Below are 144,179 nucleotides of genomic sequence, written 5' to 3'. Positions count from 1 at the left end.
AAAAAGAGAACAAAAATGCTCTCACCCATGCACATACATATAAAAGCAACAACAAAATCATGTCATACGTGGGGCACCTGGGTGGCTCAATTCGTTCAGCATCCGACTTCAGCTTAGGTCATTGATAAAGTTTTGGGGGGATGCTGGGGTTCATGGGGTCTGGAGCCGACAGCCGAAAAAGAATTCTTGAAGACGTCTTTGGTGCAAAAAGGTGATTTTATTAAAGCACAGGGACAGCACCCTTGGGCAGGAAGAGCTGCACGGCAAGTGTAGGGGGTGACCATTTTATGGAGTTAGGAGAAATAAAGTCAAGAGGGAGTTTCCAAAGACACTTTCACAAGCTAGAGACTTACTGGAGGCCTCGCTATTGTCACATTAAGGTTGTTTTTCCCTCTAGCAAAGTGTTAACATTAAAACAGTAGAGAATTCCTGGACTTTAGGCCATTGATGGAATTGCCTTTTTCCTGTAAAATGGGGGAGACTCTTACTTGTTTTTTGTCCTCTCCTGTTTTGGGGTAGCCAGGAGTGTCCAAGGAATACCATACATGTCCCACCTGGGATGGGGGTGGGGGGGGGCTGTTAGCCTGTACTTTCCCTCAGTTTGCCTCACACTCCCTCATCAGTGATGATCTCAAGGTCTGTGGGTTCCAGCCCAACATCAGGCTCTGCATTGACAGTTCAGAGCCTGCTTGGGATTCTCTCTCTCTGCCCCCCTCTCTCTGCCCCTCCCCCACTTGTGTGCATGTGCTCTTTCTCTCTCTCAAAATAAATGAGTGAATTTAAAAAAAAAATCCATGTAATGCAAAGTTAATGCATCATTATTTTTCTGCATTTTAAACACAAAAGTCTAGAAACTTGCAGTTATTATACGTCAAGGTCTCTGGCTCCAGGCCAGCTAGCAGCTGATGGACAATGGCCCCCAAGTTACTAATCTGCAGACCTGCTTCCACTTCAGTCATCAGCTTACCATGGGACACTAACAAAGGCATTCATCCAACCCGTGTCTGCATTTTCCCATCTATAAAAGTAAAACAATGCATTCAAATGATTTTGTGTTGGCCATTAGCTTCACAGGAAGGTTGTGAATATTCATGGGATGTGCCTCAAAATTCTTTCTTACTCTTAGAGGAAAAATCTCACTGTGAATCAAAGACATTCCAAAAACAGAGGGATGTCATGTCTCCTGAAATAACTCACCCTGAGTTATCAGAGTGAGACTGCTGAAGAACATTGGTGGATCAGAAAGGACATTCCAACCAAGAGAGAAGGAACTGAACCAAGAAAAGGCTGAAGCTGATGACTATGTCCCTTCCAGTGATGGGATCCAGGGCTGCAGCAGCCTGGGCATCAGACAGTTTTAAGTAGCCTTATTCAAAAGCAAATAGGCCGCACCTTCCCTCCCCCACCCCTTCTACTCTACAGGAGAGTTACTTCAAAACACAATCTCCTCAATACCAGAAAGTTCCTCCAGAGGGCTATAGGTGCAGATCAATCATCACCTCCTCCTGAGAGTCTTCCCTGATCACAACTGTCCCTTCTCTAGTTCCCCCATTAGATGCCCCTGTCTATGATCCAGTGAGACCTTTTATATTGCACTGTAAATCCTGCCCTACTCCTATGTCTTCCTGTAAACCATGTGTTCCTTGAGGGTAGAAGTTATAGGGAAGGAAAAATAATTCTCCCTCTACCTCTCTGAGTTTTTGTCTGAAACTCTTCCTTCTTTTATTTTTTTTTTTTTTCTTTTATTTTTTTTTATTTTTTTTTCAACGTTTTTTTATTTTTATTTTTGGGACAGAGAGAGACAGAGCATGATCGGGGGAGGGGCAGAGGGAGAGGGAGACACAGAATCGGAAACAGGCTCCAGGCTCCGAGCCATCAGCCCAGAGCCTGACGCGGGGCTCGAACTCACGGACCACGAGATCGTGACCTGGCTGAAGTCGGACGCTTAACCGACTGCGCCACCCAGGCGCCCCTGAAACTCTTCCAATAAAAAAAAAAACAGGTTAATGGGGCACCAGGGTGGCTCAGTCAGTTGAGTGTCCAATTCTTGATTTTGGCTCAGGTCATGATTTCAAAGTCTGTGGGATTAAGTCCCACAACAGGTCCCATGCTGACAGTGTAGAGCCTTCTTGGGATTTTCTCTCTCTCCCTCTCTCTCTGCTCCTCTCCCAACTATTTCTCTTTCTCTCTCTTTCAAAATAAATAAATAAACTTAAGAGAAGATTAATAACAGAAAACAAATAGACATTGATTAAAATGTATATCCCATATTTACATGACAGATACACATAGGGAAAAAAGAGTAACTCAAAGGGGAGGCTTAGAGTTCAAGCTTTAAAAAAAAATCTTAATAAGATAAGGGGAGGGGCACCTGGGTGGCTCAGTTGGTTAAACATCTGACTTCAGTTCAGGTCATGATCTCATGATTCATGTGTTCAAACCCTGCATCAGGCTCTCTGTTGTCATCACAGAGCCCGCTTCAGATCCTGTCTCCCTCTCTCTCTCTCTCTCTCTCTCTCTCTCTCTCTCTCTCTCTCTGCCCCTCCCCCTCCCCCACTCTCTCTCTCAAAAATAAATAAACATTTTAAAAAATAAGAAACGGGGAGAGGGTATATATAGGCAACTTAGAGGAGAGTGAATGGTTTTTAGGAAAGATGAATGGGCCCTCAGAAAAGTAGATAGGAGGTGTGATAGTTTGTGACAAAGTTTGTCTGGCTGCAGTGTTAATTTCCAGTCTCCTCTCCTGTGATAAGAGACAATCTTCCCTGGTTGATAAAACTCTTAAGAGGGTATGTATGACAACTGAGTTCTTTTTTGGAGGATCTGTCTTGGGGCAGATAAGGGATGTTCATAGAAAGTCCCTTCCTGCATTTGCCACTTTTCAAGTACCTACAGCTTAACATACATAATTGATATGCCAAAGTAACATATTTTGGAGTGGCATATTTTGGGGGAACATAACCTTCAGGGTTATGTTATGTCTTTAACAGGGGCCTAGCACAATTCCTGGCACATAGTAAGTGCTCAGTAAATGTCTAATGGGTAAGTGAATGAATGAAATTACAAAGGGAGATAAATTACAGTTATGCCCTTAAACTGCTAAAAACCTAGAAAGGTGGACAAGACTAGAAACCAAAGATTTAGGACAAAGCAGAATATTTAAAGGTGCAATTAAAACTCTGTATGAATTTAAAAGAAGACGGGCACCTGGGTGGCTCAGTCAGTTAAGCATCCGACTGACTCAGGTCATGATCTCACAGTTAGTGAGTTCGAGCCCCACGTCAGGCTCTGTGCTGACAGCTCAGAGCCTGGAGCCTGCTTTGGATTCTGTTTCTCCCTCTCTCGCTACCCCTCCCTCACTCATGCTCTATCTCTCAAAGATAAATAAACATTAAAAAAAATTTTTTTAAAGAAGAAACCATTCCAGGAGGAAAGGAAAAACATGAGGCTTTAAACAGGATCTTAAACAAGGAATGACATCCAAGAAGAGACAGGACCTCTGCAGTCTTTACTGGGCTCCCAAGGCCCCCAACCATATATCCTACAAGCCCCTCACTCCCTTCACACCAGCCATACTGACCTCTCACTTTTCTCTCAAGCTCACCAGCAATTCTCTACCTCAGGACATTTGCGCCTATAATTCCTTCTGTTTGGAGTGTTCTTCCTGCAGATACTTGACTGGTGAACTTCCTCACTTCCTTCACATCTTTGCTTCAGTGTTACTTCTCTAACCACTCTGCTCTAAACTGAAACCCACCATACCCCATCCCTGCTACCAATGCTTTTATCCTTCCCTGCTTCGATTTGTCTTTTTTTTTTTTTAATGATAGGTCTTATTAAACATACGCTAAAGCAACTTTTTAAACTGACTAATTGTAAACTCGGGCCCAAGTTTTATTTCAACTCACCACAGGGAAAAGACTCCTGAGAAAGCCAATTCCCAGATTTTTTTTCTTGTTAGACACGTTTCTAGCATGGGGAAAGTGGTTAGATAATATTGTTAGACTAGGTACAACAAAAGATGTCTGGTTAAAAGTTATTAGGACTGTCACAAGACAGATGATTAGCTGAGCTGAAAAATCTAACTTCCCAAAAGGGAACCTTAATCTCATTCAAGTGTAGTGACATAAGTAGCATATTTAACACTCAGAGCAGACAATTTTTTCTCTCTCCTCTTTACAGTAGAATTCGTTTTAGGAATAATCATGAAATTAGCAATAATAATGGCCAGAGGAGAATCAGAAACTGTGGACATTTTCTATCATTGATCCTTCTACACATATGCATGCCAGTAATAAAATTTAACAATGAACAAAGAAAAAAAATAAATATCACAGTACAAAAAAGGAATAAAAGCAATCGGTTGATAATTTTCATCGCATTTATTCTTTTTTGGAAAAAAAGAGAAATAGTATGCCTACATAATGTTTGCCTCAGAAATGAATACATTTCTGTTTAATAACAAATAATAATTTTCTAAGAATGAGACAGGTGTTGGAAATCACCCTGAATGCAGTGATGGCCAATCTGCAGGTGAGAAGCATGGCCATCAACCCTCCCCTTCTGCATGTCTGCCAGGGGACTGACCTGGGCTTTCCGTCAGTCAGTGACTAAGACCAAAGCACAGGACTCTTCCCTCAACACTTCGGGGCACCACACAATAAAGATGAAAGACAGGGGGGAAAAATAAGAATTTTCTAAAAACAAATTTCTATTTTAAAGATATTATTCAAATGCAGTAGAATATCTCACGTATGAACTGAAATTTTCACTTACCAAGCGAAAATATGCCACTTCACTATTCACACTCTGTTTCATTGTTTTAAATTGCAAACACAGATAAAATCTTCAAGTGGTCATAAGGAATGACAGAATTGATACAACCTGAGTTGTTCTATTTCTTTGCCTCAACAATCACTCAGCTATTGTTGTTTACATCAAATCTACTATTTACATGCAAACACGGATACTAAGCTGGGGATAGAGGACATGTACTGAAGCAAACCCTAATAATACTGCATTTACTTTGCCAGGGGCAGGGGAGAACACTTTATTAGTAGGAATTATCTACATGGATTTTCCTGTACAACGCAGTATTTATTAAATAGGCAATGCACATGTGCTACTTGGTGTTTACATGTATATTAAAATTGAACAGTAACCATAACAATTGTTTAGAAATTAGATCAACAAAAGGTTTTCTCAAAGAAGACTACTCTATTACTGGCATTGTTTAAAAGTACCAGTCTATGGTGACAATTACAGGAAGACCAACTTTGTGTCAGTTTCATCACTATTTTGTTACTCTCAAGCCCTTTTTGCTGGCACTGGGGTGGATATTCCCATTGTCTTCCCCTTGCTAGGCCTCAGCTCTCATCTAACAAAGTATTCTGGAAGCATTTTATCAGAAATCCAAAAAGTTGGGTTTCGGATAATTCTCCTTCTCATGTAATAGGTAATTTACTTAATTATTTTGTTTATTGCTTATCTCCTCCATAAGGGCAGGGATACATGTCTGTTTTACTCACTGTTATATTCCAAACATCTAGAACAGCATCTGGCGCATGGGAAGTACTCGACATTTATTTGATTAAATTGAAAAATCTTCACTAATTCTCAGCTATCATTAATTTATGGATAGATTCTCATCTGTGTTGAATGAACTGTCTTTCTCTCCAAAGAGCAATGTCCACGACCCAACAAGCTGCTCCCTCAGTTTTTGCAGTATCACAATTAAGAATTCTTGTTCCCAATCACATAAGCCCCGTGTCCCTTCCTAGAACTGTGGAGCTGTGCCTGCTAATTCTCCAAGTTCGTTCTGAGGACACTAATTCTGGGCGGTAGTAATGCTGGTCTGCAGGAGGAGACAGGAGAAAAAGACCCTGGGATCAAATCAGTTTAGGAAGTTTTTTATTAAACAAAATTAAGGAAACATTACTTTGTTTTTGTTTTTTTCCACTGCAACACATTTCAGGGCTTATGCTATATTGTCATTGTGACTTTCCAGTATTATAAGCAGGATTTCCAAAACTTATCTGATCATAATTGTGAAAATTTCTGAAAATTTCTGTACTTTAGTAAAGTGATCTCCTGATCTCCTAGCACTGTGGACTCTTACTCCAAACATGAATATGATCAAAGTGGCTGCCCCACGGGACAGCTGTGAGAAGAAACGAATCCACAGGCAGTACGTTGAACCATTGAACACTGACTGATGCATGATCAACATGCAGTGAATGTTAGCTATTGGTCATATAATTTTGTGTGCAGTTACCTTAATCTGAGGAACTCAGTATTTTTCTTAGTCCATTTTATAAATGGACAAACCAAGGCAGAGAGAGAAAACAATTGGCTTGGAAAAAAACAAAAACAAAACCACCAAAAAACCATTGCCAGTAAGATGACTTTAAGCAATAGTAAGGCAATGAAAATCACAAACAATGACAATATAGTTTGTCCTCAAATTTAACATAGTACTTTACAGTCATGTTTATCGCCCTAATATTCCCGTCAAACCCAGGGAAATATGACAGAATGCCAGGGTAAACAGGGTCATCTTCTTTGGAGTATCCATTGTGCGTCAGGATTTGGGGATAAAGAAGTGTACTACTTTAATAATTTTAAATATATGTACCTTTTATTTTTTTATTTTTTTCATGTTTATTTATTTTTGAGAGAGAGACAGAGCATCAGTGGGGGAGGAGCAGAGAGAGAGGGAGACACAGAATGCAAAGCAGGCTCCAGGCTCTGAGCTATCAGCACAGGGCCCTACTCAGGGCTCGAACCCACGAACAGTGAGATCATGACCTGAGCCGAAGTTGGACGCTTAACCGACTGAGCCACCCAGGCGCCCCAAATATATGTACCTTTTATTTATTTATTTATTTTTTGTTTTTTTGTTTTTTTATATGTACCTTTTAAATGGAACTATTTCAGAATTGAATGCAATTTAATTTAAAGAAATTTTTAAAAAACATGAACATTCAAAGAAATATTTCCTGCCTGCAGGAGGCAGCATTGAGCAAAACCTCAGTGCCCTTGAGCCCTCTTTCTCCTTCCTCTGACAGGAGGGGTACTTTGACAGCCGCCCTCAGATGCACTGCCCAGTACTGAGCCCTGTGTGTAAAGGAAGCAAAGAGAAAAGAACATATGCTATCAAATGTGATTCACAATTCAAATACGTTTTGGTGTCTTATTCTTTTCACACTCTGAGAAACCATCTGATAATGTGCTTGTTTTGTAAAAGAGTAAAACTCTTCAGATAATATAAAGATTTTATAGCTGCTGCACAGATTTAATAAGCAAAAGACTTGCTAGCATGAACCAAGTTCAAGCCAAACCACTGTACAATTTAATTCAACACAATATTCCTCTGTTTAAAGTGCATGTAATTGCCAATTTATATAGTCACCAAGACCAAAGGTTTGCTAAATAGAGTTCTGCAAACAAACACAGTATGGAAAGCTTTATCCCCAAGTACCATACACCAAGAATGAACGAAGCTAATCATTAATCAATCATGCATCTAATTCATTCCCAGGACTTCTTTGAACTGTACAATTATACCAATGAATAAAATCAAACCAACCTATGTTAGTATTCCTCTAGACCTTATCACCATAAAGTTTTAAAAAATCTTCACAAACTCAACACAACATGTAAAATGAAAATGACATTATCTTAAATGGTATTATATCATTGTTTCCCTCCTTTATAAAGATTTCCTTTATGAAGAGTTATTCTTAAATAGCACTGACCTTTCTGAAACTTTATCCAAGTGCTCTCTTATACTTAAAGAAGTTTTAATTTAATGCCTGAACAATATAGCACTTTTTTGTGGGTGGGTGTGTATCTCAATTAAGTACATCCTACTATAAAAATCCATCTGGCAACTTTCCTTTTGCATCTAGTTGTGATTTTTTTTTTTTAATTTTTTTTTTTTTTAACGTTTATTTATTTTTGAGACAGAGAGAGACAGAGCATGAACGGGGGAGGGTCAGAGAGAGGGAGACACAGAATCTGAAACAGGCTCCAGGCTCTGAGCTGTCAGCACAGAGCCCGACGCGGGGCTCGAACTCACGGACCGAGAGATCATGACCTGAGCCGAAGTCGGCCGCCCAACCGACTGAGCCACCCAGGTGCCCCTCTAGTTGTGATTTTTGAGATGCATAATGCTGCATACCGATAAATCTATTGGCACTGACTGGAAGAGAATATTCAACATTCATGACAGAGGTTTTTTCTGGGGAACTGGGGAGAAGAATGAGACAACAGGCATGTGAACTTTGTAATTTTATTTACTGTATTAAATATTGAAGTAAATCTGACAAAATGGCAACAATTGCTAATTGTGTATGAGGTATACCTGGGTGATTTCCTTGTGCTTTTCTGCCATTTTTTAATCTCTCAAAACTAAGTAAATATATTAAGGGTTTGAAAATATATTCCTATTCTCTCACTTAAATAAACAAAAACAAATCTTCTTTTTATAAGAAAATCTCGGTTTATTGCTAAAAAAAAAAGAAAAAAAGAAAATCTGGGTTTAAAAGATGGCAGAGTCCTTGATTTTGCTCCTTCCTTCCCTCCTTCCTTCCATTCCTTCAGAAACTACTTTTTTTTAAGGGCTTGCTCTATGGCAGGCACTGTCCTAGATGCTGGGGATATAATGGTGAAAAAAAGAAGATCCATCCTCAGCATTGACACTCATAAAAGAGTGGGTAGACAGACAATGAAGAAATTAAAGAAATAATTGCCTGGTACCTTACAAAGTGATAAATACTATGGAAAGTAATAGATACAGAGGATTAGGAGTGGGAGTAGTCAGGAAGGTGTCACTACAAAGGTAACATCTGAGTAGGCTGAAGGAAGAGATGGTGTGAGTCAGGTGGCTATCTAGGGTTAAAAACATTGCAGGCAGAAGAGAAAGCAAGTGCAAAATCCCTGAGGTAGGATCACGCATGGAGTGCTCAAAAACTGGCGAGGAGGCCAGCATGGCTGGAGTACAGTAAGCAAGAGGTGTGTAGCAGGAAATAATATCAAATGTGTAATACAAGGGATGGGGAGAGGTGGCTAGAAGGAAGCCCAGGTGGATAGGAAATTATAAAGTTGGCTCTAATGTCTATGTCCATGCTAACTCAAAGTGTGATCAGCAGATCAGCAACAGCATCCTCACCTGGAAGCTTATAAGAAATGCAAATTCTTGGGGCACCTGCGTGGCTCTGTCGGGTAAGCATCCGACTTCAGCTCAGGTCATGATCTCACGGTCCGTGAGTTCGAGCCCCGCATCGGGCTCTGTGCTGTCAGTTCAGAGCCTGGAGCCTGCTTCGGATTCTGTGTCTCCCTCTCTCGCTGCTCCTCCCCCACTCACGCTCTATCTCCCTCTATCAAAAAATGAATAAATGTTAAAAAAAAGAAAGAAATGCAAATTCTTGGAAGTCACCCAGACCTACTGAATCAAATCTGTGGGGGTATTTGAACTCTCCATGTGATTCTCATTTACTCTAAACCTTGAGAAACATTCTGTAATAAAAAGAAGAACCCGCCAATCTTAGCTTCAAAACTCCTGAAAATTCAATTCTGTCCCTTAGGAATCATCTAACAATAGACTAATTGCACAATCTGTCCAGGCTTCAGCTTCCTCATCTGTAAAGCAGACAAATTCGTGTCTGCCTCCCCTTTAATCAAGAGACTTCCTTTAAATTTTTTTAAATCAAATTTGATGGCGAATGTTAAAGAAATGTGACTGCAAATCTTTTGACAGACGTGAGTCTTTATTATTATGAACATGAGCCCCCAAGCCCATCTGCCCTCAGGGGTTTGCTCTTTCCTGTGCCCCCATCCCCATGTTGTTGAGCTAGTTAAGATATGTGTGTGAAAGGCCTACGGTGAATCTGGCCTGGTTTTGTTCAACTTGGCATGGAACCTCAACATTTGAGACTGCAGCTGGTGTGGTGCCATTATGATGTATATGGTACCTGGCCTCACTTTGGCAGGCAAGACCGACTCAGCCAAGCATTTCAGACTAGGATAATGGGACGACAGAGATGCTGTGGGATGCTTAGCTCAAAATGCTTCCATCACTCTCTCTACCCCAAAGTATTTGTTACGTTTTATGCAAACAACACTTGTTTGCTGAGAGTTGGTATATGCAGTGGGGAAAACCCTGGGATTTGGAGTCAAAAGAGAAGGGCTCAAGCCCCCAGTTTGACTATGCATAAGCTAGATGACCCCAAGAGCGTACATCACCATGCTAGCCTGCCTTCCTTCTCTGCCCTCCAAGTTGGTGGGAGGTTAAGCAGGATGTTGTGCATGAAAGCTCTCTGTAAAAAATAAAGCAGCACTTAGGAGAATAGGACATTGTCATCATATCCAGTTTCCCAGTCAGCAAGTTGATAAACATTCAATGAATATGTACTGAGACCGGAACAAGCCTGGCTCTGTGCTAGGCTCCAGGACACAATGAGTAAGACAGATTAAAATCACTTACATCCTAGTATGGGAACAGAGAGAAGACAGGGCACCACAAATAAAAAAAATATAGTTTGTCAAATGGTGGTAAGTGCATTAGAGAAAAATAAAGAAGAAAAATGAGCAGAGGGAACATTGAGGGGAGAGGTTACAATCCAGAGAAAGGGTGACTGGGAAGGCTTCCTCAGCAAGAAGGACAATTTGACCAAAAACCCGAAGGAGGGGATGAAGTCCACCTGCCACCTTGTTGATACCAATTTCGGATATACTTGGTCGTTACACAACTGTGATCCAGAATATTTACAGAATTTTCCTTATTTGTTAATATTTCTACCCTCTTATATCACTTTTGGGGCAGTTAGCCAAGTACCACCCGTGCCATGGGTAACACAAAGGCACAAACTCAAGCCACATGAGCACCTTATCTGAGAACATGTTGTGTACTGGGGTGTCTGGGACAGTGCCCAGTTGTTGAATGAGCTCCTCTTCTGTCAACCCCAGGATCCAGCAACCTTCCCTCAATGTTAGCATAGGAATCACATACTCCATAGACTAGAGATAAACTCCATGTCTGCCTTGTTTTTATTGTTAATATCATTGTTTTCATTCTGTCATTAGCTTTCATTTGCATCTTGCACAGGCTTAATATTTTGCAGTTTTAATGAGTAGAGGAACAATTATTGTTTCACAGAAGAAAGGACTATAGCACTTTCATGTAGTAAAGGAGGGACAGACATTCCTTACAGAATAGATGGATTCGTAGGTGCATTTTTAGATTCAACAACAGTGGACTCCAGAAACCTCATGTGAAATGGCAATATTAAATGCACTACATAATCAAGTGAGAAAATGCTTCTGCTTTCCAGTGGCAGATGTGAAGATGGGGATTAGGAGACCTGGAAATATGAGCATCTGAAAAAAGGTGGAAGGGAGTGTGGGAGTGGATCCCAAGAGATGAGGGGCTGCCAAAGTTGAAGAGGCAAGACAGCAAATGGGAATTCCCTGGGCCAGAATGGGCAGGGAGTTTAAGACCAGTGAAAATAAACATTTCATTTTATTTCTTTTAAATGTTTATTTATTTTGAGAGAGAGAGAGAGAGAGAGAGAGAGAGAGAGAGAGAGAGAATGAGCAGGGGAGGGGCAGAGAGAGAGGGAGAGAGAACCCTAAGCAGGATTCTTGATGTCAGTGCAGAGCCTGACATAGGGCTCAATCTCACAAACCAGGAGATCATGACCTGAGCCAAAATCAAAGTCAGATGCCTGACAGACTGAGCCATGCAGGTGGCCTCCTTTTTAAAAATATTTCATTTTAAATATATTTCCTATCTCATGCTCTAGCTCTGCTCCATTATTTAAACCTTCAGTAAAATCTGAAGGCATGTGGTATTATCTTTAGGGGAAGAAGGAGAAAGGACCACATCTGCAACAGCAACTATGGAAAGCAAGATGGCAACCAAAGTCTTAGCAGGGACCAGAGTTGAAAGCCAGAGACAACCAGGCAAATGTGAGCTCCCAGTAACCACACCCAAGAGAATCCTAGGAAACGTGAGAAAGGAGTTGGTCTTGCCTCAACCGAAAAGATGGTGGCTTAAGTCATTTTGTGTTTACCTTAAAGTTAAGGTAGGTCTCAGATAACTAGAGGTTATGGGGACTAGAATCTCACTGCACACCTCTAGAGGGCATCATTCACATCACAGTCTGCGTCCAAGATGGCAGCCTTGTTGGGGACACTCATACATCATACATCATCTCATCTAATCTTCACAACACTCCTGGAAGAAAGGCATTATTATCCCTGCCTTAGAGATGAGGAAACTGACACCCTGAAGAAACACCATTTGTCCAAGTTATCATGTGTCTGATAATTAGGTGAAATCAGTAATGACATTCAGCTTATTCCAACCTCCAAATCCTGTCTAATTCCATATATCCCCTGCTTCCATGAAATGATGACTACCAGAGGGTCCTTTCCATACAGTGCCTCACTGCCACTTTAGAACTACACTCCTCCACCTAAAGTAGAGCAGCAAAGACAAAAAAAAAACAACAACAACAACAACAACAAAAAAAACACTAATTTTTAAGCACAGCACCCTGGGTAATGCAAATTTGTGCAAATGTGTGCACATAGATCTGAATAAAAAACAGAAGTGCAGAAGAGTTAATACGTAAAAGGAAATTGTAGCATATGAAACACCTCACTTGCTTCTTTTGCCTTATTCCTAAGTCTAAACATCATTCCACTTTAAATACATAAAGCAGTTTCCTAAGACAACTCTAAAGGATCAGCATATTCTTCTCTTTTCCTCTCCCCTACAAATGCAACTTATTTTAAAAGTCACTGAGGTGTTAGACTGACCTTAGCCAATCAACTTCCAGCACCAGAGGAGTTCTGAAAGCAAGTCAAGTCTTATTTCCCTGGAGATTTCCCCCTTTTCCATTATCTTCCTCTCTTACCAATAACATCCTGATATCTTCCATTTCACTCACAATCAGAACATCTGGCTCTGCCCACCTCCATACAAAGCCTTCTCTGCATTTCCATTTTCTTGGTTATATCTTCATTTTCATGCAGTCGTTAGACCCTTCTCTATGTGACTCAACCTTCAATCAGACAAACTTTTCTCTGCTTCTTTGATGTTGTGACTCCAAGGGAAATCAAGTGGCTACAGAGAAGTGTTCTACAGTTTGTTGCTCTAATTAACCAACAAGAATTTAGGTTTGTGACAAGTTGATTTCTTAGGATAAATCATATCATGTCACTCTGCTGGACACTGTGACCCTGTTCCTGGAGAAGCTTGTCAGGAGTGAGGAGACTTCACCAAAGAAAGACAGGGGGCACTATTAGTGGTAACTGAAAAGGGGGCATCCCTTCTCCTTCCTAGGCTAGCTCCTGGTTATTCCTAGCCACTCAAATAAAAGCATGAGATCTTCCAGAAACTCTGATGCCTGTTTTTTGGGGGCGGGGTGGGGGGGATCTGTTTTTGATGGTGTAAGCTTCCCCAGTTCATATTTACAACAAAAATTTTTTAGGAAGTAACTGGACAAGGATAAAAAAAGATGTTTTTCTTTCCTTTCATACAACTGTTTTTGACAATCCAGGTATTTCTCTGCTGTAATAATCCAACCCATGAAACTCCACCTACACCATGGGGACATTTCTGCAGGGGCTGTCACCTTGATCACCTGCACAGATCTTTTCTACTTTAGTTCAAGTTGACAGAGGAGTTATTATATCCCTTCTCTGGCTATTCTTCAATGGAACTGCATAGAGAAAGATACAAGAAGCACTTTGGAGGCTGAGAGAGTTCCTGTCTCCCAAATTTACTAGCCTTCCATTCTGTGAGATGCAATGACCTTGAAGCTAAGCAGGCGTCCTGGTAGGTGGATCTGTTAGGAACCAAAATCCTTGAGACAAAAAGGAAATGTATGGGTTCATGTCGGTCAAAAGCTACAACAAATGGCAAGGCTGAATTCAGGTGCTCCAAAACTGGAGCCTCTTGAGGCACCTGAGTGGTTCAGTCAGTTAAGCGTCTAACTCTTGATCTCAGCTCAGGTCATGATCTCATGGTTCTTGAGTTCAAGCCTTCTGTTGGGTGCCGCACTGACAGCGTGGAGCCTGCTTGGGATTCTCTCTCTCTCTCTCTCTCTCTCTCTCTCTCTCTCTCTTTCTCTCTCTCTCTCTCAAAAGAAAGAAATAAAAACTTTAAACAAAAAGAAAAAGAAAGAAAGAAAAGAAAGCTGCCTCTTTCAATGCCATCCCCCTGCACTGCATGGCAAGCAGGCTGCCAGCAGCTCCACATCCATTTTCTATCATCCTGTAAAGCCTACTGGAAGGAGGGATTCCTCCAAGAAGCTCACAAGCAAATCTTAAGATTGTACGTCATTGCCATGATCCTAGGGGGTAAAATAGATAGAGCACAAGCCCACCCAGGAGCTGACAGTGAGGGTATAGACAGAACCGCATAAACTGTGAGTCACGGGAGAAATGGTCGCAAATGAGATCAAGTTGTTGTTAGCAGAAAAAAAATGAGCAAGTACTGGACAAAGACAATAATTCCCTATAGGGAGATGAACGAAGGTGGACCCTCAGCCCAAACACAAGCATTTTACTCATTTCCAGCTGACCCTAGAATTTGTCAAGTTTCCCACACTCAGTGTTTTGGAGGATCTGCACAATCAGATGGTAAAGAGAGGAAGGAAACAGTGTACGCTAACCCAGCTGTGCTAGAAAAGGATGGATTTTCCTTGTTGAGGGGTATGATCACACACCCTGGACCAAAGCCCACCGCCATCCCTAGAAAACTGAGTGAACGACTATTCTTCCTCTTCCAGCCCACCTTCCTCACCCTAAGGCTGCAGAATAGGACCTTTTTTTGCTCCTTTCTTTTCCCTCCCAAGTGGTCCTTGATGATCACCTAAATCTAACATTCTTTTAATGTAAATCCCCTCTTTACTGATGGTAGGTCAACAAGACCACAGGTAAGCTCAGCTACACCAATAGCTAACTGAATTTTAAACTCAGAACTCTACAATAAACATCCGAAACCAGTCATGTCAAAACAAATTCTTAAATACAGCACCACCAGAGCAAAGATCAAAATTCCACTGATAAGCCAGAAGTCTCTCTGCATACAACTGGGGGAAGCAGAAAGAAACACTTCAGTTTGCTCCAGATATTATGCTTCCTTATAGATGATTTTATGTTCCACACTCTGTGGGGGATGGCCCCAATGTCCACCACTTACTCAGTAAAAAAGAATCAAAATATAATTCCAACTATATACTTGTTGGATAGTTATTAAGAGATCCAAAGCCTAGATTGACAGAAAATAGATTTGGCAATTATGGTGAATGCTTCAGGTACCTTCGACAGTCATGAAGGAAGAGATATTTTGGGGGTGCTCAAGGTGATCCAGGAAGTTCTGTCACACAATATGGGATGGATGTCAGTGTTATTAGTTATATCTGATAGGATCCATTGGTTACAAACTATTGAAATTCACTCTGGCTAGCTCAACCAAAATGGGGATTTATCGCAAAGCTACAGCGTGGCTCACAGAATTGAAAGAGTAGCTTAAAAATGGATGCAGAAGGGGCAAAAGTAAAGGTTGCTCCAGGGATCAAGGCAGCAGCAGCAAATTGATATCCTGACAGGGTACAGCTCGGATAAATCATCTCCAGCTGCTTTTCCATCCAGGTACCATTCTGCCATAGTTTAGTGTCTCAAGAGAAAAACTGGCCCAGATTGGGTCACACATCATTGCCTGGCTAGAGCAGGTGGCAGTACAGAGAAGGGGTAGAAGTCACCCTGATTGACTATTTCACCAAGGCTGCACCCAATGTGGGGAAGGTAATTCTGCATGCCATCGGGGAGCTAACTATTTAGCTACAGAAAAGGGCCATGGTGCTTAGTAGACAAAGAATAGAGAGAGAAGAGGAGGGAGGGAGAAAGAGAAAGAGAGGAGAAAGGGAAGAAGGGAGGAGAAAAGGAGAAAATGAAAAGGGAGGGAGGTGGGAGGGAGGGGCAGAAAGAAAAGGGACAGAGGAGAGAAGAGAGGAGAAAACAAACTCTCCACCATACTGTAGTCATTATTCCTGCATATCATCTCTCTGTGTTTTTTACACCTCTGTAACATAGTCATAATACCAACTTCCCAAAGTATTGCAGAATTAAATGAGATCATGTCTGGCATGTAGTAAGAACTCTATGAATGCTGGCTCTTTTTAGATTGTTATTATTATCTCTGCCACATGAAGTTCAATCCCCAAGTGAGCAAAGCCTTGGAGGAGGAGGGAATTGGGGAAGGCATGTGGAAGGGAGGCACTCTGAGCAGGAGCACTGAGGCGGGAATGCACACAGAGTATATGGGGAAGCAGGGGGATGGTGAGCTGGCTTCAGGAAAGGGGTGACCAGGGGGCCAGAATCCTTTGCCCTTCAAAGTGATGGATGCTGTTGAGCATTTTTGCCTACATCTAAACTCTCTGGGTGATCTTATGGGCTTCCAGAGCCATCAGGCCATGCATGATGAAAATGCTAGCTGAATCAGCCTTTGCCTAAAATGGCTCCATTGTGTCACGGTCAACAGAATGACTTGGGAGTCAAAGTTCCGCTTGAATCCCAGCCCCACCTCTAAATGGCTGTGCATCCTCGGGGAAATTGCCAAATCTCCTTTGTCCTCAGTTTCCTCAACTGTCAAATGGAACAGTAGGAGTGCCCTTCTCATGGGTTATTGAGACAATTAAATGGGATAATGCAGATGTTCCATTAGCCATAATGACTAGATCATCCCTCGTTATGAAGAAGCTAGGAAGCCCTGGCCAACCCTTAGAATGGAGCAGGGATAGGTGAATGACACACATCTAACACCCACCCCTAGGAACTCTAAGTGCCACTGAATTTGCTGTGCTTCCACTTGTGACCCTTCAATTTGCCTTCAGGTCAGTTCACCACACATTTATTACCTTCCATAAGTCAGACGCAGGCTGGGTACTGGGGATACAAGCATGAGCAAGACATACTCTTTGCCCTCAGGTAGCTCTTATTCTTATAGAGTAGTATGTAAATGGAGAATTATAAAAGCATTCTAAGTATTCAGACAGAAATCCGGGGAAATCCAGAGGAAGGGCAAACATTAGGCCCAATTTGAGAAGCTCCACCAGAGGCAATGACCCCTGAGCTGAGTGTCAAGGTAAGAATGAAAGTTGGCCAGGAATAAACGTGGGGAAAAGATGTTCCAGGCAAGAGAAGCAAAGGTCAAGGCACAGAGGAGTGAAACTGCATGGGGTCTAGGGAATCACAAGCAGTTAAGCATTGTGTCAAGTGCAAAGCACTGCATATGGAGCCTGGGGAGATGGGATACTCATTCCTGAAGTCACTTTTATGCCACAAAGAGATAATGTCCCTTATCATCTCTGGCTCACATTTCTCATTGCTTTCCCTCCATTCAGTACACTCAGTGACCTGCTTCATGGCATTTAAACACAGCACATGTGTTCCCACCACATGGCCTTCGCCTTTGCCATCAGCTCCTTCTTCCCACAAAATAGGCATGTCTGGCCCCTTCTCATTAAGGTCCAAGTTCAAGTGCCATCTCCTAAGAGAGACCTTCTCTAACCACCCTGTCTACTCCTTCTCTTTTCCACCAGTCACTCAAGTACCTGATCCTGGGTTTTCATACTTCCTTATTCTTATTTAAAATTATCTTACTTGTTTGTTTGACATCTGACCTCCCCCATATCACTAGAATGAAAGCTCCATGAGATATTTGACCTATTTTAGGTACAACTCTAGCACCTACATCAGAATCTAGTACACTGGAAGCATTCACTAAATACTTGTTGTGCCTGACAGATGCCATGCCAAGGAACATCAGGTAGGGCTTAAGAGCCCAGACCCCAAGATCGAAATGCTTGGATTTAAATCCCTCTCTACCATTCACAGTCGTGTGACTTTAGACAAGTCACTGAACCTCTCTACAGCTTAGTTTCCTTTCTGTAAATGGATGTAATTATCGCATCTACTTTATAAGAGTGCTAGGAGGACCACGTAAAATGCTCAGCCCAGCACGGTGTCTGAAACATAGTAAATGCTCAATAAAGTTTGGGCATGTATTTTATATGAAAAGCCACTTAAGGAGCTATTATCAAAAAGAAATGGGAAACCATCTGCTCCTCCCAAATAACCGCTAAATTCTAGATAACCTTAACTTACTTAAAATAATCAAGCAATCAATCATCCAAGATGACAGTGAAGCAACGGAAGGAGATGCAAATGCAGTGTCTTCAAAATGGAAAAACTCAGGAGTGCCAAGGCACAGATGGGACGTAAGTTGACAGGATGCTGCCTAACCTGGAAGTGGGGTATTTATCCATAAGGTCTGAATCTGCATTTTCGGCAGGCATTGTAATGCATAGGTGAAGACTCAGGCCAGGTCCCAGATGACCGACATCCCGGATACATCCAATGAGCAGGTACACACTTCATCAGAGAGGTACAGCCTCTGCACTGTCCATTAATATACCTTCCCCCTGCCACACCAGCACAAGCTCCCAGGTCTGTCACGCTTGGCTTCTGCCTAAGTCTGCTCCAAATGATGCCAATCACAGTCCCACACTGCCCGGCAATCCCTTCCGCCCAGGTGACCTAAAGGAAACCTCCAGCAGAGTAGAGGTATTATCAGAGTCGAAATGAGCACTCGATTTGCTCTGTTCTTAGACGCCAATTACTCACAACTCAGAGTCAATTTTGACCAGGGGGGAAAGAAGGGATATTTGAGGGAAGAACCCTGAAATAAATACAGCTTCCAATGAAGCAAGCTGTCCTAGTAGACACTATGTCCCTATTCTGGTCCATCAGCTACACAGACTGCCAACTAGCTAGCCTATTCTACACACAAACATATGCATATACATAATAGCAGTGCATTTCTGATGGGCATTTCTCAGCAAGCAAGTGTATTATTAAAAAATAGAGATTTGGGTTGCGGTGAAATGGGAAGGGGGAGGCATCCCCATCAGCCTGCTACGTTTTCATTGCTAGTATCAGCTGCTCTGTTCCATCCTAAAAGGGAACTGCTCTCTTCCCCATCATCATGTCATTTTTATTATGCCAACAAATGATAAGGCAAAAACCCATCATCACAAACCAACCTGTGAAAAACCAACTAACAATATGAAGTTGAAAATGAAGAAGAAAGTCTTGCATTTCCTTTTACCTATAGGGGGAAAAATGATGAAGCCCAAGGAAAGCCCCCATCACCATTCAGCAGTCCATCTTACTTTAAAATATACAGCACACAGACTGAACAGGAAGATTTCTGCTATGCACGGCAATTGTTCCATTTTCTGTATTTCATAACCTGCAATTTTGAAGCCATGCTTGGTACACACGCTTGTAAAATAGTCATATCAGATAAAAGCAGAGGGATGCTAAACTATTGGAAAATAAATCAAATTCTCAGCAAGCAGTTATATCCATCATGTTGCAGCAAGCACACGTATAGTTTAAGCTCTGCGCGCACAGTCTATCCATTGTAATGATTTGGGGTCAGGATCCTGCCACATGCATTTAGCATTCACTAAGAAGTAAGCCCAGGAGTGTAGCAGGAAAGAGTGCCGAGCTATAGCTCATGGTCCTGGAAGTTGCCCTCAGTGCATTTGTTTGAGTACAGCCATTGTATCTAAGTCGCAAGGCAGAGAAGAATTAACACATGCATAGAACTTGACCATTTACAAGGTGCTTACATGAGCAGTATCTCACTTGATCCTTAAAAGAACCTCAGGAGACAAATGGAAAAAAGCATTCATGTGTTATAGCACCAAAAGACATTTGGAAACATCTATAAAATGTTGAGAAAAAATTCTGAAAACCCATCCACATCCACTACCCTTCAAAATTGGGAGGGAGGTGTGGGAAGGATATATTTCAGCAACATCTTGCCCTGGATTCAACATATTCACATGTGACATCGATGAATATTTCATGGCTTTGACTTTTCTCCTTGTAGTACAAATAGCTAGTTTATTAAATTAATTAAATAAGGCTAGTTTATTAGACAATCACACAAGAATCTGTGATGCCTCATTTAAGCACCAAATATGAAAATTACTCAGGGAGAGGAACCAAAGCTTAGAAAATACCATTAAACAAAAGAACTGCACATCACACAGTGCCCTATTATGAGGTCTTGAAAACTATTTCATAGTGTTCTAATGTAAAAAGTAGAGACATTGAAAAGCCATAGGTTTACTTTTATAAAAAACAAAACGTAAAGCTTCAAATTCCAAATATGAATATCACAGTAAAGCCTCATGACCTCATCTAAACCTAAGTATTGCCCGAAGGCCCTATCTCTAAATACCATCATATTGGAGGTTAGGGCTTCAACATACAAATGGGGCGGGGGAAGGCAGGGGACACACTGAGTCCATAGCAGCCCTATTTCCAATTCTTGATGTACATCCTCTTCAGGACCTTCAGGGCTTAACAGGAATTCTTTTACTGATACCTATCATACCTCATCTCTTAAATTTATATATAAAGCCAAAGAGTTGACCTGGTCATAGCTGAGGCTATGTAAGAATAATGCTGCTAGTACCCTCATATAAAAGGATCAAAAAACAAAAGCTGACATATTAAAGAGCCCATATAATAAACCCTTTTAATGATCCTGAAAACCCCTTTCAGGTGTTCTTCTAAAGGTTTAAGAATTCTTTGCTACTTAAAATCATTTTTCCCAATATGTAGCAATTAATATAAATAAATATTGGTTTATTTATCTTTCAATCTTTATATTTTTAGTCTTATTTGCTATTTTAGTAATTGTTTTCTTCTCTACTTTTCAATATAAATGTATGGTATTTCAGCTGCATTACAGATGAAAAGAGTTGTATGGAAAACTCACCATATTTATGTGGGAAAAGTGCTTTCAGAGTTCCAAATAAGCATTTAAAAAATAAATAAATAAATTTATAGGGAAGAAATAATCGGTAAATTGAAGACTATCCCATAGATGACATCCCATTTACCAACATAATATGTAAGATTTGAGGCAATATAATAACATTCAGAAAAATGTATTTTCAAATTTAATGAAACAGAGGAAGATAAAGCCAAGAATCAGATGATAGCAAGTACCAATGTATAATTACTGATTATCTATGAAAGTGGAAAACTTTATTGCAATACCAGGGTTGCCAAATATGAATTGAAGAATAAATCTTTCTACCTTATTAGAAAAGTTGGCACTTGCTCCAAACAACTTAAAAAAAATGTTCTAGAGCCAACAGTATTTCTGTGGCATTTAGAAACCAAGAAGAACAATCAACCAAAATGAAATCAACCAGAGATATCTAGAGATGACTTTCCCCTAAAGAGTAGATGTCATCTGCTCGGAATCCCCCAGTTCTCAGTCTGAAACTGTAAGGAAATTCCAATCTCTTATAGTTGTGAGCAGAAGTTACCCTGCCCAGAGTTAGCCAAGATATGTCATATATATCAGGTCCTGATGAAGAGGATGTTCAAATCTGTTACTGTTTCTACACCCTACTCCTTCCAACCCCACCTTCAACTTCTAAAAAACCAGCGGATCTAAGGTTATCTTTGGTGGAAGTGCCCAGCACTGTTCAACAAATGCTACATGACCTACATGATCACTACTCACCATGTCTTCTATTTCTACAAAGTTCAACTCCAACCTCTCCAAAGAAGCAGATCCAGGGCATGGGCACCATGAACTGAATCTTTCCAGGATTCTGATGAATTTTTGTCTCCCATTTTGAAATCCTCTTTCCCAAAAACCTCAAGTATAAATCAAACAAGATCACTGAACTGGGAAGAAAACAAGTTGAAGGGAAACTCCTGGATATAGGACAGACAGGAGATACCCAAATCATTTGAAAGCCCCCCTGCACTTCCACCTTCCTGGAACTTTTGATCCATTATTTAAGAGGGTGAGAATCACTCATCACTGCCCTTTTTAAAAAGACATGAGAAGATGGTAAGGTTAATGATATTAATAAGGTAGTTTATATAGCAACTTTAGTCTAATGAGTTCTAGATTCATATTACAAGTGCTTGGATTCTAGAATTTTTGCTTTATTAAATGTACCCTCTTTGTAGGTTTTTTTTTCCCATTCAAATGTGAGGTATTATGCCTACACACTTAAAAATACGCCACATAAATTATGTTAAAACTCATAGTAAGTATCTGTACTGGAAGGAAAACTCTGTTCTCTGAGAATCTAATGCCTGAAACTTAGTAGAGACTCAGTATACACATCTCAAAGAAATGAATGAAACGTTACTCGTTGTGAATGTACTAAACTAATGCCATGTCCATGTACATTATTCCATCACCTAGGTATTGTTCTTATTTTATGAATGAGGAAAGAGTTACTTGCCCAAGGACACAGAGCTGATAAATGGTTATAGGGAGACACCATGAGTGGCTGGGAAGTTGGCACAGGGTCAGTGTCCACGAACCTAGGTTCTCGTTCTGGCCATGCCAACAATATTCTGTGACCTTGTGTATGGTTCTTAACTCATCTTGTCCTCAGTTTCCCTAGCTACGGTTCTCTTCCAGTTCTCAAATACTACAATTCTATAAATGCATGCCATCCTGCACCTGCATTTCAGTTAAAGATCCTTTCAGACAAGTGGCTGGATGAAATTCTCCCAGATGTGATGTAAAACCACGCGGTTCTTCTATCGTGCAACACTCTTCGTATTAGTCATGCCTTGAGTGCACTACCTCGATTTTCTAATCCATGCAAGTGCTTAATTTGTTGTATGTAATTTGTTCCCTTTCAAGTTAATATCCCTGTATTATAAAAATCAATAAACACACATTGAAAATAATTACAAAGATATAAACCTCTTACTTTGCAAAAATACGTGGTAATGCATGCATTTTTCTACTCAGCAACATTTACTACGTGTTAAAATGATGCTCTATGCAATCTTAGGCAGAAGAAAATGTTTCCTAGGGAAATTTCAAACATCTACACGAAAAAAGAGAATACACATAATCAACATAACGATCTTAAGAATGGAATCAACAGAAATAAAATCGCCTCCTTTGGTTCTTCTGGGAGAATAGCTAGTTAAAGATAAAAATCAATGCTAGCAAGAGGGGTGGCTTCGTTAGCCAGCATCAACTTACTGCTGTTCAGTGGGCACATTTGTTTATGGCTTTGCTACAAAAGCATTGCAGGATCAATGAAGTTGTTTGGGGGCCCTGGATTTCTTACTCTGTAGGATTACTAGCGCCAACCCCATGCAGGCTAGCAAGGTAGGCAGCTGGGCAACACAGGCCCACATGGTGGAAGCTTGTGTTCTGGGCTCTGACCACCGTGTCCAAAGAAACTTTGAAGTCAGACTTCAGTGGATTCAGGCATTGGGATTCAGCTTTTTACAAAGTGTGCTTCATAAGACACTCATTCAGGTCAATTAAATTTCAGGAATATTGCATCTCTATTCTCTTTTTGAAGGGTCACGAGGCACATTAGCATATTAAAGTTTCTAAGAAGTTGTAAAGATATATGCTTAAATTGGCTTAGGTCACAATCTCCGAGTTTATTTGCCAATAGAAGCCCCTCCACCACAATATCTATGAAAACCTTACAGAGCATTCTAGGGAGCACATTCTCTTTAGCCACTTCTCGAGCTGCTGATTCTCTAACGTGAAGACTCAACAAGAGAAGGAAGAGGCACCCCATTCGTGGATCACCTACAGTGGGCCTAGCTTTGCTCGCTGGGCTTTGCACGCACGATTTCCTTTAATCTTCACACAATCCTATGAAATAATACCTTATTATCCCCACCTGACAACTAAGGGAACTGAAAATTATAGGTAAAACTAACAAAGATGCTCACAAATCAGGTTAAAAAATCAGGTTATAAATACATATTTATAAATATATGCATATATTCCATATATCTAATGTAAAGATTGTTATCTAGTACTTTATAGGGATTTATTTTTAGTTAAAAAAAACATTAGGGGCACCTGGGTGTCTCAGCCAGCTAAGCATACGACTCTTAACTTCGGCTCAGGTCATGATCTGGCATTTGTGAGTTCAGCCCTGCGTCAGACTTTGTGCTGATGGTGGAAGCCTGCGTGGGATTCTGTCTCCCTCTCTCTCTGCCCCTCCCCTGTTTGCTTTCTGTCTCTTTCTCTCAAAACAAATAAAAATAAACTTAAAAAAATTACAAATAACATTAGCTGCCAACATTTAAAACCCAAGAATATTTCAAATTTAAGAAAAAAATCAGAACTTTTAGCAATGAGAGGCTACTTCCTCTGTGTAATGTTCTGTTGATGTAAAGTAGTAGCTGCCCCTTTAGGCTGATGTAAAGAGGCCCCCAATCTCCACTTTCCTCAAATCCCACCTGCTGACTTGACTCACGTATACGAGCTGTCGCACCTATACAAACATTCAAGTATGTGACACTTGGTCTAGAATGATCTACACCAAAATGTTCTTTAGTAAAAAGTACTGTGACTGGTCCTAGGTTACAACCAATCACAATAGCCCTTACCTTCTCAAAACATACTCCAGCAGGAAAGACAGACAATTAAACAAGGAATTTCATAACTGCTTGGAAAGTATTAAAAGATAAGAAAATGAAGGGGGACCTTAGGAGCTCAAGATAGGAGCACACAGAGGAAGTGGTTTTTAAGCAGAGAACTGAAAGATTAATAGGCATTGTCTAGGAAAACAAAAAGGAGGTAAAGACAATTACAGGAAGACCTCATCAGTAAACACCTACTGAGCAACTTCTATGAGCTGATAATCATGTGGGGAGATAAGGCCACCAGACCATCAAGAAAGATGAGCACATGGTTCATACAGGTTAATAATTTGAGCTAGGTCCTGAGGCAAGGAGGTGTTCTTTTTTTTTTTTTTTTTTTTTTTTTTTTTAGTGTTTATTTATTTTTGAGAGAGAGAGAGTGAGACAGAGTGCGAACAGAGGAGGGACAGAGAGAGAGAGAGAAAGAGACAGAATCTGAAGAAGGCTCCAGGCTCTGAGCTGTCAGCACAGAGCCGGATGTGGGGCTTGAACCCACAAAACATGAGATCATGACCTGAGCCGGAGTCGGGTGCTTAACTGACTGAGCCACCCAGGTGACCCAGGGAGGTGTTCTTTTTAACAAAGTCACTGAGACTGGCAGGAAGAAGGCTGAGAAAACAACATGATATGGTCATAAGAGCAGAGTGTCCTCAGGCACTGCAAACTCTGGTCCCCAACATGTATGGGATCCCTGTATACAAGCCCCACATCCATAGGGAGCTGGCACGAGCTGAACTTGCATAGAAGGAATGTGTTAACTGAGCATACATGGGGGAGGTCAATGGCCGTGGGAACAGGTAGACCAGGGAGGTTTGATATGTCAGCAACGGATATGTCTGTCCCACCACAGTCCTGAAAAGTTGGATCATCAGATCTGTTAGTCTTGCCAGGACTTATCTTCTCAATCAAAAATAAGGTTTGGGTCTTATGACCACTTGAAATGTTTCAGGAAATATGCCCAGCAATGTAAATTTATATATATATTCAAATGCTTATATATTTGTATGTGTTCTCATTTAATCCAATTTAATTACAAAATAAGTAATTAGGTAGAAATTAGTATCTCATTTTATAGAAGACATAACTGAGACTCACTGGTTATACATTTTTTTTCCTTTTTTTTTTTTTTTTTTTTTGAGAGAGAGAGAGAGAGAGAAGAGCGGGAGACGGGGCAGAGGGAGACAGAATCTTAAGCATGCTCCACACTCAGCGTGGAGCCTGATGCAGGGCTCAATCCCACATCCCTGGGATCATGACCAGAGCCAAAATCAACAGTCAGGAGCTCAACCGAGTAAGCCACCCAGGTGCCCCTCACTGGTAACATACATCTTACTGAATGTTACACAACAGTAGTAGTAAATGGAGGAGCCAGGACTGAACTTAGACACTCCAACCCCAAAGCTCACATCCTAAGTTGGGGTTTTGCAAACTATAGGTTAAGACCCATTACTGGGTCATAACATCTACTTAGGGGTTTGCAATAAGTGTTTTTAGGTGAAATAAAATAGAATAAACTATCATGCTTCACACTAAGTATTATCTCATGAAGTTTTTATTTCTGATTGATGTGCCTACTAGGTCCCAATGTAAAATTATTTCTTACTATATATCATGGTTGAAAGAGTTTTAAAGCCATTGTTCTAAGATCTTATAAAGGTATATAAAAAGCAAGTCAAATCTACTTTTACATTTAGTAATTGACCCTTTTTGAAAGGATAAAATTACCCAAAATGAGGTCTGCTCTGAAAAATTCGTGGATTTATGATCACTCAGTAGAGGAGGGGGGTGGAGATAAAGATTTAGGAATTATATTCATTGGAATAGGAGGTTATGGTGTGGTAACAAACACCTAGCTTAAAATCACAAAGGTTTGCTTCTCAAAATCATGACATGCCCAGGTGCTCTGTGTCATACTCACCAGGGCCTTTCTATGCCTAAAAAAGGACTTTCACAATCCCATTGTGACTGAGGAGGAAATGTGGACAATAAGGTACTGGGTTTCAAGCTTCCACACTGAAGTTACACATGTCACTTCTTGCATTTTATTAGCAAACAAAGCCCTGTCATCACAGCTAATTTCAAAAGGGCAGCAAGTACATCCTGCCATATATCTGGGAAGCAGAAACCCAAAATATTGGATGACCAACACTGATGACTGCCATAGGAATCACAGTCATGTAGACAACAGGTGAAGCTATGAGGATGAATGAGATCTTCTACTCCCAGGGAGGAAGAAAATTATAAAACACATTTTAATAATATCACCCCTATACTCATATTTCCAAAGCACCTACTGGTAGCTTAAACTCACGATGTCCTGGGGCTCCTGGGTGGCTGTTTGTTGAGCATCCGACTTTGGCTCAGTCATGATCTCGCGGTCTGTGAGTTCGAGCCCCGCTTCGGGCTCTGTGCTGACAGCTCAGAGCCTGGAGCCTGCTTCAGATTCTGTGTCTCCCTCTCTCTCTGCCCCTCCCCTGCTCATGCTCTGTCTCTCTCTCTCTGTCAAAAATAAATAAAACATTAAAAAAATTTTTTTTAAATAAATAAACTCACGATGTCCTAAATCAAACTCATTATCCTCCCTACAAAGTGAGTTCCTTTGACTGTGCTTCCATTTTGATTAATATCACTACTATTCACTTAGTTGCCCAAATGAGTCACCTTGGAGTCACCTTCAACTCCTCCTTCACCTTCACTGGCATAGCAAATCAATCACAGCCCTGCCTCCAATAAATATCTCACAAATCCACCCTTACTTCTCTATTCCCTCTCTATTTTTCTTTTCTTTTTTTTTTCTTTTTGGAATTTTCCAAATATCTTTTCTTGAAAATTCTCCCTATTGTGGAAAAACCCAGGTAAAGACACAATTAAAGAAGAAAACATTTAGAGAAACCTTAAGAGAAGAAAAATGGGGAAAGAGGAACAAGTGTCAGGGATATGTATATAGTTACCTGCCTCAAAAGAAAGTCACCCTTTAGAGTTCTTCTCCCTGCCTCTAACTTGGAAGGTTTATACTTTTTGTTTTATTTTGTTTTTTATAAATTTATTTATTTTTGAGAGAGAGAGCACTCAAGTGGGTAGGGGCAGAGACAGGGGAACAGAAAATCTGAAGTAGGCTCTGCACCGTCAGCAGAGAGCCCGATGAAAGGCTCAAACTCACACACTGTGAGATCATGACCTGGGCTGAAGTTGGACGCTTAAACGACTGAGCCACCCCCCAGAAGGTTTATAGTTTTAAAGAGAGAGCCTGATTCCTTGCACAGAATAGTTTATAGTGTTCCAGGAGTTGAAATTGTGAGACTGCATAAAATCTCCAAGGGAGAAAATGGTGAAAAAGAACAGAAAGATAAAGAGTAAACTTTGGGATGTGTATATACTGACGAGTAAGGAATGAAAAGAAAGCAAAGTCAGAGAAAGACAGTAAAGAAATGGGCAGAAGAGTGGGAGAAGTAGGAGAATGAAGTGTGCACCAAAAGAAAGATAATCAACTGCTAAATGCAGGTACAGTCCAGGAAGAAGACCACCCCCAAGAATTTTTGACTTGGTCATTGAGTGGTTGTATCCTTAGAGTCAACAGATACAGTGGGAGTGTGAAAAGAGGAGCTCGAACCCAGGCAGCAAGAAGTAAGGGGATGGTCCTGTGGCAGCAAAGGTAGCATCCTCCACCAAAAATTTGCTAGTGAGGTCAGAGAGAAAGTTCCATGAGACAACGAAACCAAAGGAAGATGTTGTCCAAGGTAAGGAAGACATGAACATTATGATTTTTTTTGACCAAGTGGAAAGAGAGAAGAGGATAGACTGAAAAAGGTAGAGAGAAAGGATAACTAAAGGAAAAATATCCATTTCCTCTAGTCTACCCAACCCCAACCTAACCCCATTGGTAGAATAGCAGCTAAGGAGGGATAAAGGAGTATTTTTATCACTCCATTTTTTTTCTGCCATTGACCTTTAAATGTACCCATTACTTCACATAAAATTTTTTCACATAATAACTTTAAAAAAAGACTCGTCCATATTGATGAGAGAATTTTCTAAGTGGTATTTTTGGTAAGGTTTCCAACCTTGCCCTCCTCCCTCCAAAAAACTCCACTCTTTTATGAAGATATAGTTTGAAGTAATATTATTATTAGCTAGCATTTATTTCATCCTTATCATGTGTCAAAACTCTTGCTGATTGTCAATACAAATTTATGAAGTAGTTACCACTTCCATTTCCTGAATGAGAACACTGAGGTCAGAGTGGTTAAGTAATTTGCGAGGGTAATATTTACTCCACTATCTAGGGCTTTCATCCACTCTGGTACAATGACTAAGTTAGCAATTCATCATCATACAGAAGAGCTAATACAAACTTTGGAATTCTACCGCCTTTAAAATACTAAAAAAATCAAGAGGAAGATATATAGTTTATTTTCTTCTTTTCCTAGCCATTGAGATGAGAATCAAATACAAGTTACAATGTTTGTATTCATCTTCCACCAGCAATCGATGAGATTCCCTACAACTTCCTCAACACTGTGTGTCATCAAACATATGGATTTTTGCCAGTCTGTAGGTTAAAATATGTCATCTCAGAGGAGACTTAATTTGCATTTTTCTGTGCATGAAGTCTAGGATTTTTTTTATACATTGAAAAGCCACTGGGATTTCTTTTTCTGTAATCTACATGTATCTTTTTTTCCATTTTCTGCTATATTATTGGCCTGTTTCTTATCCATTTCTTACCCGTATATATTAGAGTGATTAACCCTTTAGAAGTTGAAAATTTTGGGGACGCCTGAGTGGCTCAGTCAGTTAAAACTCTGACTCCTGATTTCACCTCAGGTCATGATCTCACAGTTCCTGAGATCGAGCCTCCGGTCATGCTCTGTGCTGACAGTGTGGAGCCTGCTTGAGATTCTGTCTCCCTCTCTCTGCCTCTCCCCCACTCCCTCTCTTTCTCTCTCTCTCTCTTTCTCTGAAAATAAATTAAAAAAAAAAGAAGTTGAAAATGTTTGCAATTTATATTGTCTTTTGACTTTGATTATGGTGTTTTCTACGTGCAAAAGTGTTTTTTTTTTTTTTTTTAGTGTAGTTGTATTTATCATGCTCTTCTTTTAGATTTTACATTATTGTCAGAAAGATTTCCCACTCTAAGGACTTAAGGGAATTTCCTTCGCCTCCATGTTTTCTCCCAGTACTGTCAAGGCTTTGTTCCTTAACTTAAATCTTTGATCCATTTGGAATATATTCTACCATAATGGTTGAGAAGATCTTTTTTTTTTCAGATGTTTATAGAGTTGGCCCAACACTAATTTTTGAATAATCTACTTTCACCATGTACTAAATTCCAATATATATTGAGGTCTATTTTTGTGTATATTTGACTACTTCTAGATTCTCTACTTTGTTTCATTAATCTGTTTCTATTCATTTACCTGGCACATGGTTTCATCTACTTAAGCTTTAAAATATGATTTGATATATGGTATTACCTGTCTCGTTTCCCTCCCACCAGGTCCACCACCATACCCTTCCTTCTCAGCATTTTGTTGGCTATTCTTAATTTTCAGTGTAAATTTTGTAATTGAACTATCTAGTTTCAAAAAACCAAATTCTTATTTTCATTAGAATTAGCTCAGAAAAAAAATGACATCTTTATGATGTTAAGCATTTCTATTGATTTGTTCAAGGTTTGCCAGTAGAATTCTTTTGTGTTCCTAGGGAGTGTTTTAAAGTTTGTTGTTATTCTTACTGTTGTTTAAATAGGTCATTTAAACATGTATTCTTAGGTTTTTAATATTATGAGTCACTACTATATCTAGGGTATTTTTCCCCATCCTATCTTCTGTTCGTATATGAAAGCTATCAATTTTTTTGTACTAATTTTGTTCCCACTAATTACCAAATTCTCTATTTGTAACATTTTTTTCAACTAATTCTCTTGAGAATTTCAGGTAAAAGATTACATATTATCTACAAATAATGGTGTTTTTATTTCCTTCTTTTCAGCTACCTGCTTTGGCTAGTACTTCTCAAGCAATGTTAGGTAATATTAGCAATAGCAGACATCCTTAACTTTTACTTGTCTTTAAAAGGAATGCCACTCTTTTTGCCAGTCAACTTGATTCTGGCATTTCCATTGAGCCAAATACATTTTATCACATTAAGAAAATATTCATCTATCCCTATATTATTGGGATAAATATTTATAACGACTCTATTAGACTAAAATTTGAATCCTTTAACACTGTGGCAGATTTGAAACATGGGCACAAATTCTTTGACACTCCTTCCTCTAGAGAAGTGGGGTGTCTCTGCTTCCTGCCTTGAGTCTGTGTGGACTGGTACTTCAGCCAGTAGACCACAGCAGAAGTGATGCTACATGACTCTAGGGCTACTTCATAAAGGGCCATGCAGCTTTCTCCTTTTTTTCTGGGAACACTTGCTCTTAGATTGCCAGTGTAAGAAGTCTGGTGATCCTGAAGGCACCATGCCGTGAGGGAGCCCAGACAATATGGAGATATCACACTTTGGGGCTCTGGTTGATTTCCAGCTGAACCCAGGCTTTAGTCGTCTCAGCCCATGCACAAACCATGTGAGTGAAGAATCTCCCAGATATGTCTAACCCCCAGCCATTCAGATGAGGCCCCAGATACTGTGCAGCAAAGTCACCTGTGCTGTTTTCTTACTCTCCCTCTCTTTCTTTTTCCTACTCATTTCTCTCTCCCCTTCATCACCCACTGGTATATTATTAATTTTCTGTTATCTTTGTACTGATAAATAAACTTTTCACTTTTATTACTTTATCTCTCAGCTTTAAATAAAATAATTTGTCAGTTATTCCCCATGAGGACTCAGCAAACTTATTCTGCATTTCAGTATATCTTTCATATTTTCCTTTGACTCCCACCTGTCTTCTGTGTTCTTCTATTTCTGCTTTGTGGTCTTCATTCATCAAGGTAATTGCTTCATTGAGTATATTTTTATTTTAATTCATAGAAAATTGTGAGGACAAGATTTTTATCTACTTAGGAGTGTTCTCCATCTGCTGGTTAGTTTTGTTGCTTTTTCCCACGTTTTTTCATCACAGGATCTTTCTAGCAATGCATTAAAAAAAAAAACAACACAACTTTTCATCAGTGAATGAGTTACAATTTCCCAAATCAGCCATTTTCAAGAAGTTCTTTTACTAGGGAGGGGCCAGGGTAGCCTTCCAGGCTCCATTCTCCTTCACTGCTGCCCTAGAATTAGGCTGTTCCCTGCCAATACAGCTCATCTTCAGATTCTTTATTAAGCCCTTTACTGTATTTCTCAAAGCGGGAGAGGAGCACTCCCACACCAGCCCTGCTAACCTGAATTCCTGTGCAATTTTGTTAACATTAGCACTTCAAGTGAGCCCTGCCCCTTCAGGAAGAGTACTTTTGCTGGCACCCCCTATGTTCCACCATCCCCGGGATGTCTCACCATCTGGGCTGCTTCTTTTTGTTTCCTCCTCTACAGCTACTACACAGTGTCAGCTTCTCCTGGCAGCTCTAACAGGTGTTGCCGAGTCTGTGGTTTATATTTGTCTCCTGGTTGAAAATGACAGGGGCTCTTCCTTTTCTGTTTTTTTTCTTTCTTTTCCTTTTGTATGATCCCTAAGACAAGAAGGGGGGAAGTGCTGTCATGCAGCCTCATGCATACCAGGAGTCTGACAACATTATTAGGGATATACTCTTCTCTTGAGAAGCTTTATGCTTCCCATTTTATCATGGTTGACTTTGGTTTTGTTACTCTGATTTTAATGAATTTACCCTCGATAAAAATAGTTCACTTTCTTCTCACTCAGTGTGTGTATAAAACTTGTTTAGTCCATCAGAGGCTTTCTTAGCTAGAGTAAACCATCTCATCTGGGAAAGCATAAAAATAATGTAAAGGGAATGATAAGCCCAGATGCAATAGAATTCTTCCACTCAGTCAATCCTGAAATGGAAGCAGGATTATTGCAAACCAACTTATGATGCCTTACCAGCTGCTGAATTGGATCCCGCTTTAACTCTGCAAGATGACAGGATGAACTTATTTTCTTTCATGTAATGAAACCAGGATCTTTCATGGTCAGTAAGAGTGTGGAAGCATCTGGATTCATTGACTGCAACAGACCTTAATAGTGTGTAACTCGCTGGGGGAAAATTGTGTGTATCATATTGTCATTTTGCATCTGTTACTCTGATTAGGATCATTGTAATACATTCAAATTCATTAATGGTGGCTACTTTGGATCCCTAAATAATTAATGGAATCATAGGTGTCTCCCTGAGCAACAACCCAATGGCACTGAGTATTAGGCAGTGCTGTGAGCTCTGAATAAACAGCTCTGACATGGCTGCATCTGTTTTACCAGGCACCTCCTCTTGCACCAGCTTTCTTAGCCAAGCCTGCAAAAAGGTGCAGAGCCAAGAGTAGAAACCAAAGGACAGAGTAAAGCAGTCCTCGTGCATCATTGTGGTTTTAAATGTAGGATACCAGGGGCGGCTGGTGAAGCATTTCTTGGTTTCGGCTCAAGTCATGATTTCATGGTTCATGAGTTCAAGCCCCGCGTCAGGCTCTGTGCTGACAGTGCAGAGCCTGCTTGGGATTCTCCGTCTTCCTCTGTCTCTGCCCCTCCCCCACTCACTTTCTCTCACTCTCTCTCAAAATAAAGAAATAAACATTTAAAAAATAAAAGATAAGTGAATGATGCCAGGACCCAAGTCATCCAGTGACATCCATCTCTGGATGGTGGTGCCTGGGAATCAGCATTTTAATAGCCACCCGAGTGATTCTTGTGTGCCCTAAAGACTAAGAAACTCTGGATAGAGACCTCTTGCTCAGGGAAAAAAAAAAAAGGTTAGCAAGATGGGGAAAATATTATGTTGTGAATTTTCCTTACCCCAATGCCTAATAGCATTTCAAGGCTTGAAGGAATTTCTCCTACTTCCTCCTTACAAAAAATCTCTGCCTACTCTGCCTGATTTTGTTTGCTCTGCCCAGTTCAGCATGCACTCTGAGGATGAACATTTGACCACATGTGAAGCAAAAATGTTAATATTCTGAGATATTTCTGAGAGCAAATTTAAAGGCATAAAAAGGAAAAGCCAATTTATTAGACCACGATTAAAAACACGCACGCAATTAACTATGAAAGTGCTTGTTTCCCAATATCCCGAGGACAACGATTCTTGGCAGATTTTTCAATTTATCTGCATTTCATCAAAGTAGAAGACTATACACATAAACGGCAGTGGCATATCCTGGGGCATTGCAGAGGTCATGAAAGATCTATAATCCACACAAATTGCAAACATTAATAAAGATAATACCCTAGTCAGGAACTGTGGAGTTAATGTGTGTTTGTAAATGTCTCAGAGACTAGATGGAAAGAGGAGGAAGAGAGAGAGAAATGAAAGTAGAAAGTGAAGGGTACCTGGATGGCTCAGTTGGTTAAGCCTCCGACTTTGATTTTGGCTCAGGTCATGATCTCATGGTTCCTGAGTTCGAGTGTCACATTGGGCTCTCTGCTGTCAGTGCAGAGTCCGCTTCTGATCCTCTGTCCCTGTCTCTCTGCCCCTGCCCCTGCTTGCGTGCTCTTGCTCTCCCTCTCAAAAATAAACATTAAAAAATTAAAACAAAGAAAGAAAGAAAGAAAGTAGAAAGCAAAGGTGGGGGAGGGGAGGAGAAGAACAGATCAAGGAACTCTGAAGCAATTTACACACCAGAAATCACAGTCATCCTGTGGAAGGAAGCCAGCATAGGTCGGCCTTCTTCAAGGCTGCACTTCTAGACGCCCTCTAGAAAGTATCCATAGATGAGCTCAGTGGCCCCACTCAAGGTGACCACTAGAAAATTAAACAATTAGCAGTATATCAAAGTAGCCAAAAGGAGCCAGAAAAATTCTTGCAAACTCCAGATGTCTAAGTCACTACTCACACAGCAAAATGTCATGAGCACATGAAGCTAATACATGGCAGGCAAGAGACATCATTTGCAAATGGAAATGAGTATTGAGAGAAGAACAAATTTTAGCAAAATGGTACTCGTTAGCCACCATTTGTCAGGCCTTATTAAGTGTCATGCATTAATTTATTTAAATTTAATCCTTTCCGCAACCTTTCCAGAGTACACTCATTTTACTGAGGAGAAAACTAAATATGTGGTAAGGACGTTCATCTTGTGACTAGTGGAGCCGGCCGTACAATCTAACTCCAAAGTCCGTGCTTTTACCCACAATCCTACAGAAGAGGCTGGATCCCTTCAGTGAGTTACACTTGAAAATTGCCCTTCTGGTAAGATACACAGGAGGGAGAGGCTCCATCTTTGGGTCTACATTCAGTTTGGCTGGATGAGAGACGCCGAGAAGTCTAGGGACACTAACCTGGCTTTGGACATAGGCAGCACAGCTGACATTATGGATGAGAGCTGAGACTGGAAATGAAGAACTTCTGGGTCCATCAGACTGTAACTTACATGTAGGTAGTAGATATTCATTAAATAAATTACTTAATTTTTACTTTGCCAACCTGTATTCCCACTGTTAAACATAATATTGCCTGTCACATAGTAAATGCCCCATAAATTCATGATGAATGAATCAGTAAATACATGAACTGCTAAATGAATGCATAGGTTTATAAAGAACTAAGCATAGCCATACTTATCTGTAGGAAATCCTGGCACACAGACCAAAGCACCAGCCCTACTATCACCAGTTGTATTTGTAGACGTTGGCCCCTAAGCTCTACACGAGTATAGTCACTGTCCGAGCTGCTTATGTAACAGACTGTGCCAAAAGCAGTAATAAATGAGGCTTAGGCCATTAGCATTCCCAGGCTATGACACACACCACCAGGGTTTTCGTCCATGGACATTCTTTTTTAGCATTTCCTTGCGCTGCCCTTTTACAGAAGAATCAATCTGGACTTTTAATCATTTGCTCTTTGACCTAAAGCCTATGGATTTACAGCATCCTTTTCAGGGCCATGGGATCTTTATCTTGGATTTTCCCAGTTTAAAAATCAATCTTAACTAATCAGAGCTAATTAGAGATCAACAAAAGCTTCCAATCTCTATCTAGGACCTGTGAAAGTATTTTAAAACCTATACAATTTCTAACTGAGTTGAAGTTCATTTTATGGGCAAGTATAGGAAGGACCCATATTTAGCAAATAGATTCTTTAGTTGTACAAATTTCAATTAACAGATGCCTTAATGACGGAAAGAAACGGAGGAAAAGAAGTTAGACCTCCAAAGTTAGAAACATGTTTTCACCACTATTAGGCGTGACCTTGAACAAATCACTAGGCCACACTAGATCTATTTGCCCCACTGAGACATGAAGTGTTGAGCTCTCTGCTAGTTCTACAAACACCCAAGTGTCATTTATTATAGTGCCTTGTTTATCAACAAGATGGTGAATTATTTAAGGATGTGAAGTAAACTTTCTTCTTCCATCCCTCCCATTGCTTCCAGAACAGTTCAACACAAAAAGCTAATTATTTGGTCAACTGGATTGTAGTAAATCAAGGTCCCGCATGTTTGCCTAGCAAGAATATGAAAACTTTGCCAAATTTATGTAAAGAAGGCACTTCAGTAATCAGAATATACTGCAGTTGGGGGGATTTTTCTTTTTTATTTCTCACACATGTGTCATCGTGTGTGTGTGTGTGTGTGTGTGTGTGTGTGTGTTTAAGACAATCCATGCTTCTTTCACTCTTGGTTAAAAATTTTAAGGGTATTCATGATTTCCCCAAGTGAAATTTCCATTGAAAATGGAAAATACTCAATTTCTGTTTGCACTAAATGGTTTAAAATGCATGACAATTAACAAATGAGTCACAAGCAGCCTCTTCCTGTATCTAATGCACTGCAAGCCAGATTCATCAATTACAGCAAGGATACAATATTCACTTTACCAAACATCCAGGTTTCTTAGGCTTTGTGCCTGTTTGTTTGTTTGTTTGCCTTCTATTCTCTTTCTACGTGCTCTATTCATAAATTGTCTCCAGCAAATTATAGCAAAGGTGTCTCTCTTCTCTATTGCCACTTTGCAATCTATACTTAACTGCAGGGTAACAGCAATGGAAGCCATAACTAACAGCACCAACTCCAGCCTTCTAAATCTGCAACTACAGCTTGGGAAGAATCTTGTATCGGGGTGTTACATGCTAGATTTGATGTGGATGTTGTAGTCTGAAGCGAAAATTATTTCTACAGCTGGAATATAACATTTGCATAAGTTACAATTAAAAGGGAAAATATAATTACAAATTTTCAACTTAATTTGAATGGTTTGTAAAATGCTCATTTGGCATAGGCAACAGCTTGCAGGCAAACAGAACACAGTCTCAGAGTTGTGTCCCTTTGTCTGAGTAGCAGTGGTGAACTCATTCTGAAGGGTTTGCTTTAACCCCTGAATCCCAACATAACCAGCAGTGAGAACCTAAGGTACAGGGCACTGTTTGCTTTCAAAACAGGATTGCAACATACACAGCAATTCACAAATATTTGCATCTTTTAATTGTTTCTAAAACAGAAGTGGCAAGTGGCATCGAACAGGAATGTTATTTCTCTTGTGGAGTGAATGAGCAGTGGAATTTTAACTAGTTTCATTTCCTTTCAGCTCTCAGATCTGAAATCTGTGGTCACATCTCCTGTACAATGTGTTCTTCATATCACAGTCTCTTTAATGGCTCCTGTTTCTGATTTTCTCCCCTCCTTAATTACATGTCTTTTTCTTGTAGCTACTTCATGCTGAAGGCATGTCATTCTTCCCAGACGCAGACTCGGCTAGGTGTCCGTGCACTGAGTCCGTCTGTTCGTTTGTTTTCAGGGTTTCTTTCTAAGAAGCAAAGGAATCCTTTTATTATCCTCAAACGTGAGAATCAAAATTTTCATAAAATACTTTGTACAGCATGTGCACTTGAAATCCTGCGTCCCCAAAGTCATGATAACCGTGATTATTATGGAACATGCATTGTGTTGCATCAATAGTTTTGAAAAACGAGAGAAAAAGGAGAAAATTATTCCATTCAGTCTTTCTCAGGAAAAAAATGCATCCAAAAAGACATATGAACAGGAAAAATTGCTATTATTATGAATTACACAATTAAGTATGCTTTTCTATGTTTTTGATCCTTCTTTTCATAGCAATCTTCCAAATAATGAGACACCAGAACATACTCTTGGAAAAAAACAAATTATAAAAACCTATCCTTTGTTCTATTTGCCCTGGAAACTGAAAAAGAAATTCTATGGCAAAAGGAAAATATAAAGTAATAACATAACCTTATTTTATCTTTTTCCTGAGAAACCACAAAGGCGCTGGGTTGATTCAGAGTATTGTTAAGTAGCATGATTTTTTTTTAATCACAGAAACCCTGTCTATTTATGGGATAACAAATACAGGACAGTGAGAGGGCCACCACACCACCTTCAGGACAATGCGCCGCTACTTGGAATGACTGGCTGAAACTAACAAGCAAATTACCTAAATGATGTTCTGGTGCAACGTCACCTTCTGTGCCCCAGACTTGGAATAATTTTATCACTCCAAACTAGGGTACAAAATGAAAAATACATATGCATATATATTTTATTTATGTTGATTACACATAGATTTTATTTATATTGAAAAAAATTCTAGGATTTTAATAAATTTTATACTGGGACCTGTAGGCTCCTGGCAATCTAGTCCAATAGCTTTCCCATTTCTTTTCTTCTTGGTGCATAAACCCTAAGTTTATATCCAAAGTCATAAGCCAGAAGCAGACCATTTACCATAATGAATGGTATTTCCCAAATGGTAGAACATTTACTGCTGGGAGGATAATTTTAGTTGCCACATAGCCAAATATTTTCATTGTTACCTATTTTTTTAAAAATATAACATCACATTATACTTTTGATTTCACCAATTTTATTACTTAGAATTGCTCCCTTTTAAATTGATTTAAAGATGGGGTGCCTAGGTGGCTAAGTCGGTTAAGAGCCCGACTTCAGCTCAAATCATAATCTCATGATTCATGAGTTCCAGCCCCACGTCAAGCTCTTTGCTGACAGCTTGGAGCCTGGAGCCTGCTTTGGATTCTGTGTCTCCCTCTCTCTCCCCTGACCTCTCCTGCTCGTGCTTTGTCTCTCTCTCTGTCTCTCTGTCTCTCTCTCAAAAATAAATAAACATTTAAAAAAATTAAGTTGATTTAAAGAAAAATGTGGAGAAAAATATCACAGATGGTATGCAGGCATAGCAAAGTCATGAAAGAGTTATAGAAATGACTTATGTTTAAGAAACAGTATTCTAGAAAATCACTTCTCTATCAGGGCTGAGTTCTTAATTAAAAAAAATTAATGTTTATTTATTTTTGAGAAAGAGAGAGCATGAGCAGGGGAGAGGCAGAGAGAGAGGGAGACACAGAATCTGAAGGAGGCTTCAGGCTCCGAGCTGTCAACACAGAGCTCAACATGGGGCTTGAACTCACAAGTCTCAAAATCATGACCTGAACTGCAGTTGGACTCTTAACTGACTGAGCCACCCAGGTGCCCCTGAATTCTTAATTTTTTTTTTAATTAAAAGGGCATTTCTCAAAAAAATTTTCAAGGAAAATGAACACCTCAAGAAAGAATAAACTATTTTAATGTTTACTTTTCTCCTGGACTCATGGAAAACACTTCTCAAAAAGAGTAAAACCACTACAGCATAGTGATTTGCCTTGAACACGGAGAGTAGATTGGGAGCAAGCACTCTCAGGAAGATTCAGGAATTTTTCCAGAAGGCATCTCACAAGAAGCCAAGAGAGGCAGGGATTAAGAAGAGTGTTGGCCAGGGGCACCTGGGTGGCTCAGTCGGTTGAGCGTCAGACTTCGGCTCAGGTCATGATCTCACAGTTCGTGAGTTCGGCCAGCACTGGGCTCTGTGCTGACAGCTCAGAGCCTGCAGCCTGCTTCCGATTCTGTGTTTTCCTCTCTCTCTGCCCCTCCCCTACACGCGCTCTGTTTCTCTCTGACTCTCAAAAATAAAGAAAACTAATAAAAAAAAATTTTTTAGAAGAGTGTTGGCCAAGTTGCAGACAAGGTACAGGTTATTCCTAGTAGCTCAGCAGGTGACTTCAGGGCAGGATTGGGGTGATGCCACCCATGAAGGAGACCCTGGGTGGAGTCCCAGAGGCGGAAGCAAATGAAAGTGCCTGAATGGCCAGCCATCCTTCTCTCCCCATGCTCCATGCCACTCCACATCTTATGCTTTCCCTCCGTCCCTCTCCCTCCTCCTGTCTTTCATCAACTGAAATGGCAATAGGGGCATAGAAATCTAGTTTTTCATTATTTACTTTCTATAAAGTTTTTCATTTTTTCTTCTGAATTTTAAACGTAGATGACTTTAAAGTTTTATATTTCCAGTTCTCCAAAAAGACTAGAATTAGTCTAAAAATAGTCCTAAGTTGGTTTTCACTTATAAATGGTTCTAGGATATATATTTTGTATGATTCAGTGCTCCTCCCACCCCCAACATTGAAAATAGAGCAATAATTACAGCTGAAGCAAATGGACTCTTTTCCTCCTCTTGGTGGGAAGAGTATACATGTAATATAAGAATAATTAATGGACTGGAAGAAGACAAAGACCTTCAGACGGATGCTTCTGAGAACCACTGTATTTTGGTGTTCTTTGTAGTAATTTGAAGAAGTCATGCCATTTCAAATGGTAATCAAGGGAAATCTAGAGTAATTCACTATGAAGAGAAAACAGACCATTCTTAAAATGTTTCTTTACACCGTTTTCCATATGAACTGTACCTCCTAGAGTAAATGTTAGAATGAATGGATGGGATAGAGCTGGTCTTTTCCCATCAAATTCTTCAGAGCACTGCAGCAGTTGGAGGCTGGGGTGAGGAGCTTGTAGGGTAAGGAGAAAGACACTATTTGACAAGCTCTTGGGACTACACACTATCCCCTCTGACCACTGTAACTCCACTGTTACCTGTCTGATAGATGGGAATCAAAAAAATGTTCCTTTTTTTTTTTAAATAAAAGGGTGCCCCTGTTTTTAAAACTTGGAAAATCATGGGAATAGAAAAATTCATGTTCCCGGATTGACCCTGGAAAAACAGAACCAATTATAAGGATGGTGAATGTTTCTTCAGACTGATCATTTCTTTTTAATTCCTCAAAGGCTCATTAAGTTAGATCCTGCTCCTCTGTGACCTTAGAAATCATTTCCCACTCTCCATACCCCCTACTCTTTGTGGGGTGGAAGGGACACATAGATTAGATTGATGGGGTTATTCTCCCTACTGTTTTATGTAAATTTGCCAAAGAAATAAGATACCTGTTCTGACAAGAGTCAGGCAAGTCTAAATATTTCTTACAGACAGAGCTGACAAAATTCAAAAGTAGTTTGGTTACAAGAGACTCATTAATTTCAAATGGGCATTTGATTCCCAAAGGGAAGACAAACTTCATCAGTTGGAGCATTGTGATGTCACAGAGGAACTTCATTAGTGCACCACTTAGAAGGGAGCCATGAGAGTAAGTAAAATGAAATGTAAATAAATGCCTAATTAGGTGTCCATGAAAAACTGAAGAGTATCTAAAGTTGTTAGAGATGACTGTACTTGGAAGGCAGCTTCTTAGACTAAGAATCAGTGCTTTCATAACCTTCATGGAGGAGGCTGGAAGATTCTGCGGAGGTCTCCAGAAGACTGGTTAACTTGGATGAAGCCATTGAAGACAATCAGGTATGACATCATTCCCATGGTTGAGGTCCTCTGGAGCAGAAGTTCTAGAACTTCTTAGGGCCATTCTAGTAGAATAGAATACTCAGAAATCACCCCCACTTCTGCTGAGGGTGGGGTGGGAACAGGCACAGGGAGAGGAAACTTTATCACAAGGAATGAGCAAAATGGAACTGATTTTGATAAAGGCATTGTAAGTATTCAGTTAACATTAGAACCATGAAGATACGATCTTGTCTCAACCAATATTATAAAAGTTAGTCCACAGACCAAGCAGACATCAAGTAGACTTTAAACCATAAATTGAAACCTTCTACTCAACAGGAACACTAGAGAGCTCTTTTCTCTAGCACTCAGGCATTAAAGCTGTTGCTACTTCTCCCGTCTTTCCACCCCATACTTGCCTACAAAATAACGTCCAGATTTCTTAGCATGCATCAAGGCCCTTTAAGATCCACCCCATTCTCTTTTCCCCAGCTTACCTCTCACCATGTCTTAACCTGTTCCCTTATACATCATGCAGTCTGTACTCGGTCTAGTTATACCCTTTTATCCAAAGTCTCTGAATGGCAAAATCATATTCATCTTTCAGAATCCAGTTCAAATTACACTTCCTTCCCTAAAGAGTTCATGATTTCTCCTTTGTGTGTTACAGACACATTTCAAGCGTCTACTTTAGCACTTATCTGATCAAGGGTATCAGGAGGGCAGTTCTCCCTCGGCTTATGGTTAGATACATCTGCACAGATCTAGAAGACAATGGTTTGCACGCAGGAATTGTGCGCATAGGGCACTGAGAGGGCTAACTGAGTAGGTAACAAGCCCCAGGATGACAGGGAAAGGGAGAATTGGAGTACAGTGTGGTGTTGGTCTCCTGTATCTGTCCCTAGCCTACCCCCACAGACATATGCCTGGGTCATATAGACTGGGATTGAGAGTGTGAATTCTAAAGCTCTGTGTCTGGATTCAAATTTCACTTCTGTTACATACTAGTTGCCTTGAGTGAGTCAGTTAACCTCTCTAGCTTCAGGGCAGATGGTAATAATAGCGCTCCTGCCTCATGGTTCTGTCATGAGAATTATACAAGTTAATGAATACAAAGCTCCCCAACAGTGCTTGTCACACAATAAGCATCATATAATAAGTATCAGCTATTATACTTAGGAAGAGAGATGACAGTTAAATAAAAAACTGAAAATCCTATAAGGCCTTAGGGCACATGCAGCACTAACTTGGAACCACTAAGTTGAAAGAAAACAAAAATAGGTGTTCTTCCCAACTCCACCATTGGCCAGAAGCAGCATGGCGCTTTGAAGTGGTGGCATCTATTGGGACTGGAAATAGAGGGCTCCAATGCTTGACAGGGGCAGCTGTGCTCAGAGGGGTCGATTCTCAGCAGAGACAGAAGCAGTGCCCATCAGGAGCAATGGCCATCACTGTGTGGCCTTTGTCATACCGAGAGGTGATGTTGCAAGACATCCAAGGTGTCCGGTGAGTGCAGAGCAATGTAAGTGATAGAGGAGCCTGGTTCAAGTGAAGCCACCCAGTGGACACAGCAACTGTCAACAAAGACAGGGATGGCACCATAAGAAGGGTCAGTACTCCGTGGACCCCACAAGGTGAGACATCAGTCTTACCCACATGGAAATATTTTCTGGGTCACCCAAAAATACTTGGGAGGAGGGCTTTTGCCAGGGTGCAGAGGTCCTCTAGGGTGCAGTGTGATCAATTCCTCAAATTATCATCGGTGTGGCTTTATTTGTACAGAAAGGGAATACTGAGACACCATTAAAAGCACAAGCTTTGGTTTCAGACAGACTTGTGCTTCAGCTGAAAGTATTTACTAAGCATCTATTCTATGCCCCAGGCTCTGCTCTGGTCGGTGGAAATACCACAGTGAACAAGGCAAATAGGATTCCTCCTCACATAGAGCTACCTTAGAGAGGGGACACAGACAAATAACAAGAAAACAAATTAATGGGACCTTGCCTGTTTAAGAGCCATGAAGGCAATAAAATAGATGATATGGTGTACAGATTGGGTGGAGAGAGCTGCTTACATATGGCAGCCAAGTAAAGTCTCTCCATCACAGTGAGGGCTAATAGCCAGGAAGAGGCAGCTCAGGGACGATCTGGGGACAGAATGTGGGACCCTAAGGTAGGGAGACTTGGCATATTAGAGGAACATAAAGAGGGATAGTAAGTCCGAGGGTGCCTGGGTGGCTCAGTCGGTTAAGCATCCGACTTTAGCTCAGGTCATGATCTCACTGCTCCTGAGTTCGAGCCCCACATGGGGCTCGGTTGCTGAAAGCTCAGAGCCTGGAACCTGTTTCAGATTCTAGGTCTCCCTCTCTCTCCATCTCTCCCTGACTCGTTCTCTCTCTCTCTCTCAAAAAGTAACAAACATTAAAAAATTAAAAAAAAAAAAAGGATAGTAAGTCCAAAACAAGAGTCAGCAAACTATGGTATGGGGGCCAAATCCAGCCCGCTACTTGTTTATGTAAATAAAGTTTTATTAGAACACAGCCCACACTCATTTGTTGTCTCTAGCTGCTTTCGTGCTATAATAGCAGAGTTGAGTGCTATAATAATAGAAATGAATAGTTGCCACAGAGGCTGAATGGCCTGCAAAACCTGTAAGATTTAATATCTGGCCCTTTACACAATGTGTGCCAATCTCTGGACTAAAGCCTAGTGAACAAGCGGGGTGAAAGCCGTAGGAACTGAAGTTTAAGGGGTGCCGGGAGGCAGCAAACTGCAGGGTACTACAGACCATGGCAGAGAAGTCAGCTTATATTCCACACGTGACGGAAAGCCCCTGAAAGGGTCCAAGCAAGGGAGACACGTGATCTGATTCACGTTCTCCACTGTGGGAACTGCATAGAGAGGGACTGCAGGGGCAAAGTAGCAGCAGGGAAGCCAGTTATGAGGATGCTATCCATGCAGATGGGGACTAGTAGTCAAGATGTATTCGCTCAGGTATATAACAAGCATGAGAATCCCAACTCGGCTGTATAACCACACACAAGTTACTCCAACGCTTTCAGCCTCAGTTTCTTGTCAGTAAAACCCTCAGACCACTATTGTGTGGGTTAAATTACAAATGCACCTGAGGTATATGTCAAAAAGTAAGTGTTCAGTGGATGTTAGCCATTATTGTTCTGTTGTTGAGTCGTTGTTGACTGGTGAGGCCCATGGAGCACTGGGTCCCAGCATGGGCCTCTCCGTGCTGGGTAGTGTGGCACGCTTCTCTCCCTGACTAGACCTGTAAGTACCCTGGAAACCAGGAAGCTTTTATTCATCTTTATATCCCCCAAACTGTGCCTGGCACATGGTAGATGTTTAATAAATATTTATTGATTAAACTATCAAGGCGTTTTTGGTTTTTTTGAAAAAAGGGAAGGTATTATTCATTCTGCCATTTTCACCAGACATGTTTTGTTTTCAGGGTTGAGGTGGTATATTTTGATGGCACAACCATTCTGAAGATACAGAGGTAGTTGTCTCTATGGAGAGCTAGTACCTAGCGCCCCCTCTGGTGCAAAGGGAAACTCAGATACTGCTCCCCATGAATCTCTAACACGACAAAATATGTCAGTGACGGTAATTATATATGAAATCTGGACTAAAAAGTCGCCATACCCAAGAAATTCACACATATCAGACACCATCTACATATCAAAAATCTCAGCCACAAAGTGGACCCAATAAGAGTCAAAAAATATTGTTCTTAGTGTCAGATTTTTTTCAGACTTTTGCTTCAAAACAGTTGGACATTGTGATGCCTTGTCCAGCCACATCAAAGGGAGTCTCTACTTTATATCATTATCTCGTTTCTTTTATTGATTCATTATCCTGCCTAGAAAACTAGAAGGATCGCTCCCCAAATTGAAATTTCAGAATTTTTTGTCAATTTTCTTATTCTCTGACACACCATGACCAAGAAAGACTGGAAATCTACCCTTCACAAGGAGTTAATTTTCTCATCATAAAATGATCCATACTGTCTAAACAACTGTTTCAAATGAAATTAAGTATGATAGACACATTTGCAAATGGCATATGATATCCATAAAGTAGGTGCATACTTTGTGACATTTTTATTTTTCAAAAAAGAGGTTTTAATGCCAGATGGGTTGTACAATACAGAATTATAAAACCCTGGAAGGGCCAACTCAAATGACATGTTACTGGGTGTATATCATCTGTGTTTTCACAGTGCTATATGTGTCCTTCCTATGCATTTATCACTATATCAAAAACATTAATTAGAATTTTTTTTAAATCAAAGTAAGACTGAGAAAAATGTCTCAGTAGTAGTCACCAAATCTAGCAGTCCTAAGCAAACAGTAATTTAGCCAACAAACTCCAAAAGTACAGGAAACTTAAAAGAAGAAAAAGATTTAAAACAACACAATATTAAAGATGAGAATCCCCTACAATAGTGAAGGAAAAGGTGGAAATCCTTGAAACATCAGTGAGCAGCCATGAGGAGGTAGTTGTGTGTGTGTGTGTGTGTGTGTGTGTGTGTGTGTGTGTGTTTAACAGGAAGCCTGGCATCTCACAAATAACGTATGTTGCATATTATGTGGCAGTTGCTATAGTAACAACCTTTATTTTCTGAAACAGTACACAGATGTGTACAACATACTAACTTGCTGGTTATAAATTACGGCTTTTCCCATAGTTCAATAACTTAAGAATTCTATGTTTTTGAAATCTCAGAAGTTCTGTTGTTATTCAATCTCTTTTATGAGATAATTTTCCTTGTACTTTCAAAATGAGAGCATTCCGAGACAGGCTGAGAGAAAGAAGGGATGAGAAAATGGGGGATATCAGAGAGTAACAACAGACTGAAGACTGTTTCCTACGGAGTCTGGATGGAACCCACTGACTGAAATGAGAACATTATTTTAATGAATTAGGCATCATGTACAATAGTGATGAGAAAGAAGTTGCTAGCAAAATGATGTTACAAATAAAGTTATGAATTGATTTTTTATTACAAGGTGCCATATTTACAGTTTTAAAATAAACAGAGATTATTTCTTAGAAATGTCACAAACATTAATATAATTTTATAAGCTACAACAGTGTGGGGGAGTGAATTAGCCTGGTTACCTGACTTCAAATGAAGTTTTTTTGAATCTTCATTCAAGGCCTGAGTCTGGGAAAAAATGTATATTCCTATTTTCATAAGAGATTAGCATCCCTTTGTCAGGTTACAAAACAGAAGACAGATTTTTACTGAGTGGGATATTTTTCTTTTCATATTTTAACCTTAATCAACAAATATTTATCACGTGCTTTGTACATGCAGGGAGCTAACTATCTGTGCCCAGATGTGCATAGATACATGTAGAAACACAAATTATAGAAAAATTGAGTTCTGTAGATGGTTCTTTTCTGATTCTAAATATTTACATATGTTTTCCATGTGCTGGATCTGAACATTTTCTTTAATAGACAGTTCACACTGTAAAGTTTTAAACCTTGTCAAAAAGAGCAATCTCTGCAGGATTTGTCAGGCTAAAGTTTATTACCTGGGAAACACATTTGAAAATAAGGTTATATAGTTAACATTTATAGTTAAAAGCCAACTTTCTACAATTTTAGATAGGTAAGTAGGTAGGTAGGTAGGTAGGTAGGTAGATAAATAGATAGATAGACAGATATAGATATAAGGAAGGGTGCAAGGATCCTCATATAGAAAGTAAAAAAAGACCCCTGATTGAGAAAGTCCAGACCTTACAATGCTACTAAATTTACCTAACAAACACCAAACACTCAGAAATGCTATTTCAAGTGACAATACAGTCACATTCAAATGAAAAATTGTCTTATAGCTGCAATGGCACAGGATGAGAAACACTGAACACAGTGCAGATAAGAACAAATCATTTTGAAAAGCTTGCACCATTAAGTGGCTGTTAAAATTTTTGCTAATGCTTTACACACACACACACACACACACACACACACACACACACACTCCTTTCCGTATCATTCTGAGATATATTAAAAACAGGACCATGACTAATCCATTCAAGTCCTTACGTTATCAGAGAGAAAAGAGAGAGAGAGGGAGAGTTAAGTTATCACCTGATGGGGGCTTAGAGCCTAGAACTGGGAACCCAAAAGAAAAAGAGTACTTCACTGGTAGATGCATTTTAAAAGTATTACTTAAATTACATTTAAGTCATCAGACAATTATGAACTTTCTTCTCTTTTATATTTATATGGCATATTTATTGAATTGCACAGTATGCTTTTACAATAAAGTGCTTTTTACGTTGCCGCCTTTGTTCATCCAAAATAAAACTGACAGTTATCCTTTTATAAGCTATTCCGAGAACATTTTCTCTTCTTTGAAGCTGATTGATGCACTACTTTAAATGTTCCTGCAAATATCTTTTCAATTCAAGTTTTTGCATAATGTAATAAGAAGATAAAAGAATTCTATACTTCAACGAGAGACATTACAAAGCAAGTAGAGACATTATCAAGGGCATTAACATGCTCCTAATAGCAATAAAACCTTTTAACTGTCTGATGTAGAACACGCTCCCACCAAACCACCACATATTATGGTAATTGGCTCCAATTTCTGAATCTTACATTGTAAAGTTACAAAGAGTTAGGTGGAACTGAAAAACAAATCCAGAACACTCATCTTGTTAGCGTTCCCATTATGAAATGTTTGCTTGCTACCTTGAAGGAGAACTGGTCTGGTCTGTGGAGCTGTTCTTTCCTGTGCTATCATATTTTTGCATCCTGTCTCATCGTTATTCCTACTGACTCTGATATAAATACATATTTTTCCCCCAAATAACCCTTTTCTAACTCCAAAACACCACAGTAATATAAATAGCATTTTTCTCAGAATTTCAGTGTAACAAATGGGTTCTCTGTTCATGCCTGTGTCACATCTCATTCACTTTATGTGTTCTTTCATCACAGGAAGATACAATAGGGGAAAATATTCCGCGAGGACGCTTTGATTTTTCTTTACAACACACCACTAAATTACGTGAGTAGCCTTTCCATCGTGGTGGAGAGGAAATATAATTTCAAACTAAAGTTGAGCCCAGTTTCTGTTAAATTAAATAGGAAAGAAAAAAAATAGTTCTTGGCTTTATTCTTCTTAGATGGGGAGCAGGGCAGTAGGGAATTGACACAAGTCGGTCCTTGGTGATTAACCTGCAGTTTATGGTTGTGTTTCCCGGTGACGTGCCCATCACGCAGGAAGCTTCTCGGAGGCTGTGGAGAGCAGCCTGTCTGCTTTGAGAAGTGCAGATCTATCAGGATCCAGAATCGGGCTCTGAAAAAGCTGTCATTTCATGTCTCTAAAACAGCCTCTGATTTAATGTACAAGATGTCAAGAAGTAAAGGACAATAAAATAAAAGCCAAAAAGGAGAACTATTTCAATTAAGAAGCATTTCTATACCAATTCTTGGAAATCACGTAAAATAAAAACTGTCAGAATCAATCTGTGTTTAAAAGGTTGATTTTTGTGGCACTTACATAGAAACTGCAAGACAGGAAAAAAATACAAATTATTAACAGAGCAATTGAACCTTAAAAAATTCCTTTCTCACTAGATAGATATTTGGTTATTAAATTTTCCTAAGGGACCTAGGGGAAGCGTTTGTATAGCAGATGCTGGGAGTTGGGAGAGAGAAGGAAAGCAATAAATCCTCATACGGAAAAAAGTAACAAATGGAAGCTGCAGTCCTGTAAGAAGAAGGAGTTTTGTGTATTTCCAAGAATTTAATATTTTGATTGCCGATAATTAGAACCCTCATATAAGACTTTAGGAGTTTACCTTTCATTGCCATGATTTTCCAATGGTGTTTGAATGTCCTTTTCAGAGAAAGATAAATATTTCTTCAAGGACTGCCCTATCACCCCAGTAATCAAATATCTTAAAGGTGAACTGAGAAAAAAATCTTTGTGAAATTTGAAGCAACCTTTTAGCTAAGAGTATAATAATAATAAATAAAGAGATAAGCATTGTCAAAAATAAATAAATAAAATCCTTCCTTTGGAAGGCATAAATTTTATTTTTATTTCTTTTTAAAAATATGCTATTTAAGAAACATACATTATAACTCCAACCTACTCCTGTCCTTAGAATTTTTATGATGCTATGCTTTTTATTCCATATTTTCTGTTAGGAGAGAGATTGGGCAGGGAAAGAAGAGGTGAATTTACTTGCTGTCCCCCATTGATTTGTACATTTCAGGGATATGCCCCTTTCCATGGTCTATTTCTAGCTCCTTTATTTAAAAAAAAAAAAAAGTTTCTCTGAAGGGAATACTTTACAGAAGAAAATTCACTCCCTTATCATCAAATCAAGAACTTTTCTTAAAGTAACTCTAAGCACAAGCAATAAGAGGAGCAGCCTAAGAACTGCCTCCAATCACAAGAAGAAAAATAACAAAATCAGCTCACTCGTGATTTCCTTAATATACTTAAAAGAGATACAATCCCACTGATGCCTCTAAAAATAAAATGAGGAGAGGGCAACTTTATTGATTCCCTGCAAACCCACGAACGTGTAACTTATTGATAATACTAAACACTGTCTAAGCCTTTAGTGATTTCCAACCAAAAGTCTGCCTCTGAATGAAGGTTTAAATCATCGTATTAATATATTAAGGGGGGAAATTATCATGGGAGACACTTGGAAATTAATTAAAAACTCTGCACTCAGTTTGTTTGTGAGAGGAGATAAATATCACACATGGGAAATGATGCCTGACAACCGCCATAGTTTTCAGATCCAAAATTAGACCCTGACAGCTATGTCTTTGTATGACTCTCCTTGGGGTATAATATGCAGAGATATAGAATGGGAAGATTTCTGATAGAAGTATTTATTACTGACACTTCTGAAACACTCCACGTGTGGCATCAGCAAAGCATGCTCCACCTTAGACAGAAATGTCAGGTTTTCTTCCAAGATTTTCCTTCTATTCCTCTTCCCCCCCTTCCCATCCCTCCCTCCCCATCCACCACCACCCCCCCTTCTTCTCCAAAATATGATTTTTTTTTAGAAGTTCAACAGCAGCCCCTGGTGGAACTCAGCAGTTGTTTCAGCCTGAGCACAGTTGTTCAAGAAACTCCATCCCTGCTGTCAATAGACAGAAAAGTATGTCCATGTGCCTATCACCACACCTGCGTGCTGTTCCTACAGGTCAGAGATCAGGATAAAACCCTGAATGTACAAAAGCTGTGCTTTGTGATGGTAATTGTAGCCAATTTCAGTAGCTGGAGTTTTGAAAAAAATATATATGTAACAATCAATAAACATCTGTCTCAAATGTCACATTCATTTTATGCATGAAGACCAATAATTAACTGCTCGTGAATAATGCTTACCACAGAGTGCGCCGAAACGAGGAGATCTCTCACACTTGAGCCAGCGATCACCATTTTGTTTGGCTTATGTTGTGACAGAATCAGCTTTGTCACTTAGCAAAATGAGCTATACAAAACGACAATTCTATGCAAAGAAGGGATTTCTCTGGGTCACAGCTCCCAAAGTACCACAGAATGCCACTATCTGGCCCCCTCAAAATGGCAAGCTAGACTTAGAAGAAAGCCCACCAAAATGCTCTTCAGAAAGATCATGACTATTCATTTTCCTGCTTAGTTGGCAACACGGATTATCATTTGGGGACAAGGAGGAGATGGGAACATCTTTGGGGACGAAGATGGCTCTTTGCCTTAGGCAGGGTAAGTCTGTGCACTTCATAAAGGTGCCTGGTAGAGGCGCGCAAATCCAGCTTCCCTTCCTAGGGAGCCATCTGCCTAGAGGACAGACACCTGTGTCTTAACATAAAGTCATGGTTCTGTTGCTGAGCTCTGGGCCTTTGGAGCTGCAGAGAGGTTGCCTTTTCCTCATTCACACAAAGGTGTGAGCCATATAGGCTAGAGGTAGCCTTGGTCCTAGACAAGGAAAGAAGAGAATTATATACTGATGAAGTTCACTTTCCTGATTCTCAGGTGTAACAGGGTTGGGGGACATGGTAGGCATTCACCTCCATGAGGCTCGTGTGAGGACAAAGGAACAATGGGTGATTTGCTCAAAATACCCAAAGGTTTACTTGAGTAAATTTACTCACCATCTTTCACTTGTGTGTTTTGACTTTTCACTTCTTACATGATGCAGTTTATTAAAAGGAAACGCAAAGAGAACTTCTAAAGCTTTCAATAGCTTTATGATAAATACTAGAATAGGGGCGCCTGGGTGGCTCAGTCAGTTAAGCGGCCGACTTCGGCTCAGGTCATGATCTCGCGGTCCGTGAGTTCAAGCCCCGCGTCGGGCTCTGTGCTGACAGCTCAGAGCCTGGAGCCTGTTTCAGATTCTATGTCTCCCTCTCTCTGACCCTCCCCCGTTCATGCTCTGTCTCTCTCTGTCTCAAAAATAAATAAACATTAAAAAAATTTTTTTAAAGTACTAGAATAATATTCCTATTAAAAAGTGGTTTTTAAATTTTGAAAGCATTATACTTTACATTAGCCCTTCCCTTGCCCCTGAGACCGCTTACATCTCTTGATTAATCTCATGTGAAACCAAATCAGCGAGCTGATATGTTGAGACCAGAGATAATCCCATGACAGGCTGCCTCCTGAGAACCTCATGGGCACTGTATTTGACACTAGGGAATAAGAGGTATAAAAAGAAATAATACCAGTCTCCAATGAATTACAATCTAGTGGAGGAACTATATCTATCTAGATAATTTTAATATAATGTGGTAGCAGCATGCAGAGTCTTAACAGACAAAGTGAGACCTCTATCTTGCTTTCTATAGGGATGACACTTACACAAATTCTTAAAGAAAGATTATAAATGAGCTACAGAAAAGAGAGGTAGAGGGCAAGATAGGAGGAGAATCACTAGGACCCAAGGGTAAGGGTGTAAAACTACACAGTAGATCTAAAGAACTTCGGGCAGTTTGATACTGCTAGAACACCAAGTACAAGATGGTAAATAGGAATAGAATGTAGGGAAATGGGTAAGGCCAGTCATGAAGGGCCTGCCTGCCTTCCAAGGGAATTGGGATTGTCCTTTAGGCCATGGAAAGCAATGAAAAGACTTTTTAAGGAGTTGCTCTTCTGAGAGCGGACTGAGACTGGAGGTTGGAAGACTGGTCAGGGCTTTTTGTGATTGTCCAAGAGAAAGAGGATAGAGACCTGAATCCTGGGGGTGGTAACAGGGTTGGAGAAGAAATGGTAGGTTTCAGAAATCGTCACAGGTGAAAACCGAGAGCAGTTAGTGACTTAGTGGTTATGGGCACCGAGGGGGCTGTCTTGGATAACTCCCAGGGTCTGGGTGTAAGAGACAAAGTAGATTGTGATGTTGTCAAGTGACTTAGAGAGTACAGGGGCCAGAATAGGTTTGAGGGGAGAAGATGACACTCTAAAGTAATACTTCTCAAAATATGTCCTCAAGTACCCTCTACTGACCTCCAGACAGCTGCTTGTAACACTGGTATTAACACTGCCCACAAATGCCATGGCCAGAGAGGACCTCACAGATGAAGTCCAATTGCTTTCAAACTGTGTACCGTGGGGGTGACGGGGGAGGTAGAGCCGGCCGGGATACAGTCTGCCTTCCCTGATTCAACCCAAGAGAGTCTACTCTTCCTATTGTATATATTAGAATTCTTCAGAAGATTTGGTTTGAAAAAGGAAAACCACAGTTTGGAAACCACTTCCTTTTACAGAGAGGAAACTGAGGCCCACAGAGGTTAGAATAACTTGTCTGCAGACACAAGTTGATAGCAGAGGCTGAGCTACACCTCAGGCACCTAGTTTACCCATGTCAATCCTGCTATGCTGTGGTTTCCTGCATGAAGTAATTGTTTACTTTTGCTATGTCTTAGAAAATGGGCAGAAACCTCCTCATCTCCACCATGCAGTGAGCAGTTTCCTTGGGTTTATTTTTTCAATAAACGTTTATTGAACATCTTCTGCATGCCAAGACCTCTTTTACCGAGACTACCTGAGCGTTTCTGTTTGGACCCCTGGCTGTGGTTGTTGATTCTTTGGTAGAGTTCTAATGATGCCCCATTAATATTCCACCATGACTGGATACAGTAAGATCCAGGATTAGGGATACTGGGGACTATTTTAGTCCCAAGTAAACAGTATTATTATCAAAGGCATGAGTTTCCTAATTCACTGGGGGATATAGCTAACTTATATTTTTTTAATTTAATTTTTGAAAATACATTTTTTAAAAAATCCATGAAACTCCTAACATACAATAAAGTGCTATTCATAATTTTTTTAAGGAATTGCTTCTCAGATGTCACATTCATCTTTCCATACACAGTCCAGGGCTCACCGGAAATAATGCCCCAACATTCAATAAGCTTAACTTTATGAAACTTAGAACTCATATCTGAAGTAATTACGGGATAAATTGCTTTCAAAAAGTGAGAATTCAGACCAATAAACTTGATAACCTTTCTTCCCCATCATAGAACTCAACAGCTGCTTGTCCCAATAAGGTAATTTCTAAAACAAGGAAAAGCACATCCCTATTCAACCTAGAGAAACAAATAGAGACACATGTTAGCTGAGGGATGATGGTAGCCCATTGATATCTCAAGACCATTCCATCTTGGGAATCTTGTCCCAAATTCCTAGAAGGGAGGAGCAGGCTGCTTCTCTGTCAGGTGTGTGAGTGAGGGTAGGAAATGGGACGCAGGTGGGGGAAGACATCCTGCTTGAGAACTGCTTGAGGGTTGAGATTCGCACAGGTCTTTCTAGAAAGATTATATAACATCTGAACTACAGAAAGGAATCCATTGCTCTGTCTCTCCTGTTGGGGAATCCATTCGTCATATTTTTAATTTTTTTTAATGTTTTATTTTATATTTGAAAGAGAGACACAGAGCATGAGCAGGGGAGGGGCAGAAAGACAAGACAGAATATGAAGCAGGCTCCAGGCTCCAAGCTGTCAGCACAGAGGCCAACGCGAGACCCAAACCCACAAACCACGAGATCATGACCTGAGTCCAAGTTAGATGCTTAACCAAGTGAGCCACCAAGGTGCCCCCATTCTTCATCTTTTTAAATTCCTTAAAAGAAGGGACCAGGGAATTGGTCTTTCTTCAACTGTCCCTATGTACATCACTACCACACCCCAATCAATCCTTCATTTTCTTTCTGTGCTCTATTTGCAGGTAATTTTTAAAACCAGAAACTCTGTGTATACCAACATATAGACAACCCAGTTAGTTCATAAAGGGCATTAAGAGTACACTTATCTTAATGAGCACTGAAAAATGTATACAATTGTTGAATCATTATATTGCACACCCGAAACTAATATAACACTATATGTTAATTATATTTGAATAAAAGATAAAAACAAAGAGCAGTTGAGGAATTGGGGTTTACAGGCAATCTGATAAAGGAATGATAGAGTAAAACTGTCACATTAGGTACAAAACTGGTTAATGTCCTCAGGGTAATTAATTAAATCTTTGAGATTATTTTTTTCCATCAGACAGAAATTTACAAGTTAATGGTGTGACCTCACAGTGCCTGGGCTCTACTCAAATAGTAAACGGCAAAAACGAGCATAAGTATATTCTCCTGGAGATTTTCAATATGGGGGTGAGCCTCTAAAATATAAATAAAAAATAGGGGCGCGTGGGTGGCTCAGTCGGTTAGGCGTCCAACTTCAGCTCAGGTCATGATCTCACGGTTCATGGGTTCAAGCCCCACTTCGGCTCTGTGCTGACAGCTCAGAGCCTGGAGCTTGCTTCGGATTCTGTATCTTACTCTCTCTCTGCCCCTCCCCCACCAATGCTCCGTCTTTCTGTCTCTCAAAAATGAATAAACATTAAAAAATATTTTTTTAATAAATAAAAAATAAAACAAAGTGAGTAGAGGTAAGTTGCAAGTAAGATAGAAAGGGAAAGAAAGAAAAAAACCCAAGATAATAGATCAAAAAAAATTCAAGTCTCACCTGTTCAACCCCATTTCCTTAAAGATGAAAAACCCAAAGTCAAGTGACTCATCTAAGATTATCTCACCCCACTGTTTTTACATAGCAGTAAGGTTGAAGGTAGGAGGCAAATAAGCAAAAACAGTTTAAAAATTCAAACAAAAGCTTAATTGGCTCCACAGGTCCCCATTTATACCAGCCTCCTTTACACTGGAAAGTGTGCTGGTGAATGGGCACACTGACTCTTGAGGGAGCAAGCATTTTTTATCACTTGTTCCCATTGCCCTGGCACTGTCCCTCTCCTTTGCACAAGTAAATCCAGAGTTAATGTTCTTTGGAGATGATCATGTTTTTGGTATTTTGTTCTAATGTCCTAAAAAAATCTTTCTTTAGAGCAAGTTCTTTCATCCACTCACCAAAAGTTAATTGGACGCTTACTATGCACCAGCCTCAGACAGTAGTGAGAGAGAAGTGACTACTTCTGCTCTCTTGTTTATCTGCCCACAGCTTTGTCACTGTGTGTCACGATGTAGGAGCCGCATGTCTTCGCCAAATCCAATAAATTTATTTATCCATGAGCTTTTTTATACTAATAGGTTTAAAATGGTCTGAAAATTCTTTGAAGCTCATCTTCTGTGTGGTAAATAACAATATTGGCATATTACCTCTATGTTCTTCCTTTGGGTATTCTAGTATCCTCCTTTCTGTGAAATCCTTCCTCTGAAATCCTGCCCTCTAGACTGGCCTTGTCTGAATGCAATGACATTGAGTTCCTAATTAATGAAATTCCACATACCACATGGAGGCTCACTGGGAGCATTTAACAAAATGAAGTGCCTCGGTGAGCTCTCCAAATTCCTCAGAGTCCAATGACTAAAGATGTCCCAGAATGAAGAACTGAATGTGGTTTAGAGACACAAGGTAAATGGGGCACAGAATTTTTTGTCAGGTCCTTACAAGCATCTGATGAAATGCTATTAAAAGATTCAAAACCTTTAACATAACTATGAAAATTACCATAGCCTTACATACCTAGGACTAAAAGAAATTAAGCGGGGCCTAAAATACAGTTGGCCACCTTATTAAATTTAAAAAAAGGAAAATGTGACCCATCTCTGGAAGGCACTACTCCTAAAGGTTAAGAACATGGTTCATCTAAGTATTCAACAAATTTAGCTATTAATACTATTTCTTCTCTGAGCATTTCAACTTACTGCTTATTACTACGATTAAAAGTATTATACAAAGCCTCCAACAAGTCTGTGAAAATTTGCTTTAATTACAATGTTAGATATAATTTTCTTTTTGGAAATAATAATGTATTATATGTAAAAAAAGATTTTTTTAATCCTATTTCTGCCTTGCTTGCTTTCCAGCCCTTTTATTAAATTTGGTTATGATGGGGTCAAAAGCCAGAGCAAACATCCTATTAGTTAGCGACATTCTACTGACACCAGGCAAGTCCAACTGGCATGAGAGGTCAACTACAAGTAAAACACTCTAAAGATTTACTTGCAACACATCTTGCAACAATCCATCTCTTTCAAAATGATCCAGCTGCTCTAGAATACCTAAGTGATAAGTATTTTTCCAAGCAATATAAATCAGTAGATTTAATCACACATTTATTGAATATAAATTTTGCACAAAATATTGTGCATGGTATTCCAAGAAAAGTTAGGATACACCATACATATCCCTGTCCTCAAGGAGCCTACTGTTATGAAGTCCATTTCCTCAGAAGATTTTGATTCCATACTACTCCCCAGCCTAATCTGAATAAAGATGAGGAAAATCATTTTTTTTTCTAAACTATAAGAAGCATTTGATTCAATGACTACGTCTCATACCATAGCTTAAAGACTATATTTTCCTTTGTGCATTTGATATTTGAGAATAATGAATTCAAAAATTATTGGGGAAAATAGGTCTGTAATTGATCTCCTAGGGAAACTACATGAAATCCCTTCAAAATTTCCACCAGGAGTAGAAGAGAAGTGGATTCAGTTACACCATTCTGAAGCCTTCCCAAGCTTTCTCCACTGGAATTCTAATTAGTAGACCCCTGTAAGCAATTTTAAATATGCTTCATTTAAATACAGGAAGTATTTCCTTGGGCTTTATAATACTTTGGCAGAGCTGATCCTATTTCCTGAGATTAAATAGGAGAAAATTCTTTCCTCTGGAGACTAAACTACATACAGTAAGATCATTCATTACAATTTTCATATAAATTCAAAATATACCACGGGAAGAATAAATGTCTTCTTCCTAAAAGAGAACACCCTACAAATGCTAAGTGGAGCCATGATTGGTTTTACTCTTGAGTTTTGGCCTTTGTGAGATTAAAGTTCTCCAGGAAGAATTACTGAGGTGATAACTCATTTTGACAATGAAACCAAGTACAAGATAACTAAAACAAAAAACTTAATCCTTTTTCCTAAATAAAAAAAATCTGTCAATATTATTTGCTTCTTCAGAGTTTTGCTTCCATTCATAAAAATAAAGCTGTACCTTTTGTAATCTAATTCTTACTCTGTACCACTTAACACGTAGCAGTAGGGAAATTTCAGAAGCTTAGTACCAAAACCTGTTACTCAAATGGCTGATTGGTAAGGGGAGTGGAAAAGGATATGCTTCTAATACTTTTCTATTGTCCAAGAAAACAAAGGGGAGCACTTTTCAATCTCTTGCTATCCTCTTGCAAATTTACATCACCACACTAAATTTGATAGCTAAATAGTGTTCTGACAGTGTTGTTGAGACTTGTATGTCAGATTTAGAAATGTTATTGTGGAGACTTACTTTGATGGTGAGATTTTAGAAGCTTATTTTCCTCCTAAACAAATGTATTATAGAGTGATGGATAACAGAGATTCAAAGGATTACAATGAGAGATCAAGGAGTTCACCTGTAATATCTATTGCATTGACAGCCGACTTTATTGAAGTTTCACAATATTAACTGCCTCTCTGTGGACTGGCTTATCCGGCTAGGTGATTATCAATTTATCACCAGTCAAAACACAGATTGCTTCATGTACAGTGTCTGTGGCATAATCATGTACCTTGAATCCGATCAAACTGGAATGATCCAACTCGGATGATTCTTGTAAAAGTGAAGAAGAAACATTAGTGGGGAACTTCTCTAATGAAATGATATCTAATTCAAGGTTTGATAGAACATCTTTCCTGGAGCCTACATCAAGAATGCAGCACTCCAAAAGGAAGTAAAACAAAGCCCAAGTGATAGAATGGAGAGAATGTTAGAAACGATTTACTCCTTTTTGCTAAGCCTTGTTTCTCTAACCACCCCTCAGTCCCACTTCATGGATACCGAGAAGGACTTGACCAGTCTTTAAAATCACCTCCACAGTGGAAGACTTGCACCTTGAAACTCCACTTAGTATTATGAGAACTAACTGAATTACATGTAGGAAATTACCTGGAATAACAAAGGATCAGCACTGAGATGCTTACATTACATCTTTGACTTGTCAATATAGCAAAAGCTTTTAAGAGGTTTACATTTCCACCCTATTTCCTGATCCTATCCTCTAACAAGGTCTAATCTTTCTCCACATATTGAGCTCCATCAGTAGCCACTCCAATTAATATAATTGTTAAATGCAGGAATGGAGAGAGATTTTGGCCTTAGATGTCTGTCTGATCAGGGCAAGAATTAATAGGTACACTAGCAAACACTTATTGACCACTTACTATGTATCAGGTACCAATCTAAGTACTTTTCACATATGGACTCATTTAATTTTCTTAACCACCCTGTGAGGAAAGTACTACTATCTTCCCTGTACTATCAATGAAAAAAGTGATGAATAGAAGTATTAAATAACGTGCCCAAGACGACCGAGCCTACAAGTTGAACCCAGGCAGATGACTCTAGAGCCTTTCAAATTCTGAAACCCAGATTCTATTCAGTCATACCCTGATTGGATTGAGTTGCTCTGCTCCTATTCCAGCTGCCTACCATTGTATACAGTTAACCACCTCTAGAGGAAAATAGCATCATCCAGAGCCTTTACAATTTTTTAAGTGTCTGGCATTCAATAAAAAATTAGCCGATATACCAAAAAGTCAGAAAAAAAGAAAAAGAAAGAAAAGAGAAACAGGGCCACAGATAATTCAGATGTTAAAGTTATCAAATACAGATAAATACATTCAAAAGTAGATGACAACATATCTTCACTAGAGAAATGGAATCTGTTAAAAAAATAAGTGGAAATTCTAGAAGTGAAAGGTACAATAATTAAAATTAAGAAGTCAACAGAAGGGTTTACGAGCAGATTAAACACAGGTAAAATGAGTATTAGTACTGTAAGATAGCTCAATAGGAAATATTCAGACCAAATAAGAAAGAAAAAAAAAATGGAAATATAGAAAAAAGTGCAAGAGATACTTGGGAGATGACGAAAGTGCAATAGAAGTGCAACTGGAGCTCCAGAAGTACATTAGAGAGGAAATGGGGCCAAATCAGTGTTTGAAGACATAATGTCTGAGAATTTTCTAAAATACATGAAAGATATCAGACTCCAAGTATGATAAATAGAGTATTAGTCACATCATAGTAAAACTGCCAAAAGGCAAAGACAAAGAGTAAACCATAAGAACAGCCAGATGAAAAAGCATTATTACCTTCAAAGGAGCTACAACAATGACAACTAAGTTCTGAACAGAAACCATGGAAGCCGGAAGAAAACAGAATAACATCTTGAAGTGCTGAGAGAAATTTTGACAACTTAGTAGTCTATATACAGTAAAAACATCCTTCAAACACAAAGCCATCAAAAAAAATAAATAAAAATAAGAGCACTTGTTGTCAGCAGACCCACATTAAAAGAAATACTGAAGGCGTTTTTAGACAGGAGGAAAATGACCCCAAATGGAAAGACAGAAGTGCAGGAAGAAATGAAGAGCAACAGAAAGGTAACTATGAGTATAAATATAAGTGACTATTAGCTACAAAGCAATATTAATATACCCTGGAGTTTAAAATACATACATGATTAAAATGCATGACAGCAGTAATTCTAATAGCCAAAGGGGATAAATGGAATTAATGTGCTATTAAGTCTTAGCATTGTCTGGGAAGTGGTAATTCATATTAGACTCTATTAAGTAAAGGATGCATGTTGTTATACGCAGTAAATATACTCCAAAATATATCCTTACATTAATTACATTAAATGTAAATGGACTAGGGGCGCCTGGGTGGCGCAGTCGGTTAAGCGTCCGACTTCAGCTCAGGTCACGATCTCGCGGTCCGTGAGTTCGAGCCCCGCGTCGGGCTCTGGGCTGATGGCTCAGAGCCTGGAGCCTGTTTCCGATTCTGTGTCTCCCTCTCTCTCTGCCCCTCCCCCGTTCATGCTCTGTCTCTCTCTGTCCCAAAAATAAATAAAAGACGTTGAAAAAAAAAAAATTAAATGTAAATGGACTAAATACTTCAACTGAATGATAAAGTTTGTTAAAATAAATTAAAAAATAAAAATTCAACTCTACATTGCTAAATAAGTACTCCGAAATTACAGAGAAAGAATGGAGAGATATGTAAATACTATCATTAAACATAAAAAGGGGCATTTCATAAGAATATTTAAAAGCTAATCTGCCAGATATGAAGATGAAAAAATGATAAAACTAAACAATAATTTAGGGATACTAATACTTATGACAAGACTCTTTAATTTAATTTTTTAATTTACATCCAAATTAGTTAGCATATACTGCAACAATGATTTCAGGAGTAGATTCCTTAATGCCCCTTATCCATTTAGCCCATCCCCCTCCCAGAACTCCTCCAGTAACCCTCTGTTTGTTTTCCATATTTAAGAGTCTCTTATGTTTTGTCCCCCTCCCTGTTTTTATATTATTTTTGTTTCCCTTCCCTTGTGTTCATCTGTTCTGTCTCTTAAAGTCCTCATATGAGTGAAGTCATATGATATTTGTCCTTCTCTGACTAATTTCGCTTAGCATAATAGCCGCTAGTTCCATCCACATAGTTGCAAATGGCAAGATTTCATTCTTTTTGATTGCTGACTAATACCCCATTGTATATATATACCACACCTTCTTTATCCATTCATCTGTCGATGGACATTTGGGCTCTTTCCATACTTTGGCTATTGTTGATAGTGCTACTATAAACATAGGGGTGCATGTGCCCCTTCGAAACAGCATACCCACATCCCTTGGATAAATAGTAGTGCAATTGCTGGATCATAGGGTAGTTCTATTTTTAAATTTTTGAGGAAACTCCATAGTGTTTTCCAGAGTGGCTGCACCAGTTTGCATTCCCACCAGCAGTGCAAAAGAGAGCTTCTCTCTCTGCATCCTTGCCAACATCTGTTGTTGCCTGAGTTGTTAATGTTAGCCATTCTGCCAGGTGCGAGGTGGTATCTCATTGTGGTTTTGATTTGTATTTCCCTGATGATGAGTTATGTTGAGCATTTTTTCATGTGTCAGCTGGCCATTGATAAGACTCTTTAAAAGCACAGGCAATTAAAAAATTCAGGATAGTGGCGTAAGAGAGAATTAGGCAAGAACATAAATGAGGAGAACAAGGGTATCTTTAAGTCGTGTTGTGGATTCATAGACTCTTATTTTTCTATTATTCTTTAAACTATATATTTGAGACATTATTTCTCTTTTGTGTGTATGATTTATCTGACAATAAGAAAACTCTTTAAATAGTAAAAAAAACTTAACCTACTAGAAAGATGTGACCATTTTAAATTCATAGTCTTTCAAATTAACAGAACTAAATATAGAAAGAGATAAGTCCACAATTATAGTAGGAGACTTCAACAAACTTTCAAAAATTACTCACTGAACAATCAGACTAAATGATGTATTAATTGACTTAATTGATATATGTAAAATTATCTAATAAGGGAACATGAGACATTTACCAAAACTGACCATATTCTGGGACATAGAATGAGTCCCCAAGTCCCCCCATATTTCAAAATATTGAAACCATTAATGTATTCTCAGACTCAGTGGAATTAAGCAAGAAATCAGTAACCAAATGGAAACTAGAATATCACTCAAATATTTGGAAATCAGTCAAAGAAGAAGTCAAAATAGAAGTCAGAAAATACTTTGAACTAAGAGATTATGAAAACATGACATCAAAGCTTGGGAACACAGGATAAGCTTCACTTAGTGGGAAAAATCAGTGACAATGGTTACTTTGAGGAGGGAAGATGACTGAGAAATAGTAGAGTAGAGCCTGGTAATATTCTATGTCTTGCTGGAGGAGGTAATTACATGAATGTTGTCCCTTTGAGAAAAATTCACCATGCTCTACACTTATGATTTGGGCATTTTTCTGTATGCATGATTATACTGCAAAATAAGATTTACTTTAAAAATATCAGAAATTATTCCTGACTCTTCTTTTTCTCACACCTCACATTCAGATCATCAACATTTCCTGTCAGTTTCAATTCAAAATTTATCCAGAATCTGGTCATTTCTCACTACCTCCAGCTGCTAATCTTGTATAAACCAACATCATCTCTTTCTTGATTCATCTCCATTTCATGTCTAGTCTTCCTGCTTCTGCCCTTGCTCCCTATTGCCACTTACCAACACAGTCATTAGGGTGAGCTGTTAAAGCCGAATCAAATACGTTACCACTCTCCACAAAATTGTCCAGTTGGCTTCTCATTTCACTCACAATAAGAGCCAAATATTTGTCACGACTATGTGTCTACATCATCTGGACTGCCATCCCATCACTTACTTCATCTCCTACCCCCACATCTTGACCACTCTGTTCTACCCTTACTGCCTCCTTGCTCTTTGCACAACTGCCAGGCACATTCCTGCTCTGTGAGATTTGTATGCATTTCTCCATCTCGCCTGGATGTTTCTTCACCTAGATCCACACAGCTCATTCCCTTACTTCTTCAGATCTCTGTATAAATATAACTTTCATCCCTGACCATTATCATTGCAATTCTTCCCATAAACAACAACTTCCAATCCCTTTTCAGTTAAATTCACCAGATATTTATCCAGTGCCAATATAAGCCAGGTACTTAGGTGCTCATGACAAATAGGTAAACAAAACAAAGATCTCTGCCTTCATGGGGCCTACATTCAAGAAGGAGGAGACAAGGAATAAGCATAGATATACCAATTATACAGTGAGTTAAAGGTAAATAAATACTCTGGAAATAATACTGGGACAGGTTAAGCAATGTTTCTCAGACTGTTAAGAGGGGGTGAGAAAGGAGTTTAAATTATAAATAAGGTGTTCTGAGCAAGCTTTATTGAAAGCAATAACATCTGAGCGAAACTTTGGAAGTAGAAGGGAATTAGCTACATGGATAAGGGAGAAGATTGTTGAAAATGGAGAGTAAGTGCAGAAGCCTGAAGTAGGAATGTGCCTGGCATGTTGGCAGGACAGTAAAAAGGCACATATGGTTAGAACAGTGGGTAGGGTGAGCAACTGTCCAAGTCTGCCAGGAACTCAGAAGTTTCCTGAGATGTGTGACTTTCAGGGCATCCAGGACAAATTGAGACGGTTGGTTGGTCACCCTAAAGAGAAAGAGTTGGAAGAGGTGAGGTCAAAGAAGTAATGGGGCCAGATCACGAAGATCTATGAGGGTCATTTTAGGGACGCTGATTTTTAAAATGAGGAAAACAGCAGAGCACGTGGGTGGTTCAGTCAGATGACTGATTAAGATGACTCTTGATTTTGGCTCAGATCATGATCTCTGTGTTCATGGGTTCAAGCCCCGTGCTGGGCTCTTTCCTGACAGTGCGGAGCCTGCTTGGGATTCTCTCTCTCCCTCTCTCTCTGACCCTCTCCTGCTCACACACTCTCTCTCTTTCTCTCAAAATAAATAAATAAATAGATATTTAGGGGTGCCTGGGTGGCTCCGTCAGTTAAGCACCTGACTCTTGATTTCGGCTTAGGTCACGATCTCGCAGTTCATGTGTTCAAGCACTGCGTGGGGCTCTGTGATGACATCACAGACCCTGCTTGAGATTGTGTCTCCCTCTTTCTTTGCCCCTCCCCCACTTGCTCTCTCTATCTCTCTCTAAATAAATAAAAATAAAAATAAACTTTAAAAACAATTTAAAAAATAAATAAATAGGGGTGCCTGGGTGGCTCAGTCGGTTGAATGTCCAACTTTAGCTCAGGTCACAACCTCACAGTTCATGGGTTTGAGCTCCATATTGGGCTTTGCACTGACAGCTCAGAGCCTACTTCAGCTTCTCCGTCTCTCTATCTCTCTGTCTGTCTCTCTCTGCCTCTCTCTGCCCCTCCCTGCTCATGCTTACTCTCTCTCTCTCAAAAATAAAAATGTTAAAACACATTTTAATAAATGAGGAAAACAGGGAGCCAGTGGAATGTTTAAAAAACTCTTTTTATGGTTGTGTTGAAAATGGGGCATAGAAGGACAAGTGTGAAAGAAGGAAAACCATCATGGATGCTATTGCAATAATCCAGGTGAGAGTTGATGGTGGCTTGCACCAATGATTTTTTAGTAGAGATGATAACAAGTGGTCAATTCTGGATGTACTCTGAAGGTAGAACAAGTAAAATTTCCTAAAAGATTGGACGAGGAGTGTAACAGAAAGAGAAAGGATAACTTTCCAGGGGTTTGATCCAACCAACTATAAGAATGGAGTTGCTATCAGCTGAAATGAGAAAGAATGAACATAGAGCAAGTTTGAAGAGAAAAAAAACACAGCTCTATGTTAGACATGTTATAAACCCTTTTCTGCCTCATTTTCTTCCATAGCTTTTATCCACACTGACATGCTATGTACTTTATTTACTTACTTATTATCTGTATTTGCCCACTAGAATATAATCTCCAAGAAGGCAAAGACTTTTGTTTGTTTTGTTCACTGCTCTATCACCAGCTTCCAGAATAAATTCATCTACTACATAAGCATTTATGGAGTGCCTCCTGTATGATTGGAACTATGCTAGGCTCTAGGAACACATCAAAACATATGACATGTTCTTAGGATTGCGAGATAAAATACAGAATGGAAGGCCACATTTGAATGGCATATAAATAATGAATCATTCTTAGTGTATATATATCCCACATTCAAATATGTATGCTCCATAGACAAAAATTCATTTATGGGAAATAGTTATACTAAAATTTATTTGCTGTTTATCTGAAAATAAGTTTAACTGGGCATCCTGTATTTTTATTTGCTAAATCTGACAACCCTTATGCTTTCTGAGTATGAGGAACCTAAACAATAATGGGATATATAGAAAAATAAGTAGTCTGTATATAATAACTTTAGGAATCCAGGACACCATGGGAGCATACAGGAAGGGTATCACACATAGACTATGCATATTGTAACTGAGAGTAGAGTTATCTAGTTGAAAAGTGGAAAAGCATCCCAGGAAGATGGAATAATGTAGGTCAAGCTTAGAGGACAAAGAGACCTTGGGACATTTGTGAAGCTGCATGGTTGACCTGGTGTCTTAGATATACCTAGAGAACATAATTGTGTGAGACGGGAATCGGAAGAGTAAACATCTCCAAAAAGCACATGTGGCTGAGCAATTACTCTACAAGAGATCTAGGCAAAGGCCAGCAAACACAGGCACCTGCCACCAGAAGCAAGAGCAGCAAGGGAGACCATCTTCCCATCCACCAAGCAGTTGTGGCAGCAACAATACAGGGTTCTTTTTGTTTTTTTTTTAATTTGAAAGAGAGAAAAAGAGTGCAAGTCAGAGAGGAGTAGAGGGGGAGAAAGAGAGAATCTTAAGCAGGCTTCATGCTCAGCACAGAGCTCAATGCCAGGCTCAATCCCACGATGCTGAGATCATGGCCTGAGCCAAAATCAAGAGTCGGAGGCTCAACAGACTGAGCCACCCAGGCCCCCAACAATAGAGGGCTCTGACATTCACTGCCCACCAGCTGCATTTCACTGGGCTTGACCATCATGACCAAGGACAAAATGGAGGACAATTCTTTTCCAGTCCATCCTTGAGAGACTGACTGTGTTCCCAGTTTCCCCACAGGTAGAAACAGGCAGACAGAACAAAACCTACTTTCATACAAAACAGGTAAACACTCCTGAAAATCTGGAGGAGGGAAGAAATCCCATAGAAAAGGCTGGAATTTCTGTTAGCAAAATGGGCAGAGGTTGGTACCCTTCATAATCTCTTCTGAATCCACAATCTGGCAACATTTGAGTTCTACAAGAGCATGCATTCTCAGCAGGAGCGATCCAACTCCCAGAGAGGTGAAATTAATTCTTGGAGGTAGGAATATCTTAGATATTATAATGGTATGTTACCCTGCAAAAGGCTATCGTACATAAACAGATCTATAGTATATCTGTGATTCTAAAATTACACCAGAGGATAGGGGAAGAGAGGATGAGAAGACCTTTTAAAAATATCTAAAAAGGCTACTTAGGGATGGCAAGAATGAGAAACAAATTGATAAACACAGAAGTAGAACAAAGTTCTACCTGAGGGATGGAGACCAGGTTGGTGTGACAGATGTGTTCTTCTGGAAGAAGGGGTAGAGATAGAAAGGAGCAGGAAAGGAAGGTGTTCTGGGTGGTGCAAACACCATATGCATAGACTTCCAGAAAAAGTAAAAGGTAAACAACAAAAATGCAATAGCATGGTCAAGTAAGATAAGGTCTGGAAAGGCTTTATTGGATTTAGCAATTAGGAGGTCACTGATCATTTAACCTCTTTGTGCTTCAGTTTCAATACTTGTTAAATTAAATTGAAAAATAATCTCCCAGGCAACTTAAAGCTCTAAAGACTCTCATGTGGACTGGGTCTCTTTACACACAGAGACACACACAAAAGACACATCCACACACTTATACACACTCCCAACACACATGCTAATCTCTTTCCTTAATCTAATTTTCTTATCTCTCTGCAGCTATATTTGCTTTCGAAGAATTCCAGTTCTCTTTGTTTAATGATAACAATACTTTTTAAAAATCAGTTACAAGAGTCTACAGTTCCCTGATAAGCTGAGTTGCTGGACAATAAACGGGTTAATATTAGTTCCTATAAGCATTCCTAATGCTTTATAAATACCTTTTATAATGCAATAAATTCTTTAGAATGTGGATGCCAGATTTTTATTTCATTTTAAAAAATGATTTGAAAACCCAGATTCATTCCAATGGGGGGAAAAAATGATTTCCACCTAAACTATCATTCATTCATTAAATATTTTCTAAGTGCCTACTATGTATCAAACAGTACAATATGTGTGTGAGAAATCATCAGCGAATAAAGACAAACAGTCCATAGCTTCCAGGAACCCAGAAGGAGGAAAGTAAGGGAATAACTGAGAAGTTGGTAATGTTAGCACCATGGACTCATTGCTACCATGTGGCCACATGGGTAACACATCCGGACCTTGGACCTGCTCCTGAAAAGAGCTCTGGGGAGAGGTAAAGTATCAATTTACCAAAGAGAAAAATGGCAGCAAAGACAACAGCCACTCTAGAAAGAGGAGTTCATCACCATTTGGAGGCCATAGACCCCTTCTCAGAATCATGTATTTAAATGTCTAACATAAGAGTACAAATGCAGCCAATTACACTGAAATATGGTTATCATTTTAACAATTTGTGGTATGTGCATTTCTTTCCTAACACATTAAATAACCAGATCCAGCAGCTGTCCCAAGAACAACTATCATTTTGAAGCAGTGATGAGCACAAATGGCCTGCTGAGCTACTTGTAACCCTGTGTTACAAAAATATCTGTGATGTTTATTGATGACAAAGTCACAGACACTATTAATAATTCTGCAGTCTGGTGCCTACATTTATAATTGAACAGAATGTGAAATTTCAGTTAGAGCTTAAGGGAAGTAAAGAATTGTTTTACTATCTAAATCCACAGGCTCTCCTAAATTCCACCCAGGGAACCCTTGGGCTGCAGCCCCCTGTTCTAAGACATGAAGCTCAGTCAGGATTTTCTCCTTCAATAACATAGTTCTGTAGTCACTTGTAGAGCTATCATTCCCTCATTGGGATTTCCCAAAGATGTAGCTTGTCCATTATTTGGGGCACACTGCCATCCCATGGCTCCTCCTGAGGAGTTTAGCATTAATAACATTCACAACAAAGCAGCCTTTTAGGGCATTAGACCAAACCTGCAAATTAATGCACTGGCTCATCACAATTCATTAATCAAACTCAGACCGGATTTAACAACAGATTATTAAAGACTCAAAATTATACCCACAGAAGAAGAAGGGAAAAAAAAAACAAAAAACCAGGCAGCTCCCAGAGGGTCAAATGTAATGTGAATGGTTTTGCATAAAACCATAAACCTGCTATTAAATTAAAAACAGGAAAAATTATGTCCACTGCTTATCTCCAGTCATTTTTTTTTTAAGGAACGTTACGCTAATTTATTTCTTTGCTCTTCCTGGTTACACAGTAAAAGACTAAAAGGTTACAATGCACTGGTTCTTTTGATGTTTGGTTGAGCAACTTACACTAACATGTACTGACTGAGGTAAAGAAATTAATGAAATTACTCCCATAATTCATTACTAATGGAACACTGTCAATGCTTTCAACTGACAGTTCACACACATCTTCGGCAGACAGCAAGACACCTCTTGGAAACTGTAGGGCTCACTCCTTCTGATAATGACCAACGAAGCAGAAGTTGGCTGCTTTGTCCTACAATTTCACTGATCTCTCACCACCATGTGTTTGCTCTTGATGAACAGGTCTGTTCTCTCTGGGAACAAAAGCAGGAAGGGGGGAACAATGATTGGAATTTTTCTTTCCCTTCAGGGAAGTTAGGTAGACCAGCTGGGGATTCCCAAAGATGTATAAACATTCAGAATGCTGTAATTGGGCAGGACACAGAGCTACAACTGACTTTGCAATGAACTTTTTTAAAGGTTAATATTTTAGAGCAGCAATCATGGATAAAGAGCATAATCCTAATAAGAAGTATGAAAAAAAAACTAAAGAACTGTGTGATTTTGTGACATCTTTGCGCTTTCCCCATTAGGACTGAATCATTAGTTCTTTCTGTTTTTGCAGAAACAGAAGCAAAAATTACCAGCACACATGCTGATTAAAGTAGGTAAGTGACATTTCTGGAAATACAAAATGTTTTATTCAATGTAGGTACCTGTTTGATATTTATAGAGTGTTTTGGTCTTACTACTGTCTGGTTTAAACTCTAAACTGCTCAAGAGAAGTGTCCGTGTCTTTGTTATATACGTGAAAATAATTAATAACGTCTCTCTGAAGATAAGCTCCTATACACTGATCATACCAAGTTAGTATAAAATGACACTATGGGTGAGGCAAAATATACCAATGACCATATAATATATGCATAATACAAATTATGTATAATAGAAAAAGGTCCAAAATAGTCAACACATTCAAAACACTTTATAAATACAGGAAGATTCTTTTTTTTTTAAGTTTATTTATTTTGAGAGAGACAGAACTATGCAAGTGGGGGGTGGGCAGACAGAGATGGGGAGAGAGAATCCCAAGCAGGCTCCCCACAGTCAGCATGGAGCCTAATGTCGGGGCTCAAACCCATGAAACCGAGACATCATGACCTTACTGAAACCAAGAGGTGGACATTTAACCGATGGAGCCACCCATGCATCCCAATATAGGAAGATTCTAATACAACATGATTTGGGTTGGGATTCTGCTCATACTGTTGTAGTTACATTATATGCAGTAAATACATAGGCCAATTCTGTCATCCCACTCCTTCAGCCCCTGGCACTCTTTCCTGTCTGCTAGGGATCACAATCCACTTCAACACAGCTGTAATTGTGTTACACTGCAAACAGCTTCCATCAATTGCTTAATGACTTCTTAAAAAGAAATGTATTCACTCTACCCAGACACAGTATCTGGCACATGGTAGGTATTCTCTAAATATTTCTTGAAATGAAAAAACAATACTTCCTCTCCTCTTTCCAAATGAAAACCTACTATGTTAGGACTGTCCTTCCAAAATCAACATAAACAGTACTAATTCCCACCAAGTGTTATCTTAGAGATTAACTGCAAATAAGTGCCTCATATAAATATCTTGGAATTTTTCATTGAACCTCCAATCTCACGCAGATGCTTATTACCCTGTCATGTGGTCAAATAGATGCACCAGAAGAGAAAGTTATATCTATTTGAAAACACAATTGTAAAATCCATATCATAGAAACAAGGGCCATCGTAAACCACCAAGATTAACAAAAATAAAGCCAACCTTAACTTTTGAACAGGAACACTTTGGACAAAAGGGTACAACTGAGATCCCTTATTTCTCTAAGGTGTGATAAGTGGGTAAATTCTAACAACAGCTACTGTGGATAAAGCCCCTGCTCTGGACCAGGCATCTGCTGCGTGGGTGACATGGAACGACAGGCCCATCAAGTGGACATTAGCATCACTACTTTACTAAGCACTAAGCAGGAAATTCCGAGAGCTTCGGCAGCTCATCCGGAGGTCAAGCTAGGGTGTTGCACAGCCAACGTGTAAAGTCACATCTCCTGCTTCCAAAGTCCTATGACACAACTACTCTATTGCACCGCTCTTCTCTCAGACCCTTTCCCATGTATGCCCTCCACTAGAGCTACTTCCAACCTAAAACAATCACTGAAGGAAAGATCTGGTCTTCAGACATACCTTTATACCAATTCTAGATAACCCACAGATTATAAGTGGCAGAAGAGCAAGGTATTTAGCTGTTGGACTATGGTATCAGATTGCCTAGATTAGCTTCCCAGTCCTCTGACTTCCTTGTGTGGACAATTTTCTTTTCTTCATTGTGCCTTACTTTTCTCATAAATAAAATGGGAGTGCAAATAATGCCAACCTCATGAGGCTGTAGTGATAATTAAATAGGTTAGTAAATGTGAAATGCTTTGTGCCTGACATAGAAAGTGCTGAATGGTGTCAGATGCTATCTCCAGCTCTTAACAGCTACAACAGAGTGGAGACTTGGTCACTCACAATTCAGTATCTTCACTGACCGGCTTCCAATCACTAGGCTTTACTGAGCATTGAATACAATGCAACCTAGATAACGAAATAGCCTGAAAGTGGTTTTAATGTTAGACCTCAGGCTGTAGATTCTTTGCCATGAAGGACAACTGGGCAATTCCTCCGAAGTCCCAGTGGTAAAATTCAGCACTCCATCCCCCGAGGGAACATTTGGTTCAACCCGAGGACTGAGTGACCTGGAAAAGTCTATCTGCATCCACTACTCATTTTCATTTTTAAATTATTTAGTGTTTTACCTCAATCAATCATTTCATCTTTCCGGGCTTTAATTTTTCCAACTTGTGAATACTGAGGGGTAGAGATGAGCAAGTGGTGGTGCAAACAGGAATTAGAAGGGATCTTCACCACAATGCTGTCAATGAAACCACCAGAGCTTTCAAATTAATATAACTTTTGAAAGTTAAGTAAAGTGGGAGCTGCAACTGAACAAAATTCGTACATCCCAATGTACAAATGTAGAACTTCAGACCCAAGATCACCCAGCCAGTAATTACAATTTTGAGATTTGAACTCACAGCCTACTGTCCTCAGGTGCCTATTTCCACAACTTTAACCTGCTTTTCTAAGGAAAGGAAGAATTCAAACATCCTCTTTCATTACTATTATTTCTTAGGTATAACTAATTTTAACATATTACCACTATTAGACTCTCTTAGCTAATTATATAATGATGATGATATATGAACAGCATAGAAATCTGTAAATTATGAAAGTAGCTTGAAACATCATCTTCCATACTGGCTCTGATATACAATAAAACTAAGAATCTGAATATTTTATAATTATTGTTAGAATTGATGCAGTGCTGAGTTAAAAATCACGAGCCATAGTGTCCACACCCACGTAACCTGAATTAGTCCTTTGATAGAAGACATTCACTGAGTGAATGCTGAATAAACATTTGCATTCCCTGCCAAGAGGAAATTTTTAAAAATTACTGTAAGCTTGAGCCAATGAACTCTGTAGATACTGGTGACAAAGACCCTCTACATCCTTTCCTCCTGGTTGGAAAAACAAAAGGAAGTGAGGTGGTTCACAAGAGAAGATAACGAGAGGAAAGAATACACAGCAGTCTAAGGTAAACAGAATAAGGTATAAAATCCTTCTTCTCCGAGGAACATATCCTTTCATATCCTAAGGTAATCTCCAGGCAAAAATGTCTAAGTGACAGACACTTTCACCACAAGTCAAAAATCCATATGACCACAGGTGAACTGGGCTGCTGAACCTTATCCTAAACTATATTTTATAAAATCATTCTCTCTGGATCAATAAAATGCAAATGCTGAAGTTATCTTGTTAACCATCAAAATAAAAGGAACCTTGAGAATAACGTCATTCTTAATTAAAATGGGCTTTTTAATTCCTTTAACTAAAGTAGATATTAATACTGGAAACACTTTGCTAACTAAAGAAAGACTCTACCGATACCCCCAATTAGAGAACACTTCATTTATATATGATGCAGTTTATAACTACTTAGCGGTATGGTTGGGTTAAGTCTCTTTGGCCTACTTTTTAAATGATTAAATACTCTCCATCCAAGTAAATAGATGTCTTCAGAGCCGCATTTTGCATGATAAAACATTCTTTAAATGCATAAACCTTCGCTCAAGATTTAAGAGGGCAAAAAATCTTAGTGACAGTACATTCATTATGTCTTTATTAAGGCCAGACTTTTCCATAGGGTTATGCGTAGCTGAAAATAAGGCTCAGTTTAATAACAAAGCAAGCTTTCCTAGGACTACAAAAATTGTAAAATTTTAATGTTTAATGCATTCCTTAATTATAGAAAACTCTGCAAAGAATAACATCCTTGAAATTTACTATGCAAATGCTCTTAATTTATGACAAATTGCACTTTCAAATACAAGTATTAAATCTCTATGAGATTGTTGAGGTAATGTACTAATATGCATCACTAAGATCTTAAATTTCTAAGTGGCAATGCTGTTTGTTAGATGCAAACAAGGATTACCTTAATTAAAATATACTATCCCCAGCCTCTCAGCAGATTTAGCTCAGTTTTTATATAGGACAGATTCATTATCTACCTCAAGTTAATAAAAGTCTGACCTACTGTGGTTATTTCCTTTAAAATTTAATTTTAATTACTATTTTGTTAATGGAAATAAAGCACTAAAGAATTGTGAAGATGATCCAAAACCAATTTTGAAAACTTAATTAAAATACCTCTTGAAAGCTTCAAAAGGAATTTAACACTTACGTGGTTTGATAACTGATGGCCTTACAAATACCGCATTAGATACCAACTCTGTAAAAAAATCATCAGATGAAACATGCTTTAGAACTATAGCACTTCCTTAGTCTGTATCTTGAACTAATGGTCCAACTAAATACATATAAACATCAAGCCTTTCATTCAAAATTTTAACATTAGACAAAGGTTCTTAACAAAGAAATAAAATGAGTAACCATTACACAGCGCCTTCACAATACATAAACCTTAAATGCATTCAGAGTTTTTACATAAAACCATCTGGGCTAAATCCAGATAATTTCAGAAGTGTTCAGTTTGTCTTCTGATCCTTGGGGACCCGAATATAAAATTAAAAGGCTGGTAAGAAGTTGTATAAAATTCGGTACCAGAGTTTTATTAGGCAGCTTCCTCTCCAATCTAAATTTCAAAGGTTTACACATATATTATTGATCTTATCTGTGAAAATATTGGTTCAGTAAATAGCCTTTAAACATAACACAATCCATAGATTTTATTGAGATTCACTCCTCATGAAAAAGATAAGAATATGAGAAGCAGGGTATAACAAAGAGCATGCTCCAGGGAAGAAGCACAGACTTTGTGATATTTAAAATATATTTAGCAGCTCTTATATTACAAACCTCACAATGTTATGGTTCATAATGCAACGTGCATTTTTGTACCAGACTATTTGACTACTTCCAGTAAGTAAAATGCCTGCATTCATTAGCAGTAATGAATTTTTCTTCTCATAGATTTAATGAAAAAGGCATTTTGCCAGAAACCACCCCCTACCATGTCCCCCCCCCCCCAAAAAAAAAAAAATCAGTATACCATTTCATTTAACATAAAGTCAGGGATCTATTTTTCTAAACATTAGAATTCCAACTCCAGAAATTAAAGAAATTTTACTAAAAATGAAAAATAAATATATGACTAAAATAATTGGATAACAATTAAGCTAAGGTAATACTGAATTTCTGTAATTCTATATTAACCTTGAAATGTGATTTAAATTCAGACCCCAGGGATGCCTAGGTGGCTCAGTTGGTTCAGAGTCTGACTTCAGCTCAGGTCATGATCTCGGAGTTTGTTGAGTTTGAGCCCCACGTTGGGCTCTGTGCTGAGCCTGGAGCCTGCTTCAGATTCTGTATCTCCCTCTCTCTCTTCCCTTTCCCCACTTGCACTCTGTCTGTCTCTCTCTCTCTTAAAAATAAATAAACATGAAAAAACTTTTTTAAAAGAATAAATAAATAAATAAATTCATACCCACAAAAATGGCCTAATTGAACAAGGTAAAAAAAAATTCTGTAAAAATACAAATCCATCCTTTGTTATTTTTTTATTTGCCACACAGAAAATCACCAATTTTTGAGTGAGTTATTTTCTAAGAGTTTACTTACATGTCAGTTTTTTAAAAATTAAGATGAATATTACCCTAGAAGCAATAAATAAGGATCAGGTTCATCCTAAAAAAAATCTATAAAAGCCTTAATTTAGCTTTATAGCATAGCTGCAAGACTTGCAATGAAATATAGCAGAAAGCAAAACTGTTTCAATACTAGTAATTAAAGCAAATGGAAAGTTAAATTGAATAAAAGATAGTTTATTATTCTTAAATGCTCTGGGAATAATAGACTTAATTGGAAGAGAAAGCAAATGTAGATGAGACATTTGTGAGAATTCTGAACAGGACTTCTGAGCTTTTTCAAGGTTTTTGGAGGTTATTGTCACCAATCCAGTATTAGGTCTTAATTTCATGTGAAAACATAACATGTATTACTTTACGTGGTAAAGGTAAGTTTAAAAACAAGTGTTCCTCCCTTTTCTTGTTGCAAGTAATCTCTAATATTCACTTGATTTTCATCAACAATGATAACAGTAATTTTTAACTGATAATTGCAACGACAAAAGAGGGATGGTGGAAATTTTCCTGGAGACTCACTCATGCTCATGCACAAGCACACACACGTACACATGTACACACACACATGCTCGCGCATGTTGGGACAAAGGTAAGGAGGTGAGAAGGAACAACAGAAAAGTATTAGAAAGAAGGGACGCAGGGTTAATAAGGAAAACTGTACAGAAGAACCTAGGTGGCTCAGTCCATTAAGTGTCTGACTCTTGATTTCAGCAAAAGTCATGATCTCAGGGTCGTGAGACCAAGTCCCACACTTGGCTCTGTGCTGACATTGCAAAGGATGCTTGGGATTCTCTCTCTTCGTCTCTCCCTGCTCCTCCTCTGTTTGCCCATGCACATGAATGCTCTCTCTCTCTCTCCAAATAAATAAACTTAAAAAAAAAAAAATAAGGAAGCCTGTACATGAAAGAAAACGGTAACTTATGGTCTGTTGGTTGGAATGTTTTATTTGTTCGGTTTGTTGGTTGTGTGTGTGTGTGTGTGTGCATAAAACAGTGAAGGAAGAGAGGGAGAGAGGCCAGAGTGATTTCCTGATACCCATCTTTCCATTTAAGTTAGTTTTTTAATCTCGGTAGTTTCTTTTGAGAGTAAAATGTACCAAAGTGGCCAATGATGCATATGATTCCTTACATTCAAAATACAATGGTTTATAGTTTCTACACTAATAAGCATTGAGAAGCCTTAAATAAATTAAATAAGGCTTAGAATAATTCAGAGTTTTCGCATAAAACCACAGTGCTATATTACTACAAAACATTTTGTTTGTATTTTGATCCTCTAGGACCTACTCAAATTACCAAGCTGATAATGTACTACATAAAATTCAGTACCAGAGCTATATTAGGCAAAGACCAAAAAACAAACAAACAAAAACCCAACAACAACAACAACTTAGAGCTTTTAACATGCTCATGTGCATTGGGACTGTCTAAGAATATATAGTCTGAACTTTTCTCAAGGGGTATCTGCCAGTGTTTGCATTCTGTGAAACATACTCTGGGAAAAGCAGAGTTAGAGTCAGTAATAAGACAAAGATTCCCATGGACACCCCTGTTGTCCAAGACTGTTTTGGAGAATCTAGCCAGTAAAATGGGTTAGTAAAATGGGTTAAAGAAATGTGGCATGCATTAGAATGGGAGAGAGAGCATTATCATTCTTTGCAAATGATATTAGAAAATCTGAGAGAATCAATTAACATCTATTAAAACTAACAAAGAATTTAGAGGAATAACAAGATATGAAAGCAATAATTTTCACTTATACTAACAATCAGTTGGAAAATATAATGGGAAAAAATATTTTACTCATAATATGAATTTAACAGAAAGAAAGAGAGATCACCCAAAAGAAAAATGGGCAAAGAATATTAACAAGCAATTAAGAGAAATATGCAAATAGTCAATTAACATAGGAACAGATGTTCAAACTCAATAATAATCAAAAAATATAAATTAAAACCAGATACCATTTTCCCCTTATGAGCATTGAAATGATTAAAAACGTGGGCAATACCCCATGTTGACATGAAATGTGGAGGGAAAATATACCCTTCTGTGAGTGGTATTACTCAGAGTCCTGACAGGAAATTAAGAGTACACTCAAATTGGGTAATTTGAAGAGCATTTAATAAAAGGGTTATTTATTCATAAGGGTGCCAGGCTGGGTGGAGGGAACCCACAAGAAATAGGGCAGTCTCTAGGGCTAGAAGGAGAAAAACAGAGCTGAGCAGAGAAAACTGTGACCTTAGGTCTGAGAAGACAGCCAGCCCCCAGTAATCCCACAGGAGGAGCCAGGAGAAGTAGTTCCTCCTAATTCTCCTCCTTCCTTCTCATCTCCTGCCAGTGCCCCCATCCCAGACACCGCAGCCCAACCAGAAGCCCAAAGGCTAGGGACCTACACATCCAGATCAGCCTCTCAGAGCTCAATACAGGATAGAAAAGGGTAGAGGGTACACCCCAAGGTGCAACAGAAGATATCTAGCATGTAAGGGTTAGGAAAAGTATAAATTAGGAAAGCCAAATTGAACGACGGTTTGGCAACATTTACACTTACCATAATATTTGTGCAATCATTAAAAAAAAAACGACAAAAACAGAAAAATATCAAACCATTAGAAGAGGTGGTCTCTGAGGAAGTTTGGGAAGGAAGCTCAGGGTTGCAGGGTCAGACAGATCTGCGTTTGCATCCTGAGTCTAGCTGCTCAATTAGTATTTTTTTTTTTACTACAAAAAAAAGGACAGAAAATCAAACTGACCTGATGAAGACAGTTCAGTCTTCATCAAGGCTCACACTGCCAAACCATAGAGAAGCTCGGGATAGGTCTGCCTTCAGAAATACCTAGATCCAGGGACTCAGACCTTATCAAATTTTTCTCTCTCTCTCTGCCTTCCATCCACTGTCCCTTCCCTCCCATAGGCTACCAGCTCTGCTCCCTCTAGTTGGCTTCATTCTCTCAGGCCAGCTGTTCCCACAAGTTCAATCCATAGCCAAATGCAGTGATAAAAGTATATTCTTCAAGCCTCAAGGCTAGAGAGAAAAGAGTTTCCCAGGTACTTCAGTTGAGATTCTTCTACAAAATGCCACTGCGTGGACAAGCGTAGATCACATGGCCAACCATGACTGAATCATATAGTAGGCCACAGGACGAGGGCATGGCGACTGGCCCTTTCTGGAACAAATGCCCCACTCTGTGACTAAAGGACATGAGAATTTTGGGGTGCCTAGCTGGCTCAGTAGTTTAAATGTCTGGCTCTTGATTTCGACTCAGGTCATGATCTCACAGCCATGAGGTCAGCCCAAAGGTTCCATGATAATTGTAGAGCCTGGGATTGTCTCTCTCCCTCTCTCTCTCTCTGCTCCTTCCCCACTTGTGCTCTCTCCCCCTCTCTATTTCTGTCCCCCCACTCTCAAAGTAAATAAGGAAACATTAATTAAAAAAAAAAAGGACATGAGAATTTTGATTAGCTTTCACCACAACCACATGTTTGGGGTAGAAGAACCACAATCTCCCTAAATAAGAAATTTTCTTCCGGACACTAGAAAAGCAAATAAATACTATATAAATGGCAACCTCGAACCCTCAGTTTCCTCATATGTAAAATAAAGGAGATGATGGTGTTCATCTTATTCTCTTATTATTCTTTTTATCTCTGTATTTCTATATTATTTCATGTTTTAAAAGAACATGTTGCTTTTAATCATGAATAAGAAATCTGTTTCCATTTCGAGAAAAAAAGGAGAGGCCAACAACATTAATTCAGGAAGAGCTATCAGGTTAAGTTAATTACTAATTACTTAAAATTTGTATTACTTTTATATTGACTCTTCACAAAATACCTACTACTAATAATTACTTGTCTATACCTAATCAAATTTAAACCTCACAAAGACTTCATAAAATTGGTGCAGTCCCCATTTTACTGACAAAATTTAAACTCAGAGAATTAAACTAATTTACCCAAGGACACAAAGCCAACAGCTAATAAAACTGCTATGTAAACCCAGATCTGTCTAAAGAAGAGGTCTGCAAACTATAACCTGTGGGCCAAATCCCACCTGCCCCCTGTTTTTTTATTGCCCACAAGCTAAGAATGGTTTTTTCACTTTTGAATTGTGGAAACAAAGGAAGAGAACACTTTATGACACATACAAATTATGTGAAATTCAAATCTCAATGTCCATCAGAAATGTTTTATTGGAACACAATCCTGCCCATTTATGCCAGAGAAGATAGATTTACATCCTCTTGGTGGCTGCTTTGGCACTACGATGGCAGAGTAGAGTTGGGAGAGTGATCATGTGGCCCAAGAAGACTAAAATATTCACTATCTGGTTCTTTACAGAAAAAGGTTTGCCAACTCTGGTCTAAATCCCAAACACACTGTCTGTCAAGGACCTCTTACTACCTATCCAGATACTGTCTAAAACTTATTGGATGATGCCGCTAGAAGGTCTCTTGCAGCCCAAGCAAGGGTATTTCAATGCAAGAAAATAGGAGAGCATCTGCCAAGTTCATCTTGAGGGATGGAAAACAACAAAGGAGGTAAAAAAATGTCTGCTGCCATACCACCCTGACTGACCTGATCTCAGAAGCTATGTAGGGTTGGGCCTGGTTAGTACTTGTATGGGAGGTGAGGTAAAAAATGCACCAAATAATGACACCTGCTTAGGACAGAGGAGGGGAAGGAAACAAGGTTATTGGTTCCCAATGGCACATGGTGTGACCATTCACTTACATAAAATGTTAAGTTGAATTCCTGAACACAGTATCACACATCATTCACAACACCTAGTAGGGTCAGAAAAAAATTTGTTTTGAGAGAGAGAGCATGAGTGGGGAAGGGCAGAGAGAGAGGGGGACAGAGGATGCAAAGCAGGATACGTGCCAACAGCAGTGAGCCCGACATGGGGCTTGAACTCACTGTGAGATCATGACCTAAGCCAAAGTTGAGCACTCAACCAACTGAGCCAGCAAGGCACTCCAGAAAACTTTTTTGGTATTAATAAGTTTAGAAGTAAATCCTGCATGACAATTTAAGTTTATAAAACTATTCTAAAGCAAAAAAAAAAAAAATGGAGGGCATGGAGTAAAGAATGACCTATTCAAATTCTTAAAATGGAAACTAAAAAACTTTCAATCAGTTTGTAAATATCAGAAGCTAGTCTGCTAGTCTGCCTTTCACTATACATAAGCAGTATGGACTGCCAGATTCACAGCAGCCCTAAGGTGTATTCCCTGCTTCATTATACCCGTACTAGATTTATACCATCCTCGGAAAATAGTTATCTACTATTTTCTCAAAAATCTCTGAAGACTATACAATCACTGGTGTTCAGAAAATAATTTCTCATAGCCTTTATACTTAAGCTATGTTTCTAATATAATCAAAATATCAACATTAAGAATAATTTCAATCAGAGACATGGGACAGTAAATCCATGACTTCCTTTTATTTCATCACTGACTTATTGTGTAGCTTAGATGTATATGAATCTTATCTAGGCTCTGGGTTTCTTAATTTATGAATCTAAGCTAATATAGAATGTTTTAAGAATTGGACTTAGAAATTGTATTGGGGTGCCTAGGTGGCTCAGTCAGCTAAGTGTCCAACTCTTGATTTCAGCTCTGGTCATGATCTCACCTGAGAGGAGTTTGAGCCCTGCGTTGGGCTCTGAGCTGACAGCATGGAGCCTGTTTGGGATTCTCTCCTTCTTTCTCTCTTCCTCTCCCTCCCCCCACCCTCTAAAAATCAATAAACTTTAAAAAAAAAGAAACTATGAATTCCCTTATGGTCTCTGACAATAGATATCAAGTAAGTACAGGAGATTCTCATCATGGAATCACTAGACTCTATTTCTCAAAGTGAAAAACATGAGTCCCTCTAAGAGAACTAACGAGCCACTAGGCCACAGAAGAGAGAGTCGTAAGCAAGACAGAATGTGAATTCTAACCACCACTTAATCTCCTAGCGTCTGCCTTCTCTACTTCTGAGCAGTTGTGTATATTAGGTATACTGAAGCCCTTTATGAACTGCTAAGCACTGTAAGATGTGAGTTTCTACTACTGTCCTTGATAATCACCCTTAGGATCGTAAATGCAACTGATTTAGAAACACAATACATTGCGTGGACAGAGCCAGACTATCTTTAAGCAAGTTTCTGATGTCTGCTTAGGGTTAAGTAATCATGGCATATATTTCACATGCAGCATTACCAGTAGGAATTCAATAGGAAAAAGTTGATGGGTTGCAGGAAATAGAGAACATGTTGTTCTAACTAACTCACAGTTTCTTTGTCTCATCGGGTTGATAAAACTATGGTGAAATCTTGATTGGAGGTTGCATATTACCTGGCAGGTTAACCTTTCTTTCTACACGACAGGATTTGGGTTCAAAAGCTGATGACAAAACCACCATGTGTCTAAAAACTGATCTTTTCATTTCTACTGTGTAAGCAGGTTGAAACGGTTGTGCCTGTTAATTAACCCCCGAATCCCGTCAAGATAATTGAAGCGTAAACTTAAGATAAGGTTTACATGGCAAAGTAAAGCACTGCGGAGCACCAGCGCTCTTGCCTCTCTCCACCCTGCGCCCTCTTCCGATCTTAGTCTGACAAAAAGCAGACTCGACAAGGCTTCACCCCGATCCACTTCAAAGGAGTGAAGTGTATGCTCCAAAATCGAGTAAAGACGTTAATGCCTCACACCGTATTGTCTAACATATATTTTTATAGATAGCTGGTCTTACAGAATTTTCTTGCCTTCCTTGCGTGTATTTTTTGCATGCAGAAAGGATAAGCAGATTCCACTGTTGTCTTTTCTCGTTTGGTTAAATGTTGTAGTATTAGGCAAATGATAAGATATCAACCACTTTTATTTAGAAATTATTTTAGTTAGAGACAATGATCTGTTTGGCTTTGTTCAAAATCAGCTCCAGGATGATCCTTCTTACATTTCCATTAACTATGAAATTAAAGAGAGGAGGCAATTTTTAAAAGAGAAATATTGCTTTTAGCCTGAAACCCTAAGTGTTGAGTTTCTGCCTGCAGTGGGTTTTTTCAATTAAATTATAAACCATGGGTAATAGAGATTTATAATGGGAGTGCTGATACAATCTTAACTATAGGGAAACCATCCGACACGCTCTGTGCTGTATATGGCTGGATTATTTGCATTAAATTATCTTCAGGAAATGCAAACAAAACAAAGAAAAATGTAAAGCTTGTCGCATTATTAGCATAAAATCAAAGTCCTTGAATGCATAATTGTTCCATACCCAAAGCATTAACGGATTTTATTCTTCAAGTTCAAAGACCTCCTAATTAATATGCAAAATGGCCTCATTTTATAAGCAAGCTTTTTTTTTTTTTTTTTCCTTCTCAGCCAAGTGACAGTTCTTTGCTGGAGGAAAATACTATAAAGAGTAGATAACACTAATATTAATATAAAAGCCCATATATCCGTATAGCCAAAAACAATAATAACTATATGTTATTAGAATATTTATATTTCTTCAGTCTATGTATAGGTATAAATTGTATGTTTAACCAAATAATACCTAGATTTGGAACACTAAGCGTACAAAATATAAACAGAACACGATCTTTCTCTACAAAGGTTTACCTATTTGTATAGTTTTTTTAATTATTAAAAAGAAAGAAAATCCAATAGAAAGAAATTGTGGACCTAGTAATATAAATGTAAATGATGTGACTCCAATCCAAGTTTACAAAGCAGTCCCACTCCAATTTACATAGCCCCACTAACCAGGATTTGACACAAGAAAAAAGAAGTTTATACAATTTTTTTTAAAGTGTACCAACATATGGATGATTTTCCAGAATTCTGATTTCTCCCTTATTTTTCTAAATAAACATCAGAAAACTATAATCCTTGGAAGTGATTTACTGGGTTATTTTCTCTAATAAATTTCATTCCAGTTTGGACTGTACAGAGTAACGGATTTTTAATCTGAGTATTTATGTAGTTTTAAATAATTTATGCTCTTTTTAGAGTACATGACATATGTTGCAAATCAAACTATAACCACCACAACATTGTCATGTTTTAGAAAATGTAGTAATTTCTCTTAACCAAGAAATAATGTTCCCACAAAAGAGATATGAGGTCTTAAAATACAGTGTAGTCTCTAATGTGTCTCACTCATTTGAGCAATGGGACATCAATCTACAGGACTCAACCTCCTGCTGTCACACCAGGCTCACTACCAGATTAGGAGTAATTCTTCCCTAATAGTCAGTATTCATGAGGCCAATAATGATTAAGAATGCATGTGCCAGGAAGTGTGTTGGGCCCCCCATCAATACCTTTATCCCATTTGGGTTTCACATTTATATTTTGCATTTACATTTATACACATTTATATGTACCAACTGTAACTGCTCCAGCTAGTTTTGAGATTATTCCACTTAGCAGCACATTAAACCCTTGGTCAGAATGTTCAAGATATAAATTCATGCCAAGCACTGTAGGTAAAAAGTTATTTTTCCAAAACTCTGGTAGAGTTAGTGAAGAAAGAAGGATAAACAATTTATTAATGTCTTTTTCAAGTCCTTAACACATAATCAACACTCAATAAGCAATTGAGAATGAATGGTCAGATTACAATATTAAACCATATTCCCACTTTACTCAAAATTAAAATAAGAAATGTTTAGAATTAAAGTGTAAAATTTATATTTTAAAATGGAAGAAATACAGATTACATATTTGCAACTGTACTTTAAATGTGAAAATGGTTCTATTTACTAAATGCCTCATCAATAGGAGATTCTGCCTATTTCTTATTAAATAAGTATGCATGGGTTAAAAATGGCATTTATCATATGCTTTTAATGCATTTATCACATGTTCCAAAAAGACTTCATTATTTAAAACTTGTTTAACCAGTACTACAACATAATGGCTGAGTTTTTAAAATTGCTTTTACACTTTTGCCAAGGAAAAAATACCAGCCTTTTTGCTAACTCTATAGACCCAAAGGTTGAAATCAATGTTGTTAATGGCAGGGAAAAATTCCTTGATTATTTTTTGTATTTTTAAATGGAATGTACCAAAGCTTTTCATTTATAAAGCACTTTACAGTTTACCAAGTGTTTTCATACAAGCCACCTTCCTTTAAGGAACTTAGGAGGCTTCCATGAGAAATTACTACCCACAGATCACTACCCATGACAGTTCTATTGGATTTCTAGCTAGTTAAACCACATCTATAATATAGAATTCAATTCCGGGTGCCACATTTTAAGAGGGACTTTGACCACTTAGAATGTAATGAAAGGCAAATGTCCAGGTGAATAGGAGAAGCTGTAATTTTTGATAAATTATTCAAGCAACTTGGGAAGGAAAGAATAAGAAAAGGTATAATATCTGCTTTCAAATATTTGAAGGGCTGTCATGGAGAGAATCGTATACTAATTCTGTGTTGCTCCAGAGGCCAGAACTAGGATAAAAAGCTGGAAGTTAAGGAAGGCAGACTCTGATGCAATGCAAGAAGGAAATTTTTATCCACTTGTGCCGTCCAGTAACAATAACAGCTGCCTCTTAAGGATGATACCAGTCTCTGGAGGTTTTCAAGCAGAAGTTGGATATCTGTCAGAGTTACAACTTTTAAAAATTCCTGCACTGGGTGGGGAGTTGAACTAAAACTCTACGTTTCTGTCCAAGTCTCAGAATTTACTTTTCTAGAGAAGGTGAAATACCCAAATTCAATGTAAAAGATTTTTATTATATGCCCATTATTGTAAGATGTTTTTAAGGTTTTTAAAAAAATTAATATAAGACTCTGTGATATTCAGAGTGCTTACCCCTGACTAAAAAGAATCATTTAGCTGTTTAAAACATACAGTATGTATGAAACAAGTTTCAGGCATTGGGTAATGTATGTTCTATCCATACATAAACAATTGCAATCATAGGAAAACAGCTTTCATTTGTGAAGAAACTCTGTGAAGTAACTATGAGTATATATTTAGGGATATTTTACAAATCAAGAATAAAGGAGATTCTCTCTCCTCTCGAAAGTGCCAGAACAGAATGGAGCGGATATTTCCCTGGAGACTGTAGTTACTGGACAACAATTGTTTGCTTGGCTCCTTGAGGTCTCCTTGCATTATATATTGGACTAAGGAACTAATATAATTCTCTTCCAAATGAAGATTTACAGATCTATGTCTTAGTCCTGGTTTTGCTACCAGATGTATGAACGCTCTAAGATAAATTACTTACTTCAGTATTCTGCTTTTAAAAAGGTGTGTGTGGGGGGGGGAGGGGGCAATTGGATTAAACCATCTTTGTAGGGGGAGAGGCCAAGATGGAGGAATAGCATGGAAGTTTTCTTTGCATCTCTTGTCCATGAAATACAGACAGATCAACACTAAACCTTCCTGCACACCTAGAAAACTGATTTGAGGATTAACACAATCTGCACAACCTGAACCACAGAACACAGCAGGTACGCGGTGAGGAGAGGTGAACTGGGAGAGAGAGAAGCCGCGGAGGACAGGGTGCTGTTTTTACTTGCAGAGAGAGGATGGAGACAGGGGGAGAGTATGGGACCCCCCAAAAAGCAGCTGAAGAGAAAGTGGAAAAGTGTAAACAGCCACAGGGACTGGGGGAAAAAAAAGGAGAAAGGAGAAAGGAGAGGGTTTAAATTCCATTATGACTCTATAAACAGGGGGAGTGCAGAGTCTGAAATTCCGCAGCTTAATACCTGGCAGTGCTCTGGTGGGAAGGCAAATTCCCAGGAGCAGAGAGCAAGGTCTAAGGGGTCCTCGGGCCAAACAAGGAGAGGCAGTTTTCCTGTTGGGAGGACATTTGGTAGAGGCTGTGCGGTCACCCCACAGGCAAAGGTCCCAGTGGACTCTGGAGAACAACCACATTTACTGGTGCCAGAACAAAGACGTTAAGGGGGAAGCCTGGTGCCAGATGTGTGTTGTGACTTACTATAATCCCTGAAACGTTGCTACTACATGATTGCATGAACATTTTCTGGGGTGGGCTGGCACCTAGCTGCAGTCTCTGGGCATCAGCAGCAGCACGGTCCCATGAATGTCCCTGGGGTGGGTGGGCACCCAGCCATTGCTCAATGAGACCCTCCCCCAGAGGATCTGAGCAGGCCAAAGCTGCAGTCCCTCAGAAGTGAGGGGTTGGGAAACATAGCTGCATCTGAGATAAAACACAGGAGGGAAGGGCCGCCCAGCAACCTGACTGCTTAGTCACGGACAGTGTAAAAGTGGGGAATGAACAAAAGCCAGAGACGAAGGAGGGGTGCACAATTGCTGGTCAGGGAGGACAGAATTCTGATACTAGAGTCTGGGTAGCTGGGTGATGCCATTTTTACCCCTCCCGCATATGCGCATACGCACCTACAAGTGCCACAACAATCGACACCAGTAAGCTAAGCAGCACCATCTAGTGAGAACAGAGCTGTTACACTAAGCCCTGCCCAACTGGGCCAAGCTCGCTCTTCAGGAACACTGCAAGTCTCTCCGCCTGCTTAATTTATGGACTATAAAGTGCTTCATAGTTTCACTTCTAGGGGAAACAGATATAATTTCAATTGTATTTCAGTTTGTTTGCTGGTCCATCTATTCAATTTTTTTTCTTTTTCTTTTCTTTTTCTTGATTATAGAATGAGAAAAAAATATTTGTATTTCCAATTTTTATTACAAATAGTTTTCTTTAATGTTTTTTCTACTATATTTTTATTTTTTTGTAAATTTTTCAAACGCTATTTTACTTACATCATTTCATTTTATTCTACTTCATTGTATTCATTTTTTTCAAATTTTCAAACATTTTCCTTTTTTTTCCTTTTCTTATCTTTCCCTTTTTTCTCTGATCTACCAAGCTCCTTTCAACAACCAGACCAAAACACACTTAGGATCTAGCATCATCTTTTGATTTGTTTTGTGTATATATGTAGTTTTTAATTTTTTAATTTTATTTTTTCACCTTACTAATTCATTTTCTTCCTTCAAAATGAGGAAACAAAACAATTCACCCCAAAAGAAAGAGCAGGGGGAAATGACAGCCAGGGAATTAATCAACACAGATACAAGCAAGATATCTGAACCAGAATTTAGAATCATGATAATAAGAATACTAGCTGGGTTGAAAATAGATTAGAATCCCTTTCTGCAGAGATAAAAGTAAAAGCTAGTCAGGATGAATTAAAAAATGCTATAACTGAGCTGCAATCTCAAATGGATGCAACAGCAACAAGGATGGATAAGGCAGAGCAGCAAATCAGCGATACAGAGGTCAAACTTATGAAGAATAATGAAGCAGACAAAAAGAGGGAGACTAAGGCAAAAGAGCACGATTTAAGAATTAGAGAAATCAGTGACTCATTAAAAATGAACATCAGAATCATAGGGGTCCCAGAAGATGAAGAGAGAGAAAAAGGAGTAGAAGGGTTATGGGAGGAAATCATAGTGGAAAACTTAATCCTAACATGGGGAAAGATATAGACATCAAATTCCAGGCAGCACAAAGTACTCCCATTAGATTCAACAAAAACTGACCATCAAGAAGGCATATCATAGTCAAATTCACAAAATAGGAAAGGAAAGAATCATGAAAGCAGCAAGGGAAAAAAAGTCCTTAACCTACAAGGGAAGATAGATCAGGTTTGCAGCAGACCTATCCACAGAAACTTGGCAGGCCAGGAAAGAGTAGCAGGATATATTCAATATGCTGAATCAGAAAAATATGCAGCCAAGAATTCATTATCCAGCAGTGCTGTCATTCAAAATAGAAGGAGAGATTAAAAGTTCCCCAAACAAAAATTAAAGGAGTTCATGAACACTAAACCACCCCTGTAACAAATTTTAAAGGGGACTCTCTGAGGGGAGAAAAGATGGGGTTTTGGAAAAAAAAGACCAAAAGCAACAAAGACTAGAAAGGACCAGAGAACACCACCAGAAACTCCAACTCTACAGGCGACATAATGGCAACAAATTCATATCTTTCAATACTCACTCTAAATGTCAATGGACTAAATGCTCCAATCAAAAGACACAGGGTAACAGAATGGATAAGAAAATAAGATCCATCTATATGCTGTTTACAAGAGACCTACTTTAGGCCTAAAGACACCTTCACTTTGAAGGTAATGGGATGGAGAACCATCTATCATGCTAATGGTAGATAAGAAAGCCAGAGTAGCCATACTTATATCAGACAATCTAGACTTTAAAATAAAGACTGTAGTAAGAGATGAAGAAGAGCATTATACCGTAATTAAGGGGTCTATCCACCAAGAAGACCTAACAATTGTAAATATTTATGCTCCAAATGTGGAGAAACCCAAATATATAAATCAATTAATCTCAAACATAAAGAAACTCATTGATAATAATACCATAATAGTAGGGGACTTCAACACCCCACTTACAACAATGGACAGATCATCTAAACAGAAAATCAACAAGGAAACGATGGCTATGAATGACACATGGGACCAGATGGGCTTAACAGATATATTCAGAACATTTCATCCTAAAGCAGCGGAATCACATTCTTCTCCAGTGCACACGGAAAGTTCTCCAGAATAGATCACATACTGGGACACAAATCAGCCCTCAACAAGTACAAACAGGTCAAAATCATAACATGCATATTTCCAGACCACAATGCTATGAAACTCAAAATCAACCACAAGAAAAAATGTGGAAAGATAACAAATACTTGGAGACTAAAGACCTTCCTACTAAAGAACGAATGGGCTAATCAAGAAGTTAAAGAGGAAATTAAAAAGTACAGGGAAGCCAATGAAATGATAACACCACAGCCTAAAACTTCTGGGACGCAGCAAAGGCAGTCATAACAGGGAAATATATAGCAATCCAGGCCTTCCTAAAGAAGGAAGAAAGGTCTCAGATACACAACCTAACCTTACACCTTAAAGAACTGAACAAAAAACAGCAAATAAAACCAAAACCAGCAGAAGACAGAAAATAATAAAGATTAGAGCAGAAATCAATGCTACTGAAACCAAAAAACAAAACAAAACAAAAAGAAAACAAAACCAGGAAAACAGATCAATAAAACCAGAAGCTGGTTCTTTGAAAGAATTAAAAAATTGATAAACCACTAGCCAGTTTGATCAAAAAGAAAAAGGAAAGGATTCAAATAAATAAAATCAAGAATGAAAGTGGAGAGATCACAACCAACACAGCAGAAATAAAAACAATGATAAGAGAATATTATGAGCAATTATATGCCAATAAAATGGGAAGTCTGAAAGAAATGGACAAATTCCTAGAAACATATAAATTGCCAAAACTGAAACAGGAAGAAATAGAAAATGTGAACAGACCCATAACCAGTAAAGAAATCGAATTTGTAATAAAAAATCTCCCCAAAAAACAAGAGTCCAAGGCCGGAGGGCTTTCCAGGGGAATTCTACCAAATATTTAAGGAAGAGTTAACACTTATTCTTTCAAAGCTGTTTCAAAAAATAGAAATTGAAGGAAAACTTCCAACTCATTTTATGAGGCCAGCATTACCTTGATTCCAAAACCAGACAAAGAACCCACTAAAAAAGAGAACTACAGACCAATATCCCTGATGAACATGAATGCAACAATTCTCAACAAGATACTAGCCAACCAGATCCAACAATATATTAAAAGAATCCTTCACCACGACCAAGTGGGATTTATAACTGGGATGCAGGGCTGGTTCAATACCTGCAAAACAATCAATGTGATACATCACATCAATAAAAGAAAGGACAAGAACCACATGATCCTATCAATAGATGCAGAGTAAGCATTTGACAAAATATAGCATCCTTTCTTGATAAAGACCCTCAAGAAAGTAGGAATAGAAGGATCATACCTCAAGATCATAAAAGCCATAAACGAGAGACCCACTGCTAATAGCATCCTCAATTGGGAAAAACTGAGAGCTTTCCCCCTAAGGTCAGGAACACTACAGGGATTTCCACTCTTGCCACTGTTTTCAACATAGTACTGGAAGTCCTAACCTCAGCAATCAGACAACACAAAGGAATAAAAGGCATCCAAATTGGCAAGGAGGAAGTCAAACTTTCACTCTTTGCAGAAGACATGATACCCTATATGGAAAACTCAAACAATTCCACCAAAAAACTGCTAGAACTGATCCATGAATTCAGCAATGTGGTAGGATATAAAATCAATACACAGAAATTGGTTGCATTTCTATACACCAATAATGAAGCAACAGAAAGAAAAATCAAGGAATTGCACCATTTATGGTTGCACCAAACATGATAAAATACCTAGGAATAAACCTAACCAAGGAGGTGAAAAATCTATACACTGAAAACTATAGAAAGCTTATGAAAGAAATTGAAGAAGACACACAAAAAATGGAAAAGTGTTCCATGCTTACGAATTAGAAGAATTAATATTGTTAAAATGTTGATACTACCCAAAACAATCTACATATTCAATGCAATTCCTATGAAAATAACACCAGCAGTCTTCACAGAACTAGGAAAAACAATCCTAAAATTTGTATGGAACCAGAAAAGACCCCGAATAGACAAAGCAATCTTGAAAAAGAAAACCAAAGCAGTAGGCATCACAATCCCAGACTTCAAGCTGTATTACAAAGCTGTAATCATCAAGAAAGTATGGTACTGGCACAAAAACAGACACTCAGATCAATGGAACAGAATACAGAACCTAGAAATGGACCCACAAACTTATGGCCAACTAATCATTGACAAAGCAGGGAAGAATACCCATCCGATGGAATAAAGACAGTCTCTTCAGCAAGTGGTGCTGGGAAAACTGGACAGCGATATGCAGAAGAATGAGCCTGGACCACTTTCTTACACCATACACAAAAATCAACCCAAAATGGATGAAAGACCTAAACTTAACACAAGAAGCCATCAAAATCCTTGAGGAGAAAGCAGGCAAAAACCTCTTTGATCTTGGCCACAGCAACTTCTTACTCAACATGTCTCCAGAGGCAAGAGAAACAAAAGCAAAAATGAACTACAGGGACCTCATTGACATAAGCAAAACTTCTGCACAGCGACGGAAACACTCAGCAAAACTAAAAGGCAACCGACAGAATGGGAGAAGATATTTGCAAATGATATATCAGATAAAGGGTTAGTATCCAAAACCTATAAAGAACTTATCAAACGCAACACCCAAAAAACAAATAATCCAGTGAAGAAATGGGCAAAAGGCATGAATACACACTTCTCCAAAGAAGACATCCAGATGGCAAACTGACACAAGAAACAAATGCTCAACATCATTCATCATCAGGGAAATACAAATCCAAACCACAATGAGATACCACCTCACACCTGTCAGAATAGCTAACATTAACAACTCAGGCAACAACAGATGTTGGCGAGGATGCAGAGAAAGAGGATCTCTTTTGCACTGCTGGTGGGAATGCAAACTGGTGCAGCCACTCTGGCAAACAGTATGGAGGTTCCTCAAAAAATTAAAAATAGAGCTACCCTATGACCCAGAAACTGCACTACTAGGTATCTATCCAAGGGATACAGGTTTGCTGTTTTGAAGGGGCACATGCACCCCTATGTTTATAGAAGCACTATCAACAATAGCTAAAGTATGGAAAGAGCCCAAATGTCCATCGACGGATGAATGGATAAAGAAGGTGTGGTATATATACAAAGGAGTATTACTCAGCAATCAAAAAGAGTGAAATCTTGCCATTTGCAACTATGTGGATGGAACTAGAGGGTATTATGCTAAGCAAAATTAGTCAGAGAAAGACAAATATCATATGACTTCACTCATATGAGGGCATTAAGACTCGGAACAGATGAACAAAAGGGAAGGGAAACAAAAATAATATAAAAACAGGGAGGGGGACAAAACATAAGAGACTCTTAAATATGGAGAACAAACAGAGGGTTACTGGAGGGGTTGTGGGAGGGGGGATGGGCTAAATGAGTAAGGGGCATTAAGGAATCTACTCCTGAAATCATTGTTGCACTATATGCTAACTAATTTGGATGTAAATTTAAAAAATAACATTAGAATTTAAAAAAAGAAAGAAATTACTTAGAAAATTACTAAGAAAATTTACTAAGAAAGAAGGTTAGAATGGAAATTAGGAAAACACCTAGTGATCTCTACCAACACTAGCTTTTCTCTCTCTCCAGAGGATATACTACTCTTGGAGGCTAGGGATGAAAGGGGCTTTAGAGGAGGTGTTTTGGGAGAGAGACAGCAGAGCCTGGAGATAAGAAGAACCAACCTGAAAGGAGCAGTGCATGAAAGCGATGGTCATGCTCAGACCTCCTGCTCCCAGAGGGGGCCCAGGGCTACTCCAGGGAGCCCCAGAAAATGGCACAGGAACAGAATCTGCGTTCTCCCATGCAAGTGAGCACCACATCTCACCAATGCGGAAGAACTGTGTTAGTCGCCCCGCCCACTGGTTTCTGGCAAGGCCACCCAGTGGTTGGCTATTAGTGTACGTGAAAGAATGTGCCCCTCTAGGCCGTGAGGCTTGTCAAGATCCTGGGTGGGCAGTCTCCATTATAAGGCCTCTGGACATTCAGAATTCCACTGAAACAGAAATTATGACACTAAACATCAAGATGGGTCTTGTGATCATAGGTTTGATTTGGTTTTGAGTTTTTGAATGTACATTCATAGGCACAGAAATCAGGCTGTCCAGAATCCAAAGGAGGGGTTGAAATGTCTCTAGTAACACCATTCATATTCGTTTCCCATAACTCAGTAAGTGCTAAGCTTCTAATAAGCAAAGTTCTACCCTCAAAAATCTTCTGATATAGTGGGGCACCTGGGTGGCTCAGTAGTTAAGCATCCAGCTCTTAGTTTCAGCTTAGGTCATGATCTCACAGTTTCATGGGTTCAAGCCCCGCATAGAGCTCTGCACTGGCAGTGTAGAACCTCCTCGGGTTTCTCTCTCTCCCATTCTCTCTGACCTTCCCCCACACACTCTGTCTCTATCTCTCTCAAAATAAATAAATGAACTTAAGAAAAAAAAAAAACTTCTGATCTAGTAGTGGGGAAATTAAAAGTATATTTAAAACAATAACATAAACTACAGAGTATTCTAAGTAAAAGCAAGGAAGGAGGAAGAGAAGAAAAAGGACTAGCCCCAGTTGAGTTCCACAATGGGTCTCACACTGTGCTAGGTGCATTTGTGCAGGATTTAATCCAGTGACAAGTCTGAGAGGTAAGACAGTGATATGATTCTCATTTTGCATACAGGAAAACTGAAGCTTGCTAAAAGAATTCAGACCAAAGATCAATTATTGATCCCAGAATGGGGATCAAACTGTTTATGGAGGGAAACATTCTGAAAACAGAGAAAAATGTCAATAGTTAGTTGGCAGAAGAATGGACAAGAGGCAAGGACATTACAGGAAAAAGGATGAACCTGAGTATATGTAGAAGAAAAAATAAGAAGTATTTAACCAGTTGAGGTAGATCAAAACAATATGTAGATGAGTGGAAGATAAAAGCAGAAAATAATGGCTTGTGGCCAAATCGAGAAGGCATTTGAAATGGCAGAGTGTAGAGTTTACAACGAACCCAGCAGGAAATGGGAGTGATATGGTTACGTGAGGAAGATTTACCTAGTCCACATCTACCACGTCTTCCCCACAGTTCCAAAACCAAAAGTCCCAAAGATCAAAATGATGGGATGTTATTTTGGTTCTTTTTTGCTAGTTTACTTGGAAACAAAAGCCAGTCTTATCTAAACTCCTTTGGCATTAAAGTTTAACACGAACAATACAAAACCAGTGATACTTTTTATTTATCTTCCTTAAAGTGAATACTCATACATTTCACTGCAGAAAAACAAGGTTGGACTATAGGATGCTTCTCCAGACTCCATTAGGGAGATTTTGTAATATAAAGTATCTTCTCTATACTACCTTTCTTTTTTTAAAAAAATTTTAATGTTTGTTTATTTTTGAGAGAAAGAGCATGAGCAGGGGAGAGGGAGAGAGAGGGAGACACAGAATCCAAGGCAGACCCCAGGTGCTGAGCTGTCAGCACAGAGCCCTATGCAGGGCTCAAACCCACAAACAGCAAGATCATGACCTGAGTCGAAGTCGGATGCTTAACCGACTGAGCCACCCAGACGCCCCTCCGTGTTACCTTTCTAAAGCTTCAACAATCAAAAAGAAAAATCTGTGGTTCTGAAACATATCTGACCTCAAGGTTTATATGAGGGAATATTAACTGTAGCAATGGATAGGATGGGACAGAGGGAGAACAGAGATGAGAATACTAGATTGGAGACTTCCAATAGTCCTGGCCAGAAAAAAATAAGAACTTGGCATACGGAGTACCCACGAGAATGGAAAAGATGGGAGAATATAAGAATCAGTAGAAACTCGACGTGACAGCTAATTGGATGCAAGAAAGTGAGGAAGAAGTCAATGCAAACATCCAAGGTTAATCCTAGGAGCCCAGTGACAGTTTCGGTAACAATATCAACAACAAGAAAAATGCAATCGTTTGTTTTAATCATACTAGATTTGATGTATACAGTTGTGTAGATTGTACAATCCAAAATCTAGATTGTAATGTCAGGCAGAATTAGAAATGGGTGTGTAGAGCTCAGGAAAGAGGTCAGGACCTGAGAGGTGTAAACTTGAGCCCGGGCTACACGGAGGGGATAATGAAAGCTCTGCAAATGGATGAAATTCTCAAGTAATAAAGAAGTGAAAAACTCCATGCATAGAAATTTGGAAACCACTAGAACTTTACAACATAGCTTTCCTGGTTGCATGAAAGGTCTACTGCTGAAGATTAGCAGAGACTAACTGTCCCCCAGTGATGGAGAAGCAGGATTGTCAGACACATCAGAAAAGAACTAGGCTGGCGTTCACACAGAAGGAGCACAATTCTGGAATTTTCTCCTAATAACACTTCAGGGTGTCTGTTGCCAGCAATGTACTAAGCAAACACAAGTTTAGAGCTCTTGAAAGTTGTCCCAAAGCAAGTGAGTTCACTTTTTTAAAAAAAATCAATACATGTCTTTGAGTCTATGTTTTTAATACTCCTGGGCTAGTAGAAATGCAACTTTTTGTGGAATTTATTATTGTGGCCAGTTCTGACTCAAAAGGAGCCAGTCAGGCCAAAGAAAACTATAGTTTGTCAGGCTGTTAACTTGTTTTGTTAACAGTATCTTTCTTACCAGTACGACTACAGATTCATAACAGTATCTAATGTTTTGTAGCCAACGGACACAGATACAGTAAGAGACAGCAATGAGTGAAGCAGCTAGGAACTGAAAGCCACATTCCTCCCCTCTAAAAGCAAAGCTACGGATGGCAACTTCCTGAGAGGTGTGAGGGCTAACTGTGTATGTCAACTTGGCTGTGCCACTTTGCCCACATATTTGGTCAAACATCATTCTGGATGGTCCTGTGAGGGTGTTTCAGGGTGAGGTTTGCATTTTAATCGGTGGACCCTGAGAAAGCAGATTGCCCACCAAAATGTGGGTGGACCTCACCCAATGAGTTGAAAACACAAATAGAACAAAAGCCTGACCTCCCCCAAGCAAGAATTCTACCAGCACAATGACCGCCTTCACTGGCTTTTTCCCTAGGGCTCCACACAGGCAGCCTTGGACCTAAACTACAACATCGGCTCTTACTGAACCTCCAGCCTGCAGGCCCACTCTGTAAATGTTTGGTTTACCAGCCTCCATAATCACTTGAGCCAATTCTGTAAAATAAATAAATACATACCCTGTTGGTTCTGTTTCTCTGAAGAACCCTAACTAATACAAGAGGGTATAGAAAAAATAAAGCAACATCACTTCAGATGATCTGAAGCAATTGAAACCTATGATCCAGCTTGTTTGGGGGAAAAAAAAAATCTAGTCAAAAACCAAATGGTGGAAAGCAAACTGAGGCATTAGAGTAGCTGAAATGACAAAGTGACCAGAGAAGAAGATTCCATTCCCCAGCTTTTCTCATCTCTTGAGAATTTTTATACATCAATGGCAGGTTTGCAATCCTCAGACATTTTTGTCTATTTTTCCTAATACGGGGGCATTGCCCCTGTTTTTAGTCTCCTTATTTCAAACTCATTTTTGTGCCCTCTGCAATCTATAGTAGTGAAACTTTAAATGTAGTTTTTCATTTATCAAATCCAGACTTGGGTGCATCAACTGACAGATAGACAAATGAAGCTATTGTGCGACAATGCCAGAACTGTTAACATCTTCATCTTCTATCGCTGTATTTGTACAATTATTTGAATGCTACATTTTCCCTTTTGTATAAAAGTAAATGGAAAACAGCAAATTGAAGGGTCAAAAATAGTGCTGACAAGCGAAAGTCTCATAAAGCTAGCATCACTGAGGGAAGACGGAGGCCATTTGGCATGCTAAGAGAGGCGGATGTACAGCTGCTGGCACAGAAACCTCAGCCAGTTGAGTCTACTTCAAACAGGCTATGTTCCTTCAGGTTCGTGTCTGCTACACTTACAGGGCCTGCTGCCTGGAACTCTCCACTGCTTACTTTTCTCTGGTTGGTCTCTCATTCAGGCACTGGTTCAAATGTCACCCCCTTAGAGAAGATTTCCCTAACCACTCTACTTAAAATAGCCTATTCTTCTGTGCCTCCCTTCCAATTTTTGAATGTGGCTGAGCCTTTATGATGGGAGAAGTTGCCATTAATTACAAAGATTTAAGAACCACCTTCAATATTTTTCTTATTTACGAAATATATTGTAATAACCGGCATTTTTAAAAGCCAGGCCTACTTTCACAAGAGAAAAAAAAAGTAGAAATAACACATTAAATACCCAGCTTAATGAATTACTACAACTGAAATGTCTGAGAAACCAGCACCTGGTCAGGAAGTAGAGCGTAGCCATCGCTCTCCCTCCTCCACCCTCATCCCCACCCCCCAAAAATAATCGTCACGTGCAACACCAACCACAACCCCATCCTTTCCCCCCACAGGTAACTGTAAGCCATATAATAAAAGCCAAGAATGCATCTGTAATTTAGTGCCACTGTGCCTGCTTTTGAACATTTAGAATCATATGGTACGTATTCTTTTGTGTTCACTTCATTTGTTCAGTATTGCCTTTTTAAGATGAATCCATGTTGCTCTATGTGGCCATACTTCAGTCACTTAGTTTGCTTATAGGATTCCATTGCATGACTACACCACAATTTACTTGTCCGTTCCGTGTTGGTGGAGGTTTTGGGTTGCCACATTTGGGCTATGAAAAATAATACTGTTATGGACATTCTTGTATAGGTAACCTCACACATTTATGCACATGTTTCTGGAGGGTACATACCTAGCAGCAGAAATGCTGGGTTATAGGGTATGCAATTGTCAGTTTTTCTAGATTAGATCAAACTGTTCGCTCAAAGTACCTGGGTGGATTTATACTCCTGCCAAGGGTGCATCAGTATGGACCTTGCTCCACTTCTTAGTCAACTCTTATTATTAATCATCTTGTAAATTCTTCTAGTGGGGGCACCTGGGTGGCTCTGTCGGTTAGGTGGCAGACTCTTGATTTCAGCTCAGGTCATGATCTCAGCTCAGGTCATGATCTCACATTTCGTGGGTTAGAGCCCTGCTACGGGTTCTGCACTGACACAGGGAAGCCTGCTTGGGATTTCCTCTCTCTCCCTCTCATTCTGCCCCTCCCCTGCTTGGGTTTTCTCCCTCTCCCTCTCTGTCTCTCTCAAAATAAATAAAAAACATTTTAAAAGTCTTTCAATATGAAACAAAGAAATAAATTCTTCCAGTGGGTGGCTGGTGGTATCATCGTGGTTTTATTTGCATTCCCCCCCCCCCCCCCCACCAATTACCAATGGCATTGAGTACCTTTGCATACTGTTTTTGGCCATTTGGATAGTTTCAGTTGTGAAGTACCTATTCAAGCTTCCTTTGCCCATTTTTCTATCCGGTTGCCTATTTCTTATTAATATTCTGGAAATGAGACCTGTATCAATAAAATGTTAAATGCCTTTCCCCATTCTGTGGCATGCCTTTCCATTATCTTTAATGGTATCTTTTGATGAACATACGTTTTTAATTTTAGTGGAGTCCAACTTACTAATTTTTCCTGTCAAGATTTTGCTTTTGTGTCCTGTTTAACACCAGGATCTGAAGGTGAAGAAAATATGCTACTGTATTTTCTTCTAAAGTATTTTTGCCTTTCACATTTTGGCCTCTAATACATCTGGAATTCATCTTGGTTGTGAAGTAGGGGCAAAATTTAATTTTTTTTTTCCAATGCAGACACTCAGTTGTTCCAGGACCTTGTTCTGTCCTTTCCAAGCATGATTCCTGGAACATCCTCATTTAACTCAACAATTGGGCTTGGCGGAAGCAGATGGGTCTCAGAGAATGGCTGCAGAATATCAAATTTGGGTAGGTAATGACTCCAATTATAATTGCTATTCCAGATGTAGTCTTATCCTGCAGCAAATCAACATAGCCCTGGGTACGTGGTATCTAGCTCTGGATCTGGCAAATACTTTTCCTTGGTATCAATTTGTAAAGACCACTAGAAGTAGTTTGTTTTTACCTGGCAAGTGCAGCCTGACACTTTCACTTCAGGACTATATCTTACTTTAGGACTATGTCAGCTCTCTGGCTCTGTGTCATAATTCAGTATTCAAGGACTTCTTCATTCATTTTAACATTCCTCTGAACATGATGCTGATTGGACCTGGCAAACAGAAAGTAGCAAGTACTCTAAATGCCTTACCAAAAAGAGGGAGATAAAAGCCCATGAAAATTCAGAAGCTCACCAGCATGGTGAAGTGTTTAGGGGTCCAGTGTTCTGAGGCATATCCCAGAATATCCCAAGTTGCTTCACCTTACACTCCTACCACTAACATACAATGCTTCCTAGGCATGTTTGGATTCTGGAGGCAATATATTTTATATTTTAAAGTGATTTTCTGCCCCATTTGATGATTAACCCTTGGAGTTGCCTGTTTTGAGTGGGGCCCAGAGCAAGAAAAGGCTGCAGATCCAAACTGAGTATAAGCTGTCTTGCTGCGTGGGCCTTGCAGCCCAGATGACGCAATGGAGCCCAATGTAGTCAGAGTACAATAGAACTTAAGGTTTTATATCAAAGCCATGCTCTTTTACATATAGTTATCCTTCTCTTGAAAAAGAGCTCCTAGCTTGCTCCTGGTTCTTCATTGACACTGAACACTTGACTGTGGGACACCAACTGACTATGTGACCTGAGCTACCTGTCATGAACTGGATATTATTTCATCCATGAAGTCATAAATATGGGTATGTACAATGAAGTGATGTGTCCAAGAGCAGGCTCCAGCAGGTCCTGAAGGCACAGGCAAGCTGCATGACCAAGTGACTCAGATGACCATAGAAACCACTACATAGCTGCTTCTTCCAGGATCATGCCTCCAGCATCACGGGGAGTACCCATAACTTGTTAGCCGAGGAAGAACGAACTCAGGCTTTCTGAGGATGGTTCTTCAGCAATTACCATTCCAGTCTAAAGTGTCTTGGAGAGGTGAAAGTGAAGAGAAAAAACCTTTTCAGTGGGTAAATCTCTGAGTTGTACTTCTGGTTATATACTTTACCTAGGTAAAGAAATGTCCATGGTGGGGCGCCTGGGTGGCTCAGTCGGTTGAGCGTCCAACTTCAGCTCAGGTCATGATCTCACAGTTTGTGGTTTTGAGCCCCACGTCAGGATCTGTGCTGACAGCTCAGAGCCTGGAGCCTGCTTCTGATTCTGTGTCTTCCTCTCTCTCTGCTCCTCCCCCTGCTTGCAGCCTGCCTCTCTCTCTCTCTTTCTCTCTCTCAAAAATAAATAAACATTAAAAAATAAAAAAAATTAAAAAAGAAATGTCCATGGTGTAGATCTATAGTATATCATGGTCACTGGCTAATGGATTGGCCAGGGAAATCAGTCACTTTGAAAGAACTAGATCAGAAGACTAATGACAGAGATCTGAGGCAGATATATATGAATGGACCCCTCAGGATGAGCATAAAATATGAGAATATTTACGTCCCATGTGATGTTTATAAAAGGACAACCACTGCAGAGAAAGCCTTCACTGATTAAATGGACAGGCTAACTCATTCTGTAGACTTCAGTCATCCTCTTTCCCTAGCACCCCCGTGCTTGCTCAGTGGGCTCTAATACAAAGCAAATATGGCAGCAGGGATAGAAGTTATACATGGGCTCAGCAACATAAAATTTCTCTCCCCAATATTGATCTTGCTGTTATCACTGCTGAGTGCCTAACCTGCTATGAACAGAGATCAATGCTGAGCCACCAGTAGGGCCCATTATCCTGGGAGACACTACTGCCTCATGACTAGTTAATTACATTGGATCTCTTCTCTAGTGGAAGGGCCAGCAATTTGTCCTCAGAGAAATACTTATTTCAGTTATAAATCAGAAGTTCCTTTCTATAATACTACCAACCACAATATTATAGACGTTGTGAGAGCACAATATAATTTTGAAGTGAAAAATTCATTTCACAACAAAAGAAATGTAGCAATGGGCTCATGACTATGAAACGTATAGGCCTTCCATGTGCCAAATCGCCCAGAAGTGGCTAGCTTGATAGAATAATATAATGACCTACAAAAGAGTCAGTTATCTGGCTAGCTAGAAGACAAGACTCTGAAAGTTGAGGTGCTATCATACAATACAAAGATGTACTTTGAATCCGTGATCAATATAAGATATTATTTCTCCCACTGCCAGAATACATGGGTCCAGAAATCAAGGAATTAAAATAAGATGGATTTCTGTATTATACATATAATCCACTCACAAAATTTTTATTCCCAACTCTGTAAACTTGGGCTATGCTGGTTTGGCAGTCTTAGTTCTCATGGAAGGAATGTTTCTACCAGCCACACAAAATGGTTCAAATGAATTAGAAGGTGAGACTGACACCTGAATATATTAGGCTCCTTAGAACACTAAATGAACAAGCAAAGAAAGAGGTTCGCAAAATGGCAGGGGTGATTGATCCAGATTACTACAGGAAAACTGGGCTACTGCTACACCATGGGGTTGACAAGAACTATGTCAAGAGCCCAGGGAATACCTCTTAATATTTTTTGTTCAATAGTCAAAGTTAATAAGCAACCCAACTCCTGAAAATGTAGATCCTTCCAAAATGAAGAGTTGGCTACCCTACTAGATAGAGAGCCTTAACTAGAGAAAGTGCTGACCAAGAGCAAAGAAAAATGGAGTAGAAGGAGAAGTTATAAATATCAGCTACAGCTTCAAGATCAGTTATAGAAACAAGTATCAAAGTACTCATGCAAATTTGCTTCATTGCTTGTTCTGTGTATCTTTGTATATATTAACTGTCTTTCCTTCCCACTTTCCTCAAGTTTTTCCCTTTCCTTCTCTCAAGTTATATAAGAAAGGTTGGTAGTGGTGAACTTTACAGTTTATCTTCAGGTTACAGAACATCCAGGTGGGATTGTGACTGAACAAGAATTAACACCAGGGGCACCTGGGTGGCTCAGTCGGTTAAGCATCTGACTTCGGCTCAAGTCATGATCTCACGGTTTGTGAGTTCAAGCCCCACATCTCTCTCCCTCTGCCCCTCCCCCATGCTCTCTCAAAATACAGAATTAAACGTCAAAAAAAAAAAAAAAAAAAAGAATTAACACCAGTGAGTCTAATAGTAACTGATGGGACCTTATTTCTCCACTTTTGGGGGGAAAGTTAAAAGTCTTCATTTGTACAGAAAAAAATAGTTAAATCTGATAGAAGCATAAACCTGTACTTGTATAGAAGTTTAAATGTGGGTAGGGAGTAGGTGTGAATGCTTAAAAGCTAAAAGGGAAGGCTGTGCTGGTTACTTACTATAGGCACACAGGTCTCTCCCTTCACACACACACACACATCCATCCTCCTACATTTTGTGGTTCTCCTGGGGTCGGGTTATTCAAATGACATTTCCCAGACTTCTTTACCAGGTGGATTCCTGTTGAGTTTGCTCAATAGGAGGCACTGCTGGGAACTCTGCTAGTGGTACAGGTTCCAGCACTGTGACGGCTGTTGGCATTTGCTGCAGTGGCAGCAAGTGGCAACTCCAATAGACCAGAGATAGTACCTATCAGCAGCGGTAGCTCTGGGACCAACTACAATAGTCTTTAAAGTGCAGCAGAAGGTAAATGTTTCATAATTTCTAAACGCTGAGTAGATCGCCCTCCCCTCTTTTTTTCTTCTCTGTCACCTAGCTCCACTCCCTCTCCTTTTTGCTCTTTTGGTCTTCTAACCAATTCCTGTTTTAGATTCACTGTTTGAAATACCTAGGCTGGTTTCTGGGTTCCTAACTGCACTTTAACTAATGAACCATTCTTGAATTCTTAATATTTTTCAGTTCTAGAATTTCTATTTGTTTTTTGTTTTGTTGTTTTTCAAATATAAATATAGCATGTCACCTTTTACATTTTCTAATTCCAGTTCCAAGTTTGGCTTTTACCTCCTGGAACATACTAAGCCTGTTTCGTGATCTAGGTCTAATAACTCTAGCATGTAGAATCCCTGTGGTTCTATTTCTATTGTCTATTATTTCTGTTGTTTCTCATTAATAGTATCTTGTCTCTTCATGAGTCCAATTATCTCTGATTATCTGCTAAATACTGAATTTTAAAATTACTTATAAATTTGACACCTAGGATAATGTTATCTGATTCCAAAGAAGACTTAGAGGATATGGGGCATTAGAATCATGGACTACCCTAATCCAAATTCAAAGCTTAAGACATTCTGGACCTAACAGAACCCACCAACTTTAGCTTAGTACTAGGACAACTAGTACTTACTCTCACAGTGCAGTCCTTGAGGGGTCCCAGCCCTTGGCCCCCCATCTTCTATCTTCTGGAAGTCCTAATTAGCTTTTCAGAAGTACCTCAAGCTGAAAAGAAAGCATCAGGGTTTTAGTAAAATCTTCCTCTAGTTAAGAAAATAAAAAGATAAAAAGATAAAAAAAAATCTTCCTTCAGTTAAGAAAATACCAGAGACTCTTACAGACTTTTTGCACATGATTTTAAATTTCCTTTTACTCAGAGATCATCAAATTAAATTCATATAAATCTCTAACCCCGTCAAGGTTAGTTTTGCATTCCAATGTGTATACATTTGTGAAAGACTTAGATGTGAACATCCACAAAAAAAAAAAAAAAAAAAAAAAATCAAAACCAATACTTTTAAAACATTTTAGCAAATAGAAATGTAATTAATTTGGAGAAAGTCATTACCAACATTCAATTTTGCCTGATTCAAGCTCTTCTCTAGGGGTGGAAGGTCAAATCTGAAGATGAGAGTTTGAAGGAGAACCATAAATTAAATCATGGTGTGGCAAACACTTGAGCACAGAAGAGTCAAGGCAAAATGAAGCACTCGCAGTTCTCTTGTGATAAAATTCAGACCCAGCCTCCTACTACTGCTACTGCTACAACCTTGATGGCAGTAACTTTTAATCCCCTCGTTTAGTTAAGTCAAAGAAAGTGGTGATAACGTCCAGTCCCAAATTTTCAAGCCTATTTTCAGTTTAGCATATCAGTAGCCTAGTGTCTCCTTGCCATACCGTTCCCATAGAACAACCTACAACATTTACCAGTTCTCCAGGAAAAAAAATCACAAATATCCTTGAATGAGATAAAATGAACCGAAAATCCCCCTTCGCTGGAACCCCATAAAATGATCATTAGGTAGGAATAACTTAATTGTAAGGGTGCCTGAAAAGTGAGACAATCAGACTGAACCACCACGATGCCAGAGCAACGCTGTCAAGGAACACTACCGGCATGCTCGAACGTGCCCTCGCTTATGCCTCCCATCGGTTAGGATTTTATAATTACATCACTGTACTTCATAGATCGCAGGGAGAGGGATTTGTGTGGCCTTTCCTCCATCACTTGGCCCCTTATTTCAGAAGTACTGTTGGCTTTGTGAACACAAATATCCTTTCTGAAATGTAAATGGCTCCTTACACTTGTTAGAGATTTTAATGCAAGCTTTTATTTTCTGGTGTCTTCTCTTCTTCTTTACTATATAGTAAAAAAAAATATATATATATATATATTTTTTTTTTAACGTTTATTTTTGAGACAGGGAGAGACAGAGCATGAACAGGGGAGGGTCAGAGAGAGGGAGACACAGAATATGAAGCAGGCTCCAGGCTCTGAGCTGTCAGCACAGAGCCCGACGAGGGGCTAGAACTCACGGACCACAAGATCATGACCTGAGCCGAAGTCGGCCGCCCAGGCTTGTGAGTTCAAGCCCCGCGTATGGTTCTGTGCTGACAGCTCAGAGCCTGGAGCCTGCTTCAGATTCTCTGTCTCCCTCTCTCTCTGCCCCTTCTCTGCTCACATTCTCTCTCTCTCCCTCTAAAATGAATAAACATTAAAAAAAAATTTTTTAATGGTATCTCTGTATCATTTCCTCCATCCAACAAGTCAAGTTCATTTTGTGTGAAAGTTTTCCCCTTGTAAAACCAGAAGGTGAATTTTTCAAAAAAGAATTCTAATTTAAATAGACTCTCTAGTCCTGTAACTGGCAGGTACTGTGCTATCTGGGACCTCAAAGAAAGCGATCATAAATCAAGTTCTACAGAACTTCTTTGATTTTATTCAAGCTAACAATTCATGCACTTCCACAAAGAAATCAGTGTTATATTTTTCTTAACATTCAACTTAAAACATTAGATATAATAAGCTGAATAGGGGAAAATCGTGATCAAATGCTAAAAATGTAAACATGAGAAAAAGTAAACACAAAAACAAACCTTTAAAAAAATTCATTTAATTACAAGAAAATTAGCCAGAAAATTGCACAGTTCCAAACAAATCTGCTATACAAACACAAGGGCTCATTTACCATCATCATCTTATATTTATCTTGCAAATAACATTCCATCTATTGAACCTAGTCTTTGCTGGCAAAAATTAGAATACATGGATGTTTTTACTGTTTAATATTCCATAAGCAAAATTGGGTTTTGTTCCTGAAGTTAGAATGGTAGCTATCATTTTGCTTCAGAGAAACTTTAAAATTGTTCCCTTGTGAGGATTTCAATTAGCCATTCCCAAAACCCAATGTGAAACACAAAACAAAACAAAACAAAGAACCACTGCTATCTTACTAAAAGATTCCTGTCTTCCATTTCATTTTACCAGCCCAAGCACAAATTCGGAGAAAAGCTTCTTAAGTCCTGCAGTTTCAAATTCCTTTTGTAACTCATCCAACGATGAATACTCTTTGACTTCAAATGCCAGAAACCTGCATTATACAAGAGAAACTCATGAATATGCCTAGATTTGTCAGAGTATAATTATCGATTCAGTTACTTTTCGTTCTGCAATAGTACTAAATTATACCTTTTGTGTTCTGTCTGTACTTTTGTTTCAAACAGTACACTAATCATTTTCTCTTTGCATTTCTTTCCACTTGAGTCCACATCTACTTTGGAGGTTTTCTGAAGAATCAGGTATTCCTAAATGATAAATCAGTACATTAAAAACAGATGCTACTCTGAATCTCAAAGTCCTAGTTTCAAAGGAGCCATAAATCTGCAGGCTTATTTTCCTACGTAAAGAGTACCCCCTTTCTGAATCAAGCAATAAGAGGGCTATGGTGTCTTTCTACACTAGGCAGCATAATGTGCTGGTGGAAGGATGCAAACTACACAGGTTTAAATCTGGACCATGCAGCCTACTAGATCAGATTCCAGTCTGGCCACCTACACCCTCTGTGCCTCAGAGCCTGCTCCATGACATGGTACTCATAACAGCACCTACCTCATGGGAAGCTGTGATGGTTAAATGAGTTAATACATGCAAAGCACTCAGAGAGGCTGCCACACACAGCTATGGCACAATTAATAGTACCAACTACTGCCATTAATGTCACTACTTCCATGTCTGGAGGAGGTTAACAGGCACACAGCACTTGCCATTCCAAATGGCATGGCATCTATAAATATGTACCTGTAATTCTCCACCCTGATACGCAATCTTAGAAAATCGAACAGAGATATTTACATGAAGTGGCATTTTAGGGAAAGCTAATAATAATAATAATAATAATAATAATAATAATAATAATAATAAAAGGACTCTTTAAAAAGTGTAATTTCTCTACATTAGCAAAGTTCGAGTCAAATGAATAAATACTTGCTAATTGATTGATGGATCCAATCTGCAGAACATCTGCAGAACAGCTGCGCTTAGACTAACGTTCCTGAGCTGGTTTAAAGAAAAATCTGAGACTTTCAGGGAAATACGAACACGGAAATTAATTTGTATTCATTTTGTCAGTCAGTAGTTTACTTGAAATATCAAGTTTTGTAGATATACTATAAATCACCTTAAAACACCTGGCTCTTTGGTCAGACCTCAAACCAAGATTTAGATTAAGCTTTAATTATTTGTGGTATCTGTATGCTATAAACCCAGCACTCATCCGGTTAACCAAATACCAATTACGTATTGTGATAAGCGCCCACCCTAAAAAAAAGCTAGGTAGTTATTTTACAAATCTTTCAGATTATAGGTTGTGCAAGCTTAATCGGTTTTGAATAAATTCAATTGTAAGTATTCTTGACCCAACCTATCTGAAAGCACAAAACCTATTAAGTGATTTGTAGCGCTTTCAAGATATAAAATATAATAAGCAGCTTTCCTTGTCTGGTACCACATAAAACAGGTGAGATGAGTTGAGAATTCGAACTTGGAAAATCTGAAGATGATGATTTTGAAAGCAGCTGCTGAGACAAGTCAGGTGGAAAGCAAAAGTTAGGTGGGTGGTGACAAGCTGACAGCCCTAACGATTCTACTTCCACTAACACTAAATCCTCCTTAGGAAGGACCAGCGCCTCTTTCCAGGTATTAGAGGAGCCAAATTAAAGTGTCAGAATGTGTTTTTAACTGCCAAAAAGTTTAACCTTTCACAGACTACCCACAAATAGACATCGTGCTGTGCCAAAGAATGAAATACAAACACGCACAAACTTCTCGTGCACATTTATAAAGTTAAGGCTCAAAGCTAATTACAAACATTCATGCACCACAGAGATCTTTTTTATAACCCCTTACTTTTGTTATGCGGAATGATTTTTTTTTTTAAGTTTATTTATTTTTTTGGGAGAGAGAGTAGGAGAGGGGCAGAAATAAAGGGGGACAGAGGACCCAAAGCGGGCTCTGTGCTGACAGCAGATAGCCTGATGCAGGGCTTGAACCCAGGAACTGTGAGATCAAGACCAGAGCCAAAGTCAGACGCTTAACTGACTGAGCCACCCAGGTGCCCCTGGAATGATTTTTCAAATATCATCTACTTATTCAAGCTTTACAAGTTTGTAGATATAATTAGAAGTTAAAGACACTCTTAAGAAGATAGAGATCCATTTTGGCAGAAAATAGCCAAATTCATACTCAACATTAAACTTTCTGGCACCTTGATATTGCTTCGGTCTCCTTGTAGTAAAATCAGTATTATTTTACCCATGAACATCAGTCTTCCTGTCAGTTGTAGATCAGAAGCCCACTTCTCAACAGTTTGGACATATTTGGTCTTTGCTCTCATGTGATCTAAATGCAAAAGAGTCATCCACAGTCCATCATCCACAGTCGTGCCTGTTGCAAAGGTACACTTTTCACGGCCACTTCCAGTTTCTGGTTGGTTGAGGACGTGCCTGAGATTGTGCTGAATCCAGAGAACCAGCTCATGAACCATAGGTTCCGACAAAAGGTTCTCTGCTTGCTTAAGTAACTTCTCTTTCACGGTCATGGACTGGGCCCGGGTCAAGTGTTCCGAGTGAACCGAGATGGCAGGTAGACACGACGGGTAATTTACCGGTAAGTGGAACAGCAATTCTAAAGGTACATCCTCACCCATAAGTCCTTCAGCTTTTGTGAGAATTCTGAACACGGTCCCATCTGTCTCTGGAAAGCACCCAAAAATAATTATTAGCTATACATAATGTGATTTGAATGGAACACTAAGAAGTCAAAATTTGTGTTTCCAGATCTACTTATTTTTCATGAGAAAACTTGAGTTATTTTGCGAAGAGACACATAATACTAAGCGAGCTGTGAATTACAGATGATCTCCTTCAGCCATACATATATACTCATGGATTCATGCATACCAGCACCCAGGACTTCTCTGGCATTTACACCAGCTATTGCCCCATTTTTATTCAGATTTCCCAGAGGGTTTCTCATCACAAATTTTTTTCCCACCCAGACCTAGTTATAATTCTGGAAACTCGTAATAAACTCATATGAACATTCAGAGAAACAGTATTGTGTATATATAAAATCAGTAATTAATTAAAAAGTGATACAGTACGTTCAAGGAAGGTCACTTTGGGGCAAATTCAAGTCAAAGCAAACACTGGGATGCTGTGTGGTTGCAGGGGCAGAGAAACCGATGACTGTGCATGATACAGTAACTGCCCGGCCCTGCTCTTTTCTTACTTCAAATATATTAGTATCAGTGCAACATGAAGGTAGCAAGATGAACTAAAATGGGGCGGACATCAATTCAGCCCTTTCTGGCTCCAGAAGGAGGAGGGGGGAAGCACACACAGGATAGGAGATGAAACACTCTGCTCTCTTTCAGATTTGCTCCACTTCACCCCTCTGATGTGTTCCACACCACTTCACCCCACTTTTCAAAAAGTTGATAAAACGTCAGGCTGATTCATTCTGCAGGGGGCAAGCAGCACACAGATCAGAAGAGCAGAGTAGAAGAGAACTGGGTGCAGACGGATCTCTTTGAAGCCGACTTGCCTCTCTCTACCCCTACTTCTTTCTCCACACGCCCTCGTTCCATTCTCCTTCACAAGAGAGGCAGGCAAACCTTTCTCATTTTCATACCTGGATTGCTGCCCCACAGCCTCAACAACTGGAACCTGAATGTGTCTCCCTTAAGAGAACCAAACGGAACATTAAAACGGCTTTCTAGCCATCTGATCCCATTAATACAGAAGCTGTTGTGACAGACATTGATTCATACAGGACCAAACAGATCTGCTGCACAGAGGTTTTTGTCGTGTTTTGTTTTTTGTTTTTAATAGACTCTTCAGTATCAGCTGCAAAGCACTACTATTTTAAGACACCACCCAGAAACACGAATGGTAACCATTATAAAGATCGTATTAAAGTGATACAGCCAAAATTTGTTGACATAAGAAAAATGTGTACTGTATAAAGAAAAATTCTCTAAATTTTAGTACATTCCTCTATGATCCATCACATTTCTCAAAACCCTTGTTTCTTCCGGCCAGTTCCTCATTTTTAAATATTTTATTATTAAATAGAGTCCGTATATGTCAGATCAGTACACTTCACTATGTGAAATGGGCATTATAAATACACCTACAGGCAACGTATAACCATTAGGCTGAATAAACTCTCCAGAAAACCTCTAGGGAGCCCAATTTTTCTCTCGAGGGGAAGCTTAACTTTTGAAGATCTTCATACATTCATCAGTCAACAAATATTCACCTAAAATCTGTCTTATGATTCCCATGGTACTTTGAACTTATTTTGTGGTACTTTCATACCAGAATTACTACAGTTGAACCAAATGAACTATTTTCTTCACATTGGAATATCTCAATTTTCTTTTTAGACAACAACCAAGAAGTAATTTTACAAGTTATAAGAAACTTTTTAATTTTACAGTTACACAGCTCTAAGCATTAGGTGGCTAGCTCGTCACCATGGGTCTCACAGGTGCAGAAGTCACTGCTACCTGTGCGAGACTGAACAATGGTCCAACGATGCATGTGTTCTGATCCCCAGAACATGGCAAAAGGGCCTTTGCAGATGTGATTAGGTTAACGAACCCGAGACGGGCACAAAATATAACACAAGTGTCCTTATAAGAGTAAGGAAGAGGGAGATTGTACCACCGAAGGCAATATAGTCACTGAAGCCAGATACCATGATGTCAGCTTTGAAGACAGAGGAGGACCATGAGCCAAGGGGTGCAAGAAATGCAGCTATAGAAGCTGGAAGAGGCAAAGAAATGGATTCACCCTCAGAGTCCCCAGTGGGAACACAGCCCTGCTGACCACTTGATTTTAGCCCAGTGAAAGTGATTTCAGGCTTCTGACCTCTGGGACTATAAAAGCAAATATGTGTTTTAAGCCACCACATTTTCAGAAATTTGTTACAGTTGCCACAGGAAACTAATACTATACCTGTACCCATAAAGCAAGCTTTTCCGTTCTAGCCAGGATCTCTTTCTGACAAAACTCTGAAACCCACAGTGTTCTCCAATCCCTGTCATATAAGTACCCACCGGTTCCTCCCCAGTGCAGATAACCAACTGACAGAAACAAGCAGTCCAGGGAGAAAGTATGAAAAGGCTACTGAGCTGGCCATTCAAATCCTTACCAATTTTCATTTTCCTCTCCTAGTAATTTTCTGGTCCCAGTCAGCAAAAAGAAAAGCAATGGGAGAAATCCTGACTTGTCTTAGAAAATTGTAAAATTATTGGTTGTATGTTTAGAAGAAAAATTGCTTTGAGTCTTTCAAAAACTGGAAAGGATTAACATTCTTCCTAATTGGTCTTCTTGGTGACACTGGGGCTGCAAACTAAAATTACACAAAATGGTATTATCGCTGCAGGAAAACAAAAAGCCCAATAACATACACCACTCTGCTGATATAATAAAATTACATATTCTTTTAAAAACTCATTTTCTTCCTAAAACTCTAGAAGTATGCATATTACCCCTCCATTTCATATCTGCCTTGGTTTGTACATGCAACTAAACTGGGTGTCTCTCAAGTCAGAATTTTTCATGTAACCACATGTACTGTCAATCTGATTTTCTCGTTAAAAAAAGAGATTCAAAAAACAAAGTTGTCTCTATCTGCTTTAAGATTATTAACAGCTTAGAAACAGCGATTAACAGAAAAATAATCATGTTCTAAATCTAATGCTAAGCTCTGCCATTCCCTGGCCTCAAAAAACTCATTATTAAGTTTAACTCACAAATTCATCATTGTCAATAAACACCTATGCCCTAGAAAACTTATGCTTGCCCTAGAAAACCAAAATTTTCCGAAGTCCCAAGACGATTTTAATCTAAAGACCCCACCAAAAGATATAGGTCTTGCCTCTGGTTGAGAATTAACAAATTCCCTAGTCTTTTTTTTTTTTTAAATAAGTCATTCTGCCTTATAATAAGTGTATCAATTTCATAAGTAAAACACAAACTAAAATAGGTTTCAAACCTTATTCTTCCTTACAAATACATGAAAGAAATTATATACCTAATCACACTCTAAACAACAGAAATTCAAACTAGAAAAACTGAACACCGAATTCCACAGCAATGTTACTTTTAAGGCTTTCCCCTACTTCATAGTCACACAGGAGAAACTTAGTAAATGCTGTCCAATAACAGAAGACATCGGAAAGTGTAAACAATCTAACAGAAGTTCTTCAAGATTCATTTAGACTCATTAAGAAACCATATACAACTGGCTTTCCTTATACTTGCTTTTTATTTTTCAATTTTTAAATATCCTCAGAGTAAGACTTTGTTCAGAAAACCGGTAAGAGGCCCCCAGTATCCTCTGATACTTCCCTGCACAGGGTTTTCTTTCCTCTTGCTCCCAGGCAGCTCACCACAAGCATGCGTCCCCCTTGTGCTTGTTTTTATGTTACAGCTGGGTTTTTAGGTGTTTAAAATGTGGTTAGAGAAAAAAGGAAAAAGGGAAACTAAAAATAAGGGAAGCTAAAAGTGGCAACCCCATCCTTTAGAAGTAAAGTTCAAGGCTGAATTGGTTTTACAGAGGTGAGCTCAGTACTGACAAACAGCAGGAAACAGAGCTGAGCAGATTTAGAGGGGTCAGTGGGTGACAGTCATGATTCATTTTGCAAGAGGGCCCAATCCAATCTGAACGTGAGTGTTAGCAGAATACAAAAATTCACTCTGAAGCTACCGTGCAAGCATATTATATGCTATTGAGTCTTACATACCTCCCATTTTACAACTTTCTGATCCGCAAGATAATTTCTAGAAATACAACTTCACATATAATGAGCACCGACTACAGCAATACAATCTGTGACCCTCAAGTATCTCATCAGGAAAATGAGGATTTATAACAGTATCACTCTCCTCTGATCGGTGTGCACGCATATACATGCACAACACTCCCCTTCAGACTCATTCCGAACAAAAGTTGGGTCATACCCATCTCTTTTCTCTGGGTGCTCATTATTGCTCTTTCACAAGTGTTATCCTTGCTAAGAATGATCTTCCTCACGCAGCAGCCCCATTACTATCAAGGAGTATGATACAGTGCAAGGGTCCATACATTCTGGTGCCAGGTGGCTACTTAACCAGCAGCCTGAGCATCTGTGAACTTCTTGATGCACTTGAAGTATCAGGTACATGGTAGGTGACTCCATTAAATCTGGCACCTGGACCGACTGCACTGTACAGGGAAGGGCAGAATATTCCTGATTTGGTCTACCCACAGCCCTGCCTAGTAGACAGGAGTGTGAGGGTTTACATAATTCGTACCCGTAAGAGAACAGTTATACCTGATGCCTCTTACTGTAAGCTTACTATAACCTTTGTAAAGAGGCCATGTGCTTAACTTCCCTGAAAATCCCAGCACAAATTAGGCCAACTTAACTGATTCCAGTGATTCAGCCTCTTCAATCTCAAGGCCTTTTAGTTGACCCTCGGGTTGACAGCCTAACCCTTCCTGGGCTACCTCATACAGGAAGTACAATCCCACCCACAATGTCCCATGATGTTCTCCTGATTCCAGTGGCAACAAGAAGCAGCATATTTGCGGGGAGGCCAGAAAGGAAGTGATGGTGTTAAGAATATTCTGGTATCAAGCTTATACCCTCCAACCCAAGCTAACAGTGACTATGAGAATGGCAGCCAGCAGCCCACTGTATGTTTATCGTGGTCTGTTAAAGAAGTCCTTACCTTACCCTGAATTCCCAGTTGTGAACATCAAACATCCCTATTTGAGTCACTGAATTGTTCTATTCTCCAACGAACCTTTCAGCAACAAAATGTCCTAAGTTGTTACACTGAATTCTTTTATAATTCAATTACTTATTGATGCCAGAACGCTGAATTAAATTAATTAGGAGGCATGGCTTGAAAGTCATGCTCAATTTAACAGCAGATAAAGGATCCACAGTGTTCTCACTATTAAGAAAACTGCTTTCTTTCTATGCTGACTTTTTTGGGTTTTTTCTGACCTGTTGGCAGCGTCTTACGCTCAGCCCCACTACTATTTCATCCTCTTGGAGGTGTGATGGGAAACCATATGTTCATTTTTCCAGGCTATTCCCAGCTGAGTCATAATGAAGGAACTTAGGAAAACTGATGATCTCTCAAATAGCCTGCCTCAGACAGAAGTAATTACCAATAAAAAGAGACATGGAGACAGTAAGATGAGAAATTATGAATGCTATCCAATAAGAAATGGGATGACAAGAAAACACTACAGGTAAATTCCTTCATATGGATTATAAAGCTAGATTATCCGAATTGCTTCACAGTGTCTGGAACAGAGCAGTGGTCACACGAACACAGGTGATGCAAGGAAGAATAAACGAAAAGGCCCAGCTCTGGCTTCCTGTGTGAAAAGGCCACCAGACGATACCAGGAAACCTTAGTCCTAGATGGCTTTCTCACAACACCCAGACCATTTTTAGACTACCTACTTAAAGGTCAACCAAGTTATGGCCACAAAGGCAATTTTAATAGTTGCTGAAACATAACAGAAGGCTGAATCCCATGCCAAAAAATGTACATAATGTATTTAAAATCTAAATGAAAACTGAAAATTATCTGCATCACTGCACTTTTTCATAATCTGCAGTTTTGATTTTTACTTAACAGAAGTCACAGACAGGGACAGAATTAGCTTTAACTATCATCAACAAATAGCCAAAAGAACCTTTCTAGACTGTAAGCTCCTAGAGGGCACGGGCGATGTCTTTGAAACCTTGTCAGTGTTTACAGGGAATCAGTGTTTACACTGATAAATACAGTGTAATTTACACGTGTAAATACGTGTAAATACAGTGTTTACACGTGAGCTGATGGTTCAAGTCCCCAAGAGCAACAGACAGCCACCTTTCAGTGGACTAGAAAAAAGCAAAAAAGCAATCAACTTGGAAACATGACCGAGAAAACGTTTGGATAGAGCACTGGGCGAATTCAAAAATTCATTTCACATTTACTGACTACCGTATGCCTGGCACTGTCCTGGGGCCGTGGAGTTTTGTGATTACGTAACACACAGGGTGCCTGCCATCCCGTAAGCTGGGACACTGAATGCCCAGATGGAGTTAAAACCATGGCGAATGACCTGAAGGAAATAATGCAGAGCTTACAAAGCACAAAATGCAATTTGGGGCGGCCGGGTTTAAGCAGAAGGTGGCAGGGTAGGCCTCTTTCCAAGGTGAGATCTAAAGTCGATACAGGCGGCCGGGGAAGCGCGGGGGAGCGCGCTCCGGGAGCAGGGCCCGGCGCTCGGCCGATGCCAGTGGGGCGGGGCGGGCCGGGGAGCGCTTCGCGCCACTGTTCACGTCGGAGACGGGGGGGGGGGGGGGGGGGGGGGGGGGGGGGGCGGCTCCTCACTCTCCCGCCAGCTCCCACACATCTCCGGTCCCGAGGCGGGTCGTTCCGTCCTTCAACTAGCCGGGTCCCCCCAGAGCGGGCCCCGGGGCAGGGAGCCCAGTCACGGTGGTGGGGAGGAAGGGCGCCCGGCCCCTCCGGCGCGGGGTAGTCACCTGAGTGGCTCAGAACTTCCCACTCGCCGGGCCCGCAGAAAATCGCGGCCAGGGCCGAGAGCTCTTCCCGCGCCGACTCCACCATGGCCACCCCGCCGCCGCTGCCGCCGCCGCCGCCCCTCCCCTTCCGCCGCCGCCGTCCCTCCCTCCATGGGCCCCGAGCGGTGCGGCTGGGCAGCCACTGGGGGGCGCCCCGCGCCTCTCCCGCGCGCTTGACCGCGAGGGGACGGCGGCGGTAGGAGTCCTGCCCACAAGCTCCTGCTGGTTGACTCGGGACGCGAGGCTCGGTCGATCTGGGGGTACTTTTCCCGGAGGCCTGCGGCGATCGTGCAGCTCACCCGTTGCTTTCCTGACAGAGGGAGGAGGCCTCCCGGCAAAGCCCAAGATCCCCTAAATTTAGCCCAGGCTAAAGCTTTGAACGCCCACCATTCCCTCACAGACTTGGCCTTAGGCTGCCTGGGTAGAGAACAGTCTGGGCGAAAGGAACTTTGGCGATTAGGGAGATAAAAACAAGCAGGAAAGTGACCAGCGGGGAGGTGAGCCCTCGTCCGGCTCAGAATTGAAGTAGGTGTTGGGGACATGAGAGGTAACAGAGCAGGTGAGACTCTGTCCGATGAAGCTTGCAGTGACCCTGGCAGCGTGGGACTCCCGGAAAAGGCCCCGGGGCAGTAACAACCCCAGATGCTGAGCTGTAACTGGCGCTGGGAATCTGGACCAGGGCTGGATTCCTGGGACCTCTTTCTCTCAACCCGGCAAAAGCAGAGGGCTGGACCTGCCGGTCCTGCCATTCTACGGATGTTACTGGGGTGGTCCTGGATAGGCCTCTTAACGTCTTCACCTTCCCCATTTGTCTCCTGCCTTTACAGAGGATAGCCCAGACTCCTTGGTCTTTGGGGTACAATCAAGTGTGTAAATGTAGCAATCGCTGGCTTTTCAGTATTATTCATTTTGTGATATTCGATGCTTACAAAACATGTGACTCTTAAAGCTTAATAATGTAATGATCATCCTTGAATCCAGCACCTCAGTTTAAGAATTTGAGCAATACCAGTAGGGTTTTAGAATTATCAATCCCTTTTGTTCCAGTTTTGATTTAGTGAACAAGAAGATTACGGTGATCCTCTGTGATAGTTCTATCAGTCAGAATGTTTGGTTTGTCCTTTTGTTTTTCCAAATAACAATTTAAAATTTTGCAATGCCAAGAAGTAGCTGGTCTAGCTCTTGGAAGTTCCACAATTTTTGTTTGTATCAGGAATAACATTTTGTAAGATAAATCAGAGAATTTAGATGGCTACACAGTGACTCCTGTCACTGACCTACAGATGTCACAACAAAAGGGACTGGTTTTAAGATTCTGAATCCATGTTACCATCCTCAACATCATTACCACTGTTGCTAAAGAGGGATTTTAAAAGGGAAAGATGCTGACTTCCAAAAACAGAAAGGAAATCTAACCAGATAGACTGCGGGAGAAATGCATTTCACAGGATGCCTTGCCATGGGATTTCCGTGACCCCAAGTAATTAAGAGCACTGCCATGCACATAGTTGGAAAGTTTATTTAAACTCACAATTATCTCTGAGGTGGCCAATTTGTTTAATAATAATTTTTTAAATTTCTTTGAGTTATTTCCAAAATATCAGCAGTGCAGTAGGTTCATAACTAGTTTCTAAGGAGTTTGGTGAACAAAAGAATAAATTGTTAATTTAACATATCACTAAGTTATTTAATTTTAAAGTCTAATGTCAGTATTAAAATACAAATATTAGTTATTTGACTTATTAAAAGTGGTCTATAAAAAAATCAAATAGTTCATATCTTTTTTTTTAATTTCCCAAATTCAACGTAAGTGATATGAGTGAAGTAATGTGAACAGCAAGACTCCGGTTGTCAGAAATATTAGGAGACAATCAGGAAGGCTGCTGTCAGCTAGGATTCCATGAAATTTATGTAAGAGTACATCAATCTATTCAAAATTTTCTTGTCAATAGGTTTCTTCTTTGCTCTTCCTTTCTCTGTTGATTTCTTAACCTGCTTTTCATCCTCCATTTAGCATGTTTAAATAAAAAAGAAGTCGATGTGAATGTCTTTTAAATTGACACTATCCTAAGGCCCTGAAATCCCATGAATAAGTTTCTACTCTCTGACATTTGGAAATAATCATCACAGAGAAAGTATAATGTCAGCTTGATATTTCTCACACTATGAAAATATCAGCTACATGTCAAATATCTAAGGCCTACCTTAATGTAATAAATTTTCTTGTATTCACAGGCTACTGAAAATTCTAAATATTTAAATGTGGAATGAATGTCTAGACATGTGGATGAATGTCTAGTTAGATCACTGTCTCTTTCTCTGCCTCTCTCTCTGCCACTTCCTCTCCCTCAAACAGTGTATGGGTGGCTAGAATATTATTTATACATACAACTTTTCTAAATAGTTGTTTTCCCAAGACCATAAGGAGGAAAAGTTTTCAATCTTTCATCTCCAGTTAAAACCACTAGCCCAGGAGATAGTTCCTTTAACTTCTCTTGGAAAACACTTCTATTCACTTTATCGTGAGTAGTGTGTAGATCTAAATACTCACTCTGTATCTGAAATTTTAAGTCAAACCCCACTTGGGCATAGAAGTGGAACACACAATTTTAAGAGTATTAGGAGAGGGGCGCCTGGGTGGTTCAGTCAGTTGAGCGTCCAACTTTGGCCCAAGTCACGATCTTGTGGTTTGTGAGTTTGAGCTTTGCATCCGTCCCTCTGCTGTCCTTGTGGAATCTGCCTTGGATCCTGTCTCCCTCTCTCTCTGCCTCTCCCCACCTCTCAAAAATAAACATTAAAAAAAAAAGAGTATTAGGAAAGGTTGGTTAAACGTTAGTATCATGTCAAAAAAGCTAAATACTGAAGTAATGAGACGTGGTAAGGAAAATGATCATAACTATAAGACAAGTAAAAATGCTTTTAAGAACCACCAAGAGGATTGTACACTTGAAACTAATATAACACTGTTAAGTTAACTAACTGGAATTAAAATAAAAACTTAAAAAGAGAGAGAGAGAGAAAGAACCACTTAAAGACCAAAAGAGGCATTAAATGCCAACATGCTAAATGAACCTGAACTTCAGTTAAGTTGTGCTACTGGTTTTGTCTAAAGAATTTCTGTATTTTTCTGTATTTACTTATTTCACAAAAAGTTCTTGGGCACACCTGGACTGTTGACTGCTCTGGCCCTAAGAGCTGAGTGTTTTGAAATATAGAGATGAAAGCAACGAACCTTGTTCTCAAAGACTTCAGTCTTCGGTTAGCTGGGTAAACACAATGAGCAACAATTACAGGTTCTTTCACCACATTTCCATATTGGTGCGAAGCTTAGTATCAATAGGTGAAAGCAATGGGTGTACCTCCCACAAGTTCCCAGAGGAGGAATATGTTTGTGACGCTTGGGAACACTGTAGGTTTCCAAAAGCACACAGAGTCAGTTGTGTTGATTGGCCATAGCTCTTTTCGTTCTGTTACAGTGTGAAAGTCAACAACTTTATTTTTCACCAAGATAACAAAATAAGAGCAAATAAAATCCATGAGAATTTGACAGTGACTCTTACACCATTTTGTGGCAAGATCTGCCTCTACCAGGTCCAGATAATCTGTACTTACTCCAAAAGATTGGTTACACTCTGCCTATGAAAAACACGCTTGATTCTTATGCATGAGTGATAGCAAAACAGTTCCAGCTTGCTTTGTGGGAAAACATCCACATGGCCCAGGTCCACAATGCCTTATCAATTTATAAAAACAAGTCTTCAGTACCATTAGGGTTTTAGAGTTTGTATAGTTAAAATAACATCCAATACTTAACTTTGGCAATTACTGTAACTGGATTCCTCTTATTAATTATATTTTCTCACATTGTACTACCAATGTAGCCAGTTTTTATTATGAGGAAAGGGGGGGGGGTAGTTTGGAGACTATGTGACTTTTTAAAAATCCTTCCTTTCAGACTCATAAAGGGACTATAAATGAGGAAACTCTGCCATTTTGGCAAAATAGATTCTCTGTGGTTGAAAATTGAAAGAGGGAGGTAGATCAAAGAACCACATCTATGGGAAAATTAGACCTGGATTTCCTTTTTTTTTAAAAGTGGGGGACCTATAGGCAAAAGATGTATTAGATACAGAGAGAGGGAGGGGACAAGGGAATGAGGGAGAAAAAGAGGAGTGGGGGAGGAGCAAAGAGCTGGGAAATAGGAACACTTCAGAAGATGATACAAAAAGGATGATTTTTTATGAAGTAAAGAAGAACATGAGTTAAAATTTGGCTTTATTTCTAAAAGAAGAATATTGCTTCATCTGCTTTTTAAGCAACAGAGAGACCTGAAAACTTCATTTGGAAATAATATGCGGTCTGAGATTTGCTTCAAAATAATGTAGGAAGATGGGGAGAAGCTAGAGTGTGGATGTGGCTGAGTTGACCATAGATTAATAATTGGTGAGGCAGAGTTTTGGTGCAGAAGGATTCGGTATTTTATTCTGTCTACTCTTGTGTATTTTATATTCTCTACAATAACAGTTAATTTTTAAAATGTATTCAATAGAAAATATGTCAGATATTTGAGTTTTGCATACTGCTCATAAGGAAAAAAAGAACAGAAAAAAAAGGGAGGAAATAGGAGGGAAGGGAAAAGAAAAGAAGATAACAGGTTCTAAAGTTCATATGTGTGTTCACATACATGTGTTCAACAAATGTATGGCTTAGGATTCATTCCTAAGAAAAAGCATAAAACCTGAAACTTCAGTGCCCTTATCAAGAGACAAGTGGTTTTGTCTTAAAGGTTCAAGAGGAGGGAGGCAGGCAGCGCTGGGGTACCCCGCAGCGTAGGGACCTACTGTCTTTCCCTTCGGTGGCCCTACCCTGCACAGCTTTGATCCCCCGTGCATGCCGTGCTGTGCTGCAGGGCGGCCATCGGAACTCCAACCACCAAGTCTATATCTGGGCAGGAGAATAGGATTCTGTCCAATCTATTTGACTGGAATCTAGTTCCATGACCACTCCCAGCTAAAAGAGAGGTTGGAAAATGTCATTTTTACTGAGAGGCCATGTATCAGGCGAAAAGTAGAGGAAGAAATGAACTATTATTATTATTATTATTCCTTTCTTATTATGGAGAAAGGGAAAATATTGGGAGGCAGCTGGCAGTCCCCACCACATCAAGTGGAGTTTTAGTCAAGAGATTAAGTTGTCACACACATAATTTACCCTTTTTCCATCCCTTGACCGCGACCACCCCTCACTGTCTGTCTCATTGTCTCGTTTTATTTTTCCCATAACATTTACCATTATATGAAATCAACTTGTTTATTTGTTTACATGTGTCTCGTGGTTGCTCCACAGAAAACAGGATCGGTGCCCCACCAGCACCACCAAAGTGGTTCAGATGTACAAAGTGATGAGGACACACATGCACCAGGAGGGTCTGAAAGGGTTTATTGTTCACATGCTGAGGCTTTCTGGGAAGAGCGGGGCAATTCAAAATGGCCTAACTGAAGGCAGGGACAAATGGCTCTGCTGTTCACTGTGGTTAGGGGGTGGGTCCGGGGTTAGAATTCTCCTGTGCCTCCCTGGGGTTTCTGTGGCCTGAACAAGAGAGGGAGTGCCCAGACTTTCTTACCCACTTGTCTGGAGGTGGAACAGAAGAGAAAAGGGAGGGCTGGGACTTGAAAGCTGTCAGCAGCCAGACATCAAAAACAGAGTCTGACCCGCTGATTGTCTGTCTCCATGAGAATTTTGATTTCCAGGAAGCTCGGGGCCTTATCAGTCTTGTTCACCTCTGTACCCTCCATGCCTAAAAGAGTGCCTAGCAAATTAGGAATTCAGTGAGTATTCGTGATACAAATAAGCTCACTGCAAAGTGTATCAACTCTTTATAAAATTTCTTATTCAACAGAGTTATGGAACACCTACTATATGCTAGTGACTTTAGGAGCTCTCAGGCATTCCCTGACTGAATAAGACACAGTCACTGTCCTCCAGAAGCTCCAAATCCAGTTTGGGAGAGGCACCAACCTTTCCTGGAACCAGGCGATAAGCGTCCTGCCAGGTAAACTGAGAGCTTTCAGAGAAGGCCGAGGAGTCCTGGTTTGGCCATTATGTTAGACATTCTCCAACATAGGCTACAAGGAGGAAAGTTGGAGTACAAAATGGCTGGAAGATAAAACTTTACTTTCATTCAGTAAGCATTTATTGAGCTCATTACGATGTGCCTAGTATTATGCCAGGTCCCATGGAGATGGTTTTTGACACAGACCTCTCAGAAGTTGTAGTGGAGTACAGGTGATAGGTTTTGAGAGGTAAGTCATTTGGTAATCTGCAGTCTGTTGAAATCATGGGAGTAGGTGAGATTCTCTGCCTGCATCTCAAGAATTTCATAATGACAGTGATGTATTTCCCAGCAATTGGAACAGAGAAGCATTGGTTTGCTAGTGTTTCTAACACAATCTGGATCAAGACAATAGTCCCTTTGTGGTAGGGTTTCTGTATTTCCCTACTGTTTTCACTTTTCTGTTTTGTTCTATTTTCTATGGAGAGACAAACCAAGTCAAGAAAGCAGGGGAAAAAAAATTCCTTTGTGGCACCTTTATCACTTGGAAGGGACCCTTTTAAGGGTCTCCCTTAGAAATACAAAAACGATCTTAGAATAGGAAGGTTGAGCTGGAATACTTGGTCTATTGTTTCAGATAAAAATCCTGCTGTATTTATGTGATTCTTATTGCTGTTTGAAACCTTAATTGGCCAGTAATTTCTTCACTGATAGCTTCTTTAGTTTTAAAAGGAACTTTACACTTTAAGGAGAAGCATAGCCAGGGTTCCTACTATTGGGATCATATTACCAAATACTTTGTCCTGTCTCCTCTCTCTTTCTCATAAGATACTTTCCCACCTCTTTGCCTGGTAAATTCTTACTCATTCTTTACATCTGAATTGCACCTCTCCCTCTGAGTCTGAGTTGAGGGCCCACCACTTATCGTATTTACACACTTGCGAGACTGCATTGTAATTGCTCACGTGTCTGTAACTCCAGTAGAGTATGACTTTCATGAGATGAGTAATAGACACTGTGCTTGTCCTAGCTCTCTGGACAGTGATTGACTCTTTGCTGGGTGGACAACTTATGAGCCCTGACTCTGTCCAAAATTGTCTTCGATTCTGGTCTGGCTATTCCATCTTTGGTTGTATCTCCAACATTGGCACAGTGGCTGGCATTAAAAGGCATGCAATATTTGTGGAATAAACCAAGAATGAGTGAACCCAGAGTTAGAGTGTCAAAGTAAATAGACTGTAGTTCATTTTTTCTTATTACTTCTACTCCGATTCCCACCAGATTTTATTAGCCCTTGAGCATGTAAATACACATCAACGATTAGGCAAGCAGATTATTACCTGTGTCTTTACTGGGATCACATTCAGAGTGATGAGGTAACGGGCAATAAAGAGTGGATTATTCCTACTAATACCCAACAGTTTCATACAGGAAAGTGAACGGGAGAAGTATATTATCACCTTTATAGTAATTCTATGTTTGAGTAATAGTTCCCCACAGTTGACACTTCACTTTATCATATGCAAATAAAAAATAAATTTTAAAGTAATTATCACAGCTAATATACAATATAAAGCTTTGAGACTGCTGGGCTGTCTGGAATTCATAGGGTAGGTAAAACTATATAGTGTTTATGTCCTGAACTGAAATGGGACACTACATGGTGCCTGATCCAGCCTGGCTAAAAATATATCATATTTCCACCTGTGTGTGTGACTAGGGTATGTATTTTATTTACTACTCAGTTAATATTAATCATTTAAAAAATAACAAAGTCACCTGAAGACAGGCTAGTTGTATATAACAACATAGATGTAGTAATTAAAATTAAGTTACTAAACTGAGATTTTTTACCCTATAACTCATGATCGCTTAAGTTTCTTTTTTTTTCTTTTCTTTTCTTTTCTTTCTTTCTTTCTTTTCTTTTCTTTTCTTTTCTTTTCTTTTCTTTTCTTTTCTTTTTTCTTTTCTTTTTCAACAATATTTTGTTGACCATGATTTAAGTTAAAAGACCATGTTATGTTGAAGGGGACCAGAGCTAATGACTGGGGAGGGGCCCAGGGAACTTTTTTGTCATGATAGAAATGTTCTCTTTTTTTTTCTTTTTCTTTTTTAAGTTTATTTATTTATTTTGAGAGAGACAGACACAGCACAAGTGGAGGAGGGGCAGAGAGAGGAAGAGAGAGAGAATCCCAAGCAGCGCAGCACCCAATGTGGGGCTCAAACCCACAAAGCTGCAAGATCATGACCCGAGCTGAAACCAAGAGGATACCCAACCGACCGAGCCACCCAGGTGCCCCAGAAATGTTCTATTTCTTGATTGGGGTGCTGGTTACATGAGTTTATGCCTTTTAACTGTACCTTTTTAGACCTATGCATTTTATTTTATATATAGTATATCTCAGTTTAAAAAAAAAAAAGAGTACTGGGGGAAGAAGACAGGTTAGTAAGTTCATAATACTTTTTTAAGACTCTTTTTTTTTTTTCCTGAATTTGAGCTGAGTATGCCCTCAACTTGAAAACCGAACGAAGTTGTTCTTTTAAAAATCTTTAAGCCTTGCTGCTGCTTGATCTTTATAAGAACAAATCATGACAAGAAAAAGCTGCAGGTTTCGAGTGTCTTCTATGGCACCAGCTTGTCTCCATGAGTAGGATGCTAATAGAACTGAAGAAAACCACTCCTGCACTTAGGGCAAGTTGTTTTTAGCCTAAAATTCAGCCTATCATTCCCTGTTGGTGTACAAAAAAGAAAATGTGATTGATAAAAGTACCCTTCATTTTATATGGACTAAAGAGGAATTATTCAAATATTTTTTAATGTGCTGAGCAAGCTCACTATTTCAAATAATTTTATAGAGACATTTTTTTCTAAGTGAGGGACCTGTAATGACATGGGCTATCTACCATTTGTACCTCAATTCTTAGATGCACATATTTTTCACATTTTAACAACTCTGAAGATGAGAATTTTGATACCACTGATGGCACTTTGCATTGGCTATTGGCCAGGCAGCCGACATCGATATGGCTTGCACATGCATTAATTTGGATGTTTTCCTTGATCCCATGATTTCTGACGAGATCATGAAAGCAGCAGTCTCAGAACTTGCAGAATGGCAGGATGGTATTAGCAATTTGGGAAAAACTCTAGAACACTAGTGTTAGTGGAAGTGACTTCTTTAAAAGAAATGCATCTCACTGATGCTCTTGATGGAATAAAGGATGATACATGTGGAAAAACACAAGCATGGATGCCTCTGACTTGATATGTTGATTCACAGTCATCAGACACAGAATGTGAAGGAGTTTCAGGAATATTTTAACCGGTTTTTTGCTTATAGTTTCCTTTTTATGTATGCACAATAGTGGTATTTGATAATGTGTCTAAATAGGTCTAAAAAAGCTTTCTCAAGAAGTATAAAGAAAAATTCTAAGTGATTAGAACGTGAGCTGTAGTATAGTTGGCGGCATATCTTATTTTTTAATGGTGCATAAAATAATGGCTTATCTTACAAGTGATGGCATCTTAGATGCCATTAAAGCTGATCTTTGCAACTTTTGTATGTTAGCTTTTCAGCCAGGGAGAGATGAAAGAGCAGGCAGGAAAGAATATTAAATCTATAACAATAATACTATTTATTGAGTAGCTACTATAGGCCAGTGTTACACTAAGTGCCTTATGTATATCAATACATGTAATTCTCCCCAAAAAGTCTGAGAGAGAGTTATTGCTGAACTGACTTCTGTCTGTTCAGAGCCATTAAATAGGTAAATTTGCAAAGCTGAATTTGAACTTAGTTTTGATTGACCCCCAAAGCTCTCGATCTTTGTATAGTAACTTCTTCGCCTACCTCTCCCCCATAACAGCACTCTAGTCATTTTTTAAAAGTAATCTCTACACCCAGGGGCACCTGGGTGGTTCAGTCGGTTGAGCGTCCGACTTCAGCTCAGGTCATGATCTCTCTGTCTGTGAGTTCGAGCCCCGCGTTGGGCTTTGTGCTGACAGCTCGGAGCCTGGAGCCTGCTTCCGATTCTGTGTCTCCCTCTCTCTCTGCCCCTCTCCCGCTCATGCTCTGTCTCTCTCTCTGTGTCAAAAATAAATAAACATTAAAAAAAATTTTTTTAATAAAAATAATCTCTACACCCAACATAGGGCTCAAACCTACAACCCTGAGATCAAGAGTCACATGCTCTATCAACTGAGCCGGCCAGGAGCCCCGGCACTCCAACTAGTCTTAAGGGTTAAGTTGCTTCAAGTTTATGCACTCCTTGCTTGCTTGCATTCCTTGGTCTATAGTGGAACTAACTTCCCTTCCTTGAGATTTGCAGACCACTGGCCTTGAGGAGTGAAGGACCAGACTTTGCCAGAAAATAAGGCTTGACTACATTTGTCTGACGACAGCTGTCATGGCTGCCACCAACTCTGTTCAGGGTCAGGTCAACATACAACTCATTGCCTGGACACCTGCTTCTCCTGCCAGTAGTCCCCCTCCCTTTTTCCATGCCTTCCCCCTTTAAAACCCTCTGGCTGGGGTGCTTGGGTGGCTTAGTCAGTTAAGTGCCTCCGACTCCTGATTTCAACTCAGGTCATGATCTCATGGTTCAGTTCATGAGTTCGAGCCCCACGTTGGGCTCTGCACTGACAGTGGGGAGCCTGCTTAGGATATTCTCTCCCCCGCCCCCTGCTCCCTCTCTCCCCTTTCTCAAAAATAAATAAAACTTAAAAAAAAAAAGCCTTCTGTCTTCCCCCAGACTGGGAATATTGTCTTGGTAACGTAAGTCCACTATCTTCTCAAGTTGCCAGCTTCCTGAATAAAACAACCTTTCCTTTTCCATCATCACTTCTCTCTCAAGTATTGATTTTGGAACCACAAGCACCCAAACCTGAGTTCAGAACCAGTTCTCTGTTCAGTTTGTAATTGTAGAGTAACACCCCTACTCCACCATCCCCAGAAGTTCCAAGTGGAAGCTTAAAGAAAAGAGAGAGAGAGAATGAGAGTCTAGCAGCATTCAGTTCTGTTCAGGCTGTTCTTGAAAACAACTTTATCTTGATTTGGCAATGCAGCTCTTCTTCGATTGTGTGAGATACCCCAGAATCCTAACATCCTTAACACCCTTTCTTTGGCTTAGCGGGTTCTTTTTGGGATTGTATCCCCTGCAACAGAAATCACACTACTGTAACAATTCACAGTTTTAATACATTTACACATTTTACTAATGATAATAAAATATTCCTTCTAACACACCTTCAACCCAAAGTCTGAGCCTTACCTACTTACTTGAGCCCGCATAGGAATGTTTCTGTTACAGCCCAAGCCGCAGAGGCACCTGATTCTTATTGGACTTAAACTAGAGTAGTGCTCCCTTATCTGCAGTTTTGCTTCCCACAGTTTCACTTACCTGGGTCAACCGCTGTGGACAAGCGATGATCCTCCTTCTGACGAATCATCAGGAGGTCAGTAGTCACCCCATCACCCGTCTAGGTCACTCATCTCACCGCATGTCCTCACGCAGGCATCTGGTCATCTCACATCATCAAAGGAAGGGTGAGTCCCACAGAGCAAGGTATTTTGAGGGAGAGAGACCACATTCACATAACTTTTATTACAGTTATAGCATTATAATTGTTCTAGCATTATTGGCTTGTTAAATTTTTTTAATGTTTATTTATTTTTGAGAGAGAGAGAGAGAGAGTGTGTGTGAGAGAGAGAGAGAGAGAGAGAGCGAGCTGGGGAGGGGCAGAGAGAGAGGGAGACACAGAATCCAAAGCAGGCTCCAGGCTCTGAGCTGTGATCACAGAGCCTGACTCAGGGCTCAAACTCAAGCACCGTGAGATCATGACTTGAGCTGAAGTCAAAAGCTTAACTGACTGAGCCACTCAGGTGCCCCATATCATTATTGCTTTTAATCTCTTCTTGTACCTAATTTATAAATTAATTTTTTAAATTTTATTCTTTATTTTTAAAATTTACATCCAAATTAGTTAGCATATAGTGCAACAATGATTTCAGGAGTGGATTCCTTAATGCCCCTTACCCATTTAGCCCATCCCCCCTCCCACAACCCCTCCAGTAACCCTCAGTTTATTCTCCATATTTATGAGTCTCTTCTGTTTTGTCCCCCTCCCTGTTTTTATATTATTTTTGTTTCCTTTCCCTTATGTTCATCTGTTCTGTCTCTTAAAGTCCTCATATGAGTGAAGTCATATGATTTTTGTCTTTCTCTGACTAATTTCACTTAGCATAATACCCTCCAGTTCCACCCACGTAGTTGCAAATGGCAAGATTTCATTCTTTTTGATTGCTGAGTAATAGTCCACTGTATATATATATATATATATATATATATATATATATATATATATACCACATCTTCTTTATCCATTAATCCATCGATGGACCTTTGGGGTCTTTCCATACTTTGGCTATTATTGGTAGTGCTGCTATAAACATAGGGGTGCATGTGTCCCTTCGAAACAGCACACCCATGGATAAATGCCTAGTAGTGCAATTGCTGGGCCTAAATTAAATTTTATCATAGAAACGCCTGTGTGGGAAAAAACATGGTATATACAGGGTTCAGTGTTACCCATGTTTTCAGGTGTCTGCCCGCAGATAATGGGGGACCTCTGTATGCCTTAATCAGCACAGCAAGGTGTGGAGGAGGGAGCAGGGAAATCCAGCTCAAAGAACACAGGACCCCAAAAGGGCTCAGTTTCTCTCAGAGTAGCATTCTGTTTCACCACAAGCTCCTTAACTCTGAGAACTCAATTTCCCCAACTGTAAAAAGATGCAAATTAGAAGACGATTTCTAAGAACTTCTCTGGTTTTTAAAATTCTTGGCTCCTGCACCAATTAAAGACATCCAGATATTGCATGAGTCACACTATATATAAGTAAATCGAGTGGCTTTCATGGCCAGTTCCACCCCCAATTTCTTTGATAATATGTATTTTTTTTAGTAGAATTCAGATTCAATATTTCAAGTGATATGCTTAACAAGATTAAACTAAGACAGTTATGCTCAGTGGTAAGAATTTTTTTAACTATAACATATTAATGGATGATATAGAAGAATAAAATGATGTTAAAAACCTTATCTCCAGGAACTATCTGAAGATACTTTTTTTTACCATAAGACTCGTGACTCATGGAAGGGAAACCGCCAAGTTCTGGAATGGTGCACTGATTTCTCATTCTTACCCCAGAAGAGTGGCATACATCCTTGAAACGGAAGTCAGATCTTTAACGTTAGGCAATAAGAAGGAGGCTGAGTTGTCCTTGCTTTTCCATATGCACTATTGATTTCAAATTTTAATACCAAAACAGAGTAGATAATTACTTTTTTCCCCAAAACAATGACCTTTAAAAATATATATTAGTAAATGATTTACAATTATTAAAATGTGTGTATTCAATCTTAGGTAACCGATACAGTTTTACAAATAAAAAACTGAATGCTTTAGCCAAAATGTTGACTTGGAAAAACAAAACATGGAATGTGATTGGACAATTCTGATATTATTAAGTATTTCTTCCAAAAGCACTAGGAAATTTTTTACAACAGAAGTGGAATTGATTCAATAAACTGCCTTCAGTTTACAATGTATTTGAGGAGAAACCCCTGTGATGTCTTGTAATCACCTGGCGCAGCTATTTCCTAACTCAGTATTAAATATGGCTTGGAATTTTTCATGGCTTTCTATGATATCTAACTTGCTTATACTCGGGAAATTATTCAGGGACTGGTTTCCCTCCTGTGTTCATTGCTTGGGGTAACATTTTAACAAAAGGAAATCAAGGAAAAGAACAAAACTATCTTTACTGAATACTCATTATGTCCACTGCCCGCAATGTTCACACCAACAGACAGAACCTCAGGTGTGAGTACAGGCATGTGTGTCCACCTGTCTGTGCTTACACTGGGAAGGGCTTCCCAGCATGCCTTGCTGATTTAGGCAAAGCAAGAATACCTTCTGCAAGAGCAAGGTTTCCCTTTCAAAATCCATCACGGTGAACCAATCCCTGGCTCCACACCTCCGGATCCCCGGGAATCAAGGCATCTTAATTATTTACATGTAGTGAGGGCAGGCCCATATGACACCGCTAGTTCCAACAGTACATAAATTAATGGCTGTGAGGGCCAGCGGGAAGCTGACTCTGCGTGTCTCGCCAGTAACTGACAGCAGAGATGTTCAACATACTTAACACTAATGCAGCCTGGGCCGTGACCAATCTAACGAACGTGAGGCATAAATATATATAAATATAGGTCACAAATACATCTTGAAATATATTATCTTCAGTCATCTGTGGAATTTAAGAAACAAAACAAATGAGAAAAGGGAAAAAGAGAGAGAGAAGCAAACCAAGAACAGACTAACTATAGAGAGCAAACTGAGGGTTACCAGAGGGGATGTGGGTTGGGGCATGGGTGAAACAGGTGATGGGCATTAAGGAGTGTGCTTCTCTTAATGAGCACTGAGTGTTGTATGCAAGTGTTGAATCACCATATTGTATACCTGAAACGAATATTACACTGTATATTAACTTACTGGAATTTATTGTTTTTTAATTTTTTTTTGGAATGTTTACTTATTTTTGAAAGAGAGAGAGAGAGAGAGAGTGCGAGTAGAGGAGGGGTAGAGGTGCCCCTAACTAACTGGAATTTAAATAAAAAATTAAATATATATATATATTTCATATATATGTGTGTATGTGTGTGTGTGTATATATATATATATATATATATATACAGAGAGAGAGAGAGAGACAGAAACTTAATCCTCAAAAATGTTGTTATGTAGGGATTATTCTTTTTCTAACTTATAGGTGAGGAAATGGAGGTTTGCTTACAGAAGCAGTGGGTCACAACTAGTAAGTGGTAGAGCCTAGATAAAGTACGGCTGCTTACTGTACCAGTTTTACTCTGTAGTTTCTCTTTCATTATCAATGCTAATTATCAGGACATGAAACTCAGTAACTTGAATTTTTTAAACAGTCTTATGTATGCAGACACTAGAAAATTTTTTTTTTAATTTTTTTTTTTAACGTTTATTTATTTTTGAGACAGAGAGAGAGAGACGGAGCATGAACGGGGGAGGGGCAGAGAGAGAGGGAGACACAGAATCTGAAACAGGCTCCAGGCTCTGAGCTGTCAGCACAGAGCCCGACGCGGGGCTCGAACTCACTGACCGTGAGATCATGACCTGAGCCGAAGTCAGACACTTAACCGACTGAGCCACCCAGGTGCCCCGAAACTAGAAAATTTTAAATGACAGAAGTGTTGATAACAGTATTTCAACTTCATGTTATTCAAATCACTCAGTTTTAAGTCAGTCCCATTAAATGACTTTTTCTTGGTCTGTGGAAATGTTAACGGCTAGCAGAAATATGTGAGTAAAACGCTTTCAGTATTATTTTTGTGAGGCTCTTCTTCAAAGCTCTCAATTTCTGCTATGTCAGTATGTTAATCTGTATTAAAAAATATGAATCAAACAGCTAACTTCCTGGATGAACTTTGTCCTACGAGTTTAATCTCAGTAAGCAAGGCAAGAAGTCATTGAGTCTTTCACAGGGGGACTAAGAATTGACTTACCTGGGAGAGAAGAGACAAAGTTCTTATTCAGAAAAACTCCCAATAATTTATGTAAATACTCCACCCTCAAGCAAGTGGAACCTGGCCCCTGACTCCTTAAGAGGGGGCTTTGCATAGTGACTTCCATCCAAACAGGACAGTATGGAAGGGGAGGGAGGGAAGTAACTTTACAGTGGAGAAATTTGACAAATATTACCTTGGCCAGGTGATCAAGCTTAACATCATTAGTGATGAGTCATGTCGATGGTATGTACCTTTGATATGATGTGATTAAAATGACATTCTGAGGTCTTCCTCTCAGAGACCCATAACCCCAGTCTAATTAGGAGAAAAGCACCAGACAAAACCCAGTCAAGGGACATTCCACAAAAAATACCTGGGCAGTACTCCTCAAAACTGTCAAGGTCATGGAGTGCCTGGCTAGCTCAGTCGGTAGAACATGAGACTCTGGATCTCAGGGGCATAAATTCAAGCCTCACGTTGGGCGTGGAGCCTAGTTTAAAAAAAAAAAAAAAAAAAACCACCTGTCAAGGTCATCTAAAACTAGGAAACTCTGAGACATTGTCATAGCCAAGAGGAGCCCACAGGGATATGATGACTAAATGTTATGTATCCTGAATGGGATCCTGTAACAAGAAACACCAGGTCTTAGTTAACTCAAAATCCCTAAAGAAGCAGATAATAAAAGTGAGGCTGGAATTCCTTGAAGCTGCCTTTATTCTGAGAAAGGCTAGCTCCAATATCACCTCCCCACAGACACACATACATACAAAATCATCCCTTCTCACTTCCTTTTCACAGCCAAGGTTCTTATAAGGAATGTGCAGACTTAGTCTCTTCACCCTCATTCATTTTTCAAACCAGTGCAATCATGTGTCCACCCAACAATGACTCAAAGACCAAATCCTTCTTAGTCTCCACTTATGTAACCTGATAAAGACTGAAATTATTAATCACTCACCTCTATAAAACTCCTGGTTTCCTTACCACAGTCTCTCTTGTTCTCCTCTTAAACTTTTCTTCTCCTTTGCTAATATAGCAGGATATCTATCCTCTACTATTTTTATTTTTGCCTTTTTAAACTTGATAGAACTTGAGCTTCTGGATCTGGAGAAGGATCACTTGAGTAACCCTCTTAGTTATGCAAATATAGGGTGAGTGGACACCCAACATTCTGGAATAAGGCACTTTTTTTTTTTTTTTTTTTTTTGGTCTTAACAAAACCTGTCTCTCCCATTGGTGTGCTGAGCTGGTCATTGGGGAGGAGATGACTCAGTCCCTGTTAGAAACCTAGGGCCTTCTTGGAGAGAAGATATCAGGGCCCCATACTCCAATCTCCATGATTCAAGTGTAGAAAAACCTGTGAAGGGTCCAAAAAGGAACTGTGACCAAAGTCTGCTAGAAGAAGAATTGACCAAGGATTCCAAGAGCTGAACACACCAGGAAAAGAAGATATATGTCAGCACAAAGACTCTGCTCTCTGTGCAGGGGCCTGGGGGTGGTAGCCTACTAAGAACTATCTCTGATTGCCACAGTTCTGTGGAATCTGGGAATGCAAGCCCCCATAGCCACCAAAGCCAGGCAATCAGGTGGTGTTGCCTGGGTAGCAGTCACAAGAACCAGGGCACCAGACAGAAAAACCAGGGTACCAGATGCATGTAACCCTCCCCTCCAGGAGAGAGTTGCACTCTGGAGCACAGCACAGGGAGAGTGTGAAGATAGTGCTGACCCTCTGAAGTCTCTGGAAGGAATTACAGTCAGCCACTAGATGGGTGTTCAATTAGAAGCCTCCTTCCCCACAGGCTGCAGCCATGATGATTAGCTAAGAAGCCTCCTTCACAGAAAGACCAAGCTCCTGGGTCTGCTGAGTCTTGCTGTGCTCTGGGGGTAGTACTGTTTAAGAATCCTTTCTCCCTTTATTACAGTCCTGTGGGATCTGTGAGCACAAGCCCCACAGGCCACCAGAGCCAGGTGATATAGAAGTGCCATGGTGGCAGCTGCAAAAATTGGGGTACCAGAAAGGGGTATGAGCTCCTTTCTGGGTGACACCAATAATTATAATCTCATGGGAGCAAGAACACAAGCTCCGCTGACTTCCAGAGCCAGGTAGCCAAGGCATCCACCAGGCTGCAGCCACAAAAAAGCTCCCTTCCAGAAGATGCAAGTGCTCTGGAGCATGGCAAAGGGATAGAGCAAAGGTGGTACCTGCTAGAGTCCATCCCAGAGGATGCTCCAGCAGGCTCCTACATGTGTGTGTTAAGTTAGGTGGCTGACCTTCAAGCAGATGCTTTCATATGAGCCTTCTTCGCTTTAAGCCTGGGTGCAATCAGCTGCCTCTGAGCTGGGTTGGGCGGGGCTGGCCCTTTAAGAGCTGTTTCTTATATCACTTCAGTCTTGTAGATATTGAGACATGAGTCCCACTGGTTTCCAAAGTTAGACGTTCTGGGGGCTCATTTCTCCAGTGCAGATCTTAAAAGTTAAATTGACTGATATGGGGTACAAACCCCTTGTTTTTTGGAGTGAAGAGGTTTTGAGTTTTCCAGGCTTTGAATTTTGTCCTGGTTGTGGGTCAACATGCTGAGGAGGGATTTATGGTGAGATTGTGTCCCAGCCTTTCTTATCTGCTTCAGTGTGGTTTTCTTCTCATTTGCCCAAAATGTAGTCATCACTCAGTCACACTTTACGTTCTTTAAAGAGGAGTTGTTCCGTATGTAGTGTGTCTGTGGGTGGAGGTGAGTTCAGGATCTTCCTATGTTGCCATAATGAACTGGAACCAGGAGTCAATTCCATAGAAGAGGAGGGAACACTTCCAAACTAATTTTATGAAGCCAGCATTACCTCGACACCAGAACCAGACAAGGATGCCACAAGAACATGAATATAGATACAAAAATTCTTAATAATATATTAGCTAACCAAATTCAACAATGCATTGCATTAAAAGGATCACACACCCGACCCTGATCAACGTAATTTATCTCAAGGATGTAACAATGGTTTATCTTCTGCAAATCAGTGTGACACATAACAATAACAAAATGAAAGATAAAAATCATATGATCATCTCAATGGAAGTAGAAAAACTGTAGAAAATTTTATCAAAATTCAACATCCACTTATGATAAAAACTCTCAACAAAGCGAATACAAAAGGAATGTACCTCAACATAATAAGGCCATATATGATAAACCCACAGCTAATATCATACTCAATGGTGAAAAGCCTAAAGCTTTTCCTCTAACATCAAAAATAAGACAAGGATGCCCCCTCTCCTCATTTTAACATAGTGTGGGAAGTCCTAGTCAGAGCAGTTAGGCAAGAAAAAGAAATAAAAGGCATCCAAATTGGAAAAACAGAAGTAAAACCATCATTATTTGCAGATGACACGATATTATATATAGGAACCCCTAAAGATTCCATCAAAACACTGATAGAACTAATAAACTCAGTAAAGTTGTAGGATACAAAATCAATAACACAAAAATCGGTTGCATTTCTATACACAAATAATGAGCTATTAAAAAGAAAAGTTAAGAAAACAATCCCATTTGCAATTGCATCAAAAGAATAAAATACCTAGGAATAAATTTAACCAGGAAGGTGAAAGACCTGTATGTTGGAAACCACAAGACACTAATGAAAGAAATTGAAGAAGACACAAAAAAATGGAAAGATATTCTGTGCTCATGGATTGGAAGAATCAATATTGTTAAAATGTCCATACTGATCAAAGCAATGTACATATTCAGTGCAATCCCTATCAACATTCCAGTGGCATTGTTCATGGAAATAGAACAAATAATCTTGAAATTTGTATGGAACCAAAAGACCCCGAATAGCCAAAACAATCTTGGGAAAGAAGAACAAACCTGGAGGCATTATGCTCCTTGATTCCAAACTATATTACAAAGCTATAGCAATTAAAACATATTGGCATAAAAACAGATACATAGATCAATAGACACAATAAAGAGCTCAGAAATAAACCCATACATATATAGTTGATTAACTTATGACAAAGGAGCCAAGAATATACAATGGGGAGAGGATAGTGTCTTCAATAAATGATTCTGGGAAAACTGGACCACTTTCTTACACCACACACAAAAATCAACTCAAAATCGATTAAAAGACTTGAACTTTAGACCTAAAACCATAAACTCCTAGAAGAAAACATAGGCAGTAAACTCCCTGACATAGATCTTGGCAATAATTTTTTTGGATGTGACACCACAAGCAAAAGCAACAAAAGCAAAAATAAATTTGGAGACTACAAAATTAAATAAAATTGGAGACTACATCCAATTAAAAAGCTTTTGTACAACAAAGGAAACCATCAACAAAATTAAAAGACAACCTATTGAATGGGAGAAAATATTTGCATATTATATATTTGATAAACACACAAAGAACTCATAAACAATAGCAAAAAAAGAACCACCCCACAATCCAATTAAAAATGGGCAGAAGATCTGAATAAACTTTTCCAGAGAAGACATGTATGACCAACAAGTACATGAAAAGATGCTCAACATTATTAATCATCAAGGAAATACAAGTCAAAACCACCATGAGATGGCCCTTCACACTTGTCAGAATAGCTATTGCCAAAAAGACAAGAAATAACAAGTGTTGGCAAAGACGTAGAGAAAAGGAAACACTTGTGCACTGTCGGTGGGGATGTAAATTGGTGCAGCCATTACAAAACATAGTATGCAGGTTTCTCAAAAAGTTAAAAATAGAACTGTCATATGATCCAGTAATTCCACTTCAGGTATTTATCTGAAGAAAATAAAAGCACCAACTTGAAAAGATATACGCGCCACCATGTTCTCTGCAGGATCACTTATAATAGCCAAGATATGGAAGTAACCTAAGGGTACACTGATGAATGGATGAAGAAATTGGGGCATATATCCACATACAATGAATATTGTTCAGCCACAAAAAAGAATGAAATCTTGCCGTTTGTGATGATATGGATGAACCTCAAGGGCATCATGCCAAGTGAAGTTAAGTCAGGCAGAGAAAGAAAAATACCATATGATCCTTCTTATAGGTAGAATCTGAAAAACTAAATAACTAAAACAAGCTCAGAAATACAGAGAACAGACTGGTGGTTGGCAGAGGCGAGAGGTGGGGGATGAGAGAAAGGGGTCAAGGGGGTCAAGAGGTAGAAAAACATTTTTAATAATAATAAAAAATTATTCCAAGCTAATGGTATGACACAATCCCAGACAGAAGTGGGGTAGGGCCAGACACAGAGCCAGAGTGAATAAGCTCTTTGTAGGCTGGGGATCGGCTTTGAAATGGAGTAGAGCTTCCAGATGACCATTTTAGATCGCTGCAGGGCCTGGCCAAAGATTCGGGAGCAAGAAAACACCGTTGGTTGCAGCGTCAGGAGCGATTTGGAGAAAGTTCTTGCTGGAGACCAGCAGGGGTGAAAAGATTTAAGTTTAGCTTGGGTCCCGTGTTAGCCAGATGGTTCCAACAACTGGTGAGAAATTCGCCTGACGTTTTGTCATTTGGCAGCAATGGTGGAGCTGATCTCAGTCATTAGAGGGAAAGCCTATAGCTCTCCTAATCTAGTGGGAGGTGAGGGGAATGGCCAGGAAAGTGAGAAGCCTGACACCCCTGGTGGAGAAGCAGCGTCCAATGGCATTTTTGCCTCTTCCCCCCCCCCACCCCCCCATTCAAACTACAATGAGAACTCACAGTGGAATATCTAAGAAGTACCAGGGCAATATGTTTTACTGCTGAGAGATCAAGAATGCAGGAGGAGGTTATGCCTGGCTGGCTCAGTCAGAGGAGTATGTGGACTCTTGGTCTCGGTGTCATGAATTTGAGCCCCACGTTGGGGGTAGAGATTTCTTAAAAATAAAATCTTAAGAAAATAAAAAGAAAAGGATGCAGAAAGAGGAGACCTGAACCAGAAAGTTGGTGAAAAAATAAACAAAACAGTTTATTCTAAACCTACCTCTTTGGCTCTTTTCTCTCTCCATAAGAATAACGTTCTACAAAGGAAAGGACTGATAAGTGCCAACTGAGCAGTACGTTGAGTATCTGTTTACTATAAAAACCTCAAAAGGAGCAGAGATCACAGTAGGTTGGAGCCACTGAGGAAACAGTGACTGAACTTGGTCTTCAAGGATGGGTAGGATTCCCATTAAGTGGAAAGGGGAGGAAAAGGAGAGGCTTGCTATGTGAAGGAAGATGCCATATACAAAGGAAGCGGAAAGCACAAGGCCACTGTTACTCCTGGTCTTAATAGATGAGAAAAGGCTCAGAGAGACTAACTTATCTAAGGATACACAGCTCATATGTTACTATGCTGGAAATTAAAGCAAAGCTACTTGATGCAGAAGTCCACATCTCTTCTCTCAGGAAAAGGAAAAGAAGAACTGGCATGTCCTGACACTACCCTGGGCACTGAATTCACTTCTTGGGTCTCAGGTCTCAGCTAGTACTCTGCAGCCAGGCATCTCTCCAGCTTGCTGGCACCCTGGCTGCCTAACCCACATCTGGGAACTGTAGCCCCGCAAAGAGACACCGAGAAGCTGAAAAACAAAACAAAACAAGACCAGCTATAACCTAGTGCCCAGTGTATGGCACTTCCGCGATCAGCACAGCCATCGATCAGACCAGCAAGGGCATCCCAACATCGTCCATCAAACGGCAAAACTGGTCTTCAATGGTGATACCTGTGGACTCAAACGGAGGCAACCGACTTATCAGAGTCCAGGGTTCACTTGATTCCTGGAAGGGGACGGACCCACAAAGCTCCGCGCTCGGGTTGAATCTGTACCTGCCATTATTGGACATTTTTGAGGAAGATGAGTATGGAAACTCCTTGCTAACATGGACTCAACTTATTAAACGAAACATGTGATCACGTTTGTAAATTTGTAAAGGTCACACCAGCGACACGGGTTTTGCTCTCTCTGCCTAACCCACAAATATTGCCATTTTGGAAGATTATGTGCTTCATCTAGAAAATTCCGTCCAGTCTGTCACTTTACTATCTCCATGTTATACGACTCTGAGAAAAAACACAAAGGTAATTATATTTTTCTTCTGAAATGTATTGAGAAAGAGAAAAGCAGCTCTTGACCTCCGGAAATTGGCCTGGTACTGTCAGCTAGGCCTTGGGGCTCTCCTGTTGCACATCAACAATTTCATAGAACGTCAACATCAGGCAAGGCCACTTTGTGACCATGACCATGAAGGACCATAAAAAAAGGCCACTCCGTAATCATGTCTGCACACAGACATAAACATTGTGCAAACCACAGAAATTACTAAACAGCCTTCTATCCTGCCTGATATGAATGACTGCTGCTTCTTTACCAATTATAGGCTAGCCTCCATCTAGTCTTCTCTCTCTTTTTTTAATGTTTGTTTATTTATTTTGAGAGAGAGTGCATGCATGTGAGTGGGAAAGGGGCAGAGAGAGGGGGAGAGAGAGAATATTTTTTTAATGTTTATTTACTTTGAGAGAGAGAGCATACAGGAAAGAGAGAGAGAGAGAGCAGGGGAGGGGCAGAGAGAGAGGGAGAGAGAGAATCCCGAGCAGGCTCCACACTGTCAGCACAGAGCCTGAAGCCAGACTCGATCCCATGAACCATGAGATCATGACCTGAGCTGAAATCAAGAGTCAGACACTTAACCGACTGAGACACCCAGGCACCCCTAGTCTTCTCTCCTTTTAGGTAAGATTGATTAAGATACTCAATCATGGAATTACCTGTTTCCTGACAACATCCAATCCTAAGCACAGCCCTACTTCCTCAAGTTCTCCCCAAATCACTTAGCATAAGCCCAAATCCTATCATGTGGAGACACCCCACAGCTCCCCATGGTGTGCGTTCTTCCTTTCTGCCATGAGCGCTGCTAAACGATGGATTTTCCTGGATCTATCCAGACAAAAGAAAGTTTTGGCCGGCTTGTTTTAAAGGAGAGTTCCAGATGGGTGTGTGATCATACGTAGCTCAACTACCAGCTCCCTGCCTCCCTTAGGAAGCATGAGCTCATGGGTGACATTGCTACCATGTAGTACAGGGCGGATACAGCACCTCGCACAGTGAGAAGACTCAGATGTCGGACTCATCCTGTGGAAGCAGGAGCCCACAGTTCCTTTCAGAGTATTTGTGCTTGTGTCACGTCAACTCCTTTGTTTTCTCCCTTCTTGGTAAAGCCTGCAGACAACATCTTTGTTCAGGTGGATTTTTTGAGGAAATGAGAGAAAGGCCAGGTCTCGCCTCTGAGTTCATTCCATAAATTGTGGGAAAATCTTTGGTTTTTCAGAGGCTACAGAATTAGTGATGTGTTTTGATCTAATTTTATCTAGATCTTGAGAGCGAAGAGAAGCTTTCTGTTGACATCTGGGTTGCACACGTAATCTGAAAAATAAGCTGAGACTTTTTGAACTACAGTGGAGAATGGAAATGGCTGTCACTATGCTATGGACTTTTTTGAGGACGGACCATTCCCCCATCCTTGCTACTCAAAGTGTGGTCTAAGATACCACAGCATTGGCACCACCTAGAAGCTTATTAGAAACAGGAATTGTAAGCGATGAATCACGGGAATCCACCCCCAAAACCAAGAGCACACTGTATACATTTTATGTTAACCAACCTGACAATAAATTATATTAAAAAAATAATAAGGGGTGCCTGAGTGACTCAGTTGGTTGGCTCAGGTCACTATCTCACAGTTCGTGGGTTCAAGCCCCGCATCCGGCTCTCTGCTGACAGCTCGGAGCCTGGAGCCTGCCTTGGATTCTGTGTCTCCCTCTCTCTCTCTGCCCCTCCCCTGCTCACACACACTCTCTCTCTCTCAAAAATAAATAAACATTAAAAATAATAATAAAATTTAAAAAAATAATAAAATAAAATGTCCTAAAAAAACCCAAAAAACAGGAATTCCAGTCAACCCCAGCACCAACCCTGCACAAACTACAGAATGAGAATCTGCATTTGAATAAAACCCTTGATTCTTTGTAAGCACAATGAGAAGAGCTGTGAGTCTGGTACTATACCTCACTCATTGTGGAAGGAAAGAAAAGTAGAAAGAAGGAAGGAAGGCAATCTTCCCTTATGCTAGGCTATTAATAAATGAGTATTTGAGGTCTTTAAAAATGGAGAGATGATAAGGAAAATATTTTTCACTGAAATTCATAAATGTTATCTAGTCCATAATATGCTTTTTGTTCTGTTTGTTCTCTAAGATCTCATATTGTTGCTACAAAACTTCTCCCAACTGATTTTTTTAACTTAAGTGCTATTACGGAGGAAGTAATACATGAAATCATCTTTTTCTATAGCTTACTTAATTTGACACAAAAATGCTGCCAACTTTGACTTAAAAAAATAAGGGCATCTATATACTCTCTCTTTCTTAGCTACCCTGATCAGCACTGCAGTTTTTACATATTATGTCCCTTTGATAGCTGTTGTTGTTGTTAATATTCACCACCAGAGTTGAGCACCAACTTTCACTCATTTTGTTTTGGTAGAAAGTAAGGTGCCAAAACTAAAGTTGTACTAAGTCAATATTCACTTTATAATTTCAGCTCCCTCAACATTGTGAAATAAAATTACAAGCACCCTTCAAACTTTTTCGGGCTTTGGTAAAATTAAAGAAATGCTGGAGGTCACAATGACATTTGATAATGAACCTTGTGCTGAAGTAATCCTGTTTGTAGAAGTGCTTTGAGAATTCTAAGTGCTGTGCTGGCTCTCATCCTCCTCAGCAAAGATAAGAGAATGTTGGAAGTGCTCACACTCCAGTGACCTCAAGAGCACAATAAACAGAGCACTAGCCTGCCAGGGTAAAGCTTTACTTAAATTTAATTGCACTTCTCCTCAACGTTTGCTGAAGAGCAAGAAGCTCCCCCAAGATAGTCAACCATTAGCTATAATTTTTTTGTTTATTTCCAGGAAATCAAAAATTATGTGAGGACCACGCAGCTTACAGATAATATTTATTATAGGAAATTTTTTTCCCCATGGAATCTGTTTAGGATGTTTATTATTTAAATGTTTGTTATTGAAACCATTTAATCAATAGATTATTTAGTATTTAAATTTAAATTGTTCAGCATTCTATAAATGAATCCACCAGACTTGTACAGATTACCCTCCTTCAATATTTAGTGTGAAAGGTCTCCTTAGTCAGACTCTAGCCTTAGCTTTCTACCAGCAGTCTGCTCAAAATAAAGGATGCCCCAGGTAGATAGAATTCCAAGCACACCAGAAAGCCTCATTCTTCCACAGAACCATAATTACACAATCACTATTTATCGCTAACTTATTAAAGACTTTCCTTCCAACCAAAGTACTTCCCCACAATTAAATAATATTTTAAAATATTAGCTTGAAAATACTGTGTTCTGGGGGAAGAAGGAGAGAGAAGCTCTCCCTACAGCATAAAGTAAGTGTTTCAAGTGTTTTAGAACAAACTTTTAAATCCAATATTCTAAAGCCAAGGAGGGGTGTTGGTTCCCTTTTGGGGCAATGAATCCAAGAAGGCTCCAGCAGGGGATTTTGCTCATTATTTTCCCCCTAAAGGCTCATATTGTTTTATATCAAACAACTGTTAAAACAACCATTGGGAGCACACATTTACATGGTTTTATTTTAAGTAAACTTTTTATTGCTGTATAGCATCCAGAAGTTTGCACAAATCTGTATAGCATCCAGAAGTTTGCACAAATTTTACCAAATGAACTCACTCGTATCCAGCACTGAGATCAAGAGACGGAACACGGCCAGATCCCAGAAGCCTCCATCCTGCCCCCTCCCTATAATTACCCAGCCCCCATCCCTCTCCAAGGTAACTGTTAACATCATAGATTAGTTTTGCCTGTTTTAGAAATTTATGTAAATGCAATTATATGGTATTACCTCTGTATCTGTCTTCTTTCACTCAACAATAACATGAGTTCATGTGATTCATCCATATTATTCCTTGTAATTGTGTTCATACTTTGTCGTTGCCGTGTAGTATTCTGTTGTGGGAATAGATAGCAATGGGTTTTCCATTCTATTATTGATGAAATTTGAGTTGTTTCCAGTTCAGGGCTATTATGAATCATGTTGCTACATATATGGTTTCAAACCCCAAGTATTATAATCAGTTTGAATAGGGAAGAGTTTGTCCGATACTTTCCTTTTCATCATTATTTTCTTCTAAAAAATGAAGCTATTGGATTAGATAGAGCAGTGTTGAACCTTAGAGGCAAACATTCTATAATCCTACAATATCTTAGGAATACTTTCTTCTTTTTCTAAAAAGTAGTCAGCTTACCAGCTGCACTAGTTTCTATTGCTGCTGTAACAAATTACCACCAATTTGGTGGCTTAAGGCAACACAAATTTTTTCCCTCATAGGTCTGGAGGTCAGAAGTCCAGAATGGGTCTTAAGGAACTAAAAGCAAACCACGGACAAGGCTGCATTCCTTCTGGAGGCTCTAGGAAAAACTGTTTCTTGCTTTTTCCAGCCTCTAGAGGCTGCCCATGTTCTCCGTCTCAGAGTCTCCAGCCGGTAATCCCATCCCTGCCATGGGCACCTCTTGTCACCTCCCCTGCCTCCTTCCCTATACAGATCTTCCTCAATTTAGGATGAAGTTACATCCTGAAAAACCCATCAGAAATTGAAAATAACATAAGACAAAAATGCATTTAATACCCCTAACCTACTGCACATCGTATCTCAGCCAGGCCTACCCTCAATGTGCTCAGAACACCAACATTACAGTTGAGTAAAGTCATCTCACACAAAGCCTATTTTATAATAAAGTTGTGAATACTCATGTAATTTATCGACTACTATAAAAATGAGAAACAGAATGACCGAATGGGCACAAAATGGTTTTGGTTGTTTACCCTCGTGATCACGTGGCTGACTGGGAACTGGGGCTGCCGCTGCCCGCCTCTCAAGAGAGCATCACACCGCATTCTGCTAGCCTGGGAAAAGATCAAAATTCAGAATTCAAAGCACAGTTTCTACGGAATGCATATTGCTTTCACACCATTGGAAGTTGAACCACTGTGAGTCAGGGACCATCTGTATTATAAGAACTCTTGTGATTACATTGGACCCATCTGGAGAATCCTGTATAATCAAGATCCTTAACTTAATCACATCCACAAAAGCCCTTTCGCTATGTAAAGTAACATTCACAGACTACAGGGATTAGGACATAGACATCTTTGGAGGGCCATCATCAGCCTACCACAACAACCCTCTGAAATTATGTTCAGCTGTTTCTACCCAGTACATTTTGCCCTTCCTGCTTCACCGAAGGAAAGCAGAAACTCAATGTCCTTTTATTCTGTGATCTCAACTCAAAAACATTTATAAATTACTGGAGAGTAGGGAAAGTAGGGAGTGAACAGCTGTATTGCTGTTTCCGTACCAACTGAATAAACTCTGATATACAGGGGGCATTCAGTGAGCACGGGGTGGTTGAACGACTGCATGAAGGGCTATTCCCTACATCCTCACATCTTCTCACTGGTAGGTGAGAAGCAGCCATGTTATACTCATGGACCTGGGGATGGGCGCCTTCAGCTGTGGTTTTACTTCATACTCTGGTCTTAACCTCCACTTCCTCATCTGATGAATGAGGTGAGTGGCACAGGGAAAATCTAGAGTACCTGGCTAGCACTAATATTCACTTTAAGTGGAAACAATACTTATGATCTACTGTAAAGTGAAAAGTTGAGAATTCAAAATTCTACAAATGGTATGATTCAAACTGACTGTAAAACTATGTACCATAGTAACAAATGATAATAAAAGGGGAAACTGGGTTTGGGATACGTGGGCACTGTACTATCTTCACAATATTTCAATAAATTAAAACTGTTCTAAAATTAAAAGTTTATTTTTTAAAAGTTATTTGATGGAGTGCCTGGGTGGCTCAGTTCGTTAAGTGCCTGACTCTTGATTTTGTTTCAGGTCATAATCTTGTGGTTCATGAGATCAAGCCCCACATTGGGCTCTGTGCTGACAGCAAGAGCCTAGTTAGGATTCTCTCTCTCTCTCTCTCTCTCTCTCTCTGTCCCTCTCCTCACCCCCTCTCAAAAAAATAAGTAAATAAACTTTAAAAAGATATACTTTATATTTTTTAAAAAAAGTTGTCTAATGAGGAGACTGGATTTATAAACTCCTTGAAGCAAGGACCATGTTCTTCCTCATATTTGTTTATATAAAGCCCAAGACAATGCTTCAACAGAGTGACTAGTAAGTGATGAAATATAAGAGTATGTATTTTTATGGATTTGAGATTACTATAGACACAGTATCTAACAGTTATCAGAACCATGAAATAAGCTTTGCTGTATGTAAAGACCAATCGGGCTTGATGAAAGCCCTGGTCATTAAGGAATGGGGTCATGGAGTAAGTTTCAATGTATAGAGATTTTAAAGAGATGCATCAGAATGAAGAGTGAAGGAGGCCAGAAATGACACATGTAGTTTGGACAAGCATGTTTAGTCATTATTTTATATTTGAAGAAAATTTTAAATCCTGGATGTTGGAGAGTATATGGAGTATATATGTCCCAATCTGGGCACATATATGAAAGTGATGAGAAAATATGATGTGATCATGTGTGTAGATATTTAAAGTTTGAGAAATAGTGGATTAAATAACTGGGTTTCCCATTAAAATCACCTATTATTACAAAATAGAGCTACTTATTAAGCATCAATGACCATGAACCTCACTGTTTCCAAATCC

General features: G+C 39.5%; 1 protein-coding gene and 1 long non-coding RNA gene across 17 annotated transcripts; one reads left to right on the top strand and one right to left on the bottom strand.

The window, feature by feature from the left end:
- Positions 1-37,036: 37,036 nt before the first annotated feature.
- Positions 37,037-141,435, bottom strand: RWDD3 (RWD domain containing 3). 12 transcript variants are annotated; one of them, XR_006206391.1, is made up of 8 exons: positions 114,742-114,853; positions 107,398-107,885; positions 105,324-105,439; positions 105,089-105,225; positions 102,768-102,859; positions 73,527-73,574; positions 38,030-38,096; positions 37,037-37,381 (listed from the first exon to the last, which is right to left on the bottom strand). XR_006206391.1 is itself a non-coding variant. In XM_042952944.1 (5 exons), exons 2-5 carry the CDS (start codon positions 126,279-126,281, stop codon positions 105,111-105,113), a joined length of 768 nt encoding a protein of 255 aa, XP_042808878.1. In that variant the 5' UTR covers positions 126,282-126,358; positions 141,337-141,435; the 3' UTR covers positions 104,731-105,110. The 12 variants fall into 12 exon arrangements, 9 of the variants coding, with proteins under 9 accessions (XP_042808878.1, XP_042808879.1, XP_042808877.1 ...); XR_006206393.1 differs by lacking the exon at positions 38,030-38,096; XR_006206392.1 differs by lacking the exons at positions 37,037-37,381; positions 38,030-38,096 and adding an exon at positions 68,717-68,993.
- LOC122228086 lies at positions 41,027-79,478 on the top strand. 5 transcript variants are annotated; one of them, XR_006206394.1, is made up of 4 exons: positions 41,027-41,269; positions 48,226-48,295; positions 69,305-69,347; positions 79,287-79,478. It is a non-coding gene; the product is annotated as an uncharacterized LOC122228086 (long non-coding RNA). The 5 variants fall into 5 exon arrangements; XR_006206396.1 differs by lacking the exon at positions 41,027-41,269 and adding an exon at positions 41,370-41,459; XR_006206395.1 differs by lacking the exons at positions 69,305-69,347; positions 79,287-79,478 and adding an exon at positions 48,511-48,736.
- Positions 141,436-144,179: the final 2,744 nt, after the last annotated feature.

Source organism: Panthera leo, chromosome C1 (genome assembly GCF_018350215.1).
Source record: "Panthera leo isolate Ple1 chromosome C1, P.leo_Ple1_pat1.1, whole genome shotgun sequence".
Classification (NCBI taxonomy): Eukaryota; Metazoa; Chordata; class Mammalia; order Carnivora; family Felidae; genus Panthera; species Panthera leo.
This window is presented reverse-complemented; position numbering and strand designations above follow the sequence as displayed.

Excerpts from the sequence above, each read along its gene's own strand:
- RWDD3 (XM_042952942.1), bottom strand. The coding sequence starts at position 114,826 with ATGGTGGAGTCGGCGCGGGAAGAGCTCTCGGCCCTGGCCGCGATTTTC. Across the intron at positions 107,886-114,741 it reads GGAAGTTCTGAGCCACTCAG|AGACAGATGGGACCGTGTTC; the intron begins GTGACTACCCCG and ends GGTGCTTTCCAG. Across the intron at positions 105,226-105,323 it reads GTACAGACAGAACACAAAAG|GTTTCTGGCATTTGAAGTCA; the intron begins GTATAATTTAGT and ends TGTATAATGCAG.